Below are 144,179 nucleotides of genomic sequence, written 5' to 3'. Positions count from 1 at the left end.
ACGAACGAAAAGGGATCAAAAGAAGTATGTCGTTCTCTGCAACACGCCACTCATCCTTCGAAACACACAGCAGTCTAAGGTTCTTAATGCCATTAACAAAGTTTCGATTGTGATGAAAATCTGGTTCTAAATGCATAATGCTAAACATACGGACGATCTCTGCGCATTTGCAAAACATCGACTCTTAAATTTTCAATTCCGTTTATAAGTAGTTTCGCATCAAAATTTATTTTAAGAAGTATGAAAATTGATCGAATTCCTTGTAACTATAGAATATGTATGGAGAAAAATAATAATAAAAAAAATAAAGAAAATATAAAATTTTTCGTCCGCTTCCAGACTCGAACTTAAGACGAACGAAAAGGGACCAAAAGAAGTATGTCGTTCTCTGCTCCACGCCACTCATCCTTCGAAACACACAGCAGTCTAAGGTTCTTAATGCCATTAACAAAGTTTCGATTATGATGGAAATCTGGTTCTAAAAGCACAATGCTAAACATACGGACGATCTCTGCGCATGTGCAAAACATCGACTCTTAAATTTTCAATTCCGTTTATAAGTAGTTTCGCATCAAATTTTATTTTAAGAAGTATGAAAATTGATCGAATTCCTTGTAACTATAGAATATGTATGGAGAAAAATAATAATGACAAAAATAAAGAAAATGTAAAATTTTTCGTCCGCTTCCAGACTCGAACTTAAGACGAACGAAAAGGGACCAAAAGTAGTATGTCGTTCTCTACACCACGCTTTCATCCTTCAAAACACACAGCAGTCTAAGGTTCTTAATGCCATTAACAAAGTTTCGATTCTGATGGAAATCTGGTTCTAAATGCACAATGCTAAACATACGGACGATCTCTGCGCATGTGCAAAATATCGACTCTTAAATTTTCAATTCCGTTTATAAGTAGTTTCGCATCAAATTTTATTTTAAGAAGTATGAAAATTGATCGAATTCCTTGTAACTATAGAATATGTATGGAGAAAAATAATAATAAAAAAAATAAAGAAGATGTAAAATTTTTCGTCCGCTTCCAGACTCGAACTTAAGACGAACGAAAAGGGACCAAAAGAAGTATGTCGTTCTCTGCACCACGCCACTCATAATTCGAAACACACAGCAGTCTAAAGTTCTTAATGCTATTAACAAAGTTTCGATTATGATGGAAATCTGGTTCTAAATGCACAATGCTAAACATACGGACGATCTCTGCGCATGTGCAAAACATCGACTCTTAAATTTTCAATTCCATTTATAAGTAATTTCGCATCAAATTTTATTTTAAGAAGTATGAAAAATGATCGAATTCCTTGTAACTATAGAATATGTATGGAGAAAAATAATAATAAAAAAAATAAAGAAAATGTAAAATTTTTCGTCCGCTTCCAGACTCGAACTTAAGACGAACGAAAAGGGACCAAAAGAAGTATATCGTTCTCTGCACCACGCCACTCATAATTCGAAACACACAGCAGTCTAAGGTTCTTGAAGCCATTAACAAAGTTTCGATTATGATGGAAATTTGGTTCTAAATGCACAATTTTAAACATACGGACGATCTCTGCGCATGTGCAAAACATCGACTCTTAAATTTTCAATTCCGTTTATAAGTAGTTTCGCATCAAATTTTATTTTAAGAAGTATGAAAATTGATCGAATTCCTTGTAACTATAAAATATGTATGAAGAAAAAAAATAATAAAAAAAATAAAGAAAATGTAATATTTTTCGTCCGCTTCCAGACTTGAACTTAAGACGAACGAAAAGGGACCAAAAGAATTATGTCGTTCTCTGCACCACGCCACTCATCCTTCGAAACACACAGCAGTCTAAGGTTCTTAATGCCATTAACAAAGTTTCGATTGTTATGGAAATCTGTTTCTAAATGCACAATGCTAAACATACGGACGATATCTGCGCATGTGCAAAACATCGACTCTTAAATTTTCAATTCCGTTTATAAGTAGTTTCGCATCAAATTTTATTTTAAGAAGTATGAAAATTGATCGAATTCCTTGTAACTATAGAATATGTATGGAGAAAAAAAATAATAAAAAAAAATAAAGAAAATGTAAAATTTTTCGTCCGCTTCCAGACTCGAACTTAAGACGAACGAAAAGGGACCAAAAGAAGTATGTCGTTCTCTGCACCACGCCACTCATCCTTCGAAACACACAGCAGTCTAAGGTTCTTAATGCCATTAACAAAGTTTCGATTGTGATGAAAATCTGGTTCTAAATGCATAATGCTAAACATACGGACGATCTCTGCGAATTTGCAAAACATCGACTCTTAAATTTTCAATTCCGTTTATAAGTACTTTCGCATCAAATTTTATTTTAAGAAGTATGAAAATTGATCGAATTCCTTGTAACAATAGAATATGTATGGAGAAAAATAATAATAAAATAAATAAAGAAAATGTAAAATTTTTCGTCCGATTCCAGACTCGAACTTAAGACGAACGAAAAGGGATCAAAAGAAGTATGTCGTTCTCTGCAACACGCCACTCATCCTTCGAAACACACAGCAGTCTAAGGTTCTTAATGCCATTAACAAAGTTTCGATTGTGATGAAAATCTGGTTCTAAATGCATAATGCTAAACATACGGACGATCTCTGCGCATTTGCAAAACATCGACTCTTAAATTTTCAATTCCGTTTATAAGTAGTTTCGCATCAAATTTTATTTTAAGAAGTATGAAAATTGATCGAATTCCTTGTAACTATAGAATATGTATGGAGAAAAATAATAATAAAAAAAATAAAGAAAATGTAAAATTTTTCGTCCGCTTCCAGACTCGAACTTAAGACGAACGAAAAGGGACCAAAAGAAGTATGTCGTTCCCTGCACCACGCCACTCATCCTTCGAAACACACAGCAGTCTAAGGTTCTTAATGCCATTAACAAAGATTCGATTGTGATGAAAATCTGGTTCTAAATGCATAATGCTAAACATACGGACGATCTCTGCGCATTTGCAAAACATCGACTCTTAAAGTTTCAATTCCGTTTATAAGTAGTTTCGCATCAAATTTTATTTTAAGAAGTATGAAAATTGATCGAATTCCTTGTAACTATAGAATATGTAGGGAGAAAAATAATAATAAAAAAAATAAAGAAAATGTAAAATTTTTCGTCCGCTTCCAGACTCGAACTTAAGACGAACGAAAAGAAGTATGTCGTTCTCTGCACCACGCCACTTATTCTTCGAAACAGAATCCAGTCTAAGGTTCTTAATATCATTAACAAAGTTTCGATTGTGATGGAAATCTGGTTCTAAATGCACAATGCTAAACATACGGACGATCTCTGCGCATGTGCAAAACATCGACTCTTAAATTTTCAATTCCGTTTATAAGTAGTTTCGCATCAAATTTTATTTTAAGAAGTATGAAAATTGATCGAATTCCTTGTAACTATAGAATATGTATGGAGAAAAATAATAATAAAAAAATGAAAGAAAATGTAAAAGTTTACGTCCGCTTCCAGACTCGAACTTAAGACGAACGAAAAGGGACCAAAGGAAGTATGTCGTTCTCTGCACCACGCCACTCATAATTCGAAACACACAGCAGTCTAAGGTTCTTAATGCCATTAACAAAGTTTCAATTATGATGGAAATCTGGTTCTAAATGCACAATTTTAAACATACGGACGATCTCTGCGCATGTGCAAAACATCGACTCTTAAATTTTCAATTCCGTTTATAAGTAGTTTCGCATCAAATTTTATTTTAAGGAGTATGAAAATTGATCGAATTCCTTGTAACTATAGAATATGTATGGAGAAAAATAATTATAAAAAAAATAAACAAAATGTAAAATTTTTCGTCCGCTTCCAGACTCGAACTTAAGACGAACGAAAACGGATCAAAAAAAGTATGTCGTTCTCTGCAACTGGCCACTCTTTCTCCGAAGCACACAGCAATCTAAGGTTCTTAATGCCATTAACAAAGTTTCGATTGTGATGGAAATCTGGTTCTAAATGCACAATGCTAAACATATGGACGATCTCAGCGCATTTGCAAAACATCGACTCTTAAATTTTCAATTCCGTTTATAAGTAGTTTCGCATCAAATTTTATTTTAAGAAGTATGAAAATTGATCGAATTCCTTGTAACTATAGAATATGTATGGAGAAAAATAATAATAAAAAAATGAAAGAAAATGTAAAAGTTTACGTCCGCTTCCAGACTCGAACTTAAGACGAACGAAAAGGGACCAAAGGAAGTATGTCGTTCTCTGCACCACGCCACTCATAATTCGAAACACACAGCAGTCTAAAGTTCTTAATGCTATTAACAAAGTTTCGATTATGATGGAAATCTGGTTCTAAATGCACAATGCTAAACATATGGACGATCTCAGCGCATTTGCAAAACATCGACTCTTAAATTTTCAATTCCGTTTATAAGTAGTTTCGCATCAAATTTTATTTTAAGAAGTATGAAAATTGATCGAATTCCTTGTAACTATAGAATATGTATGGAGAAAAATAATAATAAAAAAATGAAAGCAAATGTAAAAGTTTACGTCCGCTTCCAGACTCGAACTTAAGACGAACGAAAAGGGACCAAAGGAAGTATGTCGTTCTCTGCACCACGCCACTCATAATTCGAAACACACAGCAGTCTAAGGTTCTTAATGCCATTAACAAAGTTTCAATTATGATGGAAATCTGGTTCTAAATGCACAATTTTAAACATACGGACGATCTCTGCGCATGTGCAAAACATCGACTCTTAAATTTTCAATTCCGTTTATAAGTAGTTTCGCATCAAATTTTATTTTAAGGAGTATGAAAATTGATCGAATTCCTTGTAACTATAGAATATGTATGGAGAAAAATAATTATAAAAAAAATAAACAAAATGTAAAATTTTTCGTCCGCTTCCAGACTCGAACTTAAGACGAACGAAAACGGATCAAAAAAAGTATGTCGTTCTCTGCAACTGGCCACTCTTTCTCCGAAGCACACAGCAATCTAAGGTTCTTAATGCCATTAACAAAGTTTCGATTGTGATGGAAATCTGGTTCTAAATGCACAATGCTAAACATATGGACGATCTCAGCGCATTTGCAAAACATCGACTCTTAAATTTTCAATTCCGTTTATAAGTAGTTTCGCATCAAATTTTATTTTAAGAAGTATGAAAATTGATCGAATTCCTTGTAACTATAGAATATGTATGGAGAAAAATAATAATAAAAAAAAATAAAGAAGATGTAAAATTTTTCGTCCGCTTCCAGACTCGAACTTAAGACGAACGAAAAGGGACCAAAAGAAGTATGTCGTTCTCTGCACCACGCCACTCATAATTCGAAACACACAGCAGTCTAAAGTTCTTAATGCTATTAACAAAGTTTCGATTATGATGGAAATCTGGTTCTAAATGCACAATGCTAAACATACGGACGATCTCTGCGCATGTGCAAAACATCGACTCTTAAATTTTCAATTCCATTTATAAGTAGTTTCGCATCAAATTTTATTTTAAGAAGTATGAAAAATGATCGAATTCCTTGTAACTATAGAATATGTATGGAGAAAAATAATAATAAAAAAAATAAAGAAAATGTAAAATTTTTCGTCCGCTTCCAGACTCGAACTTAAGACGAACGAAAAGGGACCAAAAGAAGTATATCGTTCTCTGCACCACGCCACTCATAATTCGAAACACACAGCAGTCTAAGGTTCTTGAAGCCATTAACAAAGTTTCGATTATGATGGAAATTTGGTTCTAAATGCACAATGCTAAACATACGGACGATATCTGCGCATGTGCAAAACATCGACTCTTAAATTTTCAATTCCGTTTATAAGTAGTTTCGCATCAAATTTTATTTTAAGAAGTATGAAAATTGATCGAATTCCTTGTAACTATAGAATATGTATGGAGAAAAATAATAATAAAAAAAATAAAGAAAATGTAAAATTTTTCGTCCGCTTCCAGACTCGAACTTAAGACGAACGAAAAGGGACCAAAAGAAGTATGTCGTTCTCTGCACCACGCCACTCATCCTTCGAAACACACAGCAGTCTAAGGTTCTTAATGCCATTAACAAAGTTTCGATTGTGATGTAAATCTGGTTCTAAATGCATTATGCTAAACATACGGACGATCTCTGCGCATTTGCAAAACATCGACTCTTAAATTTTCAATTCCGTTTATAAGTAGTTTCGCATCAAATTTTATTTTAAGAAGTATGAAAATTGATCGAATTCCTTGTAACTATAGAATATGTATGGAGAAAGAAAATAATAAAAAAAAATAAAGAAAATGTAAAATTTTTCGTCCGCTTCCAGACTCGAACTTAAGACGAACGAAAAGGGACCAAAAGAAGTATGTCGTTCTCTGCACCACGCCACTCATCCTTCGAAACACACAGCAGTCTAAGGTTCTTAATGCCATTAACAAAGTTTCGATTGTGATGAAAATCTGGTTCTAAATGCATAATGCTAAACATACGGACGATCTCTGCGAATTTGCAAAACATCGACTCTTAAATTTTCAATTCCGTTTATAAGTACTTTCGCATCAAATTTTATTTTAAGAAGTATGAAAATTGATCGAATTCCTTGTAACAATAGAATATGTATGGAGAAAAATAATAATAAAATAAATAAAGAAAATGTAAAATTTTTCGTCCGATTCCAGACTCGAACTTAAGACGAACGAAAAGGGATCAAAAGAAGTATGTCGTTCTCTGCAACACGCCACTCATCCTTCGAAACACACAGCAGTCTAAGGTTCTTAATGCCATTAACAAAGTTTCGATTGTGATGAAAATCTGGTTCTAAATGCATACTGCTAAACATACGGACGATCTCTGCGCATTTGCAAAACACCGACTCTTAAATTTTCAATTCCGTTTATAAGTAGTTTCGCATCAAATTTTATTTTAAGAAGTATGAAAATTGATCGAATTCCTTGTAACTATAGAATATGTATGGAGAAAAATAATAATAAAAAAAATAAAGAAAATGTAAAATTTTTCGTCCGCTTCCAGACTCGAACTTAAGACGAACGAAAAGGGACCAAAAGAAGTATGTCGTTCCCTGCACCACGCCACTCATCCTTCGAAACACACAGCAGTCTAAGGTTCTTAATGCCATTAACAAAGATTCGATTGTGATGAAAATCTGGTTCTAAATGCATAATGCTAAACATACGGACGATCTCTGCGCATTTGCAAAACATCGACTCTTAAAGTTTCAATTCCGTTTATAAGTAGTTTCGCATCAAATTTTATTTTAAGAAGTATGAAAATTGATCGAATTCCTTGTAACTATAGAATATGTAGGGAGAAAAATAATAATAAAAAAAATAAAGAAAATGTAAAATTTTTCGTCCGCTTCCAGACTCGAACTTAAGACGAACGAAAAGAAGTATGTCGTTCTCTGCACCACGCCACTTATTCTTCGAAACAGAATCCAGTCTAAGGTTCTTAATATCATTAACAAAGTTTCGATTGTGATGGAAATCTGGTTCTAAATGCACAATGCTAAACATACGGACGATCTCTGCGCATGTGCAAAACATCGACTCTTAAATTTTCAATTCCGTTTATAAGTAGTTTCGCATCAAATTTTATTTTAAGAAGTATGAAAATTGATCGAATTCCTTGTAACTATAGAATATGTATGGAGAAAAATAATAATAAAAAAATGAAAGAAAATGTAAAAGTTTACGTCCGCTTCCAGACTCGAACTTAAGACGAACGAAAAGGGACCAAAGGAAGTATGTCGTTCTCTGCACTACGCCACTCATAATTCGAAACACACAGCAGTCTAAGGTTCTTAATGCCATTAACAAAGTTTCAATTATGATGGAAATCTGGTTCTAAATGCACAATTTTAAACATACGGACGATCTCTGCGCATGTGCAAAACATCGACTCTTAAATTTTCAATTCCGTTTATAAGTAGTTTCGCATCAAATTTTATTTTAAGAAGTATGAAAATTGATCGAATTCCTTGTAACTATAGAATATGTATGGAGAAAAATAATAATAAAAAAAATAAAGAAAATGTAAAATTTTTCGTCCGCTTCCAGACTCGAACTTAAGACGAACGAAAACGGATCAAAAAAAGTATGTCGTTCTCTGCAACTGGCCACTCTTTCTCCGAAGCACACAGCAATCTAAGGTTCTTAATGCCATTAACAAAGTTTCGATTGTGATGGAAATCTGGTTCTAAATGCACAATGCTAAACATATGGACGATCTCAGCGCATTTGCAAAACATCGACTCTTAAATTTTCAATTCCGTTTATAAGTAGTTTCGCATCAAATTTTATTTTAAGAAGTATGAAAATTGATCGAATTCCTTGTAACTATAAAATATGTATGAAGAAAAATAATTATAAAAAAAATAAACAAAATGTAATATTTTTCGTCCGCTTCCAGACTTGAACTTAAGACGAACGAAAAGGGACCAAAAGAATTATCTCGTTCTCTGCACCACGCCACTCATCCTTCGAAACACACAGCAGTCTAAGGTTCTTAATGCCATTAACAAAGTTTCGATTGTTATGGAAATCTGTTTCTAAATGCACAATGCTAAACATACGGACGATATCTGCGCATGTGCAAAACATCGACTCTTAAATTTTCAATTCCGTTTATAAGTAGTTTCGCATCAAATTTTATTTTAAGAAGTATGAAAATTGATCGAATTCCTTGTAACTATAGAATATGTATGGAGAAAAATAATAATAAAAAAAATAAAGAAAATGTAAAATTTTTCGTCCGCTTCCAGACTCGAACTTAAGACGAACGAAAAGGGACCAAAAGAAGTATGTCGTTCTCTGCACCACGCCACTCATCCTTCGAAACACACAGCAGTCTAAGGTTCTTAATGCCATTAACAAAGTTTCGATTGTGATGAAAATCTGGTTCTAAATGCATTATGCTAAACATACGGACGATCTCTGCGCATTTGCAAAACATCGACTCTTAAATTTTCAATTCCGTTTATAAGTAGTTTCGCATCAAATTTTATTTTAAGAAGTATGAAAATTGATCGAATTCCTTGTAACTATAGAATATGTATGGAGAAAAAAAATAATAAAAAAAAATAAAGAAAATGTAAAATTTTTCGTCCGCTTCCAGACTCGAACTTAAGACGAACGAAAAGGGACCAAAAGAAGTATGTCGTTCTCTGCACCACGCCACTCATCCTTCGAAACACACAGCAGTCTAAGGTTCTTAATGCCATTAACAAAGTTTCGATTGTGATGAAAATCTGGTTCTAAATGCATAATGCTAAACATACGGACGATCTCTGCGAATTTGCAAAACATCGACTCTTAAATTTTCAATTCCGTTTATAAGTACTTTCGCATCAAATTTTATTTTAAGAAGTATGAAAATTGATCGAATTCCTTGTAACAATAGAATATGTATGGAGAAAAATAATAATAAAATAAATAAAGAAAATGTAAAATTTTTCGTCCGATTCCAGACTCGAACTTAAGACGAACGAAAAGGGATCAAAAGAAGTATGTCGTTCTCTGCAACACGCCACTCATCCTTCGAAACACACAGCAGTCTAAGGTTCTTAATGCCATTAACAAAGTTTCGATTGTGATGAAAATCTGGTTCTAAATGCATAATGCTAAACATACGGACGATCTCTGCGCATTTGCAGAACATCGACTCTTAAATTTTCAATTCCGTTTATAAGTAGTTTCGCATCAAATTTTATTTTAAGAAGTATGAAAATTGATCGAATTCCTTGTAACTATAGAATATGTATGGAGAAAAATAATAATAAAAAAAATAAAGAAAATGTAAAATTTTTCGTCCGCTTCCAGACTCGAACTTAAGACGAACGAAAAGGGACCAAAAGAAGTATGTCGTTCCCTGCACCACGCCACTCATCCTTCGAAACACACAGCAGTCTAAGGTTCTTAATGCCATTAACAAAGATTCGATTGTGATGAAAATCTGGTTCTAAATGCATAATGCTAAACATACGGACGATCTCTGCGCATTTGCAAAACATCGACTCTTAAAGTTTCAATTCCGTTTATAAGTAGTTTCGCATCAAATTTTATTTTAAGAAGTATGAAAATTGATCGAATTCCTTGTAACTATAGAATATGTAGGGAGAAAAATAATAATAAAAAAAATAAAGAAAATGTAAAATTTTTCGTCCGCTTCCAGACTCGAACTTAAGACGAACGAAAAGAAGTATGTCGTTCTCTGCACCACGCCACTTATTCTTCGAAACAGAATCCAGTCTAAGGTTCTTAATATCATTAACAAAGTTTCGATTGTGATGGAAATCTGGTTCTAAATGCACAATGCTAAACATACGGACGATCTCTGCGCATGTGCAAAACATCGACTCTTAAATTTTCAATTCCGTTTATAAGTAGTTTCGCATCAAATTTTATTTTAAGAAGTATGAAAATTGATCGAATTCCTTGTAACTATAGAATATGTATGGAGAAAAATAATAATAAAAAAATGAAAGAAAATGTAAAATTTTTCGTCCGCTTCCAGACTCGAACTTAAGACGAACGAAAAGGGACCAAAAGAAGTATGTCGCTCTGTGCACCACGCCACTCATAATTCGAAACACACAGCAGTCTAAGGTTCTTGAAGCCATTAACAAAGTTTCGATTATGATGGAAATTTGGTTCTAAATGCACAATTTTAAACATACGGACGATCTCTGCGCATGTGCAAAACATCGACTCTTAAATTTTCAATTCCGTTTATAAGTAGTTTCGCATCAAAATTTATTTTAAGAAGTATGAAAATTGATCGAATTCCTTGTAACTATAGAATATGTATGGAGAAAAATAATAATAAAAAAAATAAAGAAAATGTAAAAGTTTACGTCCGCTTCCAGACTCGAACTTAAGACGAACGAAAAGGGACCAAAAGAAGTATGTCGCTCTGTGCACCACGCCACTCATAATTCGAAACACACAGCAGTCTAAGGTTCTTGAAGCCATTAACAAAGTTTCGATTATGATGGAAATTTGGTTCTAAATGCACAATTTTAAACATACGGACGATCTCTGCGCATGTGCAAAACATCGACTCTTAAATTTTCAATTCCGTTTATAAGTAGTTTCGCATCAAATTTTATTTTAAGGAGTATGAAAATTGATCGAATTCCTTGTAACTATAGAATATGTATGGAGAAAAATAATTATAAAAAAAATAAACAAAATGTAAAATTTTTCGTCCGCTTCCAGACTCGAACTTAAGACGAACGAAAACGGATCAAAAAAAGTATGTCGTTCTCTGCAACTGGCCACTCTTTCTCCGAAGCACACAGCAATCTAAGGTTCTTAATGCCATTAACAAAGTTTCGATTGTGATGGAAATCTGGTTCTAAATGCACAATGCTAAACATATGGACGATCTCAGCGCATTTGCAAAACATCGACTCTTAAATTTTCAATTCCGTTTATAAGTAGTTTCGCATCAAATTTTATTTTAAGAAGTATGAAAATTGATCGAATTCCTTGTAACTATAAAATATGTATGAAGAAAAAAAATAATAAAAAAAATAAAGAAAATGTAATATTTTTCGTCCGCTTCCAGACTTGAACTTAAGACGAACGAAAAGGGACCAAAAGAATTATGTCGTTCTCTGCACCACGCCACTCATCCTTCGAAACACACAGCAGTCTAAGGTTCTTAATGCCATTAACAAAGTTTCGATTGTTATGGAAATCTGTTTCTAAATGCACAATGCTAAACATACGGACGATATCTGCGCATGTGCAAAACATCGACTCTTAAATTTTCAATTCCGTTTATAAGTAGTTTCGCATCAAATTTTATTTTAAGAAGTATGAAAATTGATCGAATTCCTTGTAACTATAGAATATGTATGGAGAAAAATAATAATAAAAAAAATAAAGAAAATGTAAAATTTTTCGTCCGCTTCCAGACTCGAACTTAAGACGAACGAAAAGGGACCAAAAGAAGTATGTCGTTCTCTGCACCACGCCACTCATCCTTCGAAACACACAGCAGTCTAAGGTTCTTAATGCCATTAACAAAGTTTCGATTGTGATGAAAATCTGGTTCTAAATGCATTATGCTAAACATACGGACGATCTCTGCGCATTTGCAAAACATCGACTCTTAAATTTTCAATTCCGTTTATAAGTAGTTTCGCATCAAATTTTATTTTAAGAAGTATGAAAATTGATCGAATTCCTTGTAACTATAGAATATGTATGGAGAAAAAAAATAATAAAAAAAAATAAAGAAAATGTAAAATTTTTCGTCCGCTTCCAGACTCGAACTTAAGACGAACGAAAAGGGACCAAAAGAAGTATGTCGTTCTCTGCACCACGCCACTCATCCTTCGAAACACACAGCAGTCTAAGGTTCTTAATGCCATTAACAAAGTTTCGATTGTGATGAAAATCTGGTTCTAAATGCATAATGCTAAACATACGGACGATCTCTGCGAATTTGCAAAACATCGACTCTTAAATTTTCAATTCCGTTTATAAGTACTTTCGCATCAAATTTTATTTTAAGAAGTATGAAAATTGATCGAATTCCTTGTAACAATAGAATATGTATGGAGAAAAATAATAATAAAATAAATAAAGAAAATGTAAAATTTTTCGTCCGATTCCAGACTCGAACTTAAGACGAACGAAAAGGGATCAAAAGAAGTTTGTCGTTCTCTGCAACACGCCACTCATCCTTCGAAACACACAGCAGTCTAAGGTTCTTAATGCCATTAACAAAGTTTCGATTGTGATGAAAATCTGGTTCTAAATGCATAATGCTAAACATACGGACGATCTCTGCGCATTTGCAAAACATCGACTCTTAAATTTTCAATTCCGTTTATAAGTAGTTTCGCATCAAATTTTATTTTAAGAAGTATGAAAATTGATCGAATTCCTTGTAACTATAGAATATGTATGGAGAAAAATAATAATAAAAAAAATAAAGAAAATGTAAAATTTTTCGTCCGCTTCCAGACTCGAACTTAAGACGAACGAAAAGGGACCAAAAGAAGTATGTCGTTCCCTGCACCACGCCACTCATCCTTCGAAACACACAGCAGTCTAAGGTTCTTAATGCCATTAACAAAGATTCGATTGTGATGAAAATCTGGTTCTAAATGCATAATGCTAAACATACGGACGATCTCTGCGCATTTGCAAAACATCGACTCTTAAAGTTTCAATTCCGTTTATAAGTAGTTTCGCATCAAATTTTATTTTAAGAAGTATGAAAATTGATCGAATTCCTTGTAACTATAGAATATGTAGGGAGAAAAATAATAATAAAAAAAATAAAGAAAATGTAAAATTTTTCGTCCGCTTCCAGACTCGAACTTAAGACGAACGAAAAGAAGTATGTCGTTCTCGGCACCACGCCACTTATTCTTCGAAACAGAATCCAGTCTAAGGTTCTTAATATCATTAACAAAGTTTCGATTGTGATGGAAATCTGGTTCTAAATGCACAATGCTAAACATACGGACGATCTCTGCGCATGTGCAAAACATCGACTCTTAAATTTTCAATTCCGTTTATAAGTAGTTTCGCATCAAATTTTATTTTAAGAAGTATGAAAATTGATCGAATTCCTTGTAACTATAGAATATGTATGGAGAAAAATAATAATAAAAAAATGAAAGAAAATTTAAAATTTTTCGTCCGCTTCCAGACTCGAACTTAAGACGAACGAAAAGGGACCAAAAGAAGTATGTCGTTCTGTGCACCACGCCACTCATCCTTCGAAACACACCGCAGTCTAAGGTTCTTAATGCCATTAACAAAGTTTCGATTGTGATGGAAATCTGGTTCTAAATGCACAATGCTTAACATACGGATGATGTCTGCGCATGTGCAAAAAATCGACTCTTAAATTTTCAATTGCGTTCATAAATAGTTTCGCATAAAATTTTATTTTAAGAAGTATGAATTTTAATCGAATTCATAGTAACTATAGAATAAGTATGTAGAAAAAAAAATAATAAAAAAATAAAGAAAATGTAAAATTTTTCGTCCGCTTCCAGACTCGAACTTAAGACGAACGAAAAGGGACCAAAAGAAGTATGTCGTTCTGTGCACCACGCCACTCATAATTCGAAACACACAGCAGTCTAAGGTTCTTGAAGCCATTAACAAAGTTTCGATTATGATGGAAATTTGGTTCTAAATGCACAATTTTAAACATACGGACGATCTCTGCGCATGTGCAAAACATCGACTCTTAAATTTTCAATTCCGTTTATAAGTAGTTTCGCATCAAGATTTATTTTAAGAAGTATGAAAATTGATCGAATTCCTTGTAACTATAGAATATGTATGGAGAAAAATAATAATAAAAAAAATAAAGAAAATGTAAAATTTTACGTCCGCTTCCAGACTCGAACTTAAGACGAACGAAAAGGGACCAAAGGAAGTATGTCGTTCTCTGCACTACGCCACTCATAATTCGAAACACACAGCAGTCTAAGGTTCTTAATGCCATTAACAAAGTTTCAATTATGATGGAAATCTGGTTCTAAATGCACAATTTTAAACATACGGACGATCTCTGCGCATGTGCAAAACATCGACTCTTAAATTTTCAATTCCGTTTATAAGTAGTTTCGCATCAAATTTTATTTTAAGGAGTATGAAAATTGATCGAATTCCTTGTAACTATAGAATATGTATGGAGAAATATAATTATAAAAAAAATAAACAAAATGTAAAATTTTTCGTCCGCTTCCAGACTCGAACTTTAGACGAACGAAAACGGATCAAAAGAAGTATGTCGTTCTCTGCAACTGGCCACTCTTTCTCCGAAACACACAGCAATCTAAGGTTCTTAATGCCATTAACAAAGTTTCGATTGTGATGGAAATCTGGTTCTAAATGCACAATGCTAAACATATGGACGATCTCAGCGCATTTGCAAAACATCGACTCTTAAATTTTCAATTCCGTTTATAAGTAGTTTCGCATCAAATTTTATTTTAAGAAGTATGAAAATTGATCGAATTCCTTGTAACTATAAAATATGTATGAAGAAAAATAATAATAAAAAAAATAAAGAAAATGTAATATTTTTCGTCCGCTTCCAGACTTGAACTTAAGACGAACGAAAAGGGACCAAAAGAATTATGTCGTTCTCTGCACCACGCCACTCATCCTTCGAAACACACAGCAGTCTAAGGTTCTTAATGCCATTAACAAAGTTTCGATTGTGATGGAAATCTGTTTCTAAATGCACAATGCTAAACATACGGACGATATCTGCGCATGTGCAAAACATCGACTCTTAAATTTTCAATTCCGTTTATAAGTAGTTTCGCATCAAATTTTATTTTAAGAAGTATGAAAATTGATCGAATTCCTTGTAACTATAGAATATGTATGGAGAAAAAAATAATAAAAAAAAATAAAGAAAATGTAAAATTTTTCGTCCGCTTCCAGACTCGAACTTAAGACAAACGAAAAGGGACCAAAAGAAGTATGTCGTTCTCTGCACCACGCCACTCATCCTTCGAAACACACAGCAGTCTAAGGTTCTTAATGCCATTAACAAAGTTTCGATTGTGATGAAAATCTGGTTCTAAATGCATAATGCTAAACATACGGACGATCTCTGCGAATTTGCAAAACATCGACTCTTAAATTTTCAATTCCGTTTATAAGTACTTTCGCATCAAATTTTATTTTAAGAAGTATGAAAATTGATCGAATTCCTTGTAACAATAGAATATGTATGGAGAAAAATAATAATAAAATAAATAAAGAAAATGTAAAATTTTTCGTCCGATTCCAGACTCGAACTTAAGACGAACGAAAGGGATCAAAAGAAGTATGTCGTTCTCTGCAACACGCCACTCATCCTTCGAAACACACAGCAGTCTAAGGTTCTTAATGCCATTAACAAAGTTTCGATTGTGATGAAAATCTGGTTCTAAATGCATAATGCTAAACATACGGACGATCTCTGCGCATTTGCAAAACATCGACTCTTAAATTTTCAATTGCGTTCATAAATAGTTTCGCATCAAATTTTATTTTAAGAAGTATGAATTTTAATCGAATTCATAGTAACTATAGAATAAGTATGTAGAAAAAAAAATAATAAAAAAATAAAGAAAATGTAAAATTTTTCGTCCGCTTCCAGACTCGAACTTAAGACGAACGAAAAGGGACCAAAAGAAGTATGTCGTTCTGTGCACCACGCCACTCATAATTCGAAACACACAGCAGTCTAAGGTTCTTGAAGCCATTAACAAAGTTTCGATTATGATGGAAATTTGGTTCTAAATGCACAATTTTAAACATACGGACGATCTCTGCGCATGTGCAAAACATCGACTCTTAAATTTTCAATTCCGTTTATAAGTAGTTTCGCATCAAGATTTATTTTAAGAAGTATGAAAATTGATCGAATTCCTTGTAACTATAGAATATGTATGGAGAAAAATAATAATAAAAAAAATAAAGAAAATGTAAAAGTTTACGTCCGCTTCCAGACTCGAACTTAAGACGAACGAAAAGGGACCAAAGTAGGTATGTCGTTCTCTGCACTACGCCACTCATAATTCGAAACACACAGCAGTCTAAGGTTCTTAATGCCATAAACAAAGTTTCAATTATGATGGAAATCTGGTTCTAAATGCACAATTTTAAACATACGGACGATCTCTGCGCATGTGCAAAACATCGACTCTTAAATTTTCAATTCCGTTTATAAGTAGTTTCGCATCAAATTTTATTTTAAGAAGTATGAAAATTGATCGAATTCCTTGTAACTATAGAATATGTATGGAGAAAAAAAATAATAAAAAAAATTAAGAAAATGTAAAATTTTTCGTCCGTTTCCAGACTCGAACTTAAGACGAACGAAAAGGGACCAAAAGAAGTATGTCGTTCTCTGCACCACGCCACTCATCCTTCGAAACACACAGCAGTCTAAGGTTCTTAATGCCATTAACAAAGTTTCGATTGTGATGAAAATCTGGTTCTAAATGCATAATGCTAAACATACGGACGATCTCTGCGCATTTGCAAAACATCGACTCTTAAAGTTTCAATTCCGTTTATAAGTAGTTTCGCATCAAATTTTATTTTAAGAAGTATGAAAATTGATCGAATTCCTTGTAACTATAGAATATGTAGGGAGAAAAATAATAATAAAAAAAATAAAGAAAATGTAAAATTTTTCGTCCGCTTCCAGACTCGAACTTAAGACGAACGAAAAGAAGTATGTCGTTCTCTGCACCACGCCACTTATTCTTCGAAACAGAATCCAGTCTAAGGTTCTTAATATCATTAACAAAGTTTCGATTGTGATGGAAATCTGGTTCTAAATGCACAATGCTAAACATATGGACGATCTCAGCGCATTTGCAAAACATCGACTCTTAAATTTTCAATTCCGTTTATAAGTAGTTTCGCATCAAATTTTATTTTAAGAAGTATGAAAATTGATCGAATTCCTTGTAACTATAGAATATGTATGGAGAAAAATAATAATAAAAAAAATAAAGAAAATGTAAAAGTTTACGTCCGCTTCCAGACTCGAACTTAAGACGAACGAAAAGGGACCAAAGGAGGTATGTCGTTCTCTGCACTACGCCACTCATAATTCGAAACACACAGCAGTCTAAGGTTCTTAATGCCATAAACAAAGTTTCAATTATGATGGAAATCTGGTTCTAAATGCACAATTTTAAACATACGGACGATCTCTGCGCATGTGCAAAACATCGACTCTTAAATTTTCAATTCCGTTTATAAGTAGTTTCGCATCAAATTTTATTTTAAGAAGTATGAAAATTGATCGAATTCCTTGTAACTATAAAATATGTATGAAGAAAAATAATAATAAAAAAAATAAAGAAAATGTAATATTTTTCGTCCGCTTCCAGACTTGAACTTAAGACGAACGAAAAGGGACCAAAAGAATTATGTCGTTCTCTGCACCACGCCACTCATCCTTCGAAACACACAGCAGTCTAAGGTTCTTAATGCCATTAACAAAGTTTCGATTGTGATGGAAATCTGGTTCTAAATGCATTATGCTAAACATACGGACGATCTCTGCGCATTTGCAAAACATCGACTCTTAAATTTTCAATTCCGTTTATAAGTAGTTTCGCATCAAATTTTATTTTAAGAAGTATGAAAATTGATCGAATTCCTTGTAACTATAGAATATGTATGGAGAAAAAAAATAATAAAAAAAATTAAGAAAATGTAAAATTTTTCGTCCGTTTCCAGACTCGAACTTAAGACGAACGAAAAGGGACCAAAAGAAGTATGTCGTTCTCTGCACCACGCCACTCATCCTTCGAAACACACAGCAGTCTAAGGTTCTTAATGCCATTAACAAAGTTTCGATTGTGATGAAAATCTGGTTCTAAATGCATAATGCTAAACATACGGACGATATCTGCGAATTTTCAAAACATCGACTCTTAAATTTTCAATTCCGTTTATAAGTACTTTCGCATCAAATTTTATTTTAAGAAGTATGAAAATTGATCGAATTCCTTGTAACAATAGAATATGTATGGAGAAAAATAATAATAAAATAAATAAAGAAAATGTAAAATTTTTCGTCCGATTCCAGACTCGAACTTAAGACGAACGAAAAGGGATCAAAAGAAGTATGTCGTTCTCTGCAACACGCCACTCATCCTTCGAAACACACAGCAGTCTAAGGTTCTTAATGCCATTAACAAAGTTTCGATTGTGATGAAAATCTGGTTCTAAATGCATAATGCTAAACATACGGACGATCTCTGCGCATTTGCAAAACATCGACTCTTAAAGTTTCAATTCCGTTTATAAGTAGTTTCGCATCAAATTTTATTTTAAGAAGTATGAAAATTGATCGAATTCCTTGTAACTATAGAATATGTAGGGAGAAAAATAATAATAAAAAAAATAAAGAAAATGTAAAATTTTTCGTCCGCTTCCAGACTCGAACTTAAGACGAACGAAAAGAAGTATGTCGTTCTCTGCACCACGCCACTTATTCTTCGAAACAGAATCCAGTCTAAGGTTCTTAATATCATTAACAAAGTTTCGATTGTGATGGAAATCTGGTTCTAAATGCACAATGCTAAACATATGGACGATCTCAGCGCATTTGCAAAACATCGACTCTTAAATTTTCAATTCCGTTTATAAGTAGTTTCGCATCAAATTTTATTTTAAGAAGTATGAAAATTGATCGAATTCCTTGTAACTATAGAATATGTATGGAGAAAAATAATAATAAAAAAATGAAAGAAAATTTAAAATTTTTCGTCCGCTTCCAGACTCGAACTTAAGACGAACGAAAAGGGACCAAAAGAAGTATGTCGTTCTGTGCACTACGCCACTCATCCTTCGAAACACACCGCAGTCTAAGGTTCTTAATGCCATTAACAAAGTTTCGATTGTGATGGAAATCTGGTTCTAAATGCACAATGCTTAACATACGGATGATCTCTGCGCATGTGCAAAAAATCGACTCTTAAATTTTCAATTGCGTTCATAAATAGTTTCGCATCAAATTTTATTTTAAGAAGTATGAATTTTAATCGAATTCATAGTAACTATAGAATAAGTATGTAGAAAAAAAAATAATAAAAAAATAAAGAAAATGTAAAATTTTTCGTCCGCTTCCAGACTCGAACTTAAGACGAACGAAAAGGGACCAAAAGAAGTATGTCGTTCTGTGCACCACGCCACTCATCCTTCGGAACACACAGCAGTCTAAGGTTCTTAATGCCATTAACAAAGTTTCGATTGTGATGGAAATCTGGTTCTAAATGCATAATGCTAAACATACGGACGATCTCTGCGCATGTGCAAAACATCGACTCTTAAATTTTCAATTCCGTTTATAAGTAGTTTCGCATCAAATTTTATTTTAAGAAGTATGAAAATTGATCGAATTCCTTGTAACTATAGAATATGTATGGAGAAAAATAATAATAAAAAAAATGAAAGAAAATTTAAAATTTTTCGTCCGCTTCCAGACTCGAACTTAAGACGAACGAAAAGGGACCAAAAGAAGTATGTCGTTCTCTGCACCACGCCACTCATAATTCGAAACACACAGCAGTCTAAGGTTCTTGAAGCCATTAACAAAGTTTCGATTGTGATGAAAATCTGGTTCTAAATGCATAATGCTAAACATACGGACGATCTCTGCGCATTTGCAAAACATCGACTCTTAAAGTTTCAATTCCGTTTATAAGTAGTTTCGCATCAAATTTTATTTTAAGAAGTATGAAAATTGATCGAATTCCTTGTAACTATAGAATATGTAGGGAGAAAAATAATAATAAAAAAAATAAAGAAAATGTAAAATTTTTCGTCCGCTTCCAGACTCGAACTTAAGACGAACGAAAAGAAGTATGTCGTTCTCTGCACCACGCCACTTATTCTTCGAAACAGAATCCAGTCTAAGGTTCTTAATATCATTAACAAAGTTTCGATTGTGATGGAAATCTGGTTCTAAATGCACAATGCTAAACATATGGACGATCTCAGCGCATTTGCAAAACATCGACTCTTAAATTTTCAATTCCGTTTATAAGTAGTTTCGCATCAAATTTTATTTTAAGAAGTATGAAAATTGATCGAATTCCTTGTAACTATAGAATATGTATGGAGAAAAATAATAATAAAAAAAATAAAGAAAATGTAAAAGTTTACGTCCGCTTCCAGACTCGAACTTAAGACGAACGAAAAGGGACCAAAGGAGGTATGTCGTTCTCTGCACTACGCCACTCATAATTCGAAACACACAGCAGTCTAAGGTTCTTAATGCCATAAACAAAGTTTCAATTATGATGGAAATCTGGTTCTAAATGCACAATTTTAAACATACGGACGATCTCTGCGCATGTGCAAAACATCGACTCTTAAATTTTCAATTCCGTTTATAAGTAGTTTCGCATCAAATTTTATTTTAAGAAGTATGAAAATTGATCGAATTCCTTGTAACTATAAAATATGTATGAAGAAAAATAATAATAAAAAAAATAAAGAAAATGTAATATTTTTCGTCCGCTTCCAGACTTGAACTTAAGACGAACGAAAAGGGACCAAAAGAATTATGTCGTTCTCTGCACCACGCCACTCATCCTTCGAAACACACAGCAGTCTAAGGTTCTTAATGCCATTAACAAAGTTTCGATTGTGATGGAAATCTGGTTCTAAATGCATTATGCTAAACATACGGACGATCTCTGCGCATTTGCAAAACATCGACTCTTAAATTTTCAATTCCGTTTATAAGTAGTTTCGCATCAAATTTTATTTTAAGAAGTATGAAAATTGATCGAATTCCTTGTAACTATAGAATATGTATGGAGAAAAAAAATAATAAAAAAAATTAAGAAAATGTAAAATTTTTCGTCCGTTTCCAGACTCGAACTTAAGACGAACGAAAAGGGACCAAAAGAAGTATGTCGTTCTCTGCACCACGCCACTCATCCTTCGAAACACACAGCAGTCTAAGGTTCTTAATGCCATTAACAAAGTTTCGATTGTGATGAAAATCTGGTTCTAAATGCATAATGCTAAACATACGGACGATATCTGCGAATTTTCAAAACATCGACTCTTAAATTTTCAATTCCGTTTATAAGTACTTTCGCATCAAATTTTATTTTAAGAAGTATGAAAATTGATCGAATTCCTTGTAACAATAGAATATGTATGGAGAAAAATAATAATAAAATAAATAAAGAAAATGTAAAATTTTTCGTCCGATTCCAGACTCGAACTTAAGACGAACGAAAAGGGATCAAAAGAAGTATGTCGTTCTCTGCAACACGCCACTCATCCTTCGAAACACACAGCAGTCTAAGGTTCTTAATGCCATTAACAAAGTTTCGATTGTGATGAAAATCTGGTTCTAAATGCATAATGCTAAACATACGGACGATCTCTGCGCATTTGCAAAACATCGACTCTTAAAGTTTCAATTCCGTTTATAAGTAGTTTCGCATCAAATTTTATTTTAAGAAGTATGAAAATTGATCGAATTCCTTGTAACTATAGAATATGTAGGGAGAAAAATAATAATAAAAAAAATAAAGAAAATGTAAAATTTTTCGTCCGCTTCCAGACTCGAACTTAAGACGAACGAAAAGAAGTATGTCGTTCTCTGCACCACGCCACTTATTCTTCGAAACAGAATCCAGTCTAAGGTTCTTAATATCATTAACAAAGTTTCGATTGTGATGGAAATCTGGTTCTAAATGCACAATGCTAAACATATGGACGATCTCAGCGCATTTGCAAAACATCGACTCTTAAATTTTCAATTCCGTTTATAAGTAGTTTCGCATCAAATTTTATTTTAAGAAGTATGAAAATTGATCGAATTCCTTGTAACTATAGAATATGTATGGAGAAAAATAATAATAAAAAAATGAAAGAAAATTTAAAATTTTTCGTCCGCTTCCAGACTCGAACTTAAGACGAACGAAAAGGGACCAAAAGAAGTATGTCGTTCTGTGCACTACGCCACTCATCCTTCGAAACACACCGCAGTCTAAGGTTCTTAATGCCATTAACAAAGTTTCGATTGTGATGGAAATCTGGTTCTAAATGCACAATGCTTAACATACGGATGATCTCTGCGCATGTGCAAAAAATCGACTCTTAAATTTTCAATTGCGTTCATAAATAGTTTCGCATCAAATTTTATTTTAAGAAGTATGAATTTTAATCGAATTCATAGTAACTATAGAATAAGTATGTAGAAAAAAAAATAATAAAAAAATAAAGAAAATGTAAAATTTTTCGTCCGCTTCCAGACTCGAACTTAAGACGAACGAAAAGGGACCAAAAGAAGTATGTCGTTCTGTGCACCACGCCACTCATCCTTCGGAACACACAGCAGTCTAAGGTTCTTAATGCCATTAACAAAGTTTCGATTGTGATGGAAATCTGGTTCTAAATGCATAATGCTAAACATACGGACGATCTCTGCGCATGTGCAAAACATCGACTCTTAAATTTTCAATTCCGTTTATAAGTAGTTTCGCATCAAATTTTATTTTAAGAAGTATGAAAATTGATCGAATTCCTTGTAACTATAGAATATGTATGGAGAAAAATAATAATAAAAAAAATGAAAGAAAATTTAAAATTTTTCGTCCGCTTCCAGACTCGAACTTAAGACGAACGAAAAGGGACCAAAAGAAGTATGTCGTTCTCTGCACCACGCCACTCATAATTCGAAACACACAGCAGTCTAAGGTTCTTGAAGCCATTAACAAAGTTTCGATTATGACGGAAATTTGGTTCTAAATGCACAATTTTAAACATACGGACGATCTCTGCGCATGTGCAAAACATCGACTCTTAAATTTTCAATTCCGTTTATAAGTAGTTTCGCATCAAAATTTGTTTTAAGAAGTATGAAAATTGATCGAATTCCTTGTAACTATAGAATATGTATGGAGAAAAATAATAATAAAAAAAATAAAGAAAATGTAAAAGTTTACGTCCGCTTCCAGACTCGAACTTAAGACGAACGAAAAGGGACCAAAGGAAGTATGTCGTTCTCTGCACTACGCCACTTATAATTCGAAACACACAGCAGTCTAAGGTACTTAATGCCATTAACAAAGTTTCAATTATGATGGAAATCTGGTTCTAAATGCACAATTTTAAACATACGGACGATCTCTGCGCATGTGCAAAACATCGACTCTTAAATTTTCAATTCCGTTTATAAGTACTTTCGCATCAAATTTTATTTTAAGGAGTATGAAAATTGATCGAATTCCTTGTAACTATAGAATATGTATGGAGAAAAATAATTATAAAAAAAAAAAACAAAATGTAAAATTTTTCGTCCGCTTCCAGACTCGAACTTAAGACGAACGTAAACGGATCAAAAGAAGTATGTCGTTCTCTGCAACTGGCCACTCTTTCTCCGAAACACACAGCAATCTAAGGTTCTTAATGCCATTAACAAAGTTTCGATTATGATGGAAATCTGGTTCTAAATGCACAATGCTAAACATATGGACGATCTCGGCGCATTTGCAAAACATCGACTCTTAAATTTTCAATTCCGTTTATAAGTAGTTTCGCATCAAATTTTATTTTAAGAAGTATGAAAATTGATCGAATTCCTTGTAACTATAAAATATGTATGAAGAAAAATAATAATAAAAAAAATAAAGAAAATGTAATATTTTTCGTCCGCTTCCAGACTTGAACTTAAGACGAACGAAAAGGGACCAAAAGAATTATGTCGTTCTCTGCACCACGCCACTCATCCTTCGAAACACACAGCAGTCTAAGGTTCTTAATGCCATTAACAAAGTTTCGATTGTGATGGAAATCTGGTTCTAAATGCACAATGCTAAACATACGGACGATCTCTGCGCATGTGCAAAACATCGACTCTTAAATTTTCAATTCCGTTTATAAGTAGTTTCGCATCAAATTTTATTTTAAGAAGTATGAAAATTGATCGAATTCCTTGTAACTATAGAATATGTATGGAGAAAAATAATAATAAAAAAAATAAAGAAAATGTAAAATTTTTCGTCCGCTTCCAGACTCGAACTTAAGACGAACGAAAAGGGACCAAAAGAAGTATGTCGTTCTCTGCACCACGCCACTCATCCTTCGAAACACACAGCAGTCTAAGGTTCTTAATGCCATTAACAAAGTTCCGATTGTGATGAAAATCTGGTTCTAAATGCATAATGCTAAACATACGGACGATCTCTGCGAATTTGCAAAACATCGACTCTTAAAATTTCAATTCCGTTTATAAGTACTTTCGCATCAAATTTTATTTTAAGAAGTATGAAAATTGATCGAATTCCTTGTAACTATAAAATATGTATGAAGAAAAATAATAATAAAAAAAATAAAGAAAATGTAATATTTTTCGTCCGCTTCCAGACTTGAACTTAAGACGAACGAAAAGGGACCAAAAGAATTATGTCGTTCTCTGCACCACGCCACTCATCCTTCGAAACACACAGCAGTCTAAGGTTCTTAATGCCATTAACAAAGTTTCGATTGTGATGGAAATCTGGTTCTAAATGCATTATGCTAAACATACGGACGATCTCTGCGCATTTGCAAAACATCGACTCTTAAATTTTCAATTCCGTTTATAAGTAGTTTCGCATCAAATTTTATTTTAAGAAGTATGAAAATTGATCGAATTCCTTGTAACTATAGAATATGTATGGAGAAAAAAAATAATAAAAAAAATTAAGAAAATGTAAAATTTTTCGTCCGTTTCCAGACTCGAACTTAAGACGAACGAAAAGGGACCAAAAGAAGTATGTCGTTCTCTGCACCACGCCACTCATCCTTCGAAACACACAGCAGTCTAAGGTTCTTAATGCCATTAACAAAGTTTCGATTGTGATGAAAATCTGGTTCTAAATGCATAATGCTAAACATACGGACGATATCTGCGAATTTTCAAAACATCGACTCTTAAATTTTCAATTCCGTTTATAAGTACTTTCGCATCAAATTTTATTTTAAGAAGTATGAAAATTGATCGAATTCCTTGTAACAATAGAATATGTATGGAGAAAAATAATAATAAAATAAATAAAGAAAATGTAAAATTTTTCGTCCGATTCCAGACTCGAACTTAAGACGAACGAAAAGGGATCAAAAGAAGTATGTCGTTCTCTGCAACACGCCACTCATCCTTCGAAACACACAGCAGTCTAAGGTTCTTAATGCCATTAACAAAGTTTCGATTGTGATGAAAATCTGGTTCTAAATGCATAATGCTAAACATACGGACGATCTCTGCGCATTTGCAAAACATCGACTCTTAAAGTTTCAATTCCGTTTATAAGTAGTTTCGCATCAAATTTTATTTTAAGAAGTATGAAAATTGATCGAATTCCTTGTAACTATAGAATATGTAGGGAGAAAAATAATAATAAAAAAAATAAAGAAAATGTAAAATTTTTCGTCCGCTTCCAGACTCGAACTTAAGACGAACGAAAAGAAGTATGTCGTTCTCTGCACCACGCCACTTATTCTTCGAAACAGAATCCAGTCTAAGGTTCTTAATATCATTAACAAAGTTTCGATTGTGATGGAAATCTGGTTCTAAATGCACAATGCTAAACATATGGACGATCTCAGCGCATTTGCAAAACATCGACTCTTAAATTTTCAATTCCGTTTATAAGTAGTTTCGCATCAAATTTTATTTTAAGAAGTATGAAAATTGATCGAATTCCTTGTAACTATAGAATATGTATGGAGAAAAATAATAATAAAAAAATGAAAGAAAATTTAAAATTTTTCGTCCGCTTCCAGACTCGAACTTAAGACGAACGAAAAGGGACCAAAAGAAGTATGTCGTTCTGTGCACTACGCCACTCATCCTTCGAAACACACCGCAGTCTAAGGTTCTTAATGCCATTAACAAAGTTTCGATTGTGATGGAAATCTGGTTCTAAATGCACAATGCTTAACATACGGATGATCTCTGCGCATGTGCAAAAAATCGACTCTTAAATTTTCAATTGCGTTCATAAATAGTTTCGCATCAAATTTTATTTTAAGAAGTATGAATTTTAATCGAATTCATAGTAACTATAGAATAAGTATGTAGAAAAAAAAATAATAAAAAAATAAAGAAAATGTAAAATTTTTCGTCCGCTTCCAGACTCGAACTTAAGACGAACGAAAAGGGACCAAAAGAAGTATGTCGTTCTGTGCACCACGCCACTCATCCTTCGGAACACACAGCAGTCTAAGGTTCTTAATGCCATTAACAAAGTTTCGATTGTGATGGAAATCTGGTTCTAAATGCACAATGCTAAACATACGGACGATCTCTGCGCATGTGCAAAACATCGACTCTTAAATTTTCAATTCCGTTTATAAGTAGTTTCGCATCAAATTTTATTTTAAGAAGTATGAAAATTGATCGAATTCCTTGTAACTATAGAATATGTATGGAGAAAAATAATAATAAAAAAAATGAAAGAAAATTTAAAATTTTTCGTCCGCTTCCAGACTCGAACTTAAGACGAACGAAAAGGGACCAAAAGAAGTATGTCGTTCTCTGCACCACGCCACTCATAATTCGAAACACACAGCAGTCTAAGGTTCTTGAAGCCATTAACAAAGTTTCGATTATGACGGAAATTTGGTTCTAAATGCACAATTTTAAACATACGGACGATCTCTGCGCATGTGCAAAACATCGACTCTTAAATTTTCAATTCCGTTTATAAGTAGTTTCGCATCAAAATTTATTTTAAGAAGTATGAAAATTGATCGAATTCCTTGTAACTATAGAATATGTATGGAGAAAAATAATAATAAAAAAAATAAAGAAAATGTAAAAGTTTACGTCCGCTTCCAGACTCGAACTTAAGACGAACGAAAAGGGACCAAAGGAAGTATGTCGTTCTCTGCACTACGCCACTCATAATTCGAAACACACAGCAGTCTAAGGTACTTAATGCCATTAACAAAGTTTCAATTATGATGGAAATCTGGTTCTAAATGCACAATTTTAAACATACGGACGATCTCTGCGCATGTGCAAAACATCGACTCTTAAATTTTCAATTCCGTTTATAAGTACTTTCGCATCAAATTTTATTTTAAGGAGTATGAAAATTGATCGAATTCCTTGTAACTATAGAATATGTATGGAGAAAAATAATTATAAAAAAAAAAAAAAAATGTAAAATTTTTCGTCCGCTTCCAGACTCGAACTTAAGACGAACGTAAACGGATCAAAAGAAGTATGTCGTTCTCTGCAACTGGCCACTCTTTCTCCGAAACACACAGCAATCTAAGGTTCTTAATGCCATTAACAAAGTTTCGATTGTGATGGAAATCTGGTTCTAAATGCACAATGCTAAACATACGGACGATCTCTGCGCATGTGCAACACATCGACTCTTAAATTTTCAATTCCGTTTATAAGTAGTTTCGCATCAAATTTTATTTTAAGAAGTATGAAAATTGATCGAATTCCTTGTAACTATAGAATATGTATGGAGAAAAATAATAATAAAAAAAATAAAGAAAATGTAAAATTTTTCGTCCGCTTCCAGACTCGAACTTAAGACGAACGAAAAGGGACCAAAAGAAGTATGTCGTTCTCTGCACCACGCCACTCATCCTTCGAAACACACAGCAGTCTAAGGTTCTTAATGCCATTAACAAAGTTCCGATTGTGATGAAAATCTGGTTCTAAATGCATAATGCTAAACATACGGACGATCTCTGCGAATTTGCAAAACATCGACTCTTAAATTTTCAATTCCGTTTATAAGTACTTTCGCATCAAATTTTATTTTAAGAAGTATGAAAATTGATCGAATTCCTTGTAACTATAGAATATGTATGGAGAAAAATAATAATAAAAAAAATAAAGAAAATGTAAAATTTTTCGTCCGCTTCCAGACTCGAACTTAAGACGAACGAAAAGGGACCAAAAGAAGTATGTCGTTCCCTGCACCACGCAACTCATTCTTCGAAACACACAGCAGTCTAAGGTTCTTAATGCCATTAACAAAGTTTCGATTTTGATGGAAATCTGGTTCTAAATGCACAATGCTTAACATACGGATGATCTCTGCGCATGTGCAAAAAATCGACTCTTAAATTTTCAATTGCGTTCATAAATAGTTTCGCATCAAATTTTATTTTAAGAAGTATGAATTTTAATCGAATTCATAGTAACTATAGAATAAGTGTGTAGAAAAAAAAATAATAAAAAAATAAAGAAAATGTAAAATTTTTCGTCCGCTTCCAGACTCGAACTTAAGACGAACGAAAAGGGACCAAAAGAAATTTGTCGTTCTGTGCACCACGCCACGCATCCTTCGAAACAGAATCCAGTCTAAGGTTCTTAATGCCATTAACAAAGTTTCGATTGTGATGAAAATCTGGTTCTAAAGGCACAATGCTAAACATACGGACGATCTCTGCGCATGTGCAAAACAACGACACTTAAATTTTCAATTGCGTTCATAAATAGTTTCGCATGGAATTTTATTTTAAGAAGTATGAGTTTTAATCGAATTCATAGTAACTATAGAATATGTATGTAGAAAAAAAAATAATGAAAAAATGAAAGAAAATTTAAAATTTTTCGTCCGCTTCCAGACTCGAACTTAAGACGAACGAAAAGGGACCAAAAGAAGTATGTCGTTCTGTGCACCACGCCACTCATAATTCGAAACACACCGCAGTCTAAGGTTCTTAATGCCATTAACAAAGTTTCGATTGTGATGGAAATCTGGTTCTAAATGCACAATGCTTAACATACGGACGATCTCTGCGCATGTGCAAAAAATCGACTCTTAAATTTTCAATTGCGTTCATAAATAGTTTCGCATCAAATTTTATTTTAAGAAGTATGAATTTTAATCGAATTCATAGTAACTATAGAATAAGTATGTAGAAAAAAAAATAATAAAAAAATAAAGAAAATGTAAAATTTTTCGTCCGCTTCCAGACTCGAACTTAAGACGAACGAAAAGGGACCAAAAGAAGTATGTCGTTCTGTGCACCACGCCACTCATCCTTCGAAACACGCAGCAGTCTAAGTTTCTTAATGCCATTAACAAAGTTTCGATTGTGATGGAAATCTGGTTCTAAATGCAATATGCTAAACATACGGACGATCTCTGCGCATGTGCAAAACATCGACTCTTAAATTTTCAATTCCGTTTATAAGTAGTTTCGCATCAAATTTTATTTTAAGAAGTATGAAAATTGATCGAATTCCTTGTAACTATAGAATATGTATGGAGAAAAATAATAATAAAAAAATGAAAGAAAATTTAAAATTTTTCGTCCGCTTCCAGACTCGAACTTAAGACGAACGAAAAGGGACCAAAAGAAGTATGTCGTTCTGTGCACCACGCCACTCATCCTTCGAAACACACCGCAGTCTAAGGTTCTTAATGCCATTAACAAAGTTTCGATTGTGATGGAAATCTGGTTCTAAATGCACAATGCTTAACATACGGATGATCTCTGCGCATGTGCAAAAAATCGACTCTTAAATTTTCAATTGCGTTCATAAATAGTTTCGCATCAAATTTTATTTTAAGAAGTATGAATTTTAATCGAATTCATAGTAACTATAGAATAAGTATGTAGAAAAAAAAATAATAAAAAAATAAAGAAAATGTAAAATTTTTCGTCCGCTTCCAGACTCGAACTTAAGACGAACGAAAAGGGACCAAAAGAAGTATGTCGTTCTGTGCACCACGCCACTCATCCTTCGAAACACACAGCAGTCTAAGGTTCTTAATGCCATTAACAAAGTTTCGATTGTGATGGAAATCTGGTTCTAAATGCACAATGCTTAACATACGGATGATCTCTGCGCATGTGCAAAAAATCGACTCTTAAATTTTCAATTGCGTTCATAAATAGTTTCGCATCAAATTTTATTTTAAGAAGTATGAAAATTGATCGAATTCCATGTAACTATAGAATATGTATGGAGAAAAATAATAATAAAAAAAATAAAGAAAATGTAAAATTTTTCGTCCGCTTCCAGACTCGAACTTAAGACGAACGAAAAGGGACCAAAAGAAGTATGTCGTTCTGTGCACCATGCCACTCATCCTTCGAAACACCCAGCAGTCTAAGGTTCTTAATGCCATTAACAAAATTTCGATTGTGATGGAAAACTGGTTCTAAATGCAATATGCCAAACATACGGATGATCTCTGCGCATGTGCAAAACAACGACTCATAAATTTTCAATTGCGTTCATAAATAGTTTCGCATGGAATTTTATTTTAAGAAGTATGAATTTTAATCGAATTCATAGTAACTATAGAATATGTATGGAGAAAAAAAAATAATAAAAATTAAAGAAAATGTAAAATTTTTCGTCCGCTTCCAGACTCGAACTTAAAACGAACGAAAAGGGACCAAAAGAAGTATGTCGTTCTGTGCACCATGCCACTCATCCTTCGAAACACCCAGCAGTCTAAGGTTCTTAATGCCATTAACAAAGTTTCGATTGTGATGGAAATCTGGTTCTAAATGCACAATGCTAAACATACGGACAATCTCTGCGCATGTGCAAAACATCGAATTATAAATTTTCAATCGCATTTATAAATAGTTTCGCATCAAATTTTATTTTACGAAGTATGAGGATTGGTTCGCTTTCGTTGTAACTATAGAATAAGTATTTAGAAAAATAATAATGAAAAAAATAAAGAAAATGTAAAATTTTTCGTCCGCTTCCAGACTTGAACTTAAGACGCACGAAAAGGGACCAAAAGAAGTATGTCGTTCCGTGCACCACGCCACTCATCCTTCGAAACACACAGCAGTCTAAGGTTCTTAATGCCATTAACAAAGTTTCGATTGTGATGGAAATCTCGTTCTAAATGCACAATGCTAAACATACGGACGATCTCTGCGCATGTGCAAAACATCGACTCTTAAATTTTCAATTCCGTTTATAAGTAGTTTCGCATCAAATTTTATTTTAAGAAGTATGAAAATTGATCGAATTCCATGTAACTATAGAATATGTATGGAGAAAAATAATAATAAAAAAAATAAAGAAAATGTAAAATTTTTCGTCCGCTTCCAGACTCGAACTTAAGACGAACGAAAAGGGACCAAAATAAGTATGTCGTTCCGTGCACCACGCCACTCATAATTCGAAACACACAGCAGTCTATGGTTCTTAATGCCATTAACAAAGTTTCGATTGTGATGGAAATCTGGTTCTAAATGCACAATGCTAAACATACGGACAATCTCTGCGCATGTGCAAAACATCGAATTATAAATTTTCAATCGCATTTATAAATAGTTTCGCATCAAATTTTATTTTACGAAGTATGAGGATTGGTTCGCTTTCGTTGTAACTATAGAATAAGTATTTAGAAAAATAATAATGAAAAAAATAAAGAAAATGTAAAATTTTTCGTCCGCTTCCAGACTTGAACTTAAGACGCACGAAAAGGGACCAAAAGAAGTATGTCGTTCCGTGCACCACGCCACTCATCCTTCGAAACACACAGCAGTCTAAGGTTCTTAATGCCATTAACAAAGTTTCGATTGTGATGGAAATCTGGTTCTAAATGCACAATGCTAAACATACGGACGATCTCTGCGCATGTGCAAAACAACGACTCTTAAATTTTCAATTGCGTTCATAAATAGTTTCGCATGGAATTTTATTTTAAGAAGTATGAATTTTAATCGAATTCATAGTAACTATAGAATATGTATGGAGAAAAAAAAATAATAAAAATTAAAGAAAATGTAAAATTTTTCGTCCGCTTCCAGACTCGAACTTAAAACGAACGAAAAGGGACCAAAAGAAGTATGTCGTTCTGTGCACCATGCCACTCATCCTTCGAAACACCCAGCAGTCTAAGGTTCTTAATGCCATTAACAAAGTTTCGATTGTGATGGAAATCTGGTTCTAAATGCACAATGCTTAACATACGGATGATCTCTGCGCATGTGCAAAAAATCGACTCTTAAATTTTCAATTGCGTTCATAAATAGTTTCGCATCAAATTTTATTTTAAGAAGTATGAAGTTTATTCGAATTCCTTGTAACTATAGAATATGTATAGAGAAAAATAATAATAAAATAAATAAAGAAAATGTAAAATTTTTCGTCCGCTTCCAGACTCGAACTTAAGACGAACGAAAAGGGACCAAAAGAAGTATGTCGTTCTGTGCACCATGCCACTCATCCTTCGAAACACCCAGCAGTCTAAGGTTCTTAATGCCATTAACAAAATTTCGATTGTGATGGAAAACTGGTTCTAAATGCAATATGCCAAACATACGGATGATCTCTGCGCATGTGCAAAACATCGACTTTTAAATTTTCAATTGCGCTTATAAATAGTTTCGCATCAAATTTTATTTTAAGAAGTATGAAGTTTAATCGAATTCCTTGTAACTATAGAATATGTATGGAGAAAAATAATAATAAAATAAATAAAGAAAATGTAAAATTTTTCATCCGATTCCAGACTCGAACTTAAGACCAACGAAAAGGGATCAAAAGAAGTATGTCGTTCTCTGCACCACGCCACTCTTCCGCCGAGCCACACAGCAATCTAAGGTTCTTAATGCCATTAACAAAGTTTCGATTGTGATGGAAATCTGGTTCTAAATGCGCAAGGCTAAACATACGGATGATCTCTGCGCATGTGCAAAAAATCAACTCTTAAATTTTCAATTGCGTTCATAAATAGTTTCGCATCAAATTTTATTTTAAGAAGTATGAATTTTAATCGAATTCATAGTAACTATAGAATAAGTATGTAGAAAAAAAAATAATAAAAAAATAAAGAAAATGTAAAATTTTTCGTCCGCTTCCAGACTCGAACTTAAGACGAACGAAAAGGGACCAAAAGAAATTTGTCGTTCTGTGCACCACGCCACGCATCCTTCGAAACAGAATCCAGTCTAAGGTTCTTAATGCCATTAACAAAGTTTCGATTGTGATGGAAATCTGGTTCTAAATGCACAATGCTAAACATACGGACGATCTCTGCGCATGTGCAAAACATCGAATTATAAATTTTCAATTGCATTTATAAATAGTTTCGCATCAAATTTTATTTTACGAAGTATGAGGATTGGTTCGCTTTCGTTGTAACTATAGAATAAGTATTTAGAAAAATAATAATGAAAAAAATAAAGAAAATGTAAAATTTTTCGTCCGCTTCCAGACTCGAAATTAAGCCGAACGAAAATCGACCAAAAGAAGTATGTCGTTCTGTGCTGCCACGCCACTCATCCTTCGAAACAGAATCCAGTCTAAGGTTCTTAATATCATTAACAAAGTTTCGATTGTGATGGAAATCTGGTTCTAAAGGCACAATGCTAAACATACGGACGATCTCTGCGCATGTGCAAAACAACGACTCATAAATTTTCAATTGCGTTCATAAATAGTTTCGCATGGAATTTTATTTTAAGAAGTATGAATTTTAATCGAATTCATAGTAACTATAGAATATGTATGGAGAAAAAAAAATAATAAAAATTAAAGAAAATGTAAAATTTTTCGTCCGCTTCCAGACTCGAACTTAAAACGAACGAAAAGGGACCAAAAGAAGTATGTCGTTCTGTGCACCATGCCACTCATCCTTCGAAACACCCAGCAGTCTAAGGTTCTTAATGCCATTAACAAAGTTTCGATTGTGATGGAAATCTGGTTCTAAATGCACAATGCTAAACATACGGACAATCTCTGCGCATGTGCAAAACATCGAATTATAAATTTTCAATCGCATTTATAAATAGTTTCGCATCAAATTTTATTTTACGAAGTATGAGGATTGGTTCGCTTTCGTTGTAACTATAGAATAAGTATTTAGAAAAATAATAATGAAAAAAATAAAGAAAATGTAAAATTTTTCGTCCGCTTCCAGACTTGAACTTAAGACGCACGAAAAGGGACCAAAAGAAGTATGTCGTTCCGTGCACCACGCCACTCATCCTTCGAAACACACAGCAGTCTAAGGTTCTTAATGCCATTAACAAAGTTTCGATTGTGATGGAAATCTGGTTCTAAATGCACAATGCTAAACATACGGACGATCTCTGCGCATGTGCAAAACATCGACTCTTAAATTTTCAATTCCGTTTATAAGTAGTTTCGCATCAAATTTTATTTTAAGAAGTATGAAAATTGATCGAATTCCATGTAACTATAGAATATGTATGGAGAAAAATAATAATAAAAAAAAATAAAGAAAATGTAAAATTTTTCGTCCGCTTCCAGACTCGAACTTAAGACGAACGAAAAGGGACCAAAATAAGTATGTCGTTCCGTGCACCACGCCACTCATAATTCGAAACACACAGCAGTCTATGGTTCTTAATGCCATTAACAAAGTTTCGATTGTGATGGAAATCTGGTTCTAAATGCACAATGCTAAACATACGGACAATCTCTGCGCATGTGCAAAACATCGAATTATAAATTTTCAATCGCATTTATAAATAGTTTCGCATCAAATTTTATTTTACGAAGTATGAGGATTGGTTCGCTTTCGTTGTAACTATAGAATAAGTATTTAGAAAAATAATAATGAAAAAAATAAAGAAAATGTAAAATTTTTCGTCCGCTTCCAGACTTGAACTTAAGACGCACGAAAAGGGACCAAAAGAAGTATGTCGTTCCGTGCACCACGCCACTCATCCTTCGAAACACACAGCAGTCTAAGGTTCTTAATGCCATTAACAAAGTTTCGATTGTGATGGAAATCTGGTTCTAAATGCACAATGCTAAACATACGGACGATCTCTGCGCATGTGCAAAACAACGACTCTTAAATTTTCAATTGCGTTCATAAATAGTTTCGCATGGAATTTTATTTTAAGAAGTATGAATTTTAATCGAATTCATAGTAACTATAGAATATGTATGGAGAAAAAAAAATAATAAAAATTAAAGAAAATGTAAAATTTTTCGTCCGCTTCCAGACTCGAACTTAAAACGAACGAAAAGGGACCAAAAGAAGTATGTCGTTCTGTGCACCATGCCACTCATCCTTCGAAACACCCAGCAGTCTAAGGTTCTTAATGCCATTAACAAAGTTTCGATTGTGATGGAAATCTGGTTCTAAATGCACAATGCTAAACATACGGACAATCTCTGCGCATGTGCAAAACATCGAATTATAAATTTTCAATCGCATTTATAAATAGTTTCGCATCAAATTTTATTTTACGAAGTATGAGGATTGGTTCGCTTTCGTTGTAACTATAGAATAAGTATTTAGAAAAATAATAATGAAAAAAATAAAGAAAATGTAAAATTTTTCGTCCGCTTCCAGACTTGAACTTAAGACGCACGAAAAGGGACCAAAATAAGTATGTCGTTCCGTGCACCACGCCACTCATAATTCGAAACACACAGCAGTCTATGGTTCTTAATGCCATTAACAAAGTTTCGATTGTGATGGAAATCTGGTTCTAAATGCACAATGCTAAACATACGGACGATCTCTGCGCATGTGCAAAACATCGACTCTTAAATTTTCAATTCCGTTTATAAGTAGTTTCGCATCAAATTTTATTTTAAGAAGTATGAAAATTGATCGAATTCCATGTAACTATAGAATATGTATGGAGAAAAATAATAATAAAAAAAATAAAGAAAATGTAAAATTTTTCGTCCGCTTCCAGACTCGAACTTAAGACGAACGAAAAGGGACCAATAGAAGTATGTCGTTCTCTGCACCACGCCACTCATAATTCGAAACACACAGCAGTCTAAGGTTCTTAATGCCATTAACAAAGTTTCGATTATGATGGAAATCTGGTTCTAAATGCACAATGCTAAACATACGGACAATCTCTGCGCATGTGCAAAACCTCGAATTATAAATTTTCAATCGCATTTATAAATAGTTTCGCATCAAATTTTATTTTACGAAGTATGAGGATTGGTTCGCTTTCGTTGTAACTATAGAATAAGTATTTAGAAAAATAATAATGAAAAAAATAAAGAAAATGTAAAATTTTTCGTCCGTTTCCAGACTCGAACTTAAGACGAACGAAAAGGTACCAAAACAAGTATATCGTTCTGTGCACCACACCACTCATTCTTCGAAACACACAGCAGTCTAAGGTTCTTAATGCCATTAACAAAACTTCGATTGTGATGGAAATCTGGTTCTAAATTCACTATGCTAAACATACGGACGATCTCTGCGCATGTGCAAAACATCGACTTTTAAATTTTCAATTGCGCTTATAAATAGTTTCGCATCAAATTTTATTTTAAGAAGTATGAAGTTTAATCGAATTCCTTGTAACTATAGAATATGTATGGAGAAAAAAAAATTATAAAAAAATTAAAGAAAATGTAAAATTATTCGTCCGATTCCAGACTCGAACTTGAGAGGTACGAAAATGGACCAAAAGAAGAGTGTCGTTCTGTGCACCACGCCACTCATTCTTCGAAACAGAATCCAGTCTAAGGTTCTTAATATCATTAACAAAGTTTCGATTGTGATGGAAATCTGGTTCTAAATGCACAATGCAAAACATACGGACGATCTCTGCGCATGTGCAAAACATCGACTCTTGAATTTTCAATTGCTTTCATAAATAGTTTCGCATGGAATTTTATTTTAAGAAGTATGAATTTTAATCGAATTCATAGTAACTATAGAATATGTATGGAGAAAAAAAAATAATAAAAATTAAAGAAAATGTAAAATTTTTCGTCCGCTTCCAGACTCGAACTTAAAACGAACGAAAAGGGACCAAAAGAAGTATGTCGTTCTGTGCACCATGCCACTCATCCTTCGAAACACCCAGCAGTCTAAGGTTCTTAATGCCATTAACAAAGTTTCGATTGTGATGGAAATCTGGTTCTAAATGCACAATGCTAAACATACGGACAATCTCTGCGCATGTGCAAAACATCGAATTATAAATTTTCAATCGCATTTATAAATAGTTTCGCATCAAATTTTATTTTACGAAGTATGAGGATTGGTTCGCTTTCGTTGTAACTATAGAATAAGTATTTAGAAAAATAATAATGAAAAAAATAAAGAAAATGTAAAATTTTTCGTCCGCTTCCAGACTTGAACTTAAGACGCACGAAAAGGGACCAAAAGAAGTATGTCCTTCCGTGCACCACGCCACTCATCCTTCGAAACACACAGCAGTCTAAGGTTCTTAATGCCATTAACAAAGTTTCGATTGTGATGGAAATCTGGTTCTAAATGCACAATGCTAAACATACGGACGATCTCTGCGCATGTGCAAAACATCGACTCTTAAATTTTCAATTCCGTTTATAAGTAGTTTCGCATCAAATTTTATTTTAAGAAGTATGAAAATTGATCGAAATCCATGTAACTATAGAATATGTATGGAGAAAAATAATAATAAAAAAAATAAAGAAAATGTAAAATTTTTCGTCCGCTTCCAGACTCGAACTTAAGACGAACGAAAAGGGATCAAAAGAAGTATGTCGTTCTCTGCACCACGCCACGCATCCTTCGAAACAGAATCCAGTCTAAGGTTCTTAATGCCATTAACAAAGTTTCGATTGTGATGGAAATCTGGTTCTAAATGCACAATGCTAAACATACGGACAATCTCTGCGCATGTGCAAAACATCGAATTATAAATTTTCAATCGCATTTATAAATAGTTTCGCATCAAATTTTATTTTACGAAGTATGAGGATTGGTTCGCTTTCGTTGTAACTATAGAATAAGTATTTAGAAAAATAATAATGAAAAAAATAAAGAAAATGTAAAATTTTTCGTCCGCTTCCAGACTTGAACTTAAGACGCACGAAAAGGGACCAAAAGAAATATGTCGTTCCGTGCACCACGAAACTCATCCTTCGAAACACACAGCAGTCTAAGGTTCTTAATGCCATTAACAAAGTTTCGATTGTGATGGAAATCTGGTTCTAAATGCACAATGCTAAACATACGGACAATCTCTGCGCATGTGCAAAACATCGAATTATAAATTTTCAATCGCATTTATAAATAGTTTCGCATGGAATTTTATTTTAAGAAGTATGAATTTTAATCGAATTCATAGTAACTATAGAATATGTATGGAGAAAAAAAAATAATAAAAATTAAAGAAAATGTAAAAATTTTCGTCCGCTTCCAGACTCGAACTTAAGACAAACGAAAAGGTACCAAAACAAGTATATCGTTCTGTGCACCACACCACTCATTCTTCGAAACACACAGCAGTCTAAGGTTCTTAATGCCATTAACAAAACTTCGATTGTGATGGAAATCTGGTTCTAAATTCACTATGCTAAACATACGGACGATCTCTGCGCATGTGCAAAACATCGACTTTTAAATTTTCAATTGCGCTTATAAATAGTTTCGCATCAAATTTTATTTTAAGAAGTATGAAGTTTAATCGAATTCCTTGTAACTATAGAATATGTATGGAGAAAAAAAATTATAAAAAAATTAAAGAAAATGTAAAATTATTCGTCCGTTTCCAGACTCGAACTTGAGAGGTACGAAAATGGACCAAAAGAAGAGTATCGTTCTGTGCACCACGCCACTCATTCTTCGAAACAGAATCCAGTCTAAGGTTCTTAATATCATTAACAAAGTTTCGATTGTGATGGAAATCTGGTTCTAAATGCACAATGCAAAACATACGGACGATCTCTGCGCATGTGCAAAACATCGACTCTTGAATTTTCAATTGCGTTTATAAATAGTTTCGCATCAAATTTTATTTTAAGAAATATGCAGTTTAATCGAATTCCTTCTAACTATAGAATATGTATGGACAAAAAAAATAATAAAAAAAAAATAATGAAAATATGAAATTTTTCGTCCGCTTCCAGACTCGAACTTAAGACGAACAAAAAGGTACCAAAACAAGTATATCGTTCTGTGCACCACACCACTCATTCTTCGAAACACACAGCAGTCTAAGGCTCTTAATGCCATTAACAAAACTTCGATTGTGATGGAAATCTGGTTCAAAATTCACTATGCTAAACATACGGACGATCTCTGCGCATGTGCAAAACATCGACTTTTAAATTTTCAATTGCGCTTATAAATAGTTTCGCATCAAATTTTATTTTAAGAAGTATGAAGTTTAATCGAATTCCTTCTAACTATAGAATATGTATGGAGAAAAAAAATAATAATAAAAAAAAAATAATGAAAATATGAAATTTTTCGTCCGCTTCCAGACTCGAACTTAAGACGAACAAAAACGTACCAAAAGAAGTATGCCGTTCTCCGAAGCACGCCACTCATCCTTCGAAACACGCAGCAGTCTAAGGTTCTTAATGCAATTAACAAAACTTCGATTGTGATGGAAATCTGGTTCTAAATGCACAATGCTAAACATACGGATGATCTCTGCGCATGTGCAAAACATCGACTCTTAAATTTTCAATTCCGTTTATAAGTAGTTTCGAATCAAATTTTATTTTAAGAAGTATGAAAATTGATCGAATTCCTTGTAACTATAGAATATGTATGGAGAAAAATAATAATAAAAAAAATAAAGAAAATGTAAAATTTTTCGTCCGCTTCCAGACTCGAACTTAAGACGAAGGAAAAGGGATCACAAGAAGTATATCGTTCTCTGCACCACGCCACTCATCCTTCGAAACAGAATCCAGTCTAAGGTTCTTAATATCATTAACAAAGTTTCGATTGTGATGGAAATCTGGTTCTAAATGCACAATGCTAAACATACGGACGATCTCTGCGCATGTGCAAAACATCGACTCTTGAATTTTCAATTGCGCTTATAAATAGTTTCGCATCAAATTTTATTTTAAGAAGTATGCAGTTTAATCGAATTCCTTCTAACTATAGAATATGTATGGACAAAAAAAATAATAATAAAAAAAATAATGAAAATATGAAATTTTTCGTCCGCTTCCAGACTCGAACTTAAGACGAACAAAAAGGTACCAAAACAAGTATATCGTTCTGTGCACCACACCACTCATTCTTCGAAACACACAGCAGTCTAAGGTTCTTAATGCCATTAACAAAACTTCGATTGTGATGGAAATCTGGTTCTAAATTCACTATGCTAAACATACGGACGATCTCTGCGCATGTGCAAAACATCGACTATAGAATATGTATGGAGAAAAATAATAATAAAAAAAATAAAGAAAATGTAAAATTTTTCGTCCGCTTCCAGACTCGAACTTAAGACGAAGGAAAAGGGATCACAAGAAGTATATCGTTCTCTGCACCGCGCCACTCATTCTTCGAAACAGAATCCAGTCTAAGGTTCTTAATATCATTAACAAAGTTTCGATTGTGATGGAAATTTGGTTCTAAATGCACAATGCTAAACATACGGACGATCTCTGCGCATGTGCAAAACACCGACTCTTGAATTTTCAACTGCGCTTATAAATAGTTTCGCATCAAATTTTATTTTAAGAAGTATGCAGTTTAATCGAATTCCTTCTAACTATAGAATATGTATGGACAAAAAAAATAATAAAAAAAAAATAATGAAAATATGAAATTTTTCGTCCGCTTCCAGACTCGAACTTAAGACGAACAAAAAGGTACCAAAACAAGTATATCGTTCTGTGCACCACACCACTCATTCTTCGAAACACACAGCAGTCTAAGGTTCTTAATGCCATTAACAAAACTTCGATTGTGATGGAAATCTGGTTCTAAATTCACTATGCTAAACATACAGACAATCTCTGCGCATGTGCAAAACATCGACTTTTAAATTTTCAACTGCGCTTATAAATAGTTTCGCATTGAATTTTATTTCAAGAAGTATGAAGTTTAATCGAATTCCTTGTAACTATAGAATATGTATGGAGAAAAAAAATAATAAAAAAAAAAATAAAGAAAATGTAAAAATTTTCGTCCGCTTCCAGACTCGAAATTAAGCCGAACGAAAATCAACCAAAAGAAGTATGTCGTTCTCTGCACCACGCGACTCATCCTTCGAAACACACAGCAGTCTAAGGTTCTTAATGCCATTAACAAAGTTTCGATTGTGATGGAAATTTGGTTCTAAATGCACAATGCTAAACATACGGACGATCTCTGCGCATGTGCAAAACATCGACTCTTAAATTTTCAATTGCGTTTATAAATAGTTTCGCATCAGATTTTATTTTAAGAAGTGTGAAGTTTAATCGAATTCCTTGTAACTATAGAATATGTATGGAGAAAAAAAATAATAAAAAAAATAAAGAAAATGTAAAATTTTTCGTCCGCTTCCAGACTCGAACTTAAGACGAAAAAAAAAGGGACCAAAAGAAGAATGTCGTTCTCTGCACCACGCCACTCCATCCTTCGAATCTCACAGCAGTCTAACAGTTATAATACCATTTACAAAGTTTCAGTTGTGATGGAAAATGCACAGTGCTAATCATACGGATGATCTCTGCGCATGTGCAATACATCGACTCTTAAATTTTCAATTGCGTTTATAAATAGTTTCACATCAAATTTTATTTTAAGAAGTATGAAAATTGATCGAATTCCTTGTAACTATAGAATATGTATGGAGAAAAATAATATTAAAAAAATAAAGAAAATGTAAAATTTTTCGTCCGCTTCCAGACTCGAACTAAAGACGAACGAAAATCGACCAAAAGAAGTATGTCGTTCTCCTCACCACGCCACTCATCCTTCGAAACACACAGCAGTCTAAGGTTCTTAATGCCATTAACAAAGTATCGATTCTGATGGAAATCTGGTTCTAAATGCACAATGCTAAACATACGGACGATCTCTGCGCATGTGCCAAACATCGACTCTTAAATTTTCAATTGCGCTTATGAATAGTTTCGCATCAAATTTTATTTTAAGAAGTATGAAATTTAATCGAATTCGTTGTGACTATAGAATATGTATGGAGAAAAAATATAATAAAAAAAAAGAAAATGTAAAATTTTTCGTCCTCTTCCAGACTCGAACTTAAGACGAACGAAAAGGGACCAAAAGAAGTATGTCGTTCTGTGCACCACGCCACTCATCCTTCGAAACACATCAGTGTAATGTTTTTAATGCCATTAACAAAGTTTCGATTGTGATGGAAACCTGGTTCTAAATGCACAATGCAAAACATACGGTTGATCTCTGCGAATATGCGAAATATCGACTCTTAAATTTTCAATTGCGTTTATAAATAGTTTCTCATCAAATTTTATTTTAAGAAGTATGAAGTTTAATAGAATTCCTTGTAACTATAGAATATGTATGGAGAAAAATAATAATAAAAAAAATAAAGAAAATGTAAAATTTTTCGTCCTCTTCCAGACTCGAACTTAAGATGAACGAAAAGGGACCAAAAGAAGTATGTCGTTCCGTGCACCACGCCACTCATCCTTTGAAACACACAGCAGTCTAAGGTTCTTAATGCCATTAACAAAGTTTCGATTGTGATGGAAATCTGGTTCTAAATGCACAATGCTAAACATACAGATGATATCTGCGCATGTGCAAAACATCGACTCTAAAAATTTCAATGACATTTATAAATAGTTTTGCGTTAAATTTTATTTTACGAAGTATGAGAATTGGTTCGCTTTCGTTGTAACTATAGAATATGTATGGAGAAAAATAATAATGAAAAAAATAAAGTAAATATAAAATTTTTCGTCCGCTTAAAGACTCGAACTTTAGACGCACGAAAAGGGACCAAAAGAAGTACGTCGTTCTGTGCACCACGCCACTCATCCTTCGAAAGACACAGCAGTCTAAGGTTCTTAATGCCATTAACAAAGTTTCGATTGTGATGGAAATCTGGTTCTAAATACACAATGCTAAACATACGGATGATCTCTGCGCATGTGCAAAACATCGACTCTTAAATTTTCAATTGCGTTTATAAATAGTTTCGCATCAGATTTTATTTTAAGAAGTATGAAGATTGGTCGAATTGCTTGTAACTATAGAATATGTACGGAGAAAAATAATAATAAAAAAAATAAAGAAAATGTAAAATTTTTCATCCGCTTCCAGACTCGAACTTAAGACGAACAAAAAGGGACCAACAGAAATATGTCGTCCTGTGCACCACGCCATTCCATCCTTAGAATCTCACAGCAGTCTAACAGTTATAATACCATTTACAAAGTTTCAGTTGTGATGGAAAATGCACAATGCTAATCATACGGATGATCTCTGCGCATGTGCAATACATCGACTCTTAAATTTTCAATTGCGTTTATAGATAGTTTCGCATCAAATTTTATTTTAAGAAGTATGAAGATTGGTTGAATTGCTTGTAACTATAGAATATGTATGGATAAAAAATATAATATAAAAAATAAAGAAAATTTAAATTTTTTCGTCCGCCTCCAGACTCGAACTTAAGACAAACAAAAACGGATCAAAAGAAGTATGTCGTTCTCTGCACCACGCCACTCATCCTTCGAAACACACAGCAGTCTAAGGTTCTTAATACCATTCATAAAGTTTCAATTGTTATGGAAATCTGGTTCTAAATGCACAATGCTAAACATACGGACAATCTCTGCGCATGTGCAAAACATCGAATTATAAATTTTCAATCGCATTTATAAATAGTTTCGCATGGAATTTTATTTTAAGAAGTATGAATTTTAATCGAATTCATAGTAACTATAGAATATGTATGGAGAAAAAAAAATAATAAAAATTAAAGAAAATGTAAAAATTTTCGTCCGCTTCCAGACTCGAACTTAAGACAAACGAAAAGGTACCAAAACAAGTATATCGTTCTGTGCACCACACCACTCATTCTTCGAAACACACAGCAGTCTAAGGTTCTTAATGCCATTAACAAAACTTCGATTGTGATGGAAATCTGGTTCTAAATTCACTATGCTAAACATACGGACGATCTCTGCGCATGTGCAAAACATCGACTTTTAAATTTTCAATTGCGCTTATAAATAGTTTCGCATCAAATTTTATTTTAAGAAGTATGAAGTTTAATCGAATTCCTTGTAACTATAGAATATGTATGGAGAAAAAAAATTATAAAAAAATTAAAGAAAATGTAAAATTATTCGTCCGTTTCCAGACTCGAACTTGAGAGGTACGAAAATGGACCAAAAGAAGAGTATCGTTCTGTGCACCACGCCACTCATTCTTCGAAACAGAATCCAGTCTAAGGTTCTTAATATCATTAACAAAGTTTCGATTGTGATGGAAATCTGGTTCTAAATGCACAATGCAAAACATACGGACGATCTCTGCGCATGTGCAAAACATCGACTCTTGAATTTTCAATTGCGTTTATAAATAGTTTCGCATCAAATTTTATTTTAAGAAATATGCAGTTTAATCGAATTCCTTCTAACTATAGAATATGTATGGACAAAAAAAATAATAAAAAAAAAATAATGAAAATATGAAATTTTTCGTCCGCTTCCAGACTCGAACTTAAGACGAACAAAAAGGTACCAAAACAAGTATATCGTTCTGTGCACCACACCACTCATTCTTCGAAACACACAGCAGTCTAAGGTTCTTAATGCCATTAACAAAACTTCGATTGTGATGGAAATCTGGTTCAAAATTCACTATGCTAAACATACGGACGATCTCTGCGCATGTGCAAAACATCGACTTTTAAATTTTCAATTGCGCTTATAAATAGTTTCGCATCAAATTTTATTTTAAGAAGTATGAAGTTTAATCGAATTCCTTCTAACTATAGAATATGTATGGAGAAAAAAAATAATAATAAAAAAAAATAATGAAAATATGAAATTTTTCGTCCGCTTCCAGACTCGAACTTAAGACGAACAAAAAGGTACCAAAACAAGTATATCGTTCTGTGCACCACACCACTCATTCTTCGAAACACACAGCAGTCTAAGGTTCTTAATGCCATTAACAAAACTTCGATTGTGATGGAAATCTGGTTCTAAATTCACTATGCTAAACATACGGACGATCTCTGCGCATGTGCAAAACATCGACTATAGAATATGTATGGAGAAAAATAATAATAAAAAAAATAAAGAAAATGTAAAATTTTTCGTCCGCTTCCAGAATCGAACTTAAGACGAAGGAAAAGGGATCACAAGAAGTATATCGTTCTCTGCACCGCGCCACTCATTCTTCGAAACAGAATCCAGTCTAAGGTTCTTAATATCATTAACAAAGTTTCGATTGTGATGGAAATTTGGTTCTAAATGCACAATGCTAAACATACGGACGATCTCTGCGCATGTGCAAAACACCGACTCTTGAATTTTCAATTGCGCTTATAAATAGTTTCGCATCAAATTTTATTTTAAGAAGTATGCAGTTTAATCGAATTCCTTCTAACTATAGAATATGTATGGACAAAAAAAATAATAAAAAAAAAAATAATGAAAATATGAAATTTTTCGTCCGCTTCCAGACTCGAACTTAAGACGAACAAAAAGGTACCAAAACAAGTATATCGTTCTGTGCACCACACCACTCATTCTTCGAAACACACAGCAGTCTAAGGTTCTTAATGCCATTAACAAAACTTCGATTGTGATGGAAATCTGGTTCTAAATTCACTATGCTAAACATACGGACGATCTCTGCGCATGTGCAAAACATCGACTATAGAATATGTATGGAGAAAAAAAAATTATAAAAAAATTAAAGAAAATGTAAAATTATTCGTCCGTTTCCAGACTCGAACTTGAGACGCACGAAAATGGACCAAAAGAAGAGTGTCGTTCTGTGCACCACGCCACTCATTCTTCGAAACAGAATCCAGTCTAAGGTTCTTAATATCATTTACAAAGTTTCGATTGTGATGGAAATTTGGTTCTAAATGCACAATGCTAAACATACGGACGATCTCTGCGCATGTGCAAAACACCGACTCTTGAATTTTCAATTGCGCTTATAAATAGTTTCGCATCAAATTTTATTTTAAGAAGTATGAAGTTTAATCGAATTCCTTCTAACTATAGAATATGTATGGAGAAAAAAAATAATAATAAAAAAAAAGAAAGAAAATGTAAAATTTTTCGTCCGCTTCCAGACTCGAACTTAAGACGAAAAAAAGGGATCAAAAGAAGTATGTCGTTCTCTGCACCACGCCACTCCATCCTTCGAATCTCACAGCAGTCTAACAGTTATAATACCATTTACAAAGTTTCAGTTGTGATGGAAAATGCACAGTGCTAATCATACGGATGATCTCTGCGCATGTGCAATACATCGACTCTTAAATTTTCAATTGCGTTTATAAGTAGTTTCGCATCAAATTTTATTTTAAGAAGTATGAAATTTAATCGAATTCGTTGTGACTATAGAATATGTATGGAGAAAAAATATAATAAAAAAAAAGAAAATGTAAAATTTTTCGTCCTCTTCCAGACTCGAACTTAAGACGAACGAAAAGGGACCAAAAGAAGTATGTCGTTCTGTGCACCACGCCACTCATCCTTCGAAACACATCAGTGTAATGTTTTTAATGCCATTAACAAAGTTTCGATTGTGATGGAAACCTGGTTCTAAATGCACAATGCAAAACATACGGTTGATCTCTGCGAATATGCGAAATATCGACTCTTAAATTTTCAATTGCGTTTATAAATAGTTTCTCATCAAATTTTATTTTAAGAAGTATGAAGTTTAATAGAATTCCTTGTAACTATAGAATATGTATGGAGAAAAATAATAATAAAAAAAATAAAGAAAATGTAAAATTTTTCGTCCTCTTCCAGACTCGAACTTAAGATGAACGAAAAGGGACCAAAAGAAGTATGTCGTTCCGTGCACCACGCCACTCATCCTTTGAAACACACAGCAGTCTAAGGTTCTTAATGCCATTAACAAAGTTTCGATTGTGATGGAAATCTGGTTCTAAATGCACAATGCTAAACATACAGATGATATCTGCGCATGTGCAAAACATCGACTCTAAAAATTTCAATGACATTTATAAATAGTTTTGCGTTAAATTTTATTTTACGAAGTATGAGAATTGGTTGGCTTTCGTTGTAACTATAGAATATGTATGGAGAAAAATAATAATGAAAAAAATAAAGTAAATATAAAATTTTTCGTCCGCTTAAAGACTCGAACTTTAGACGCACGAAAAGGGACCAAAAGAAGTACGTCGTTCTGTGCACCACGCCACTCATCCTTCGAAAGACACAGCAGTCTAAGGTTCTTAATGCCATTAACAAAGTTTCGATTGTGATGGAAATCTGGTTCTAAATACACAATGCTAAACATACGGATGATCTCTGCGCATGTGCAAAACATCGACTCTTAAATTTTCAATTGCGTTTATAAATAGTTTCGCATCAGATTTTATTTTAAGAAGTATGAAGATTGGTCGAATTGCTTGTAACTATAGAATATGTACGGAGAAAAATAATAATAAAAAAAATAAAGAAAATGTAAAATTTTTCATCCGCTTCCAGACTCGAACTTAAGACGAACAAAAAGGGACCAACAGAAATATGTCGTCCTGTGCACCACGCCATTCCATCCTTAGAATCTCACAGCAGTCTAACAGTTATAATACCATTTACAAAGTTTCAGTTGTGATGGAAAATGCACAATGCTAATCATACGGATGATCTCTGCGCATGTGCAATACATCGACTCTTAAATTTTCAATTGCGTTTATAGATAGTTTCGCATCAAATTTTATTTTAAGAAGTATGAAGATTGGTTGAATTGCTTGTAACTATAGAATATGTATGGATAAAAAATATAATATAAAAAATAAAGAAAATTTAAATTTTTTCGTCCGCCTCCAGACTCGAACTTAAGACAAACAAAAACGGATCAAAAGAAGTATGTCGTTCTCTGCACCACGCCACTCATCCTTCGAAACACACAGCAGTCTAAGGTTCTTAATACCATTCATAAAGTTTCAATTGTTATGGAAATCTGGTTCTAAATGCACAATGCTAAGAATACATATGTCAAATTCGTTGTAACTATAGAATATGTATTTACAAAAATAATAATAATAAATAACTTTAAAAAAATAATATTTTTCGACCGTTTTCACACTTCAGCTAATGACGACCTAATTGGGAGCGAAAATTACGTATTATTCTATGCACCCCGCCACCTATCCCTCGATTCACACTGCGGTCTAAGGTTCTTAATACCATTAATAGAGTTTCAATTGTGATTGAAATCTGCTTCTAAAAGCACAATGCTAAGAATTCATATGATCTCTGCGCATGTGCAAGACATCGACACTAAAAATTTCATTTAATTTTATAGATAGTTTTAAATTAAATTTTATTTTAATAAGTATGAAAATTAGTCGAATTCCTTGTAAATTTAGAATATGTATGGTGAAAAATAATATTAAAAAAAATTATGAAAAATAAATTTATCGTCCGCTACCAGACTCGAATTTAAGATTATTAAAAAAAGGGCCGAAAGTAATTTGTCGTTCTACGCTCCTCGCCACTCAACTTCCAAATCGCGCAGCAGTTGAATGTTCTTAATACCATTAACAAAGTTTCAATTTTAATGGAAATCGGGTTCTAAATGCACAATGCTAATTATACGGATGATCTCTGCGCATGTGCAAAACATCGACACTAAAAATTTCAATTAAATTTATAGATAATTTTAAATTAAATTTTATTTTAAGAAGTATGAAAATTGGTCGAATTCGTAGTAACTATAGAATATGTATGTAGAAAATAAATAATAAAAAAATTAATGAGAAAAAATAAAAATTTTCGTCCGCTTCCAGACTTAAACTTAAAACGACGAAAAGGTAACGTGTCAGTCTATGCACCCCGCCACTCATCCTTCGAGTCGCACTGCAGTCTAAGGTTCTTAATATTTAGCCTATGCATGCAACTGAGGGGATAAACTCACCTTTTGGTAGGAATATTAGCTTGTAATAACTTCGAATTAAGAAAGTACTTAATAGTACATAGAATAGTCAGAAAGTATAGAAATAAAAATGAAGATAAGTGAATTCAAGATCTATTTTTTTTTTTTTTTCAAATAAAATGTATTGGTTTTTTTAAGCCTAAATATATATAGAAAAATAAATGCAAGGGGGATTTAACGTTTAAGCACTCCATTTTTCATATCTTACATAAAATAATAAATATGCACATATATTTTCAAAATATTTTGTCCGGCCTACTTCAAAAACAACATATTGTATCATTTCTGCATTCTATATTGTTCGTGTCCGAACTATAGTAAATTTTTGTTGAGTACGCGTACTTATTCTCCTCGGATTCGAAACACATCTTAATTCTTGCTCGTTGTTGCAATTTTTACTAAACAAATATTTTAAGTAGGGGACTAAACAGAAAAATCGGTTTTTGAAGAAAACATCGAATATTGTTTATTTATTATTCTGAATTTCTAAAACATATAAAATTTAATGTTATAAAACTTTATAAAATTTTTTGTTTCAACATTCATTTTATATAGCTTCTGATATAAAATAGTAAGAGTATGCATTTGTCCATTTAGCATGACACGTCATTCTGGTACAATCTGTGTTTCTATACATATACTACAATCTAGAATAGAATATGACTATATTTTTTCTAAAATTAGATAACAGAGAAATTAAATCTCAAGAGTTTCATAAAAAAATACTCAAATATTGACAATTTTTTAATGTTTAGTAAAAGAAACTGAGAACCTGTTTTTTTTACAAATACCTTTATAAAGTTTTAACAATGTAAAAAAGGATCGGCATCTGAATAAAAAAGAATTAAATAATACTTGATTTTCTTTAATTAAATATAAAATTAATTATTAAGAGTTATTTTGAAGCCAAATTAGAGATATGGTGTTTGCCCCCCTGTCGAATTTGTCTTGATCTCCCTCGTCTTCAAATCTCTACCGCCACATCTGCAATGAAATATATATATATATATTATATATATATATATATATATATATATATATATATATATATATATATATATATATATATATATATATATATATATATATATATATATATATATATTGTTACGAAATTTCCGGGGTTCGTTTGGATAGTGGGAGTTATATGGTGTTGAGAACGCTCAATCAGCAGGCTGTAGTAGAAAATAAAACAACGACGTTTATTTACACGAAGACACACAGGACAGGACAAGGACGACAACTATATACAGCACAGAAGACGATTATCTTCAGCCGAGACGTGCAGCATACAACAGCATACAAGACTCTCTACTGCAGACAGTAGCGCACAGCTTAGTTCAGCACTAGCTTCTTTACATCGCTGCTCCGCTTATCTCCGGAAGGCGAGTTCTTTATCGTCGGTTCGGACTACGACGACTCCACTGGTCCACGCCTCAATTCACCACTGCCCGGCAGCTGAGGGTGCTTCCTTTTATAGATCTCATGAGGCGGGGCTAGAAGCCTCTCAACCAATCAAGAACGTTCGAGGCGTAACTCGGTTCCTACTGGACGGCTCTGGAAAATTCTCGATGTTTCGGGTATAATCTATTTTGGCGCCAAAGTCGCCAAGCTCTGGGCCTCCTATGGAACCAACTATGCTGGGAAGCAGCATCACAGGTTCGTAACAATATATATATACACAAAAAAAAATGTAAGGCAAAGCAGAACGTTTCAAAATCGGACAGAATTGAACTTTTTTTTTTTTTTTTTTCCTATTCTGAACAAAAGATCTGTTATATTAATTTTTGGTCAATCCTGTTCTCACTATGTATGCTACTCTTTCACAGATTTCTATCTTTTAAATAAGTTGTGCAACGTATTTAACAATTTTAATCTATTAAAATTGAGATCATTCTATCCAAAAAATTTTCAATATATATATATATATATATATATATATATATTCGAGTTATTGCAACTAACTAATTATTTTTAAATTTATTTGGAACGAATGAATTAGAATTCTTACTATCTTGAAATGAATTTATAATAAATAGCATTCATCTGATATAATAATTGTTAAATAAGTAAAATCACATGAAATAAAATGCTAATTAATACTTTATTAAAATTTTCCTTTATCATGCAGCATTATAGAATATTTTTTCAGTTGTAACTTTTCAATATATATATATAATTTTGAAGTTTGCATAATGCTACATTAAGAATGCTATTTTGTTTTGTATGAGAGCAGTAATATTTTATAATTAATTAATAATTAAATTACTTTGCCCAGAATGCATTAGAATCTCAGAGTGAATTAAATAATTGATACCATTAAAGTTCAAATGTTAAAGCCAATAACCATTTATTTTGAAATTGAAAATAATTTTATTTATTCTAAAATATATAATTAATATTTTCAGTGATATATTAAACTATCCATTTTCAGAAAATTAGAAGAAAAAGAAAAATTCTTAATTCTTGATATTAAAAAAAGGTGTAAAAACTTAAAAGCTAAATAAAATAAATAATGAAATAACTCAAATTAAATATTAATTTATTCATTAAATTTAAATAATTATTATTTCAATTACAATTTTCATGAGCTAAAATTCAAAGAAGAATCATCAGAAACACTAGTGAAATACCTATTTTTAATTCTAACATTCATTGAAAAAAAAAATGGTTAAATTAAAATAAAATAATTTAGTGTTAATTTCTGTAAATCTAAAAAGAAAAAAAAAAAGAAGAAAAAAAAACATCAGCAATTTCATTCAAAATTTATTCAATTCCCATGAATTTCTCAGAAAATCACAGATGCAACAATATCTTCATATTTCTAAACTCTCATGATGTAATTTTAGCTTAAAAAAATAAGCATGAAATATAGCCTTCTCCTCTCCCTATCTGTATGCAAAGATAAATTTATATTTCTTATTTTTCATGAATGTTATTTTTCTAAATAATACTAACATTCCACAAAAATTTTCTTTGAATGTATCCACATTCAATTCAATAATTTTATCTGTATCACAGATTTTATAAACAATCATACTTGCATAATATTCAGTAATAAAAATATGTTTTTAATTTTTATTTTTTAAATACTTTCAAAGGAATTTATATAGAAAATAGATACAAATATTCAATTTATGATCAAAAAACATATTATAAATTGTACACATTTAATATAAACAATTTTGAAAATTTCAAATTTCCTTCAAATAAGTGACACTACATTTGGTTACATAAGCAAATAGAAAATACTTATGTTGCCTTTTTTTATAATTCTTTTTAGAAAATATAAGACCAGTTTTATGTTTTATTAATGTTAATTTAAAATCAAGCATAATTTTAAAGAGAGTTAAGAATATTACATTTATAATGTTTATGTCCATATATTTATTACATACAAAATATTACAGTATTCACTTCAAAAAATACAAAGATTAACTTCATAATAATTACAACTGCATCAAAGAAAATATTATATCTAAAAAAAGAGAAAAATAATATATTTTTTTAAAGTCTTGAGATGGCAATCGCCTATATGTGTTGGCATAGTTTAAAACCGAATTCTTCCAAAATAGTACAAAAAAATCTAATGGTTTGATCACTTTATTTTTAATAATTACTATAAAAAATAATATTAGAAAAAAAAAGAAACATGGCCAATTTTAATTATTCTAAGAACATAATAATTTTATCAAAGATAATGGCAATAAAAGATCAAAAATAAATTTTGGATTAAAAAATAGATTTTGAAAAATTGATTCCATACATTTAGTGCCTTACACAGAAATCATATAAGTAGTAGCATAATTAATTCATCTAATTATGTAATTAGATGTTAATTATGTACTTAACTGCACTCATAATTATATTTTTAGTAATTTTATATTAGTTTTATCTTTTACTAGATAATTTTTTTTCAAATCATGATCAAAATAAAAATTTCAAGTTTAAATTAACATATAAATTTGCTCACCAACAGTATATTTATATATCCTTAAATTATAGAGTAACACTTATAAATTATATGTATATCAACAAAAATGACATTTGTGTTTTAACCACATATTAGTTATATTTTGTCAAAGGGGTCATAATTCTGCAAGTACCAATTAGATGTCAAACATACTACGTTAGTCATAGTTAAATTTGATTTTATTTGTCAACTACAAGCAATTAAGCCTTAAGTTTACTGAAGGAATGCAGTTAAATCAAGAATTTACAATGGCATGCAATTATTATGCAAATATCATAAAAATTATACTAATCCCTTAACTGATGTTTTATAAATTATAAAAAAAATACTACTACTTCTAATTTTTACACGATTATATACATAATCATTAAAAAATTCACTATATTAAAACAGAGTGATTAATCGCGTAATGTATATTATTTAAATAAGGAATGTTTATAATTAAATTAGATCTCTACAAAAGACAAATTTAAAGATAAACCATGTTTCCTATATTAACCCTATAAATTTATAACTTAAATATCAAAAGAACTGCTTGTCATGATGTTTATTAACCAAAAGGGAAAATTATATATTCTTATAAACATACACACCTATTATTATATTTCTGTATGAAATCAATATTGTTACTAGGCAGGAAGAATATATCAGTATTAACATCAAAAGTTCAAACACTACTAAAATGAATAAACTCAAGAAGAAATAAAAAGACTGAAATTAAATTACAAAGAAACTTTATTTACAAAAAACAAATTTCCAGTACTTAATATAAGCACTAAAATAATATCAGCTGCCTTATGTTAAAACATATACACATAGAATCATAATTAGTATCAAAAATTTGATATTAACAAGAACAGATTAGATGAGTTTATAGTTCATAGCACAAATACATATCTATTTTCCAAATCCAAACCATTTCTTAAGTCTGCTACCAAAACCAGGTTTCTCTACAGTTATTGGCACAACTCTTTCATTACTTGGAAGTTCTTCTACAGTCTTTTTGGGTGCTTCAATTGTGAGAATTCCATTTGGACTAAGCGATGATTTCACATTATCAGCTTCCGTACCTTCCGGCAGCATGTACCGCCGCGTGAATTCTCTTGAAACAAATCCATGCTGATCAGTCTTTTCTTCATGTTTAGCGTGGATGACAACACTGTCGTCTTTAATTTTCACCTCGATTTCCTCTGGCTTGAAGTGACTGACATTGACCATCACTTTGAACAAATCAGGATCGTTCTTCACTTCAGACAAGTACGAAGAATCGATGTCAAGTCCCGGCTGCACTAATCCGTGGTATAACGTAGGTGGTAGAAACTCACTGTCATAAGATCTCAGTCCAAAAAATGGGTCAAAAACTCGGGATGGATACTCCCATGGATCCCACCAACTTCGGGATATCCAAGGTAGCAAAGCCATTTCGAATCAGATGTAAACAAACGTTTGCTCCAAATGTAAACAAAGCAACACGGCTCACAAATTGCAAGATAACACTCAGCTCAAGTGCAGAATTAAATAAATTCGGATCGCTGTCACAAGGAAAGCACGAAAACGCAGGCCAGAATTCGAATTTAAACTGCAGGACAAGCACTAGATGTCGAATTTATAGGTAATTCCGAAAAATCTAGATATTTCTTGACAATTCGACGCCATTGCTATGGAAACAGCATTACGGAGTGTTTATAAAAGCGCGACATATTTGGCGCTTTATCGCCAATAACATTTCAAACTGAGAAATGTACATATCCTTTCAAATTGGTTGCCAAGTTCGCCAGTTTCTGCTAAGCGCCTGACTATCTTATAAGGTAACCTTATGTACAGGTGTAACGCATGTGCAGTTAAGCAATTTCGATGACGTTCTTTCAAAACAAACGAATTCTTTTTTTATTTAGCTCTTCCTTATCCCCACGTGTTCGATTTCTTTCCTTGATTCAATTGTTTAATAATTTTCCAGCAACTTCTGAAATCAAATGTTTTCCTTCCGAGATTTTGTACTAGCCTGCTGCAACTAAAGTTATTAAAATAAATTAAGCGAAGAAATAAAATTAATGAATAAGTGAAATTTGATTACTGAGGAACGAAAGTTCTTCCGACACATGTAATTATTTCGAAAAGAATTAGTAACATCTTTTTTTTTTTATTTTAAATTTCGATGGGCAGAGCAAATATTTCGACGTTTCAAGCTTTCTTTTTTCCCCCATTTGCTAATTTCTATAGTTTTTTTTTTTTTTTTTCAGTTCAAAAGCGATATTAAATAATAACTAATACTCTTTTTTAATAAAATAGAGCGGCTCCCAAAAATGTTCCTAAACATTTGAAATGTCAAGAAAATTTGCTGTTTCATGGAATTAAATTTGAATATGGTCCATTATTTTTTCATGTAATCTCCTTGTAATTTTGGAAAAAAGAAAAAAGAAATTATTTTACATAAAAAAAAAGTATCGCATATTGAAACATTTTCAACTTAATTGAAATTAATTTCAACGTATATTGAAACATTTTCAAATTAATAACTAAAGTTATCGTCTGTTATTTTTTTAAATCTTTTTTCATTTTGATGACATTTTAAAAATCGTTTTGCTTTAATTCTTTGTTTACTTCTTTATATTCTATTTATTCTTTTTAAATGACTTCTAGTCGTAAGGAAATAACGTACATCTTTCGAAAAGTTATTATTTTTAATCGTTATGGAAGTAAATTGATATATTGCTAAATTAATTCCATTCTACAATTCAGTGTGTAAAACTCTTTAAAAAAGAAAACTAAATCGGAAACAAACGCCGTCTAACAAATTTAGCTCAACGTAATAAAAGAATTGCGAATAAAAAATTTGGGGGAAAAATCCACATTTAATTGTTGTAATGATTTCTACTGAGTTTACCAAAATGTTTTATACTTTATTCTCACCTGAAACTGTTCGATAAATACTGAAGAGGTAGATTATATGAATGTTCAGCCCGGAGAAAAAAATTTGTTGGTGCAAAAAACAGAAAATTTAGTCTTTCCTTCACGAAATCTATGATTAACAAGTCTGAAATGCATTGAATCATGTCTTATTTACAGATTAAACAAATTTAACATTTTTGGTTCTAATGAGCTTATATTTGTATGAAGAGCTTAATCCAATAATTTAGTTGGAACAATAAAGCATGTCAGGCGAGGTGTTTATGAGTGGGAGTGCATTTCAGTATAAGAATTAAGTAATTTTATATTTATAAATAGAATAAAGAATCAGACTTTTTATGAAATTATTTTAAAAGAAAATTTAAAATTCCATTAAACAATTTAAATTTGAATATTAATTTCAATTCCCAAAATTTGGATATTGCAGACAATTTTGTTTATTATTATTACTATTATTATTATTATCAGGATAGAAGTCTTAAAAGCACATTGCTCTCAAATTTGACCTGTAGTATCTCCATAATTAATTAATCAGTCAATGATTTTAAACCAAATAGAACATATTTGGAGGAAATTGGAAATACGAAGACACAAAAATAATAAAAAGGAAATTACAAATAGTATTGATGGTAGAATAAAAAAAACATTGATCCAGAAATAACAGCAGTGACGTAACTATGGTGGAGCAGGTAAGGCCTGGACGCTATTACTAGGGGACGAAAAATTGAAGAATAGGTTTGTTGGATTTCTGAGAAAAATACTTTTCTCTTTTGCTGTTACTTTTTGCAGTCCAAAAATCTAAAATGATTAAAAGAATATAACGACTACTTTTTCTTTTACAATCCACGAACAAACTCAAGCTAAATTTCAGAATGAAATAACAAATAAGGATTCCTAGCAAATATTTATTAATTAAAATTCCATCTCTGCGAAGCTAAGATACTTTTCAAAGATTTGGACCTCAGTGAGAGAGTGCGTGTGTAGAGAGTTAAAAAAATGTAAACTTCTTTTTAGGAAAGAGAGCGTAATACTTTACCATCGTAAGAATTCTACAGGGCTGCGGTGATCTGGTGGTAGAGACTCGTCTTCGAGATCCGATTCCATCGAAGAACCGTCGTGTAAACGGATCTAGTGCCCCTTAGCACACCTGTGGTGTGGAAGTTTGGAGAAGGGGTGCCAGTTCAGGTGTCGCCCTCATCATCTAACCGAGTTTTAAAATCAGGAGGTCCCTCCCAAACTAGCCCTAGAGTTACTTTAAAACGGCACGTTAATATAATTGAACTAAACCTCAGAATTCTAGAGGCGGGGGGGGGGGGTTCCCGTAGTATTATGGTATATAAGGGTGATGAAATGCTATAGCCTCTATATTCATACTTATTGTACAAATTGGTGTCAAATTAAGAATAATGTGTTATCCCTACTTCCAAAACTTACTTGTTTCGTAAAGTATAAAGAATATTAGCCGCCTTTGGCGACCAGCCGGTTCGCCAATCTCGACCAGCCGGTTCGCCAATCGTTAAAATTTTAATAATTAAATATTTTATGCAATTCCTACTTTAATAGCTTTTTCATCAAAATATTTTAAAACTTCAAATTTTGATAGACATATAATTCACTCATAATATGAAAAACGCCTTCAGTCATAACGTAATATGTATCTCTCTAATTTTTTGTTAGTTCCCGTAGAATTTATACTATAAATAAAAGTGGAAAGGATTAATCTGCAATTAATATAATGATAATTTTTACTGAAACAAAGTATTTTTTTGTAATATGATTAATGAAAACAGTCACTGAGCGTTTAAACTTTATGGGCACTAAAGAATATCTTTCCTAATTTATGTAATATTTCAAGAATTTGTCAACAAAATATTCTCAGATTCATCATGACCAGAACGATTAATTAACAATGTTTAATTTTAAATACATCAAACACTAAGAAAATAAAACGAATCGTTTAAAATAATCGGTTGAAAACAGGTTTAAAAAACTACTTAAAAAACGATGTACTTAAAACTATAAGCGTATACAAAAAATCTATAACTAACATAAATACAATTACAAAAACATACAACTAACCTAAAAATAATTTAAATCATCCGTTGATAATGGTTGTCATGTCAACAATCAGAACACAATGCGCATGCGTGAATTTGCACCGCCAGTTACGGTAACGCGAATGCGTGAGTTTTTCTACGCCAGTTGGGGTAACGCTATGCAGATTAGAAATTTTTAATTTCCTTTATTCTGTTTTATTTTAATTCAAAAGTACTTAAGAATGAATCTGAAAGATCGATTAATTAACAATGTTTAATTTTAAATGCATCAAACATTAAGAAAATAAATAGAATCGTTTCAAATAATCAGCCGAAAAATCTTAAGCCTAGCCTCATGACTGTTGGGGAAAAAAACTGAAGCCGTACTCATTTGGCGGTGGGAAAATGAAAAGATTTTTTTGGCAGGAAAGTTAGTTTTTAATTAATAATTAAAATTCTAATTAAAAATTTAAAAAAAAGAGCTATCCTATCTTTTAAGTTAGATCAAACTGCACACGGTGTGCAAATTTGATTAAAATCGGTTAAGTAGTTTAGGAGTCCATCGCGGACAAACTACGTGACACGTAATTTATATATGTGTGTGTGTGTGTGTGTGTGTGTGTGTGTGTGTGTGTGTGTGTGTGTGTGTGTGTGTGTGTGTGTGTGTGTGTGTGTGTGTGTGTGTGTGTGTGTACCAAGTAAATATTAGTAAAAAGAATAAAATTAGAATCAAAAAGGAAGAAATTAAGAATCCAGCCTAAATGAAAAGATTTTTTTGGCAGGAAAGTTAGTTTTTAATTAATAATTAAAATTCTAATTAAAAATTTAAAAAAAAGAGCTATCCTATCTTTTAAGTTAGATCAAACTGCACACGGTGTGCAAATTTGATTAAAATCGGTTAAGTAGTTTAGGAGTCCATCGCGGACAAACTACGTGACACGTAATTTATATATGTGTGTGTGTGTAGGGTCCAACTCCAACAAGGGATTTTTTCTGTGAGAGGTCTGACTTTTGTCCAACAATATTGACCCCTTGTGGCCCGAAAATCTATACTACTGAATATTTATTTTTAATTTTTTAAATGTTTCAGTTAATCTATCATATACCTTATTCAGAGAAAATTTATCTGATTCAACTACAATTCAGCTTATTATAATAAGAATGTAATTTTCAGGTGATAAAAACAATCATATATTGTTATATTTCTAATTATATTACAGAATAGAGCAGATATTTTAAAAATGAATGCACCATTCAAAAATGTTCTTCACTGATTAGTTATATAGTTCAATTACAAAAAAATTTCTAAAAGTATATTAAAAGCCAGCTTTAACAACATTTTTAGTCTTAGATTTGGTGCAAATATGTACAGATTGCTTGAACCATAATTGAACGCTGTTTACCATTGAGTTTCTAGGTGCATGCTGTATTTTTGAAGGGATTAATTATTTTTTTAAATTTTTTTTTTTTAGGAATTAATAATGTCAAGTGGAATCAAAAATGTTTTGGTTTCCGGTAACAATTTGTTCATTAAAAACCTGATGTAATAACACAAGTAGAAGTTTTACTATAACCTGCTAATAAATGTAGCATGTCAATGAAGATATGTATATAAGTAAACATATATTTTGAGAATGTTTTTGATTGTGTTTGTGAAAATAGGTTTTTAATAACAGGTTTTTAAGTGCGCGTTCATATTCGTTCTACTTTAAGAGCATTATTGTTCAAATTTTCTGTAGTATTTAAAAAAAACTTTCAAAGCTCAGTACTTAGATTTTCAATAACGCAAATAAATAAATAAAAATGCCTAAAGTCTATATTTACCACGGAATTAAAAGAAAGCCAAAAATCTGTAGTGAGGAAAGCTAATAAGATTTGTCAATCGGTACATATTTAAAGTATAGTTTTAAAGCGTGTGGTATATATAATGCTGTTAAACTTACGAAATAAAATACAATTTTATTCTTCAACAAACTAAAAAAAACAAAAAGATATAATATACATTAGATACATTAAAAATTTAAAGGTGCTAGAATACATGAAAAAATTTAAGCGAAAATGTCAAAAAAAAAAGGTGCATCAATTTGGCTCCAACTAGTATATAAAAATACCTCGTCTGCGTTTATTTGTTTGTGAAAAAGAAAAAAAATATAAAGATTCTTTTTATTTAAGTTTTTAAATTTTTATATTCATTTTCTTAAGAGTATTTAAAAAATTTAACCCTAATTAGCAATAATTAATTACCTCTTTAAAGCTTTAGGAAACTAAACGAGCATTTTAGTTTCTTCATTTGGCATATTAGGAGATAAAAACTAACAAACTTGATAAATAAATTAAAATCACATCCAGTGAACTCAAACAGAAGAATATAGTCTAAATGCCAGTTGTACGAATCAATTTTTTTTGAATGCTAAGATATGAGATAAAATTAGATCAAAAAGTTAAAAAAAAGCCAACAATTTGAAAAAAAAAAAAAAAAACCCAAAGTATAATTATTTCACTTTGATTAAATTAACTTAAAAAATTATCACTTTTAACTCACTTATTCATTTATTTTCAGGCGGATTAAATAACTCAACATTAAACGTATAAGTAAAAATGTCAGTAGTAACCAGTTTAAAATTAACAGAAGCGCGCGATGTATATGAGATTAAACAGTGAAATAAGATTAATATTTCGATAAAAAAATAGAATCTATAAAAACTGTGCTTATATTGACTTTGAAAATATTATTAAAAACCAGAGAAAAATATAAAAACAATGAAACTTATATCTCTACAATGCTTACATTTTTGTTTGAATTCGTCAAGAAGTGTGAAATTCTATAAGGTTTAAAGAATTAAACAAATATTCAGTTTTCATATTACATTATAAAAATATAGGATTTAATATAATGAATGCTAATCTTTCCAAAAAAAAAAACACTTTAATCCATTGGTTCTATGCAATTTAAATATCTACCCGTTTTTAAATACACTTATTAATGAAAACTAAAAAAAAAAAAAAAAAAAAAAAAATTCTTAAAAGTGAAAAAGTTTTGTTTATTATGTAAATTCTGTACATAAGTTTAATATATAATTCTGTATATCTTATATAATCTGAAATTAGAATTCTGTATATAATCTTATATTTTCAAAAATAAGTTGCATAAGCTCAATTCGAAAACTCTTAAATGGAAGCAAGCTATAAAAGAGAAACTTTTCAAATTTTAATTTTATATTTTTATTTACTTTTTATATTAATTATTTTTTATGCTAGAAAGTTTTAAAATCTTATGGATCAAATTATTACTAATAATAAGTATATGTATTCATTCCAGGTATATATTTTTATACGTTCAATTTTATTCCCTTTATTTAAATACGTACGTTTTATTACGTATACGTAATAAACGTACGTATTTATAATCAAAATCTCATAAGTAACGGCTCAGAACGTAAGCGAACTTTTAAAATGTTTAAAAGGACGCGAGCAGGAAGCCGTCAATCATATCGTCCACTGATAACGATTCGCTTTTCCTCATCTCACATTCCCTTCTCATTATCCCACAGCTTGAGATTGGCAGAAGGGGAAAAAAAAGAACCCGTAAAAATACGGGCAGCGACAGTTTTAAGTGAGTTTTTGTTTCCGTCTTTTGACGGGTCCGCCATTTTGAAGGGAGAAAAGATACCGTGTTTTTCCGGGCTTGCCACTTGGAGGGTTAAATTATACTATCTTTTTAGATGGACACAAAAGTATATTAAAACAATTTTTCATTCAGAATGGAAAACTCAGTGGAACTTTAAAGTGTCAAACAAATCTCATTCCATAAACATTTCATTAACTGTTTACTCAATCAACAGAAAACTAGATACAATTATCACTCGATTATGAATCGATAACATTTGACTCTAATATTCCGTAAATCTACCAATACCTAATTTCGGTTCGCATTAAATTCGAATGCACAAATTTCAGTATTTGCACACACTAATTTCACCATTCCAGATCTTCATCTTTTCAGTTTTAAAAACTAATTAGTTTTTACTATGTGATCTGAATTTTCAAACACATTTCAAAGTCTATTTTTTACAGCAGAAACATGCATCCAATTTATTTATAGTATGTATTGCTTAATAAATCATAGACAAGATTGAAAGTCTGGAAAACATATGGTATTGTTGAAAGAGACAACACCACATGTTTCAAGTAGCATAGTCAAAATTGAGTTTTGTTCCATTAATTTCCATTAAATCAAATCATCAATCATATTATTCTTCATCCAATATGAGTAATGTAAATAATTTGCAACTTTTATAAACTATTAATTTTGTGTGTGTATGAGTACTATTAAATTCAACTATGCATAGGAAATTAATTCAATGTTTTCTTTTAAAAATACAGTTAAACACAGATAAATAATTTTCCTATTATCCATTTCTTTTTAAGAATGATATTTTTCTATCTTATTTCTTCTAATAATAATGGAGAATGTGTGTGTGTCTACATGAGCAGGCACTGTGAGTCGAACTGTTTGACTTCCAGCTACTAAATGTGGTACTACTTTATAGTAAGTTAAAAGTTAGTATTGCTACAAAACTATACCATGCATGTATTTAAATCAATTATTATTCAATATTAAAATGAAATAACTAAAAAAACTGCACAGAAGAAAATATGCAGCAAATACATTTATTGAAGGTTAAATACAACATTTATTAAATACAAATACCATTTTTAATACACATGACAAGTACGAAAAATCAAAACTTTTTCTATAAGATATAATAGAGAAGGATTTTTTTTTTTAAATCAAAAAGTACTCTAAAACTCAGAATAATTTTTAATGGTAGTTTTCAAATGATCTATTGTGCATTATTGTAATTTTTTATATATATGTCACATAATTACATCTGGAGATGGGCTAGACATCTTCTGAATTCTGGACATAATAAACCATAAAGAAAGTAATAAGCCAATTTAAGTATAAATTATAAGAAAAAACAAAAACAATTTTTTTAGTGGTTTAAAAATCAAACATGTATATCACAATACTGTGAAGTAGCTAGTTTAACTATTCTATTAAAAATCATAGCATTGCTTAAGCACAAATTGAAACAATGCTCACACACATATACAAATACATATATTACATACTCAATGCAAAAAAATACATAAAGAAAAAGTATGCTTAGATAATATAGGTTGTTTGAAGTTACTGTTCATATTGAAACACACTGCAAAAAGTTTGGTACAAGAAAGGTATTTTATAATTTGCAATATATTATACAGTATAAGAATCAGATATAATAAAGATTCTTTCTTTTCTTTTTTTCAAAGTATTTTGTTATTATTTAGCTATAATGTTTTCATATTTCACCTGCTTACTTTATCTGCTTCATAAAACAAGCAATCAAATAAATCAATGATAATACATGAATTATATGTTTGCTATCAATACTGAACAATATTATATCAAATCAAGCACTAACTGTGACGCATGCAAATATTTACAAAAAAAGAAGGTATTTTTTAACAATTGTTTTGCATGATGAATCTGTCTTTGTGATTCCTCAGATGACTCTTGCTATTAGAAGTCTTCAGGAATTGTAAGAAGCAAATAAGATTGGAGATTCTTGGGAATCCGAAGTTGTATTACACCATGAGGAAGAGTACCTGCAAGTGTTAATGATCTTCGAATAAAACATCTGCATAAATGAGAAAGAGTACGGGGAGTTTTATCTGTTCCAAAAAGCATATGATCATACGTATTCACAATCACCTCCATTTCAAATTTCAATGCAGCTGTTGGTAGATTCTCTGGGGCTCTTTGGAACAAAAGTCTTTTTTCCTCTTCAAGTTGTTGTTTTGTGACTGTTGGATCAGGAATTGAAGACCAAAGAAGATAGAAGCATTTATCTAGCTCTGCACGCATTTTATCATCTCTCTGAAGATACCTAACAATAAGAAATATCAACACTTCACGCACAATAGGCATTCGACCTATTGGAGATCGTTCTAAAGGACGAGCAAGGTGACTATCAAGACGTGACCTGAAATATAATAATATAATTAAAACATAGGAAAACAAAAACAAGCAAAATCATGAAAACGTTTGTACAAAAACACCTTTAAAAATTCATTTTTTTTCCTTATATTCATGAAAGGAAGGCATCCTCATCAAAATGAAATATTAGGAAGAAAAAAAAAAACACCTAATAATAACATGAGTATGAACAGGCTGCATAGACTAATTTTATCTTCAAAAATTGGTACTTCATACACACTTTTAAGGAAAAAATAATAACCAACCATTAAGTACATTTTTTAGTATAGAAGTATGTATTTAATTAAATAAATTAAGTTGGATATTAACTAAGAAAGTGTCCAATTTTATACAAATATAAACATAAAATACATAATATATAAACATTGAATAATCGAATATTTTTCACCAACATTGAAACAAAATTATTTAAAATGGTCCCTCCCCCTTTTTTTTTAATCTTGATTACAAAATTGTATTAAAAGATTTTTATTGCATATCTTAAATTATTTCATTATACTACAGTTAGAAGTATAAGAATAAAATAGTAATAAAAAAAGATACTGCTACTTTATTAACATTCCAATTCCTCGAAAAAAATATTAAGAACTTAAGTAAACAAATCTTGACTGTAAAAATCATACTAACTTTATTAGATATGTAAATAAAACTTGATTTCCTTTTCGAGATTTTTAAAACTCTTTCAATTTGTTCAATAATCTAACAAATAACTTTTCCCAACTCAATAGATTATTTTGCTAGGAGTGAAAAGTTTTCTGGTTTACTGAGGACATGTATTAGATTCATATTCAATTTCAGCCATTTCCTTTTCTAAGAAATATTTCTTTTTCTATTAGGAGATAAAAAAAATCAGATTCTAACTTTATGCCATTGACAATAATTTCTTTTGTCATCTGTTTCTACAAGAATAGGGAATATTTTAAATAGGCCAGAAATTTCTAAAATTTCTAACTTATTTTAAATAATGTTTAATGAGTGGTTTCTACCAGATTGTTGTTTGCAGTCAGATTACATGTTGTGAAACATGATATTTTCCCATCAAATTTCCCATTTCAATATTTTTATTAATATTGAATCCTCTTTAAAAGTTGCTTGTTCACAAGAAAGAATCAAAATTTTCAAAACTTTTTAAGGGTTTTTTTTTTTTTTTAATGTATCTTCTTTAAATAAAAAATAAAAATAGCAAATCTAGTCTCACTTTCCTGATATTAAAATTATTAATAATTTCTTAGAGTTTATAGATTTTTTGGTCTGATTTTACCAAGTAATCTGTAAACTCCATGAGAATATTATCTTTTTATCCTTTTTGAAGAAAGTACAATGCAGAACATGTTTCTTCGTACATACTTAATTTTTTTCTCTAAAATATAATTTCTCATCGATGCAAAATTTACTGACAATGTCTTCACTATGTATTCAGTTTTTTTTTTTTTTTTTAAATAATAAACTACTGATAATTATGCTTGAAAGTCATATAATTTTATCAGAAAATTCTCGCAAAAATTTGTTCCCTATTATACCTGTATTCCCTTATCTTTTGTGCTTTATTAGAAAAATTGGATTGGCATTAGCAATTTACTGAATAAATAATTCTAACTGAGAAATTTTCTTTCAAACCTTTAAAAAAAGAATACAATCATAGTTTTACTAATTTATGAATACCAGATGCATAAAATGCCAAAAGTGAATTACCATTTTGATATATTTGAAATAAATGGCTTACTATGCTTTGCAACACATGTGAAACCAACTGAAAATGTCTCTCCAATATTTCATTGCACATTCCCTAAAAAAAATATCGAACTCAAAGATTTTTATTTTTAGAGGCTTAGTATGGTTAAAAAAGAAAAAGCGCAAGTATGCAAGAAAATATTTGGTTGACTAATTAAATCCAAAATTAGTAAAACAGTTACAATTTTAGAAACAAGATTTTTCATCTAACATTTTTATAAGATTATATAAGATTTTTTTTATTTATTTTTTTTATTTTAGCAAGATTATTTATTTAAGTTAATGCATTTTTCTATTACAGTATTTACATGCATGCAAACATAAAGACCAACAAATGGTCAATTCATTTGTAGATTTGATTCAAAATTTTGGTATGGATTTATATTTTAGATGCTAAAACTGTGGGTCAAATCTTAATGATATTATTAATTCTTATGAAGTTTGAAGTGATCATGTTCTCTTGTACTCGGATAAAAAAAAAATCATGGAAATTAATTTTGTTCAAAATTTGTTAGAAATCTGAAAATTTAATATGAAGAAATCCCAGTTCAAAGCTATTTGTGTTGTTTTGTTCACAAACAGACATAATTCCAAATATTCAGAGGTTTGAATCAAGAAGTTTGGGCAAAATCTCGAGTCAAGAGAATTTTTTGGTGGTTACATTTCTTTTTCTTTGAATAGTTTGTATATAAAAAAGTAAAAAAAAAAAAAAAAAAAAAAAAAAAAAAAAAAAAACGAATTTAATTGGCATTAATTTATTTTTGGTATCTTTTGGCAAGAGTAACAAATAAACTGCAAGTAGTTTTGGAGTATCATGCACATTTTACTATACTTTTATTTTTGGAAGTCTTGAATAATTCAGTATATTAACTTTTGGAAATCCCCAATGAATGAAATACACATTTTCTGGCATACAGGAAAAAATTTCTAAACTTTTGAACAAAAATTAATTGAAATAAAAATATTTAAATAATTTATTAATGGAGAGTCACTAAATCATGTTGAAATATCACTAACAAATGTTCAACAAACAAATAATCAAATGCAGAAAAACAGTGATTAACTGTTAAAACCCAAACAAATGGTTTTATTTGAATACACAAAATTGTAAATAGAAGATTGTGTTTTTCTCTCTGTCTAAACAAGCATAAGGAGGTGGAAGATGAGTCAAGTAAATAAAATTTTCCCCATTCTATCAGTAGTTCCCTAAATAATCCCTCTGGATTCATAAATTTGTTAAACATTGAAAGACCAAACACCGCAAAGTAAGTACAGTCTATAATTGGGTAGATCTATTGTGGTAAAAAAAATCCCCCCCCCCCCCGTCAAAAGAAAAATATAACTATCTGAATAATAAAAAATAATAATAATAAGTAGGATAAAAGCAGTTTTTAAGGACTTTTAATGATGCTACACACCTTGAAGAAATAAAAATCTTAATGAAAACTTTATACATATTGTTATAGAAAATCCATCAGGTGAATGTGAAGTTCCAACAAGTTTGATAATGAATAATGATATTTTAGTCCAAAAGAAAACATGAAAATACAAATATAACTTTAAAAAAAAAACAGTAATTGCAGAAATCAATAACACACAACCAGCAAATCATTACTAAGCAACCACAACAGCACAAAGTGCTCAGAGAAAATCTTTGATACTACTGTTGGGAAGGATTTGAAACAAATTTTTTCATCCTTTTAAAAACAAATATGACTTCTCAAATGAATTTAGAATATAAGTTTTTAATTTATTATAATTCTTGAATGAAATATTTGTTATTCAAAAAAGCTGGAGAAAAATAATGAGTCTGCATTTCCAAATACAAAAATTCTGCATTTAATAAAATAAAATTAAGTATTTTTGCTAAATTCAAACCAAAAACTACCTTTTGAAATAATAAAATAGCAAATGTAAATTTATTTATACTACAAATTTTATATGAAATTTTATATATATCATGCAGTTGACAACAACACAAACAATGACTAGAGCACTCTCAAACTATTACTGGAACATCACTCAAAATTCCAGCTTATCTGAAATTTCTTAAAGTAACAAACAAAACTAAATTTATTGAAATAATAAAGTTGTATGCAGGATGAATAATACTCCAGATTGGTAGTGATATTTAAAATGTGTAATATTTCTTTCAACAATTTCATTGATTTAGGCATATACATAGTTATAGATGAAACAGTAACATATTTTTATTCAATAAACAGGAAAATAGAAGATACTTGATAGATATAAATATTAGCTCAATGATTGAAAGAAACAGGCTTTTTCACTGTGATTATTGTTTGTTAAATTTATTGTTTTGTTAAATTCTTAAAAAATCTGTTGTGAAAAACTTGGCCTTTATGGTTTTCTTAAGGTAGCTTCAACTTAAAATTATGAATATATTTAATTTTAGAAGTTATAAACTACTCATTTTACTCATGCACTTCTTTAATTACTAGTCTGTGATCGCATCCAATGCTCGCACTTAAAAGTAAAAGGAGAAATGAATAAAAATTTATTCTAAAAATGAATCGGCTGAATAGAAATATGTTCAAGAAATGAACAGAAACATTCATCATGAATGAACTTAAACAACAAAAATGTGGAGTCATGGAAAAAAAAAAGTAGTCACTTAAATTTATTTTGCAACCAATCATCGTATGTTAAAGTAAAAGTACAAAAGTAGTAATGAATCCTAAAGATACTAGCTCCCAAAACTAGTATGTATGTTATTTTATTTAGTATGTAGACAATAATTTTGTACAAATTTAGTATGTAGACAATCCCCTAATGGGGGTTGTCTACATACTAAAATTGTACAAAATTTGAACTTTCTTAAGACAACACCTATTTTAACATCATGAATAGTTTTCCCAAGAAAAAAATACAAGGAGTATAACTTTTGGTTAATATACCATAATTATATTGGACGATATTTGGCATTTACTGTTAAAGGGTTATATCCATATTTAAATGAATACTTGGATTCTGTACACTTGTAATAGTATTTATTTATTTTTGTTATGCCTTCTTTCAAAGTATTTTTTAAACTTTGATCCACAAAGTAAAATTGCCTGCCATTTCATTCATAAAATATTTATAGCAAAATTTTAGCAGAATCTTGATTCTTTTCAGGATAGAAATACTCAAGAGCATTGAAAGTTTTGTTTAAAATGTACTTAAGCCTGATTCTCCATTATGCTGAAAGTACCAAAATGGAAAGTTTTATTGTATGAGTAAAAGATATAAAATTAAATATATTTTTTATTATTTTAAAGAAATGATGATTTTTAATGTTGAAATTAATATCTTACTGATTCAGGCAGAAAAATATTAACTGATTTTTATTCATCACTGCTTACTACTCATAAATAGACATGAAATGATACACCACTTTATTTTACAAGCATACAAAAAGAGTAGTGCATTTCACTCACTGATAAATAAATCAGTTTAATCAATAAGTAAATCAGGTTTTTTTTTTCAATGCTTTATGGGAAATTTAATGTTTTATGAAAATACATTTTGTTTTCCAAAGATTTCATTGTAGAAAGTCATGCATACAGGATATATGTGCATTACAGAAGTGAAAAGCAAATTTCAGAACATCAATCTAAATGTTCATTCATATCTTTAATTCCCATTATTTTTACACTTTTTAAAGCTATAATTCATCACATATCTTTCTGCTTCCTATATAAATGAAAATTTAAAAGGAGGTATAATTATAAAAATTATTATATATAATTTTAAGAATATTTATAATATATAGATAATTACAAGAATAATTATTCCTTTGGATATCTTTAAGAAATAACTAGCTTAATAATGAAAATTAATATTAAAGCATATTTGCTTAAACAGAACAAAGTTAATTTAATCAAACTGTTATTGAAAAATTTAGTATTTATCCATTAACTGTATTAAAGGGATTAATAAATTCATGTAGATTAATACAAAATATCATTATTAAATGATTAATAAATAATGTTTTGATGACCAATTTTTATACTTAAATAAATATCTGTAAATTTAAATAAACACTAATGGTCCTTTTCTTGTTAAAAAATACAAAGTTAATTATCTATAAATTATTAAGAGAGACAATTTGTCAAGATATTTGTGAAATTAAATAGTTAAATATACAAAATAATAATTAGAAACTAAAATTTCCATCTTTCTGGAATTTGCTTTATTCTGTAAGTGATGCTATATGAGCTCAAGTAAAAGTTCTAGCTTATTAAAAGGACAAAGATTATCCCTCACATTTGAAAGTAGTGAATGTTATATGGCAATAGAAATAATTTTTTAACTCTTATGAATATTTTAAATGTATTTTTATATTATAAAAATTCAGAAAATTTGAAATAAAAAATTGCTGATATTTTGAAATTTTTGAATGCTTCCCTAAACATATCGTTTTAGAAGCAATACAGAACATTTAATATAACCATAAAACTATTTGTAGGAATGACCCAAAATTTTGCAGATCTCCATAAAAAGATATTTTCTTTCAATTTGCGCCAAAATTTAATTATGTTGCAATCTAACAATTTTTAAATTCTAATTTTGTAATTTTTTTCACATTTTAAAAATTACTTTTTATGTATGTTAAATATGTATACAAAATGTGTAGAATACTTTATATTTTGGTAACAAAAAGAGTGTGGGTCAATAACTTTATAAGTTTTTAAGATATGAATAAAAGTTCAAAATTTAACATTAGGAAGCCAAAATTTTGTTAGCCCATAATTTTGAAGTGAACAGGCCTAAACTAATGAAACTTGGTTTCCAGGCATAATGTTTGATATAGTTTTAAAATTTGATGAGAAAAATGGATATTGCTGTTGGAAATTTTGAAGTTAGCACTAATTTTAACATATAGACATCCCCTTATAAAAAACTACTATTAAAACAGTATATTACATTTCTTCTTTGGGAAAAAAAGTAATTTAAATAAAACACTTCGCTTCTAAGGCTGCATAAGAATTCTAGAAAATATTAAAACTAATCTTTGCAACACAAAAATTATTTTAACAGTAAACGGTATTGTGATCTTTGCTCGAAATTTTAAAACAGTTCAATAGCTAATTAGTTTTTTTTTTTTTTTTTCATAAATACATATAATAGCAAAAATATAAAAATAGTATGCTATAACATGTACAATATATATATATATTAGGAAAGACTTAAAGAAAGGAAACTGCCAAACATCACTTACAATCTTTTTTCTTTAACAAATTTTCTTACGAAATTACTTTCTGTAAACAAAAATCTTATATTTTTATAAATAAATAAAAGTATCTTAATTTCATTTTTATTAAAAACACTACTGGATGTAAAATTATTAATTTAAAGATAATAAATCGACTAACAAATGCTTATATATAAAGATTAAAATGTAAAATTAAATGTTTATAAATAATAAATAATTTCAAAATTCAAATACTAATTATTATTAGAATATTAATAAAAAAATTTGATTTAAAATAACCAGTCCTGCTTGAAGTGGATTAAAAGGTTTCAAAACCTTATTTTTGCAAAATTTTGAGGCTTGCAATTTCTTCCTCAACTTTTAAAATCTCTTTCTGAACTGCCTCAAGAATTTTTTTTTATTTATTATTTTATTTTATTTGTTTATTTTGCTTTTAATTTTTTTTGAAGAAATACTCTGCTGTGCTTCCCTCTTTTACAAATTTATGCACAATTTCTGCCCTACCTTTCTTTTCTTTATACTCTTCATACCTGGCTCATAAATTTCTCAAACTTAAAATCAATTATTTTTATATTTTAAAATTCTAATCTTTTAATCTTTAAAAAATAAGTGCAATAATAAATTTAAAAATTGCAAAATAAGTCTATAATATATAATTTAAGATTCTATAATTTCCATCTTTAATAATATGAGAGTATTGATATATGCATGTGCATAATATTTTGAGAGAAAGAAAAAAAAAAGACTTAGGTGACTTTTATAGTATGTTTTTGTAAAAGTTCTTTTTTTTTTTTTTTTTAATCTGTTTGAGATGATGGTAAAAAGTATCTGAACACATAATGTAAAATTAAATATATTAATAGGTGAATATCATTTTTAATTAATGCAAAAAAAAGTAAACACGATTTAAATCAACAAACTCAGTTACTAATTTTATTAAAAGAAACTATTATTTTCGAAACCAATGTGCTTGGTTTTCAAAGAATAATAAACTCAAAATAGGGGGGGGGGATTTTTTTTTTTAAGAAAATGTTATGACTACCAGACCAAAATGTCTGGAAGCAAAAGGTTGTGCGACAATTTTTGAATATTACAAAACATGTGATTTTTGGCACTAAAAGAGGTATTTATACTGTAAGCTTCAACACAAATCACATGATTGATGTTGGTATGATTATTTCAAGAAACAAGTGACTAGCTCCCTCCATTTATATCTGAGCTCTATGGTTGCAGTGATCTTTTCGCAACATGATTTAGCGTCGGATGTAGATAAATGATAACATGAAAATGCTGATCGCATGCATGCTTGGTGTAAAATGCTGTCACAAGCAATTTTTCCTGATTTTTAGATATTTTTACGAATTTCCCTAATTTTTCGAAATTGATATAGTCCCTTAACCTTTCTTAGTTCTGTCTCTAGCCTGTTCTAACCTAACTAAAAAAAATTAATTAATCTTAAACCTCAAATAACAAAGACAGTTTTATAAAAATTCAAAAGGGCTTTATTGACAAAGTACGTAATATCTATCAATAATAAAGGTGATTGTATATAGGTCAGTTGGCACTCTATTGGGCAGACTGTCTAACCTAGAGTTATTAATTTCACACTGATATACTATATATTTCAAAGTAAGCCAAAAATTTTTAGAATATTTTCTACAGTTAAACTACAGAAGTCAGTTTACATACAGATCTTCTAATCTTAAAAAAAAAAAAAAAAAAAGTAGTTAGCTTTTTGTTTGCCAGATAAAAATAATAACATATAACACTTTTTAGTATTATGATTTATAATTCTGAAGTTTAAAAAAAATTCATTTTATATTATCTAATTTTTTTGTGAAAATGAGTTACCTTACTTTTGAAAATGCTTATTATTAGTGATTTGTTACATTGGACAAAGGATTTACAGAGAAATGCTAAGTAGCCATGCTGTTTAATACAATAGATTATATTCAAGGCAGAAAATAAGTGAAAAAAATTACGCTAGCTTCAGATAGAGTTCCTAGAGTTAAAATTATCATTGTTGACATCTGGTATTTTATTTTATAATGATTTGATTGGAAAAAATTTCATCCGTTTTTCTAGCTTGACAATATTTTTGCTCTCCAGTGAAAAGTTTAAAATTCATGGTTTTTATTTATTTGACTTATATGCATATTTTGAATTTAGTGTAAATTGTTGGAGGAAAAAAAATGCACTTTTGGTTTAGGCTTGGAAATTTAATGTATATATTCCAGCAAAAAAAAAAAAAAAAAAAAAAAAAACATGAAAGATTACCTTAATATTTCAAAAACATTTCAGAATAAATAGTATATATTTTGACCTTTAGTTTAAGTTTAGACACAGAATATGAAATAATGTAAACAGGAAGCTTACCATCTTATCTTAATATATGTGAACAGATAGTAGATTATTAGTAAAACAATATACTCACAGACACCTTAAAAGAACATGGTAGCTTGAAAGGAACTTAGAATTCTTCAGAAAGCCATTATCTAAAAGAGTTTTCATTTCTTTAAAATTTCCTGATATCATAGTGGATGATATTGGACAGTTAGAAAAGTTACGCAACTTATGTCCTCGTACCCATGCACCATAAAAATCAAACTGTAGAAAATTGGCCATGATAAGCACCCACTTTAATTTTTCAGTGCTTCTATCAGGAAGATGATCAGTTATCCTCTCAAAAACACATACCATGAATCGGTCAGACATCAATGCAGATTTCCATATTTTCACTAATAAATTAGGTTGGTCATACCTTTTTTCTAGGATGGTATCAATGATAAGAAAATAAAAATTTAGTGAAACTGCAGAAATTTCTTCCATGTCCAGCAACTTCAATGCAGTGATAAATTTTGGCAATATTGTAGGTAGCGATTTTTCATGTAAATGTTTAATATCTTTCACAATAAGAGGAAGATATAATCCATAAATATCTTTGTTGTAAAACCTTGTATCTACGCTCGGAAAAAAATCATAAACTTTATCAGCATAGTCTATGAGATTTAGATGATTTACAGACGGATGATCAGTAAATTTTTTCCCAACAATTTTTCTTGCGAACTGTACACAATTAGGAGGTACAATTCGATACTGGCAGATCCGTACAGTAAAAGTTTTGTCACATCTACAACAAACATTATTTCCTTTCACAACTTTAACAGGAGCAAATGCAGCATGAACAAATGGATTGAGTAAACTTGCAACACTGGCATCAATATTTCGTTTGTATAAATCACAGATGGTGTTTCTAAGATCGCATTTGGGATCCTCAAGAAAATAACTACTTTCGGGTTTGTAATGAAATAAATTAAGAGCATCTACACTTGAAGTATCAGAATATTTAGAACAATTTAGTATTTTAAGAGCTAAATCTACAGACGTATCTAAGTTCATAAATTTTGCACTGCACAACATATTGAATCGGAGGTAATAAAGTTAATTTCTTAATTGTTATGTAAAAAAAAAAAATAGCAAGGTGAACAAAAAATATTCGATGATATGAAAATTTGAAAGAAGTAAGAAGTAGAGATTTATAATAAAGATGATTTTATCATACCATACACCACTAATTAAACACAAACCGAAAGCAAAGTTGTTGCCATATTTCATGGAAATCGAGGGAAATTTCCAGATTCTATGATTACTGAACAAGAAAGAACAAATTATGAAGAAGCTACAAATCATCAATGATAATTTATCATAATTAATAAATAATTAATAGTTTTAATAGAATTATGAAATTATTGCTTATTTTTTCGCCAGCTGAGAGAATATTAAAATAGTTACATTTTAATTTGGAAAAGATATGAAATACCTGAGAACATTAACTGATATACTCTAATACAGATTTAAAATTATTATTATGTTAATCAATGTACAATATTTATGTCTATTCCTGAAAGGAATATAGTTTCTTCTTAAAATTTTGTGATTTAGAGATATAATTTATAGCAAAAATTTAATTGCGAGTAATTTATAATAAAAATTTAATTAGAAGGAAGACCGACTTTTATTCTAGTTCTGAAAAGAAAAGTACCTCGACTTGTGCTTCTATCTACATTCATTCTAATGATTTGCTTGTAAGTTGTGTTGGAGGGCATACACGTGAATATTTATTTGCTTCCGACCAAAGAATTTTAGATAAATATACTACTTTATTGGTAAGTATTTTTGATGGCATATTTTATAAGACCAAATAAATATTAAAATGTTATTTTTACAAATATAAAAGTCCATCAACTCTCGTATATTAATGATTTAAAAGAAACAAATTATGGATGTCGGAAAGTTTTAAATTTTTTCCCCTTAATCTTAATATAAATAGGTATAGGTATTATCGATATTATTTATGTCGCCATTTTCTCGTGTTTTGATCTATTTCTTAATCATTAACTAAGATAAAGTTGAAAGATTGAATTGATGCTTATTTTCAGTTCATGTGAACTTATGTAGGTGAAAAATACGATATATATATATATATCAGGAAAACACAGGGAATTTAAAAAGTCTATGATTTGAGGAAACTGCAGAGAATTTTGAAATTTTCCTTAAAAACTGGAAAAATATGGTGAATTTTATTAATTTTTTTCATCTAATAACTGACAATATCTATTAACATTGCAAGAATAAATGTTGCCATAGTTCTAAAAATTAAACAGCAAAATTCGTAACTGTTAAACCATGAAGGTTCATCCATTTTCCATTCACTCCTGTTTTCTTCTATCAATTGGTCCAACTTCCAAGATTGAGAAAAATTACCAATGTTAGGTATTCACTACAGCTACTTGAATATTAATATAACTACTAAAACTTAAAAAAGGCACATTTAACAGAATATTTTAGATTTGTGAAAAAGGCCACAAAAAAAAATGCATGTCCAAAAATTTTGTTATTTTAAAAGCTATGTCTTATTTAAATGTTTATTGAAAAACAATGCAGTATTTTGTGAAAAGCAAGTGGTTGATTTATTTCAACTTCTTTAGTGCAAAGCACAAATTTCAACTGTATGTTAAGGATGTACAAAGATCCATTCTGAAATTTTCTTGAAAAAAAGCTAAAAAGTGAATGCAAAGAACAGTCTAGTTCATTTAATGAAGAAATTCAATTAGATGATTTCTGTTTCTAATATTTTGGGGGCAAAAAATTTTCTAATTTTGGGGAAATTGTAAAAATAATTCTACTATTGTTGCATGGTAATTTGGCTATAGAAAAAGGGAATCTAGTGTCAGTAAGGATATGGATGTGAAAACTCTGAAAGGAGATTCTTTAATCGATCCATTTATGATGTCATAAACTTTCATGGAGGTGTCTTATATGTTTTAACTTCAAGACATTTGTTGCAATAGGCCAAATTAGTGCATATGAAGTATTATGGCACTATAGAAAAGCGGAAGGAGTCCAATAAACCCAAAACAACTTTGCAAATTAAATTGTTGAAAAAGAAAAATTTTTAAAAAAATGAAACTATTGGCTGAATAATCTGCAGAAATTGATGTTCAAAATGTATGAATTAGAAAATAATAATAATAAACTTTATAATGTCTTTTGTATACAAGCACAGCATATTGGTTGATTGGAACTTTTCTATTCAAATTACCAGGAAGTATCCATGATGCAGCTTAGTTTGGATTTTCATACAATTGACAAGAAAAATCTATGCAATGAATAATTTTTGAGATTTTGACAGTTGAATGTACTACACCTAAGATGTTTCATCATGTGTGATGATCTCTTCTTTGTTTAATTTCTATCTAAAACTCTTGTATTGGCTGCTCAGCGATTATTTATTACAAAATTAATCTTTGGAGTTCTCATTTTATTTTTTCTTAATGAATGTCCATATGAAATTACAGAATAAACAAATACAGAATATATTTTTAATGCTTATTAATTTTGCTGTACTTTTAATTCTTATTACATACAGTTAAGATTTCTTATTCCATCATTATTTTCCTTGCATATGCAAAATAATGTATTATTACTTGGCTGAAAGCTTCATTTTGGTAGTTTATGCTTGAACTTGATGAATTTTATTAAAGTATATAATTAATTGATTTAGAATTAACAATAATAAATTAACTAGCACGAGTATTATATGTTGCAAAATTAATGTTCATCACGTTTGATGTAAATGCTTTCATTTCTTTTGCTTGAAGTTATGTTTCATAACTATAAATAATTTTTTAAGTTATTCAAATAAAAAACTGTTACATTAACCATGGTAGCAGAAATGCCAGTATAGTATAATGTGTTTCTCTTGTGGATTCTACAAAAATGCACTGAGAAATGAGGCTCTGTTATGGTTATATTTTTAATTATTTCAAACCATTCTATGTTTTATAGAAAGTTGCCAAATATTTCTATATAGAACATATATTAAATCCCTCTAAAGACAGTCTATCGTAATGTTCTGAATTTGATAATTTTATTGATATAATTAAAATATCTTGTTCCCTTTATAGGCAAAATTTTATGCATTTCTAATATTTTGTGTCCATGCTTTTGATAATCTCATTTATATACAATATAAAATGAGATCTTTTTGTACTTATTATTTATTTTTTATTGATATACTTTTCTAGGAATCTGATAATGTTGACACCTGCATTTGATTTAACTCAAGATGATAAATTTTTAATAATATCCATTCAAGTTCCCTATGCTAAGGTAATATTTTTTTTATTATAAGAATATTGCACATAAATTTCATTATTTGTGTATGAAGTTCATCTCGTACAAAATGCATAACATAGAAAAAATTTTATACAAAAAAAAAACATCAGATAGTGTTGTCAGCTGTAAAAAAAAAAAAAAAAAAAAAAAAAAAAAACATGATTAGTTTTAATAAACATAAATTAATTTATATCACTAAAACTATTGTTAAATTTCTACTTCAATTCACCTTTTTACAAAGCATTTAAATTTTCAATTTACTGGAAAGATATTTCTTGTACTAATTGTAATGAGCTTTTTTACCCCTTTATTTACATTTATTATGTATTAAAAGTACAGAAATTTTAGTTTCATTTTAGAAAACATTTAATCTGTAATCAGAAATATTCTTGATAATTTTTTTAAAAAAATTTGTTTTATTTTCCACTGTGGTAATGTCAAAAATATTGTTCATAGATTAAAGAACATAAGTTAGAAAATTGTATCCAGTAACTGTAATTTTTAAGTCTTATTTATCTGTATAAACTTGAGAAAATGGATTGTATGATATAATTATTTCTAAGAGCAGATAAAAGTGACCTAATCAAAAGAAAGATGACTTGATGCATTCATTTTGTTTTGAAATAGCACATCTGTTATAGAAAAATCATGTACATTGATGTACATGATCATTCAACTCATACTGTGCATACATTGATATATTTTTTTCTGTTACAGAGATATCACTTTGAAATAACATTACCTAACATTACATTACCTAATTTTTCTTTTGGTTTTATCTCTTAGCAGCATACTGACAATATATTTCCCACATTTTTAATGATTCTTTATTATTAAAGCTTGTAATTTTGGTGCGTTGTTAAATTAGTATCAAAATTTCTAATGAACTCTAATATAATTTAATCATTATTCTTTTGCATAAATTAGCCCGGCTCTGTATTTGCATAATAAATTGTTTTAAATTTTTATTTGTCCTTTCTAGTTTTCTGAATATGAAGTGCATTTTGAAGATGATGAATTTATGTTTTTCTGCAAACCATATTACTTAAAGTAAGTGTGTAATTTAATAATTGTATAAAAAAATAAATCTTTGTTCCATTTTTGCATGATAGCACATTCCTTTTATTTATAGATTGAATCTTCCTGGTAAAGTTGTATATATTGATCAGCCAAAATGTGAATATGATTTTGAAAAAAGTATGTGCAACTTTGTATGCGATTTAAATTTTTATATTTGTATTGTTGCAATATTTTCATATTGTAACAGAATTTTCTTTTATAGGAATTTTTAAAGTTTATGCTCCTAAAGCTCAAAGAGGAGAAGTATTTGAAGGTTTAGATTTGGTAAATATATTGCTAAAACCAAAGAAATGCAAAGTTGTTGGAACACCTAAAATTGAAGTACTTGGTAAGTTAAATATATATTGATATGTATTTTAACAGGAGATTTATTCATTTTTTGTCAAGAAGGTTATGATTTCTTAATTCATAATAAAGTTAAATATTAACTGAAAAAAACTTTTATTTATTTATTTTTGTCAAAATAAGTGCAAAATTTCTAACAAATATGGATTTTGAATTTTTGTGTATTATTTCCTTTTTACTTTCTTTTTTTTTTTTTTTTTTTTACAGAATGTGTAAAATTGTGAATTGATTGGCTTAATTTTGAAAAAATGTCCTTAAAGAGGACCTAATTTTCTAATATAGACTAATTTTCTCATTTCCACACATTGAATACAATAATTTGAAAACATGATCATAAAATTATATTTACCGCATGTATCAAGAAGGAAAACTTTACAAAGGGAGGAATTCAGAGAAGGGATCCAGAGTGAAATAGATCCAAGGATTCCAGCTCACATTGAGATAGTGCTTAATAAACTTTTTCTCCCTTTTCTCCACTCCCACTTTCTTCAACAATATGCATTGCCCTTTCTCAAAATACAGGAATAGTTATGTTGAAAGGGCAACTGGAAAAACATTAATTTTTATGTTTTTAGTGTTTTAGATATTGAAGAATTTATTTAAATTATGCCTGGTAAATGTAAGAAGAATAGCTAATTAGTCTGATAGACAAAAAACAATAATACAGCAGGATGAATTTGGTGTGCCAAAGAGATATAGCAAACATGGAAGAAGCTGCTCTGAAAATACATGTTGTGTAGCGTCATTTCAAGTCCTTAAAAACTGCTTACTTTTTATGTACCTTAAAGTGCTTTTTTTTTTTTAATCCAGTTGCTTATATTTTTCTTCTGAAAAATGAAATGTAATAAAACATGGAAATAAAAACTATTTCACCATGTTAGAACTTCCTAATTGTAGACTGTGTTTTCTTTGTGGTGCAGGATTTTTAAATGTTTAACAGATTTCAGTGAATCTGGGGATCAGTGAAAAAGGTTATCTAATTTTAGGGAAACACTGGTGGAAAATATATTTTTTTCTATTTAATTCCTCTTCTTTCACCTCCTTTTGTTTGCTTAGACAAAGAAATTTTTACTTTTTCGAGATAATTTTATATATTTGTATAAAATTGCTAATATTGGTTTTTAATAGTCACATGATGTCTACATGTGATTATTTGTTTTTAAAGTATTTATTAGTTATATTTCATTTAGTGACTTGCCATTAGTGAATTATTTAAACATTTTTAATTCAATTAATTTTTTGTGTAAAAATTTAGAACTTTTTAACTATATGCCGGAAAATGTGTATTTCATTCATTGTGGACTTCCAAAAGTGAATGCACTGAATTATTCAAGGCAAGAGTTCCAAAAACAGAAGTGAAGCAAAATGTTTATGATGATCCAAAGTTACTAATAAGGCATTTGTTACTCATGCCAAAAGATACCATTAATACTGAAAAGAAATGTTATCACGAAAAAATACAAAATAAAGTCGTATGCTTTTGAAGCGTGATTATCAGTAGTTTATCTGAAAAGAAAATTGAATACATCATCAGTAAATTTTGCTCTGGTAAGAAAAGAAATTGGTGGCCAAAGAAATAGTGTCATAGTGAATCTGATTTCTTGATCTCTTAACGGAAAAAGAAATTTATCTTGGAAGAGGAAATACTGAAATTGAATGTAAAGATAATGCATTTGGTCAATAAGCCAGAAACTTTTCACTACTAACAAACTAATCTAATGAGTTGGGAAAAGTTATTTGTTAGAGAATTGAACAAAGTGAATGAATTTAGAAAAAAAATTAATGAAACAATCTTTTCTAGAAGTGTCTCTTTGTCTAACATATAATTGGAAATTCTTGTTTTGCATATTGTTCGTGTTTTGTGCACATTTTTTTGATACTGCCCACTGAATATTTTTTAGGGGGACTCTTAATGGGGTATATATGTTGAACTTTTTTTAAAAATCTTATGTTGTATAGTTTTTGCATGCAGAATGCAGTAATGATAATAATAATAAAAAAAGTTAAATAAAAAATTATGGCTATATAAAATTAAATACTTAAAAAAAAGATAGCAAAAAAAGTAAACCAGAACATAAGGGTGAAACGTAAGTAACAGTCTAGAAAAAAGCAAAACTTAAATGTGATATGTTTTCTGGCTTCAGTCATGGATTTCTTTTTCCTGTCAGTCCGAAGATAAATAAACAAAACTGCCCCTCCTACCCGAACACAGAATCAATGTCACATTCTTCTCTACAAAATATCAAATTACACCTTTCACATGAAGAGAGACAAATGAAAAAACAGATGTTCTACACAGGCGGTGTCCTCAAATGAGGACACCTGTGAATCAGCCAATTTGGTTCATTCTTAAATTAATTTGAAGATTAAAAATAATTATTATTTAAAACCTCATAGGTATTGTAGGAAAATGGGTAAGTGATTTTGATTCAATTTCATATCTTAAAAAGGCAAAAAAATTCGGAGTATTTTTTAAATAAAATTAATGCCGAGGGGGAAAAAATTGCTTTTGCTGACATCTGTTTTTTTTTTTTTTTTTTTTTTTTTTTTTAAGGAAACTAAATGCTGTTTTTCCAGCAATTTTTTGGTTTTTATAGCTAATAGTTTTTTTTAGAGAAAAATTTAAATGTGGTGTCCTTTTTTGTGATCACTGCCCTTAAAAGGGTAAAGGGATTTTATGGTATTATATTGTATTGTAATTAAGTAATCTGTGATTATGTTAGTCCATTGCATGAAATCTAGTTGAACAAGATTTAATTTGAAACTAAAATTTTTCAATAATTGTGATTTCATTCACTTTTTTTTTTTTTTTTTTTTCAATGTTTCCTTCTGTTTGAACATTATTATTTGATTGACCAATCTTCATAAATTTTAGTTCTTACTAAGAATGGATGGTGATAAACTTCTAGATCTGCTACTTAAAACTTTGAAAGAAATAAAAGAAAAGTTAAAAAAATTTTTAATCTTCAAGCCTTAGATTCTTTCATTTTATAAGGAGATTTTTTTTTCTTTTTATAGCTCTTATAGAATTTCATCTCTCTTCACATATTAAGTTTTGTCCTGAAGGACAGAGCAATGGGCAGCATAAACCATTGAAGTTAGAAGCATGAAATTTGGGGAGTTACTTCTTGGGTATTAGAGACCCATTAAGAATGGATTTTTCAAAATTTTAATTAGAAGTTTAATTCAAAATAAAAACAGTATGTTTATTTGTTTCTGCTATAATATTAAATCATATTATCTTGCAAAAATTATTTATGCACGTTTCAAATGTGAGAAAATAGCTTTGCAATCCTACCAATTTTGTTTGTTTGAATGAATTTTTTTTTTTTTTTTTTAGTTTTAGTTTTAGTACTTTTTGAAAAATCAGTTTTGGAAACAGTTTCTATCAATGGTTTTTATTATAATAAAATTCAAAACAATAACATTGTTTCATTGAATTACCTCTGCTAATGTCATGATAAAAGAAAAAAAAATGCTTTCTTATTTTTTTAATTAAAAAAATTTGTTAAGCAGTTTATATAATAAAAGTGTTCATTGATCAGGGTTGCCATGCCACTTGGAGAACCTGGAAAACTGTAAAAACACTGGGAATTTAAAAGTCGACTTTAAAAACCGGGAAATTGCTGGAATTTTAAGTTTTGTTATTATTTTTTCCCATTTAAAATTGACGATCTATAAAGATTACAAGAATAAAAGATCATAATCATCGCTTCAAAAACAAAACAATACCATTCACAATTGTGTAATGCGGAAACTCGTACATTTTTTTCTGTATAGATCAATCCAGTTTCGATTTGTGAGGCAGTTCTTTTCCCATAAAATTTGTATAGGATAAACACAGAGAATTCTTTTTTCTCCCAGATTTGAAGGACAACCCTATTTGATGAGTTTTATTAAATTTTGCAGCAACGTTATATCTTGTCTCACGCTGACTTAAAAAATATTTTTTAAGAAAATGCTTCGGCTGTTATTTTTATTTTCATTTTCATTTTGCTTCTAATTACAAAAGTGGCTTTTTCTTCTTCTTCTTTTTTTTTTTTTTTTTCTTACTTTATGAATTTGTTTCCATTACAGATGAAAATGAAGGCTTGTTAAAGCATTTTCATTTCTTCGTAAAATATGTAATCGTGTTTTTCTGTAATTTTTTAAGCTAAATTAATTTTTTTCTTGTTTTTTGGCATATGGATTAAAAAGCAGGTTTTTATCAAATTTCACAATGTTAAACATTCAATAAAAACCAATTGTCTTTACTGAACTTCAGAAGTAAGAAGAGATGGCAATTTTTTTATTATATGACCATTTCTGAATGCTGCTATTCTTTTCTGTTAGTAAAAAGGAATGCATTTAGAACATGACATTGTATTTATGTCAAGTTCATGGTATTTTTGCCAGCCTTATGATGATAACCATTCTGAAATACTTTAGTTTTACATTTTATACTCTTATAAGACTACAAATAAAATTTCTGAGGGTAGTGAGTTAGTGCAGGAAAAAATTTACATTTTCCATTCTAGCCAGGTCGAATTTTATTTATTGTTGCATGCATAAAAGCCAAATACAAAATTTTTGTTCATACTCTGCTTCTACATTACTTTTAACATTTTTAGAAATGTTGTATCTATTTAAATAAATTGATCACTTGTAAATTTCAAGCAATGTTAAGAAAGATCACAGATCCTTATTGTTGATCTTATAAAAGTTGGCTTTAATTTTTTAGTATTAATAGTTTTTCATTTTTATTGGGTTTTTTTTTAAAAGGCATGATTTGTTTTATACTGTTGTTGTTTGCACTACATACTATTACATGTTACTGCCACAAGTATTACAGATTTGTTTTTGAGAGATATTGTACAAATATAGTAATAAAATTAAAATTTAGAGAATACATATTCAATTTTTTTGAGTAAAAATTATGCATTATTATAAAACGGGAAAACATCGTACGCTTAAAAAATATGCAGATTTATGTATACACACATGTATAAAGGTGCTTATTTTTGCAGCACTTTTTTAACTTAAAATCAAGGTAAAAGAATATCTTAAAGCTTTCTGCATATGATTTTTAAATTTTTGGGTTTGCATTTTTTATAAAAATCTGTAATATTAAAAGATTTACATGAATTATTTTTTGCTTTAATTGAATATTTCTTGAAAACCTTATAAATAAAGCACTGCATGTAAATATCAGTCAAAGTCAAAGATGTGAAGTTATTTCACTGTCATTTCACCTCAAGATATCACTATGTAGCTACTTGATTAATGCTATCTTTTGAAATAACTATTTACATAAAAATATCAGTTATTATTAAACAGTGGTATTTCTCAAAATAAAACAATCTAACAGCTTTAAGTTTTTTTGTTTTTTTTCCTTCTGTTTGCTAGAATTGGGAAATAAATTTGATATCTTATAATCATTCTTAAGAATTTTGTTTCCTTTTTGAAAATTGAAACCGAATTTTAAAGTATATTTACCTGCTGAATTGTATTTTATTTTCCTAGAAAGTACAAATGATGTAGACGAAAACGATGAGGAATTTGATTGGAGCATAGAGCAAGTTCCAAGTGAAGATGAATTTGGAAGTTTGAATATCACTGGACAACAATGTGGCTTTGCTAACAATTATTCATTTTCTGTTTTTAATTTAAAGGTAGTATAGTTAGTTCATTTGATTTGCATATTGATAAATATATTTATCTTTAAAAAAGTTTTCACTTTAAAAAAAATTTCAACTTGTATATTGAGTAAATAATCCAAACTTGTTCCCAGGGTGTGTAGCATCATGCGAAAAATTTTAACTTGTTTAAATCATATTGAGTAAATAATCCAAACTTGTTCCCAGAGTGTGTAGCATCATGCGAAGTGCTTAATGATTCATTTTCTTTCTATCTTTCTTTTCCTTTTTTGTTCCCTCTTTCTTCAACAATGTACATGGCCATTTATTAAAATTCTTGAATAGTTATTTGGAAGGGGTAGTACAAAATGCATGATAATATGTATTTTGTACTGCCCCTTCGTTTGTTCACAAGGTCGTTCTATTCACAATAAATTTGCCTTATGCAAATTTATTGTGAATAGAAAAACATTCACATTTTATTGTTTTAGATGTTGAAAAATGTATTTTTTAAGTACATATTTAAACTTTTATGTGTTGTTAAAAAAGAATATGCAAATTTGTCGATCAGTGGAAAATAAGAAAACAGCAGAATAAATTTGATGCACCATAAATAATATATCGAATATGGGAAAAGCTGTTTTAAAAACAGTAACATATTCAATCATCATTATCATTAATAGGCCATTTTGGAGCAATTGCTTGAACGACCTATTACAGATTTTCAACTGTACTATATTGAATTGTAATTAATTGCTGTATGTAATTATGAAAGTCAATTGCATAAAATCTAGTATGATGAAATTTTAAATTGAAGCCTTTAATTTTCAATGATTGTAATATCTTTCACTGTATTTTTTTTAATGTCCCCATCCATTTAAAGATGTTTATTTGTTGGACCAATTTCTCCAAATTTGTTTTGACAATGAGGGAAAAAATAACACTGAAACCGTGCTCCAAGGATGATGAAGAGAGGTTTAAAAATTGAAATCTGTTATCACAAATTTCAAATTGTCAAAAATTTGTTTGACAATATGAATTTTGAGAACAAAAACTGAATGTTTAAATTATTGCTTCTTCCATGAAATGAATTAATAAAGTAAAACATAAAAATCATTAAAAAAATTGAACTTCACACTATGATCATTCTGGAGAGATATTTTTAATAAAACTGTTAGATGATTCTGATTCAGAAACCAATTTCAAAAGTTCTAGATTTGGAACATTTTCTCATATTTAGGGTCTTGATCAGAAAAAATTCCTAACCCCAAACCAAAACAACATCATGTTCTTGCCTGCTAGATCGGGTACTTAAATTTTTTTTAAAAAGTAAAAAAACTAACAAAATTTTTATTTTTCAAGTTTTCTATTATTTTATAATGGTTTTTTTTTTCTTTTTATAAATTTTATAGAAATTTCTTTCCCAATGAAATTTCTTTTAATATATAAAACTTTGTCCTGAGAAATACTCAGCATAAAGCCATTGAAATCAGGAGCATGAAATTTGGGAAGTTATTTTTTGGATATTAGAAAGCCACTAAGAACAGGATTTTTCAAATTTTAATTCAAAGTTTAATTTAAAAAATAAAAATAGAATTGTAATGTGTTTTCATCATAACATTAAATCATATTATTGCACAAAAATTATTTTAACCCCGTTTTAAAGATTAAAAAATAATTTTTCAATGATAAAAATTGTGTTTGAATAAATGTTTTTTTTTTGTTTACTTTTTTTAATTTTTAACTTATAATAATGCTTTTTATTATGATGAAATTCAAAATAATATCATTGATTCTTTGATGAAGTGTTGAGTCACATTATTTTGCAGCTGTTAAAGTTGTAAGGAAAATAAAAAACTTTCTTTGCTTTTATTTCACCTTAAAAAATGTTAATAGCAAATCATCAACTAAAATTTATTTGATGAGTTCTATTAAATTTTGAAATTTATACCTCAGTAACTTTCAACCGTATACCAGGGATTAATCGCCAAAACGCTTACCAAAGATCACACTATAGAATCAGTAAGAAGGTTTAATTCATGCTTAAGGTTAATATTCTGTAACTATTATACGCCAATGACATGCTAGTTATTTTCTGGTAGTGTGCAAGAAAGTTTTGGGGAGAAGCTTTCACAGATTTATTTTACTTTTGCTTCTACCTACAAAGCTGTTTTTTGTTTTTTTAATTATGAATTTATTTCTATTATTTATGAAAACTAGGGCTTCATTTTTTCATAAAGTAGTATATATAATATTTCTTCTGTAATTCTTTGTAAGAAAGGATTTTTACTTATATGTTACAAAGCAGGTTTTCATTAAATTTTAAGAACAATAAACATTCAAAAAAGATCTTTACTAAACTTTGAAAGTAAGAGGCAATAAGACAATTTCTTTCTAGTCTTATCATTTTTGAATGCTGTTCATATTTTCTATTAAAAAAGGATCTAAAATAGTTATTTAGAACATGGTATTGTTCTGTCATCAATTTCATGGCAGTTTTGCCAGTCATATGATGATGGCCTTAGGAATTCTTTATTTCTTAACTTTATAAGATTGCATATAAATTACTAGATAGAATGAGTTGATGCAGAAAAATATTTACTTTTTTCATCCCAGCCATGTTGAATCTTATTTATTGTTGCTGATATAAAATCAAATACAAATTTTTTTTGTCATATTCTGCTTCTACATGACTATCAACAATTTCAGAATACATGACTATCAGCAATTTCAGAAATGTTGTAACTATCTAAATGAATTAGTAACTTATAAATTTTAAGAAATGTTAAAAAAGATCACAAATCTTTATTGTTAATCTTATAAATGCTGACTTAATTTTTTGGAATTAATAGGTGTTTTCATTTTTATGAACATTTCTATGTTTTTGTTAAATCCAAAATTTTGCAATTGAAGATGTGCAAATACAGAAATAACTATTGAATTTTAATGAATAAGTTTTAAGTTTTTATTCAAAATAATTTTTTCAATAAAAACTATACACTGTTATAAAATAGAAAAAAAAAATCCAATGCTTAAAAAATATACAATTTACATATACATATTTATGCAAAGGTTCTTTATTTCTTGAGGTGCTTAAAAAGTGTTTAATTTTTGCAATAGTTTTTCACTACACACTCTGGTTTATTATGCTGAAAAAATATTTGCTATGGTTAATCTTTGTATAGTTGTTTAGTGTAAAAAGTGTACATGTGATTTCTACACCCTATCATTATGAATATATTTTCTTTTCTGTGAATTAATCTTCTGGCTTGCCATTTTTTATGTTTAATTATCGTACTTTTAATAAAAAATTTCTTCAGGAAATATATGTTGATTATTTTATGTTATTTATGAAATATGAATTTTAAATGAAATATGTATTCTGTCATTATTCTATGTTTCCGTCAACTTCAAATTAGGAAATTCCAATTAAATTTAGTCCATCCATTTTTATATCCTCCAATTTTTAAAAAAAAATTAATTAATTCTTTAAAAATTATTCATTTTTTATTTGCACGTAACATTTCCTTACCTTTCATTTATTGGCTGTTTTTTATTTTGTTCATTTTGAACAATCTTTTTCTTTCATTTGCTATTTTATCGTGTTTTACGTGTACCACTGGTTTCAACACCTTAAAAATGTCACTAACATCACTTGTTTTATAAATTGAAATGTGATTAACACATTTAGTCAAGTTTGGCTTGTGTGCTAAAAAACATCAACTGTCTGTATATTAACTTTTTCTTTATTTAAATTTACCCAGTTTTAAATTTTAATCTCCTTTTAAAACTTTTAAGTAAATATAAATATAGATCTTCTTTTTATTTTAAAAAAAATGAAATAGCTGATTGAATTTTTATTTCAGGAAGAAGCTCAAGAAATTTTTGATGTTTCTGAACCTCAGTCTAAAACACCCAAAACTCGTTCAATTGAAAGAATACAAATTGAAAACAAAAAATTTGATGAAGAACATTATTTGTAAGTTACATTTTTCATTCTCCTGTGTGCAGTTTAGAAAATTTAATAAATAAAATCACAAAATAACATCATTCATTCTACTGTTTATTACCAATTGTATCTGAATAATAGTAACCAAGTTTTGTGCTTGGCATTCCTATTCTTCAACTACAAATTTTTTTCATTAATATTTTATTTTGTAAATATCTGCTTCTTTATGCATTTGTAGTCTAATATTCTTACAATACTCACATTGGTATTAATTGGTTACTTTTGGGGCTGTGATCACCATGTTCTAGTAAATATAATTAAGAGCCTGAACCTTTTATTTTCCTGCTAATTTTGTTCTTGAACAGTTGCTATCATCCCATCCAGAAAAATACTTGCTTGCTGTAAAAATAAACTAAAAATGTATTTGCATTCATGAAATAATTTTATAACAGTGATTAATGTTTGAGGTTTTTATTGTATTTCAGGATAAATAATGTATTCATCATCTGATTATAACTGAAATTTTAAAGTATTTTCTTTCTTAGTTATTAGCACTGGCTAATCAAAGCCAGGTTAACTTAAATTCTGTTCTGCATTGAAGCATATACGTTTGATTCAAATTTTAATTTTAATTAAATCTCTCATCTAAAACATATGTAACTGGTTTATTAATAATATTTTCATATATTGAATATAAAGGAAATTTCTTAATATTTAAAAATGAAATAAGAAAATTTTCGTGCTCTCTGCCTTTAAAATCAATGCTTCTTCATTGATGTGATGCAAAAAGCATTAACCGGCTAAAGTCGCTGAAGTTCTGTGTTATAGTGATGTACCATATGATAAAAAATATATATTTATACTGAAGTAGCTCTTATTTTTTTCTCTCAATAATTCATCCTCAGTATTGGAATAATGCATTGGCTCATTTATTTAAAAAGAACTGTAAGCCTGAGAAATTAAAAAAACAACAACAACAACAAAAAAAAACATTGTTTTAGTTGCCAAGTAAATAAATTTGTAAAAAATTCTGCGAATTGTAAAGTATGGGACTAGAATATTTTTTTAATGTTGAATTGTTAAAGCAAACTTAGTTAGTTCTGATTATTAATCAGAATATTAATTATTCATTTAACTGGTTTTACTACATTCTTGTCTTGTAAAATAAAAATTTGTATTGTTTTGCTTGTGCAGAGTTTTACTTCTTTGCAATTTATTATAATTAAATACTTTTCTTTGTAAACATTTAAATTGTAAATTGATAATTAAGATTAATTTTTCAGGAATTTTATTATTTCGACCTTTTTTCCCCATGTTATATATGCTGAAAATAAACTAAAAATTCACAAAGTTGCTAAAATAAAAAGTTTAACTAAAATATATCATTAACATGTTGATTAAGTTAATAATATGAGTACTCAAATCTAAATATTGAGTTATTAAAAGAGGGGCCACATAATGTTCTTGCCTAGAACTGTCTAAATCACCCATTGTTTGGAATTCTCTGCAATCTAAATATTTATCTGAAGATATAGTGCTAATTATATTGTATATGCCATGAATTATATTCATTTATCATCCGTAAATATTTAAATTATTTTAAGTCTAGAATCTGAATATTTGCTGTCAGTTAAAAATGTTAAATACCTATTGCTCATTTTATTTATTTATCATCCATAAATATTTAAATTATTTTAAGTTTAAGTCTAGAATCTGAATTTTTGCTTCTAGTTACAAATGTTAAATACATATTGCTCATTTTTTCATTTAAATACCCAAGAATAAAGCTTTTGTGTAGCAACCACTTTGCAATTTATTATTGTGAATTATAAAATTCACAATAATAAATTGTTTTTTGCTCACTTAACAATTCAGTGTACATGTATTGTTTTGATATTCATGTCTAAGTTCAAAGTTCCATCACTGGTATGTTTGGAGAGAAAGAATATTTGTAATTTGGCTTTTTTTTTTTTTTTTTTTTTTTTAATACAACCATAGTTCAAAATTCTAAATCTGTCCCAGAACAACTCTGTTGTAATTCAGGCATTAATTTGGTTAAATTAAGCTATATTTTTGTGCATTTAGATTTATGAGGTGTTACAAATATTGTTACTACCTCATATGTATTTTTTCCCCATTGATTTAGAGCTGTATTTACAATGTTTCATAAAAGCCTATACATAATGTAGATTTTTTTACTAAAAAAAGAAAAATTGTTTGCATTCATACATAAAGGAATCCTTGTTTTAAGGTTTTTTTAAACAGACAGTAACTATGTGATTATTCAAATTGGAATAAATCTTAAATAACCTTTAGAATCATTGATTTGTATTACAAAACTGTGCGTGCATGAATTAAATTTTTTTTCATAGTTAGATGTGAAAACTTTAATAAATTTTATCAATTAGAGCAAATTTTGTACTCGCTAACTTTTGCTTCTCATGAGAGTTGGGAATTTATTTACTTTATGTTTGGTTACTGTTACTGAAAACAATAACAGCAAATGTCTAAATTATTATTATTTTAGAGCTGATCTTTATAATGATGAAGAAATCCAGCAATTAATTTTGTACAATCCTGAGTGGGTGACTTTGTATGATGAAATTGAAAACAAACCTCCAGATGATATAAGTAAGTTGCAAATATTTATTAAAATTCCTCACTCATAAAAATATTTTGATGTGAGAAATTAATGTTTTACTTGCATGAAGTTAAATTTTAAGGTTTTTTTTTTTTTTTTTTTTTTTTTTTTTTGTTAATTTATGGTAATTTTTTAAATACTGATGTATCATATATATGTATATATAATATATATTATTTGTATCTGCTGTGTTTAAATCCAAGTGTCCTGTACAATTATGGTCTTTAATCACAATTTATTTTATATTTTCTTTTGCATAAGTACTTGAAACATTTGGAAAATTTTGAAAATATTTTATTCTTAGACTATTTAAAGAGCTGTTTAATTTTGTTATTTTTTATCATCAAAAATATATTTTGGTTTTCTGGCTGACTTTTCTTCTAATGATACCAGTGTGCATTTTGAAATGTAAGACATGGTCTAAATGATATGTATTTAAAAGTGTAAAAATGTTAACTAATGAAACTACTAATGTAAAACATAAAGTAGTATATGCATGGAAGATAAACTTTCTGAAACCAGTATTTTAATTTCTATATCATTCTATACATTGTTGAAAACTAAAGAAGGATTCTAATATTTTTGTAGTTTACTGGATGAATTTAAAAAGTGAAATCTTAATACTACTAAATTTAGGAGATGTATGAACTGGATATAATAGTATTGCAATGACATGGAACTGATCTCCTTTAGAAAATTTCTTATATACAGTGAACAAAACATTTGCAAGACTTAAAATAACATGGCATAATGTCTGACAATTTGACAGAATCACTGGCAGGAAATTTTATTTAAACTATTTAATTGAAATTAAATATAGCCAATATTCCCAGCAAACGATCTGAAAGCAACTATTTAGAATTAAAATAAAAGATTTAATTCCACAATAGACATATCATCCTTGTTTAGCTACAGTCAAAACTGATTATTCTCATAAAAACTATAAATTACAAAATGAAAAAAAAAAAAATTGTAATGATTCATGGCATAATTTTTATTTGTAAATGAATTTATTTTTGAATGAAAAAAAAATGAAGGAATTATGGACTATTTAGAAAAAAGGATTAGTTAATTGCAGTTCAAAAATGATTCATCACGCACATGCAGAGAGTTTATAATATATGCATAAATGTGCATTCAAATCAAAATCTTTATTTGATTTTTAAAAAGACTTTTCAATATATATACATATATATATATATAATATAATATTATACGCAGTGCATGATTAAAAAGTTTGGTTGTTCTGTACTTACAGAATATAAAGAGTAATTGAATAGTTCTGGTCTGAAACAAAATAGAATAATGAATAATTAATCATGCAACATCCGATTTCCACCACATACCTAGAATTAATTTACAAAAAAAAAAAAATCTGAATGCAACTGTTTTAGTTTTTGATAACATTTTTGTTATATTTTTGTGTATGATTATTTAATGAAATATATCTGTTGTATCTCATCTCATGATGGTATTATTATTAGAAATACAAACTCATGTTTGTTACTAGTAAATGGTTTTTATTAATAATTGTTTTACTTTTTTTATAGTTAAATTTACTTCAGAAGAAAAAGAGAGACTTAGAAAACTTCCTTGCAAAGAATATATCCTTTAACAATTATAAGCCAATGTTGTCAATTCTACTCTTTTTATTAAATTTGAAATTATAACTCTGAATTACATAGACTTTCTTTCACTGAGTTAATTAGATTTTAAAATCCAATTTTATACTATAAAACAGTGTTGTGAAATTCTATTTTCAGAACCATTTTTATCAATTTTGGTTTTCTAGGAAGTTGTATCTTCCTGATAGGTGCACCACAAAATATCAAATAATTTATATAATTTTATTTCAATTATCAGTTTAGTTTCATTTATATATTCTTTTTATTTTTTACAGTTAAATTTACTACACTTTATACTTGCATATTAAAAGGCATTGATATTGATAACTGTCTTCTATTCTGGGAGCATCTTGTAGGATCTCTTGAACTCCAGTATTGTTGCTAGCAATGCTTTATAGTCGCTCTAATTTCTTCTAAGATAAACAAATAAGCATGTGGAAAAATGCTTTCATTATCCCATTATATAAAAAATAGAAAGGCATTATTTTAATTTAAATTATATTTTCATTGGACTCAATTTGTTCTAGTAATTTTTTATGGGAACTAAAATGCATTTTATTTAATTTTGCCTGTGCCATAAAAAAAATTGAGAATTTTGAAGGAGAAAAAAAAACTTTGAATGCCTTAGAATAGTCTGGATTCAGCAAGATGTTTAAAAAACACTGCTGCAAAACAGTATGAATCATTTTTTTAAAAGTATATTATAAAATGTCAGTCAAGGAAATACTAAATAGAATTAATAACTAATTTTATCAGTTATTGTTTTTGTGTTTATTTTTTTATATTTTTTACATTTAATTCAAAAATTCAATTAATATACCTTAGCTTTGAATACATTTACTTGATAAAAATCAAAAGAAAACAGCTTATTTAAGTTTGATTGACATATTGTTTGCATATGCTTATAACAAAAGAACTACAGAAGGGGAAAACACTGTAAGTAAAAAAAAAAAATTTAATAGCATTTTTTTTTTTTTTTTTTTTTTTTTTTTAGATTCTTAATATCTCATTTTAAATAAAGTTTCTTTCTTATTAATATATGATGTTATATTCTTAGGTTGAATCTGCTTGGACAATTAATAAAATTTCTGCAACTTTGTCTTGGTTAGAGGTGAGTTTTAATTTTAATAACTACAGAGAGGTGTGATTTCTGTATAAAATTCTTTACAATGTCCAGTGGAATAGGTGTTAAAGAGTATTATAACTGTATAAAAGGTGATTCTAAAATATCAGGTGTGAAATTAAAGCTGGCATATGGGATCAAAATAAATAGATTTTTTGATAAAATGTATTTACAAAATTGATGAATAAAAATGATGAAGAGTACCATTGTGAATTATCATTCCCAGTACATAATTCTGTCAATATACATTGGTCCCAATGGAGTGCTTTTTATTCAAAGTATATTGTTACAAATCTTTAATACAGTTTTCCTGGTAATTTAATACCATGGTTGGAAAGGTAGATTTAATGGGTACTAAATGGTTGTTGGGTCAATGATCTCCAAACTTGGTGATAGAAATTAAGGTTCTAGAAAATTCAATACCCTGTTGAGAGCTTATTAGCAGCAATTCTCACAAAAGTTTTTTTGGTCCCTGGTACTATTATGATGTTGCTTAAATAGTGATTTGCTGTTCATTCTTTGTGTATGGCTCAGTTTTATTTTGGTTTGAGTTAAATTTTGTATATGAGTTTCCTTTTGGTGGTGGGGCAAGGGTCTACACTTTGTGTTTTTCTAGGAATAAAGAGTTATTTGTCATTGTCTATCTTGTATTAGCCCTCTCACTACTAAACCAGTCCAACCTGAGCTGCCAACTTTTATACTAATGGAATTTTTAAACTGTTCCCACCCCTTCTTCAAAATGAGGATTTTGGGATGTAAAGCAAGGGCATCCTTAATGATAACTTGCTTTACATCCTACGATTCTTGTTTGAAGCAGAAAATGATCCATTAGTATACAACATTTATGACTAATTTAGTAGTGAAAGAGTTAAATTTATCATATATCCACTGGACATTTCCTTAACTATATTTTATAGAACTGTACCATATGGCAGTTGTATTACTGATCAAGTAGAATATATCATCCCACTTATTAGTTGTATATCACTCCTACAAAAAAAAATTAATCATGATTATTTCTTGGTAAGCATGTCATTTAATATTATGTTGCTTGTCATGTATCTAAAAATGAGAAGTGGAAATAGGCATATGGGCAGCCTCATCTATGACCTTATCTAATACTTCACTTCCAATTACACATCCCATTACAAAATATGTTTCTCTCCTTGCTAGTAACTAGTGTCGACGACACATTCTCGCTGTTGAATGTATTTCCCATCAAGACACTATCCACTTACTTATCATCAGTCTACCATTAAATTTATACCAAATATTTTAACATCACTCTGTATGATATGGGTGCTTTAATAAATCAGCAAATCTTAATAGATTTTTATTTATTTATTTACTTCGAAAAAAATTTCAATAGAATAATTTCTTTGTGAACAAATTGTTGATTGTTGTGAAAAATATTAAATCTACATAATCAGTTGTCCATTTTGTATGACTAAGTGTCCAGCCCATAAATAATTAATAAATATCATTGTTAAAAGATATATGAAAATGAATAGCCATAATAATTCACTTACAGTTTAAATTTTGGCAATTAAAAAAACTTTGTATTTATTTCTTCATGTTGCTATATGATGTATAATATAACCTTCAACACCAATTTATGTGAATGATCCCCCTTTTCTAGACTTATTCGTCTATTCAGCAAGTAGCAATCACGAGTATTAGGAGATCTCTTATATATCCATTGTACAGGCATTTTGAATTATCTGTGACAATACTGGAAGATGTGAGAAAAATCATGATGCTGGGTATAATTTTATTTAACCTCCTATTTAGCATTTTTCAATTAATTTATTTTTAAGTTATGTTTCTGTTTAAGATAAATTTAATAAAATTTATATCTATATTATATGTTTATGAATTTTAATAATTGACCATCATCTAATAATTAAGATGACTATATGTATGATTATGTTAGTGCTTTATGGAGTTCATTTGACTTAGAGCTACTCAATTTAGCATTTTGGAGTGTGTATAACCTTAGGGCATTTTTTTATTTAGAGCTTTTATAAATTTAAAACTAGATGAAATTTCGGCATCCATTCAAAGTATTTTCCGAAAATATTTCGGCACAAAGCTTCATCTTCGATCATCATAAAATTTTTTAAAAATTACCTTTTCATTGATATCAAAGCTTTTCCTTATAAATTTCCAGAAAAATTTTTAAGCATATTGTAAAATAATATATTTCATTCTGGAAGTGAAATTCAAAATGCTTTCAGTATTGTTATTAATATTTCATCCTGGCTTATTTTTCTGTATTGAATAGGTTGTAGTATAAAACCAGCTTTAATAAAATATTTCTTAATATTAAATGTTTAACTTAAGAATCAAGCAGTAGTGAATTTTTTTTAAAATATCAGGCTATATTTTTATGCAGCCAATTATATCACAAAATGCATAGTGCACTAAAATAATATATGTTTATATCAAAATTTGAAGTTTAAAATTATTTTGCTTAGGAAGACAATAAGACAATAATTTTTTTAACACCAATAATGCAAATCAATAAGGTGTCAACTGCAGCTAATATTTTATAAGTGAAATGAATTTCAACATTTTTTTTTCTTATTTATTGAATTAATTTGTTTAAATTAAAATCAATAAGCTAAATATTAATTAAATTCAAACTTATGTATGTGTAAGGCTCACTTTAGTCCTTTATAATCTTCAAATTATTGCTAATAGAGTGCTAGACTTTTTTTAGAGTCTTTATAATCTTTGAAACATATGGAGAAAATCAGCACCTTTAAAGGTGATAATTTCACATTGAAAGTGTAAAACGTTGCAAAATAAGATAAAAATTCTATATTCATAACACATGAAACATTGTACAAAACCCTCACTAAAATATATTATATATCGTTTTGATTTATTTTTCACTTTTGTTTGGCAGTTTCTTTCTGCTAATATTAAATATAAATTGATCACCATCGTTATTGATTTTTATTGAAATATTCATCTGATATTTATTTAGTAGAATTAAAAATTAATTTGTTTATTACTTGTACTTTTTTTAAATATGATACAAGATATTCATGTACATTATATATATATATATATATATATATATATATATATATATATATATATATATATATATATATATATATAACTTTTAAAAGAGTGAACATTTTATGATTTTTAACATTTCCATGCATACTTTCAGGTATAAAATATATTATGAAATGCCTCTTAGAAATTCATGAAATGTTTAATCTCAGTGAACCAAGATATATATTGAATGATCTCTTTATTGTGGATTATATTGTATGGATACAAAGGTAAAATTATTCCAATTTGTTGTATTTAATATTATCATTACTTAAACTATAATAAATTTTGACTCTTTCTTATTGCCTAATTTCTGTACATGTTTTTTTTAGATGCCCAGCCACAAAATTAGTTTCATTAGCTGCAGCTTTAGAAAAAGTAAGAGCATTTATTATATTTCAAAATAGAAATTTTATTGCATCTTTTTATGAAAGTATATAATGGAAATGCATATGGTTCTCAAGCACAAGCTTAAAATAAAATAAAGGATAGAATTAAAATACAAAAAATCTCCAATGAATAGAAATGTAATACTTACCTTTTTTTTTTTTTTTTTTTTTTTTAACTAATGCTTTTAAATAAAAATAGTAAGTATAAAGTATTGGTATAAAGTAACTATTTTTTAACTTCCATCATGTTAAACAAAATTTTGCTTTATAAAATTATTTTCATCAATACAGAGATTACAGTATCTTCAGGTAGAAGCTCATAATTTGCAATAACCTGTTTTTTTTTTTTTTAAATTAAATGTAAATGCAGATATAATGTCACTATGAGGTTTGTCCCGTTATCTTTTGTAGCTCTGCATTTGAACAGTTTAATTATCACATTTTTAAAAATAAATTAAACACTTAATACTATTGAAGAATCAATATTATTGAATATTTCTTTATATAGCCAAGATATCAACAAAATTTCACCTTGCCTCATGGATTGTTAAATTATTATTCCTTCCTCTCTTCTGATATATGGTGTAGAGACTTTTGGCTGTGGATGAATCCACTATTACTTTTAAGGATAAATAATTTTTTGTAACCAAGAGTATTACTCTATAAATTTGATATAGATGAATTATCTGCTTTAGGATAGTGTGTAATATCATGTAAAATAAACAAGGCAAACAATTAAAAATACAAAATTATTAAAACAAAGTTTTTTTTTTTTTTTTTAATTTTGGGTGAAAGAAAAAGTGCCTTAATTTAATAATAAAGCCTGTAATAATATGATTGGAGGCTAAAAGTTTTTTTAGAAAAACTGGTTAGACATGAAAAAGAAATTTAATATGACTGTTTAATATTTATAAGAAAAAAAGTAGATATTTGTGTTATAAGAGCATCAAACTGATTAATAAACATGTAATTAATAGCTTAAAAAATAATGCCAGTCTCTTTTACCATTTAAAAAAATGTATCCTTATTCATTACCAGTTGTTATGAGCAGCTGGTAATGAAGTTGTAAAGAAAGAACTTAAAATTGGATTTTTGTTTAGGAATTCTAGTATTACATAGGCATTTATATTATAATATTTCAGATGTAACTGACAATGCAGATGCTTAATTTATATTTTTGATGCTTTTAAGATAGAAAAATAAGAAAATTATTTATAAAATAAAAGGTATAATGTAATTTTGTATATTTTCAGGTTCTTCTAACAAAAGGAGATATAGGGCTCAACTTAGTTGATATTGAAACATTAGCCAAAGTTGCTTGGATGTCAAGAGAATCATTTTTATTAGACTCAAGTGCAACTAAGGAATCCAAAACAAATATGGAAGATAAACAACCCGATCATTCTCAGACTTCTACAGATAAAACTCTTAGTTCCCAGATTGAAAAACTATCGCTCGATGCGCATTCAAGAGCAAGTGAAGAATCTAATTCAGAATATGAAGAATGCAGTTCGTGCACATCAGGTTCGAGTGGTACCAGTTCAAGTACTTATGAAACAGATAGTAGTGTAGATAGTGATGATGACAGTGACAGTGCATCTGATGAGAGCGATGATGATTCGGAAACTTCTGATAGTGATAATAATTCATATTGCCGTTTGTTGAGAGGAGCATCAATTCAAGAATGGTACATGTGATGATGTCTTTAAAGCTAAAATTCTATATTAATCATTTTATGCTGGATTGTGATATCATAAAAGGAGAATGTATATTATTATTTTAAAGGGGTCAATCACTAAATAGTTTTTCTCTGTGGGAAGATATCTATGTTTTTTATGTCTTGATTATTCAAGAAAAGGAATTACTGAATTTTTTTAATTTATAAGAATAGAAAATTAGATTTTTTTTTTAAGTTTAAATCATTGTATTTTAGTGCTTTTATTTTTGCAGATAGTATTTTTATTAATAGATGTATTAAATGTATATTTTTAAACTGTGGATTTGAAAGCATTAAAATAATATTTGTTGCATTTAATGCAATATTTTTTCCCCCTGAGCTGAAGTTATCTGCATTTAAAAAAAGTTGCATTTTTTAAAAAACCACAATTAGAATTGTTTCATGAATGTATTTAGCACTGTGATATTTGTTTGAATATATTATATTCCTGATAATGTAATTCCTAGTAAAAGTTTTATATTTTAAGGGTGCAGATCCTTAGATACTAAAAAAAAGGCCAAATATTTTTCTAAATTACATCAGTTTCTCTAAAAATATGTGCCTTACTTTTATTGCCTGTTATGTTAATGTGTGTATTTTTGGAAATATATATGTATATATAGTTAATGAAGATAAATAAAGACTTCCTATACTAGTCTGTGTATCAAATATTTTTATTCTACAATTATTTTTTTTTCTCAAAAATATTTTTTTAATTCAGTTGCTTCTTCTAACATATCTTCTTGAGACCTCCATTCTATATCTTTCCCTTTATCATGACTTTCCAACTGAAAAAATATTTAAGCTTCATTAGATTGGATTTTATTTTTTTATTGCTTAGCAGTATTAATAAAAAAAATAAGAATGGAAAAGTTATTTTGCCGCATGACTATCACTTGTATCAAAGCATAAACTTCTTAGTCAATAAAATAATAATTTAGATTTTATTAAAGCTACCCCCCCCCCTTTCCTCCCCTGCTGCAGCAACCAGGAGTGACTGTTAGATCACTGTTGTGACAGCATCAGTAGAAATTAAAATTGGAGCAGAAGTTATTAAATCCATAGCATTGTTATACTTTTCAAGGATCAGCTTGCTCATACAGCAACACTTCTCATCCACATACTCTAAGTGCTTTCAGATGGAACTTGCAAAAAAAAATGTTTTTATGACAACACAGAGGTGGGAGTTCTCGAAACCATTACCAGCAATAGTACAATTGCTCCCGTTAAGATCTGTGTCCCATCATTGGAGTAAAAACTCAACCTTACAACATTATACCCACCTGAGTCTGCTTGCTGATACATCTCTTACTAATAAATAAAATGTCATTCAAGAGTTTTAATACTGTGTCTGCAATTTATTCATTAACATAGATTTTTTGAAATATTTTTAATGCAATGTACAAAATAAGGTAATATATTTTATGGTATCTGAAACTACTTAAATAAGAGATGGAACATTTTTCGTAATTTATGCAAGTAAGACCATTGTCAACAATAATTCTACATCATATTTAAAAATATTACATGTAATCATTTTTTTAAAAAAATGGAGCATTCTTTAAGCTTCACATTTGGACCTCAGAATGTGGCTCTGGCTATAACTCAAATGTTCCCTCTCAAAAAATTTTATAGAATGAAAAACACTATACATTAAAATAAGTGGAATATATTAAACTTTTAAAGATGAATCATGATAATTACTAAAATTATTTCATCAGATCAATAGAACTTTTATAGTTATAGAAATGGAGCACAGAGAATGACTAAACATCCATTCATTTTTAATGGCATTTAAAAATTATGTTTAATATTGAAATACTATGATGAAAATTGGAAATTTAAGCAAATGCTCCAAAGAATAACGGCATTACTTACCTTTTCATATATTTCATCATTTCTTTTAAAGTCTCCCGATTTTCTAGGTAGAATATGCACATGTAGATGAGGAACAGTTTGTCCGGCTTCTGGGCCATCCTATAAAAAAATTATGTCTGAATATGTATTAAATGATAAATAAATAAAAAAAGATATAAACTTATATTACTAACACATTTCACCTACTTGAATAGCTACACTAGATGATGAAGCATTGTATGCTTCTTCAATCTTCCTTTGTACAGTTTGTACACATAAAAACAAATCAGCTACTTCATTTGGACTCAAATCAGCCAGACGTTTAACACATCGGATTGGTGTAACTAAAACATCTGAATTTGCTTTCAGGAATTATATAACTATATTCAAATGGAAACAAAAAAACAAGACTATAAAAGTGTATGAATAATTTCTCTGCTAATAACTAAACAAACAAAAAACGAATTTCAGTAAGTAAATTAAAATTCTGGAGAAAGGATACGTCCTGGTACAACACATTTTCTATTTACAAAAGCCATAGAGTATTGTGTTTTATAGAAAATACAGCAGGGATTCAATTGATTAGTGGCAAACATATAAGTTGTCTCAGTATCTAGGAGAGAAATATGCAAGAGTGCCTATGTTTATTAATCATTCTAAAAAGAAAGAAACAAACTTAAGAGGGAGGTAAGCAAAAATACTTGCAATCTTAAAAATCAATATCTAATTATGAAGTAGAGAAATGAAAGAGCATAGAACTTTAATTAATAATAGTAATAACTTAATACATGAATAACAAGTGATGGAAATATATAATTTAATCCTTTCCATATCAATTTTATATGGTTATTGTCATATTACAGCTAATATATTCTGAAAGAAACTAACATACTGGATTTCAGCCAAATGCATTAGGTTGGCAAGACATTGTGTAATCATATGTTTCATATTTAGCACTGATCACAAATGAAAATGAGAAATGTATATATATTTATTAAACATTCATTAAATATGAGAAATTATAGAAAAAAATTCAGACTAATTTACATTCTCATGATATGTAATAATAAGTAATATCAAATTAAAAAACATAATTTGTTCCTTTAAAATCTGAAATACCTTATTTAAAAAAGGGGGGGGGGATATTTTTTGCAAATAATTCCAAACATGGTACTTCAAATAAATAAAATAATTTTGTAATTAATATTATAATTTCTTAATAAAACGAATGTCATTTTTTTCATCTTCTTCACATTTGAACCATTCTATTCAAAAATTATGAATGTTTTAAAAATAACAGAATTCATTACACAATTATTGAGAATATATATCTTTATGCATACATTCTCATCTATTTATTTCTTCTATCATCTGAAAACAATTATTTTTTTTTGTACATTGCATTGATTTTTAAGTTGAAAAAAATGATAAAATTTATTAATAAAGCTATTTTTGGGAAGTAAATAATATAAATTTTCTTGAATAATAGAAGAAAAAAATTGTATCAATGCTTTCAGATGATTGTTAATCACAATAAATGTTATTTTTATTAGCATTTTGAATAATAACTAGAAAACTATATTAAATAATTACTTCCTTTAGAATTTAGTCATCACTGAAACTTACTTGTAATTACTTTGATCAAATAATTTTGAAATATTTCAAAAGTATAGTTCTTTCTTTCACTCTTGCATATACAGGAATATGAATATAATTTTTATTATTAAAAAAGCATCCTAATTTAATATTTAACTTTTTTAGTAATAACTAAATAAACTTTCAAATTAGCCTTTAAGAGTCACTTTATTATTTTTTCCCACTAATAATTATTACTACATTGGTTACCTAGAATTTTTAGATAACATGTTATACAGGAATGTAAAAAGTTGGAAAATGTTCATAAATCAAAAAAGTAAATTTGGAAACAGAACATAAAATGTTAACTTTCAAAAGTCAGATGATAATATTCCAAAGATAATTATTCTAGAACCCGTAATAAATTTTCTTATAAAAATATTTAACTCCATTTCATGGATTTTATTATTCGATTAATATAGAAAAAAAAAAATAACACATTATTCACAAGCATATTTTATGAAATGAGAAAATAAAACCTCTTAGTCAAGAAACACTAATTTCATTCCGAAAATAAATCGCATAAAATATGCAAATAGGCAAATAGATATTTTTTTTAAAAAACAGAAAAGCAAACTTATCACATACTATAAGTTTTATTTCTCAAGTATTTCTTCTTTCCTCTCCCCTTCTTGCTTTCTTCTGTTTTAATATTAGATTTCATAACACAGAACTGTATCTTTTCAGGCCATTTGATACATTATTAGTAAAGAAAAATTAAGCAATTTGTAATGTTTTAGTTTAATTATAAATTGAAGTTATCTAATGCTTTATAAAGTACTCACACAGATTTATATCTTAAAATTTTACTATGCAAAAGAATTTCAAATTATTTAAGCTACATACTAAATTTGTAGAACCAGGCTAATTACCTGGGCTGCTCTTTGGTGCAACGATAGTTCCATACAGTTCACTGCGTCTGTGTTCCCAAACTGGCATCTCTGATCTAATTTTTTTAATGTAATCCAAATTAATATCTGCAAAAATAATTCCTGCTCCTTCACTACAACAAGCAATAACACAACCCCATGGATCAACTACCTATAAAAATAAGATCACATGACATTTGATTATTACAAATAGGTGCAACAGCAAAAAAAAAAAAAAAAAAACATAAATTGTCAATTCTTGAATAAAAAGGCACATTTTCTTTTTTAATTTACTGGCAATGATATATGATATTGCTTTTTAAGATTTCAAATGATAAAAGTAGTTACGAATATTTTAGTAGTCTTCATATTCTTTTATCATTTGAAATCAAAGTTATTTTTGAATATTAAAACCATTTTTATATACCTTTTAAATAACATTCATTATAAAGGACAAATTGATAGTTGAAGATCTATTATAATATGCAAGAGATGATGGTTCAATATTTAAGTTCAGGACAGAAAGACATATTAATTTGTGAAAAAAATCATCTAATGACAGACAAAAAAAATTAAAAATTACATTGATTGCCAAGAAACATAACTTCTTTTTGCAAGTAATGCCTGATTTACATAAATAAAAATGGATTTTTCAAAAAGTTATGATAAAATTAAAGAAACAATATTTTCATTGCAATCAGCAGGACCATCTAGAGAAATATTTAAGGAACTTTTATAAATCACTTTTGCAATGGCAAGAATCCTCATAACTCTTTAAATGATTATAATGAGAAGCTTTTACCATGATTTTGGGAAAATAATAATTCAAGATATGAAAAAGTGAAGATTTTCACTTTATATTGAATTATATATTTTTGTCTTCTTAATGCACACTAATAAAAAAATTTTAAAAAAGATGAAAATTTCCAACTGATAGTATAATTTTATGTTAGCTTTAATAGAGGCATTGATACTCTTTACAATAATTATTAGTATTCAAGCAAAATAGATTTATTATTTCTATAAAAAAATTTCCCCTTCTAACAAAAAATATGAAAAATTTGCTTATATACTATCTTGATAATCTGTAAGAGTATTAGTAATAATTCCATACTGCACATACATGCATATTTCCATCATTCATAACTTTCCCTTTTTAAAATTAGGTTAAAAAGGTTAGGTTTAAAATAGGCTTTTTAAAATTAAATTATTTCTTGCATTTTTTTATTTAAAAAGCAAGAATTTTTTTAACTTAGATATTTTAATCTAACAGCAACAATCAAATTAAATAATCCCAATTTAAAATTTGAATTCAAATTTTCCATTTCTTACTTAAAGAAATTTGCACAATAGTGGCTGATAAATAAAAATTGCTTTATGAATAAAAAAGGTGTGTCCAGTCTGCTATCAATATCAGAAATGAAAAAAAAAAACACTCCTGACATATAAAATGTAACTACTAATATTTTCTTAACTGCCTACTAAGCAATATTATTTTGATAAACTGCAAATGCATAATGTTGCTATTGGCGATAAGCGAGGATCGAACTCGCAACCTTTGGGTTAGTAGCCGAGTAACAAGACCACTAGACAAAAGAAATTTCTCATGTCTCGTAGCTGTTATCTGGCTTATAAAGCGTCACCACATTACTCCCCCTTCAGTTCGTCGGAGGTGAGACGAACGATTTTTTGTCCTGTTTTTGCTGTTATTAGTGGTGATATATTGGCTGTAGCGTCTTATCCATTTTTTTTTTTTTTTGGCTGATTATTTATCAGCTTCATATTTTATTTATTGGCCTATTGTTTATCAGCTTCATTTTTTATTGGCTGATTATTTATCAGCTTTGATTTTATTTATTTCTGGTAGAGGGCGCTACAACGGTTGTATGAAGGTTTTTTGCGTATCACGTCATCGGGTCACCAATTGTTGCTATTGGCGATAGGCGAAGATCGAACTCGCAACCTTTGGGTTAGTAGCCGAGTAACAAGACCACTACACAAAAGAAATTTCTCATGTCTCGTAGCTGTTATCTGGCTTATAAAGCATCACCACAGTAATATTATTTTCATAAAATGATATCATTGTTTTGCAATGTTTACAAGATAAATTCCTGCAATGGCCAGTATAATTTCTTATCATTTAGTCATTTTTTACACATAGACAAATATATCAAAAGATTATGGAAAGACCAATTCTACTGCATCATTCAGAAAAAAAACCAATGCCAATCCGTTATAAATTAATTTTCATGTTTTATTTACCTCCTAGAAACATTCAGAAATCAGCAGTTTGAATATCACATTAACAATATTTAAATTTTTTATGCTAATATTTTATAAAGAAAAAACAAATTACCAATATTTTAAAAATACTTTTTATTAAATTGCACAGAAAATCTGAATCATCAAAAGTTTCAAACTTCAAATAGAGAATAAACAATGGATTACAAAAACTTCCAATGTAATGAAATTAAAATGTGGTTTTTAACAACAAAAGGAAACAATAATAAAAATCACATTTCAGAATAAATTTTTCAATATTTTTAACATTAGCAAAATATTTTAGTAACACAATTCACGCCACTAAAAACTTAAATCTGTATATTTCCAAGTAAAAGCCAAGAAATTTAGGAACTTTTCATAAAATTAAACTATGAGAGTCAATTTATGCATGAAACCAATTAGTCTTGCAAAAACTGTGGATACATTTCCGTTAGCCAAGCACAAAAGATAAATTGTTAAATAGTATTCAAATTCAGCATTTTTTATTTCTACAGTTTATATTTAAATTCATATAAATTCAACTGTGGAAGATTAATTTCAAATTAAATAATTTAAAATAGAATAAGAAAGGGGAAGAGCAAAAATTTATTTTAATTTTCAAAATTGTTTTTAAAGTTGGCTTATACTGGCAGAGATTTTAGTGAAAATGCTGGGAAATCAAGCTATTTTTAGATTTTTCTGCAGAAGTGACCAGAAATTTGATGTATAAGAATTTCTTTCCCTATTTGTCTTTCAAATAAAATGACAAAGGAAATATGACATCTAATATACAAAACCACAAATGAATGGAGAAAAAAATGAGTCAGCTTTAGATTAAATGAAAACTAATGTCACTGGCATCTAACATTTTACTTTATAGCAACTTGATTTTAAACTATTTCTTCCATTTTTATCTGATTAGCAATATTTTCACTATCATAGTGACAAACTTGAAAGTTATGTTATTTTTTGCTTAATTTTTTTCAGCTAATATAGAAGTCTAAAATTTGGGGTGAATTTTACTCTTGGCTTATAGATGGATAGGTTTATATTTGAAAATATATGATAATTTTTAATTCAATATGCAAAAAAAATTCAGAATAATTTTCATATTATTTAAGAAAGGTAACAAGTCTAATGGAAGAAATGAAGTTAATTTGTTTCCATTACAATAAAAACTATTTTTACAAATCAAATAAAAACTATTTTAAAAGTAGGAGAAAATTATACGACAATTAAATTTGAATCAATGTAATTACAATATTTTAAAAATTGAAAAATTATTCTAGTTAACAATATTTTGGGAAATTATCCCACGAAAATCCAAAAACTTCACTTAAATTTAATTAATCCAAGTTTTAAGTAAAAATTTTTAAAAAATGCAGTAGCTAAAAGATATTTGGAAATTCTAAGTCCAATTATTTGTCTTGTATTAAGGCAGCAAAGAAGCACAGATATTCATTTCTGTTATCAGTAACAATAACAAAAACAGATATTCACCTTTGATAATAACATAGCAAGATAACCTTACATATCTATTTTAACTATTGATTATATACATTTTTTTTTTAGAAAATAAACAAAAATATTTCTTTCCTATTATAATTTTAGCAAACATATATAAAGAAACACTAGAACACATACCATTGCATGACCGTAAGATGATCTTTTAGGATTATGTTTTCCGGTTTGGGCAGCTGCAATTACATAACACTGGCACTCTATTGCCCGACATCTAAGAAGAGACTAAAAATCATGTCATCAAAAATTAAATTCAATTTTTCCAAATCTAAAATATTAGTTCAAAATATGTGTGATGAATCTTGAAAAAAATCAAATCATCGCTTTTCTTAAAAAGAATACCAGTTTAAATTGTTTCATTAAAACAAAATATCTAAAAAATAAAATTCATCATTTAACTATGGGACTAAATAATATTTTAAGAGAAGAAAAACTTTGGATTAAAAAAGAAATCAGCAAAAATATTGGCATGTTATTTAACATATAGCTGAATATGACCACTATGTCCATCCAATTTTCCACAGAAAAGTATGAACAAGAACTAAAAATGCACAGAAATATGTTAAGGAAATTGAATTACCATATAATTTTAAATGTTTAGGAAATTTCAAAATAAGTTTTTTAATATTACAGAAAAACAACTGCAGTTATCAGAAGGTGGTAGATTGTCATTAGTTCAATCACTAAATATTAATCTTCAGAAATGAAAGCAGCAAAGATTCTTTCAGATTAAAATCCAATCTTTTGTACTTATTCACACCTTGCATCTTACACAGTTCAAATGTATTCTGATAAAACAGGAAATCCATTAAACTTCTACTTTTTGAGTGGCGGCTGAATTGCTTGTGCATGCTCAAAGGTAAGCAGCCGCATCGAGGGATCGGTTTCACCAAAATATAAAAGATTTTGTGATAAAAACTCATATAAAGGAGTTAAATATTTTTTATTTGAAATACCTCAAAATAAATTGACCTTGAGGTTCGCAGCCGAGTAACAAGACCACAATACAAAAGTAATTACCCATGTATCGTAGCTGCTATCTGGCTTATAAGCTTTTCACCACAGTATCATAAGCATTAGTAATTTTAAATAATTTAAGTACAGTTTATTATAAGCAGCTCACCTCCCAGTGAGCCATGCCTGTAGGTTGAGTGAAGGCAGATGGATAAGTAAGTATTTCAGCTCCAGCTTTAGTAAGGGACAAAGAAAATTCTGGGAATCGCAGATCATAACACTAAGTATAATTTTAAGGAAAACAATTCCAGATATAACAATTAATTCCAGATTGCTTACAAACAGTAATGAATCAAACACTAAATTTCTAACCTCCAGTGTCTTTGAAATCATTATTAAATCATAGATAACATGAATGAAATCATTGGTCACTTAGTGACAAGTAATAAACATAAAATTTTGAGTAAATAAGCATTGTTTTATAGAATTTTTTCATATAATTCTACTCAATAATTACAGCTTCATTCCTGTAAAAATCAAATGCTAGAAAGAACACTAGGTTCATTTCATTAAATAAGCAATATCAAGGAAAAATAATTTAAAACAGCTTTAAAAAATTCTGCTTAAAAAAGTTTCTATTGATTTGAAATACTAAAAAGTTTTGGTGTATATTTTATGTTCCAATTACTTTTGAGTAATGCATTTTATGTATTTGGATTTGAATCTATGAGTCAATATCCAAGGTATTAAAAAAAATTTAAAGCATCTTTAAGGGATAATAGAAAACACCTAGATATGCACAAGAAACCACGTATCATTAACCATATTTTAAAAATTCAAAGCTGATGGACGAAAGAACACTTTTTAGTCAGTGCAGTCTCTTGGATTAACTGGCATGGCATGGTGTGTGTGTGTGTTTGATGAAACACTGATACTAAGATTTCTATTATTGTAGTTGCGATGGACAAAAGAATACTCTTCATTCAGTGCAGTCTCATGCAGATTAACTGGCATGGCATGGTGTGTTTGATGAGACAATGATGCTAGGATTTCTATGATTATAGTTGCTGATGGACAAAAGAATACTCTTCAGTCAGTGCAGTCTCATGGATTAACTGGCATGGCATGGCATGATATGTGTGTGTGTGATGAGAGATACTAACATTGATTGTAATTCCCATTCAAGAAATCAAGAAGCACATGTTTTCTTCACTTTATGCTGATCACTAGGTTAACAGGGTTAAGTTTTTGCCATTGGTAGAAATTTCACTAATGACCACTTCAGAAATCAGCTTTATATAATTTACTCTTATAAATTCTTTGTTTTTATTTAATTTCTTCTCTGCCATTCTTTTTCAAATAAGGCAACTACCAATTTAAACTTCCAATTAGATTATACTCTATATGGTGACTCATATGTTTAAGTTCTACAGCCTTTAAAGTTTGCTCCAAAAATTTTCAAAATATCTTATATATAAATAATGCATTCAAATAGAAATCATTATAAAGGATACAATACCAAGCCCAATTTTTCCTACAGAGGTATTGACTGGTGGACAGATTTCCGGACCAGGAATGGCGAATTCTGTTTCTTTTAAACGAACAGTACCAGGAATATCTATATCAAACATATGAAGCTTGCGATAAACAGATTCTATTTCACCACTAGGATTGATGATAACATGAGAATTGTAAACTCTGTGTTTATCTTTCTCTAGATCCTAGGAGGAAAATAAAAGAAATACATACAGGTTTTTAAATAAGCCTTTCTTTATATATATTTTAAACATGCAATATTGATGTCTTTGTTAAGATTTATATTCTTTGAATTTTTAAATCCTTTTTTTTTTTTAATTGCATTCATTGAAAAAAATATATCCAAAAAGGAGTGAAGTGTTAAAAATTATATTTACAAAAAAATCATGCAACAGATATGTAGTATAACTATTATATATGAATAAAGGTAACAAGTAATTTTTTAAAAAAAAATTGTAATTTAATCTGTATTTGATATATGTACCACTATGAACAATCCTTCAATTCATACATTATTGCAATTTTATGTATTTATAGATTTTTTTTTTTTTTTTTTTTTTTTTTGCATTTTAGATCATTTCTTTTTATAGATATTAAACAAAATTTTAATTAAATAGTAAACATTTTGAATTATATATTTTTTAATACTTTTCCTCATGATTAGACATTATCTGCAACCAGTATACAAAATACTTTAGAAAATAAAAGTACAAGGCTTTAATGGAATTAATAAAATCTCCACAAAAATATATGGCAAATTAAAGATAACATCCAACTTAAGTAGGATAATTATTTTTGAAAAGATTATATTGACTATCCAATTGCACATTATATTTATAGAAATATTTATTAAAGTAAAATGTTAGTTCCAAAATGATCTTTGGCTAAAAGGGTTAAGAAGATTATAAATAATCCATGCATCCATTTTTACTGTAACTATAACATTTTTCCCATTGTTCTCATCATATTAATTTTAAAAGCATGAAATAAATACAAAAGTATTTTGTCTGTAGTGAATGCTTCTCCCCAAAAGTTCTACTACTTTTCTCCTCTCTCCTAATGATTACAACTCCATGAGGTAGTGTTTTTTAATGTTCATCGGGACTGCATGGTCAATAACAACAACACGAAACAGAATTTTTAATACCAAAATGTTATCACTTGGAAATAATTATAGTTATAACAATTGAACTGAAAAAGAAATAACAAAAAAATAAATGATAGCGTTATTGAAAATACAAACAATTATCCAAGACCTTCAAAGTCCATCATACTTTTTCATGGAACCCTCCTAATGAAAGCCAAAGTGAATGTTCAACAGCCAGTTTTTTATATTCAGATATTAATGGACCATTTAAAGGTTCTCCTAATTCAAATGCTTGAGTTCTATTTTCACCAATGTGATCAAAATTTTCAGGAAGAAACACCATCTAAAATACAAATATTTATTCATTGTCAAAATATTATACAAGCAACATAGGAATTGTAGAATAAAATAATAATTCATAAACAAAAGTTAGAATTTTGAGTTAGAGTATGTTTAGTACAATAATAAATGAACAAATTGTGCCTTTAACTAGCTCTACAGCTTGATTTTTTCCCCTTAAAATATAGTAAAATATAGCAAACATTTTAATTCTGGTAAATATATTATTTAATGATAATTAAAAGTTGAAGAAACTATTTAAAGAAGTCATCATAAAAAATCTTTATCCAATTTTACAATACTGAAACTGCTAAATTCTGTCTTTATTATCAATTTATTTTCTTAAATTCTAATGTAGACAAAGTAAACTGTAAAAGTAATTATTATAATCTGATTGGATCTATTATTAAACCTCAAAATATTAGGAAAAGAAATCTAATATAGAGGACACAGCTGGGATAAGAGTAGCAGTAAATGAGAGATTTATTCAGAAGAGATAAGGGAAAGAATATAAAATTTGGAATCCTTTCTGATTAAAAATGGTAGGGTAAAAAAGTGAGAAATAATGAATAAATTTGTATTTATTCTCATGAATTATTCAAAGTAATATCTGAAATTTCAAGGAATGATGGCATGAAATATCTATCACAAACAAATAAAAATATCCACATATTTTATAAAAATACAAGAAAATCAATAGTAAATATAACTAATTTTTTTAATTTTATAATAAAATATTATATTCTATTAAAAATTGCAATTATTCATTACTAAATTTACTTTCTTAGTGACATTGATGAAAATTCCAACAGAAAAAGTTGCATACTGAAGATGAATATAATATAAAGTTCACAAATATATTAAAAGGCTTACTTTGGCATTATGGGAAGCAGCTCTGTTAATAAAATCTCTGCAAGTCTCAAAATTCTTTTTTCGGTCAGCAGTAGAAGTCATTTGACAAACAGCAACTGTCACAGAACTTTTTGATGACATAATAGTGGATCTTTAAAATAGTAATATTAAAAATTAAATTAAAGTTAAAAAATATGAAAGAATAATAAAATCAAATATATTGTATTAAAGTAGGTAATATAAAATATCAATCGAAATTTTATGTCATAGAATTTTATGATCCAATATGATATCCAGAATATCTATACTAGGCTCCTTTAAATCAAAATCAAGTTTCTCAAGTTAAATTTATAAAACATGCCAAGAAAATTTACACAATTGATATCACTTTAAAATGTTAAATCCACAAAAAAAAATTACAACAGGATATGCTTCTTTCTTTTGCAAAAATAGTCTTTACATGTTAGAAACATAATTAAATTGAATTAATTAACTGACAGAATACTGTTTTCTAAGAATTATCAATTGAACCTACAATGCTTATGACCTCATTCTGAGATCTATCTAATTTGTAAAGATAATATTTCCTAAACATGTATCTAGTATTTAAAAGTACTCCTAAAAAATTTAAATCAGCATAAATTGCAATTTTATAGGCATATTCCACTGATTGAATAGCCATTTTAATACCAAGAACAAGATTGTGGACACTTTAGATTTAATGACTTAAAGAAGAGCTTGAACTGCTTCTTTGCCACATTTTATTTCCATTCACAGTCAACTTTCTGTATCTATTTTTTTTAAGTCACAATTTTTAGATCAGTTTGACAACTTGAATTTTAAATGACTCATAGATTTCATTATCATATCTTGAGTAACCCAAAATCATGTCCTCTAGAAACTGAACAAAATCTCTTGCACTGAATATCATCTCAAGGAGCAAAATAAGTAATTTAACTAGAAATACAATATTATACTTTGATATATGTACAAAAATATAGTTTTATAAGGTGTTTTTCACAACTATATGTGAAAAAGAATAAATACAAAGAAACACTTTGAGGACATAAGAAATATTTCATTGTATTGTATATTTAAAATTGTTTTGAAATATAATATAAAAGGCATCAATAAAGCATTAATCAATTAATTACATATAATAATAAATGTATTTAATAAATATATATTTTTTAATATATAATTTATTAATAATCAATGTACTTATAATAATCAACAATCAATAAACTAATAATAGTAAGAAAATTATCAATTAATTAACAGGTAATCTTGTTTTGATAGTTTGACCATGCAATCTTTCTAAAAAGTTTGCAAAAAAAATTATAATTAAACTGTTTTACATGAATTTGAAATAAACAATTCCAAACACAAAGATTAGTAACCATAATATTGACAGTAAGAAATTTTTACATCAATGTCATGTTAAAAACATGTAGTTAGAATCGATTGAATATATGGCCATGCTTTTTATACAATATATTGCCTTTACAAAGTTCAAATTCAATGCACCATAGCTCAATTAAGATGGAATTCTAAATTATTTGCATATCCAATATGTTTTCTTTAAATATAAACATTCATAATATTAAATAATTCTTTTCAAGATAAGTAAATAGTGTAGATTACAAATAACTATTAATAGTTTTCATTGAACTATTCAGAAATTTCAGAATCTTTATACTAGATCAGTAATATTCATTACAATTTAAAATCCAGCATTTTTGAATATCAATTTTCAAGTATCGGTACATACAGTAATCAAATATCAGTACATAAATAAATAAATTAATTAAAGTGTAAAAAAAATAAAAAGTATTTAAATTTTTATATTCAAAAATATTAATGAAAAGAGATTTATGTTTAAAACAAAGTAACAAATTAAATCTTTTATCTAAATTACCTGGAAAAGAAACGATTACTGAACACTAATGAAGGAACAAAATATTTGGCAGCTGATGAACTTCTTGTTAAAGGTTGGATAAAATTCTAGAAAGAGGGAAATGAAAAACAAGATTAAAAAAATCATAATTTCAAAGCACAGTTAATAGACAATACATCAGTCTTTTATGGTTTTTTTTTTTTTTTTTTTTTTTTTTGCTTATTTATGTCAGATTTTTCAAAATTTGCCAATTTTTATTCCTTTTGAGTTTGAAAGAACATATTTCTTACTAGCACATTATATAATTGTTTTAAATTTATCTTAAAAGAATAAGTCTTGTATAATTTTATCAATTCCACATAATTGCCCAAAATGCACCTAGAAAATATAATAATTTGCAAATAAGCTTTCAATAAAATGTTTACATTAACCTATCATTTTTGTGTTCATAGCTAAAATATAAATACATGTTCAACCATTAGCAGCTAGTTATCACATTATAAATCCTTTAGTAATACAAATATTTCTATCTTCCATTATTTCTTTCCAACTTTTTAAAAGTAAAATGCAATTAATTAATCAAAATAAACCTCACTAATTTTCTAAGAATTATTTTTCACTTCTAAAATGACTTATCTACCACTCACAGAAAAAAAAATGGAAATAGACTAATTTAATTTCAAATGAACTCTTTTCCATTTGGAAAGATCTAAGAATATTTTAAGATGTTTACAATAAATCCGACACTCCTTAGTAAGGCTCAATTATTTACTGGGACACATTAGATAAGATCTTTTTCTCAAAATTAAAAAAAACTATGCTACTCAAATTTTTGGATATTTTTCTTCATGAAAAATAGAAAGAATTTTTTTTTTTTAATTATTATAAAATTCACAATTTCAGGTTCAAAAGAAGAACTGCGCCTAAAGTTCTCTTATTCATTTCAAAAAAGAAAGATTCTTTTTTAATTAAATGCTTTCTATTTAAAAGATTAGAAGCCATGAAAAGAATGTATGCCTATCATAATTAAAAATAGATGTAAGAATAAGTTATATACAAATGCTTAGAAGCACAGAAATTTTTTGTACCCCCACCAAGTAAAAAACTGAGTCTGATAACTTAAAATAATAAACTTGATGCCTCAGAAATCAACTGAATTTCGAGATCTTTCTCTCTTGATCTCTTTAGAGCATTTCTACCCATTGATACATTTTTGCAAATATCACACAGTAGTTATTCAATATATCTTAACTTTCAAAATTGTATTACTTAATTAATTCAATAACTACTGCTTATTATACAAAAACATGGATTGCTGTAAAAAGTTATTAGAATTTTCTAAGAATTTTTTTAATTATCAGATATTAGAAGACTGCTACATACAATTTATATATTCAATACCTTATACAGTAGATTCTTGATAATCTGATCTTTCCAATAGTTGGAAATTTCCAAGACAAGTTAGAAATGTTAAAGAGAAAACAAAGTATTACATGCTGATGTTAGTGACCTTAATATGATATAAACAATATTCCTACTCAGATATTGAATTTCGTTTGTTATATTTATTAAAAATTATTTCATTTCATATATTTTATATAATAAATTATAATTTCTTTTTGTTACTTATCTGATATTTACAGATGTGGTTTTAAGAATTTTGCAACCTTAAGCAGTGCACAATTTGAGTCTCTTTTATTTAGTAAACCGATCAACTCAGTTTCACGGTTTGACAACATTTTAATGATTTACTTTAAGTTTGTTTTTTTTTACTTTATGAAAACATACATGACATAAAAACTCATAACTTCCTAAAATACATGTTTTTTTATTTATTAAGAGTTATAACTTTCTTTATGCTTGTATACAATATACAATATTAAGTGCACAGGCATTCAATGTTATTAAATACTAAAATGGTTAAATGAATATTATAAAACAGAGAGGAACCTGGGGAATTATACTTGGCAAATTATTAATTGTATCCAAATATTTTATTATAAATAAAATTTATAATTTTTACAAATTTGGTTATTTAATAGCAACATACAATATGCCTGCAGACTCTCTTTAGTCCATCAACCGTACCTAGACAAGTTAGAAATCTGTCATCAGATATTCATACGGAAAATACGATAGATTGATAAATTATATGATAGTCAAGCAGGGAAAAGTAGCATGGTATGTTCAATTTAATAATAGCATTTCACTTCATTATATAAAAATGCAATGCAGCATAACATCTATTAAGAAACTCTTCTCAAAAATATAATCAATGATTAATTATCTATATGTCAGCTAAATGATAGATTTGTTTTGCACTCCTTTCATGGATATTTGCATAACCCAGAAAGAGTTCTATGTTCTTTCTTTTCCTCCATATTTTTATCCTGACCATTTCTTCACTAAATTTAAATAAATTTTGTTCAAAAATTTAATATTTCTGTTCTTCAGCAAAAATAAGTTAAATTCAGCAAAAATGAGTTCTAAAGAACCCACCTTCAGTTTCGCATTGTTCTTATAGTTGAGAACTATCGAAAACAAAGTTAACTTCTGTAACCGAATTACAATTAGAATTTAAAGTTAAGCATTCATATTATGACAGATGTTACAATGATTAAAATGGGAGTAAAAAGGATATTGGATAATAAAATTCTTAATTTTAAATAATATTGATATATTATGAAGTTAAAAAGTACCATAAATCCTTTTGATAACTTTTCTACAAATCTAAAAATATTTATTAAAATAAACATACAATATTAGCAGTAATGGTTTAAAATTATCTACGCTTTCATAACATAAGTTCAGCTTTTCAAATTCATATTTATTATATCTCATTTAATATTTTAAAAAACTTTTGAACCATGGGATTATATGTTTGATAGAAATCTTATTTTATTTTAAATTAAAGCAATTACAGTATTTAAATCACAAGATAATACTATATTAAAGTGTGAGTTTGCAAAAGCAAAGCTTAGTAATGATTTCTTGTTCAATTATGGTGCAACCAATCAAGCCTTACAGTTAATTAAATTGAAATGTATCCTAATATTTTTGGAAATACTCAAAATCTTTATTTTTAATAAATACCACATTTACATATCTAAAATATGGCAAGCTCCTATTTCACTCCATATATCCTATCTTTTAAATAATTATACTTATTATAAAGCAAAAATAATATTGAATAACAATTTTAAGTGACTGTATTTCTTTCAAAATATTTCAAGAGTTTAAAAAAAATTATGCTAGATAAATTATTGTGAAAGTGATTTCTCTATATATTTTTGTCTCAAATTATGTCAAATTGGTTGATCTGTTATTATAATAAATTTTGTTTATTTTCAAAATGAACAATTCCATTTATTAGAGAAAAAAAAAAGAATAAATGAAAAAAAAAAGAAATTTAAACAATTATTTATTTCTTCCATTCTGAAGTATTTATTGAAATTTATTTCAATTCTCGAAAAAAATAAATTGTTTCAAATAAATGTTTATAAGCAACTAGGATTGCACCTTGGAACTTTCATAAAATTTTAATATTACAGGAGTAAAAACAATATATTTAAAGAACATTTTTGAGGTCAGAAATTCAACATTCATTATATATTTTAAAAACCATACTTTTAAACAAATAATAAATGTAATTATATTCTAATTATACAGCAAAATTTACTTATACCGATTTCTCGAATACGTTTATTTCCAACAAGCTTTCTTCTTTTTACCCTTCCCTTGACTAATAATCAAATCAAGTTCCTTACATGTATATCAGCTGGGTAAACAAATACCAGAGAGTATTTTTGTTTTTTTGGCCTTATAAATATACCAGTTGATTTTATATGAAAAATATTAATTTAGCTTTCCAAGCTGTTATTTTTTTTTTTTTTTTCAAATGTAGTTAATAACTACCTTTCTATTCTCTATAAACCTACCATGGTTGAGCCTAAACATTAAGAGAATGAAAGACTTGATAGATTTAATTCCATGTGTTTACGAAAATATCCCCCAAAATAACATTTCTTTCTCACCCTCCTCACTCGAAAACGGATAATACAAAACAAATCATAAAACAGCAGAAGATTCTCTGTGATCATAACATAGAGCGTACACAATGCCGTTGTGTAAAATTGAGATGGAGCTGCGCATTATTTTAGCAATATTTAATAAATAATAAAAGGACATTAAAAAAAGACTTTAAAATGTCTGATTTTATATTATAACAATGCTCGATCGAGACCATCGGAATGCTAAAAGAAAATTGTCTTTTAATAATTCATTGATTCTGAGCAACAATTATTTTAGCGGGAAATTTGTATTTTCTTCTCAGAAAAACAATTAGGACGAGGATTAAAGGGTTAATGTCAGAGATGAAGAACTATTATAAATAAGCACTTATTTGTGTATTAAAGCATGGAATCGGTGAACTTCCGGCGAAACTGCCTGTCGGCGAACATAGCCAAATTTTCGATATGATTAATATGAATATTTGGCTGTTAAGCGCTGGTTGCAATAGACATAACATATTTGAAGCTAAATCGCCCGGAATGTGGTTAATACACAAGTTTTCGATTTATGTTTTGGTTTGACTTTTAAAATAAAAATTAATGAAGTTATTAAATGTAAGAAATGTATCATTAATAGAGAAATATATATTTTTATTTGCATTTTTTTAAATGTATGCCATTTTGTGAGAAAATGTGAAACTTCTTTCATATTAATGGAACTGAAAAAAATGTGTGCTTGTTACTGGAGAGGGAAATGCTATAACTTTTGTTCTAAATATATAGTATATCAGAACAATACATATGTATTCAAGATCATCCATTTCCATAAACGGCCCAAGTACAAAAAAAAAAAAAAAAAATCTTGGGGGCCTAAAACTTTTTTTCAAAAATAAAAGAAATCAAAATAAACACTAAACAAATTTTATAAAAAATGTTTTTATTTCAATATGAGTACTTTATGATGGATGTCTTCTGTAGGACAGAACATATCACTTTTGGCGAATTTATGGAACACAGCATCATAATTAGAAAATTTTAATAAATTATAATTACAAAGATATTGAACATTCAACTCCAATGGGAGAACCTGCCTTCAGACAGGTCCCCAAAAAGATTAACCATACCTAAGTTGGAATAATAATTGAGTATTTTTATTTCCAACTGTGTGAAGGCAGTGTTATAGAAAGGTGTTAATTATCATTGAAACAAATCACTAGGGTCAGCAAAATCCACCATATATAAAGGTCATTGGGACCTTTAGGACTAAGTTTTTATCGCATCCTCTTGCAATAACTTTATTTTATGTTCCTTTACATATTAGAATTTGTTTCATAGGTTCACCAGAAAAATTTCACAAATGTCACTAAATATACCCATGTTATATAATATTTCTTTTTAAAAATGGAAACAGAAAACAAAAGTGAATATTTAGGTTTTAATTGTCATCGGGAATTCATGGCTCAATTGCATGGCACCTCTCATATTCCCTCAAATAAGCAGTCCTTTTCATTTTAATATACTGTGTTTTTCAATAAACAAAAGACTAAGAACAATGTAGCCTCTCAATTTTCCAAGATTCCTATAAAATGTTAATTTATATTAAAATAAAATTATTTTTTAAACTGAAATAACTTAAAAACAAGTATTTACAAAATAATCATAAGAAATTATGTTAAGTAATGGAAGTTAAAATAATCATAAGAAAGTACGCTTTCATTTCCTAGCTCTTCATGTTCTTTACCAAAGCAAAATAAGACTAATTTTTAGCATAATATTTTTCACACAAATTTTTAAATTTTTTGCTTGCATTTTGATTTTATAATAGTGTTGATAACTATACATTGTAACTCTGAAAGTTCTTTTAAATATAATAAAGCAAAAATAACTACCTCCAACAATCAACTTGGTTGCCAATCATATTAGTAATATTTAGTTACATGAACTAATTTTATTAAATTGATCACACATTATTCAGCTAAATATTAAATGCACATTTAAGGGAATTAGCATTTATATGAAAAGTGTAATGTAGAGAAATTTGTCTAGCTTTAGATGAAAGTATAGATTTATGATCAAAAATGAATCAATTCCCTTCTCCAAAAAACATCAAGTATTTCGTAATTTAATTTCAAATTATAGGTGAGAAAGCATGTTCAAATGAAAAACAGTAGAAAAGAATATATTTTATTAGGGTAAAAAAGAATAATGTCATAAAAAACTAATTTTTTTTAATTTGTTAAAATGAGACAATATATTATAATAAGATTGGTAATATAATAAAAAATGCATATATATTTTTTAATAAATGGAGAAATATGGAAGACTTTTTGCCAAAATTTTTTAATAGAAAAACTTACAATTTAAAGGTTTTGATAAAAAAAAAAAAAAATGATATAGGTTTGATTTCTATTGCAGCATTTAAAAAATGTATTATAATTTGAAAAAAATTGCACAATGACCCAATTGATAAGAAATTCGAAAATTCTGCTTAATTTTTAAGTAATAAATTTTAAAAAAAGACCCAGAAGTGTATTTCCTATCTTCTAAATATGTCTGTATCATATTTGGCAACTCCAGTTCAACCATCTATGTAGAATTAACAGACATGACACATTTACTCTTATTGTCATTACAGATGTCTTTCCAACTCGGATATTTTTTAAATATGGCACTAAAAATTATCTATAAAATGTAATGCTTTTAGCAAAAAGCATGGATTGTCCCCCCCCCTTTTTTTCTTTCATCAAATAATACTCATTTATTAAAATGAAAGGAAATTTGAGAAATGAAAGGGAAAATAACATTGTTTAATCCTAAATTGAAATAGAGAATTGGAGTAAAAAAAATGATGCACTACACCAAAACTTTATAAACTGCAGGGGAGGAGGGAGCACAGATACATTTTTTAATAGAAATTCGTTTTTTAGTTAATATTTATTTTTTGGTATTTTTAATCAAATCCTTTTAAATAATCAAACTATTATTTTTATTATAAGAATTAATGAGTATGTAGATTATTCTCAACTGATAAAGAATGTTAGATTACAACTCAAAGTTTATACCACAAGTAAAAAGCACATACATTTGAAATCTCCAAAGTTGCAAATGAAGTTTAAATTTGTTAACTTTAATTCCTTTCAGAACAATAGTTAATTCAAAATGTCAATAAATATATTATCTTTAAAGAAGCCCTTTTAAACAGCTTTTATTGTAAAGCATTCTTTTTATAAAAATAAAAAATAATATTTTTATTCTTTCACATTTATGACAGGATTATTTTTTTTTTTTTTAATAAGAGCTCTGAAAGCAATTTTTTTAAAAATTTCTTGAAAACTTAAACAATTCCAAAATAAAGAAATATTCCCTTAACATGACTAGAATGAACGTTTTTATATATATTTACATGAAAGAAAAAAAGAAACTGGCATTATGACAATTTTTTTTCATAATGCCAGTTTTATGTATAACTTTTGATAATATTAAAATTTTTCATGAAATAAAAACTAGAGTTATTGATTTTTTCATGCTTCAATTTTTAAGAAACCGTCAGACTTGACTAGATATTTACATATTTATTTATTTACTGAAATGCCATACATAGTATTTTACTACAAATTGCTTTGTCAATCAAACTTGCATCAAAAATAAAGTTCTAACAAGACAGATCATGTATATTAATATAATAAAGATCTGTCTTTAAAGAACAGATTATTTTCATATTTGGAAAATATATTTAATAAAATATAATTTCTAAATTTAAAAATAATGTAGTGTAGCAGAATATATCTAAATCTTCCAGTGATGAATGGTTTGATGATATATAAAATTGAGAAGCAGGAATGCTGATTTACAAAGTGAAGAAAATTCATCAAATTTTTTAATGTGAATCAAATAAAAGAATTAAAAATGAACAAAAATATCAAAAAATATCTTTATTGTTATGGAACTTCACTTTGGCCACATACAAATGACTTTTTTTTACAATGAACACGAATAAAGATGCACATAAAATTAAATACAGTCAGTAAGCATACACCACATTAAAAAATGACATTTTTATAAATGAATTGATGTAACTTAAGGGGGAAAAAAGTATGAGGCAAAGTTTTGTATAAAAAATAATGACTGCAGCAAAGTATAAAAAGAAATGTTCCATTTTTCCAAAATATCTGCACTAAGTGTTTTAGCACTTTTTAAAGTATCTGTAATGGAGTTTGGTATATTTCAATATGATACAAAATGGAACTTAATGTACTTGTATAAATTGATACTGAATTCACAACATATATGCATGACAGTCTTTTGTAAAAAATTTAATACAATGAAAATATACTCAATTATTTTTAAAAAAATGCCTGTAGAAATTTCATCTTTGAATATAACACACACGGTTTATCTATTGGAAAATTATTTGATATAATATAGAATTTTGGCATTTAAGCTTAATAAGACTTTTTAAATTAAGGAATTTTGAGAAAAGGATGATATATGTGAAAAAGCTAATAAAAATTTTCATGTGTTTCATGTGTCAATTCATTTTAGCTTTTAACAATTTTAATCATGGAAACAAAATTTAGGAAGACATTAAATTTTTGCAGAATTTACTTTAAAAGAATGTTTAAGAAAAATTGTTTGAAGCAATTATTAAATTTTCAAGCAGTTAGTTTATAATTCTATTATACCTTTTTGATATTTTTCATTTGTTTCAATCAGTTTAAATAAATATTCTTAAAATAAAAAGAAAGATTGTCTAAAACACATCTGAATAAATGAATATACTGAATATATCTCTAACAATTCAGCAAAATGCTTTGATATATATAAAAAAATGTTTTCGTCAAGATTTTAATTCACTAAGTTTGAATTTTCATTACTTGAAAGGTTTTCCTCTCTTAACACACACATTCTATATTTGTTCTTAATATACTGAAAAAAAGTTATAGCTAAATGTAATGCAACAAACAAAGTAATAAAAATTATATTAATGCAGTAATAATAATAATAATAATAATGTAGTAATAAAAAATTCATTAGGAAATTTATAATCCATTGCCACTTCTACATAATTAAGAAATATCAACTTCATTTGAGAAGTAGTTAACTTCCCTACTATCTACAGCAAATTCACAAAAAGACTTTTAAGGTAAAAGTAAGATAATACTTTTCTAAATAATGGAAAAATTTCAATATAGTTAATTATTTTGATCAGTTCATTTCTTAAATAATAAAATATCTACTGAAAATTTTATTATCATAAACAGAGAAAATAAACAAAAATGTTCTTATACTCTCTCTTTTAACATATGCTTTCATAACACAGAAATAACATTCTTAATCCATAATGGAAATATATTTTACAATAAATAAATTATTTAAAGTTATGCATCATTATTAGGCACAATTGTATTTGCTTCATTACCTGGGAGAACAAAGACAAACTGAGAAATATCTTGACAGTTATTTGGCAACACAACTGATAAGACATTTTGTGAATTGCTAATTGCAAATTCAGAGACATCTTTTCCTCTGCCAATGTCAATACATTCATTTAATCTTTTCAAAACTGCAGTCAATGATTCTTTTGGTAAATTACATTTATTTTCTCTAATTATCTTATATACATCATGGGACTTGTTTAAAATCTCTTCAAGAAGATCAGAAACCTTGTCAGGAATGACTGAAACATCTCTGTTCTCCTGTTCTTCAAAATCATCTGCCATAGGAGAAGGTGGAGGAGAAAAATGTGGTGTTAAAAATTTCCATACAACTGCATGAATGTGTGGGCACATATTAGCATTAATCACACTATGTATGCAACTGCAAGTATACATGTGCACGCAAATATCACATTCATTACATCTTAAACTGCAGTGTTCAGGGCATGACTCAAACTCTCTCATTACGTATATATTTTGTTCCTCTTCTTCACCTTCAATGAGCCATATTTTATCAGACAACGAAGTAATGCGTTCACTGGCAATTTCCAGGCCCTCATTGTGACACATATTTATAGCCTCAATTGCCAATTCGGTCTTTTCATCATCCAGAATATTACATAAGCGATCTAGCACTTTGTATTTCACTAGCTTCATTACAACAAAAAGGAACTTGTCCAGTCGCTTTTTCCTACCCTCTCGGCAGCAAAATTGGAAAGTTCTATGAAGAACTTCAAGCTGAATGTTTGTACTCAATGGAATATCTTTACGATAACAATAGGCCCACAAATGTACATTCTTACCATATCTTTGACTGATAGATATTCCCAAGTTTCTAGAGTTAGGATCAGCTTTTAGGGTTTCAACAAAGTTTCTAAACATGGATTCAAATACATTCACATTCTGACATTCTAAAAGACTTCTCACAGTTTTATATGCTTCAGCTTTCTTTATAACATTACCCCTAAAGACTTTCAATTGAATTCGAATCCTGTTATCCACATACCACATGCACCAAAGCCATTTGGAATCATCATCCATTATATCTTTCCAAGATTCAAACATAAATACGTCACTATCAGACATAAAATATTCAAAGGACAAAGCTCCAGTAGACTCCTTAATAGACATGAAAAACTGAAGCATGACGCCCCTGTCTACTTTGTTGCTGAGACAGAAAGCAACTGGAAAGGCATTATCGCTATCATCCATAACGATAAGAACATTAAGATAGAAGCCCCCACTCTTGCGATAAAGTGTGTCAACACAAACAACCTGCTTGGCAGCAGACAATAAAATCTGTTTTTGAAATTCGGTCATTATGATAAGCAAAAAATTTTTATTTTCAGTAGAATCATCCGATATGTAAAAAAGTATTGGAGAATTTTCCATTTTGCAACATTGACGAACCCACTGATCAACACTTTCCAATTCTGCCACACCTGGGTTATATTCATCGGCTGCATAAGCGTTACTGATAAAGCGAGCTTCTTTCTTCTTTTTGAGATACAGTTGGAAGTGATCAGCTGAAGAATGGTTGTCTTTAATATCATCCAATAGATTTTCAAATGGAATACCCTTAGCTACATTCTCTAAAAAAAAAGGCAAAAGGTATTAGTTTTACAATAAAAATAATTTGATTTGATAAATAACTTTGATTAACTAATACATAAATTTGCATGTAATAGCTTTGCAGCTAACTAAAAATATACATAATATGCTCATAACAAATCAGTCAACTCCTCAAAAGGTTTTGTATTTATTTTTAACTTTGTTTATATTTAGATATTTATTTTTAATCCCCAAAATAGGTATTTATATTTCAGTTATTCAAAGTATCTGATCTAGACTATAACACTATGTTGCTATGTGCCCATGTAAGTTTAAATTATTAGAACATTTTTTTCTAATTTCTTAGATTTAAATTTAAGAACTCCTCTTAACTTCTGAGAAGTTTGGATGTGTCTTTATCCATGCTTCTCAGGATCTAATTTCTGTAAATGCAGTTTTATCATTTAACTGTTGAATCACATGAAAATGACACACTTAAAAGAAATATGGACTCAATTATTTTTTCTGAAAAAGTTTCTTCTTGAATGTACATAAACTTTGAATACATGCTGGTAATTTTTAAAAGCTTTTCATTATAACCATGATCAGAATTAGTGTAACAACTTCTATAAAACAAAGCAGAAAAGGAGAGCCAGGAAACACATTCATAATTTATATAGCCTAAAAAGAGAATTTTCCCAAAACTTAATATGTATTTTAGCTTAAACATATGATATTGCATCTCCACATGAAACAATTAAACCTACGGAAATTAAGAATCTAAGAAGACAAATATCATTTCATCAGAAAATAATATCGAGGTGCTGCTTCATTCTTGAATACAATTGGTTAAAAAATAATTTTAAGAATACAGATATACTGCATTTATTACATATATAGAAGTATAAAAAAGCAAAATATAATAGTGTAAGGAGCCACCATTTAAACCTTTGATCATTTTTTCTAATTTGTAAAATTAATTTTAAAAGATAATCAGAAAACAAACAATATTAAATCATGCAGTTAAATAAAATACTTGATTTAAACATCAAGCCTTTAAATTAAATGATGTATACGCTGATTGTTTATTAAAGAGTAATTTCACCTAAATTAAGAAAAAAATGTTGAGCTATGTTTTAAAGTGATAAAATGTTGATAGTGGAAACTAAAATGATAGATATAATTGTTATTACTTTTCAGTTTTTAAGCTATAATTTAAACAATAACCTGAGTAAGATTCAGGTATTTTAGTTTCAGATTTGAAATTTAAATTCCCAGATAAATTGCATAAATTATCTATTTACACACATCTTATTCTCCTTCCTCTACAGTGGTATTTTCTTCATTCATTAAATCTAGTTTTTATTATTTTTATTTAGTCTCCTTATAAGAATGTAAAAAAACTTATAATGATATATACATAAAATTAGCTGCTTTTTCAGATGCTAGAGGGGTGTTGTTTTTTTTAATGTAAAACTAACTACATCATAGTTTTCATTTTATTTTTTTCATTAGCAGCAGATGTAACAAGCACTTAAAGTGCAAAAACCTCTTCACTATAATGCTAATGTGCTATACACTTTCCTTACCATAGAAATGGATTCAAAATCTAAAATATACTTCCCACAGTATTTTTCTTTTCCATAGTACATCCTTTTTCCTATAATGACCAAAATCTGAATATCAGAATATACTGTCATTTCAATTTTCTTTATATTTATAAAAATTAAATTATTACTTCAAATTTATAAATGAAACCAAATCCATTAAGTAGATCAAATAGCCTCAAATCCTGCCTTTGCATCACTGGATTTAAAATCTCTGCTGCAAGATAAATTTGGCAATGCCAGATTCTTTCCTTCTCTTCACTCTTCAGCTTATTGAAAATTAGCTTTCTTTCAATCTTTTATAAAAGCAACATAAGAAATTGTTCTAATAAAATATTCTCTAAGATGTTAGATTATCTTTTAACAAAATGAATTTGTGGATCTTTGGACTCAAGGCAGCATCCAATTAATTTTAATGAAGTTTACAAAATGCAAATGATTTTAAAGAAACATAAAAATTATTATTATTCTGAACACAGTAAGTTTCCTGATAATAAAGTTTTCCAGACATAGACATTTGCTCAGCCATTTCCAGACATTTGGATGCTAAATGGATGCCAAATCTATGATCCTTGGCACTAGTAAACATTTGGCAACAAGAATGAAAGAATGGCTGTTTGTTCTAGAACATTTGATACCCTTGACAGAGCGTCAAAAGATTTAGAAGCTAAAAAAAAAAAAAAAAAAAAGAGAGAGAGAGAGAGAGAGAGAGAAATTACAGAGGCACACAGACAAGTTGGACAGTTGAGTAAAAAGACGAATAATTAGCAGAGTAACTTATCACCTGCAGTGCTTTGTACTGTTATGGTTGCTTATTACTGATCTGCAGCTTGGTGCTGCTGTTAACTGTAAATGCTGTTTTTGTGCATGTTTTGACTTTATTTTGATATGCTGTTTCCTTTTATATAGAATAAAGTGTCTTTATCTAATATTGAGTTTGTTGGATTTTTTCACTGCACTCTTTATGGATGGATTTTGGGATATTTTTTGTAACAATATAATATGTTTAAGATAAATATAAAAATTAAACACACATTTTCTTTCACAACTGTTTTTTTTTTAACTACCCTATTTTTGAATGCCTCAGTTAGATATTTGATAAAAATTACTTTCCTATTGAGTATTTATTTATTCACCCTACATCAATAATCAAAATTACCTTTTGGGGGTAAAAAAGAGTGAAAATTATTTATTAAATCAATTATGTTCATAAATTTAATTAGAACAAACAGTCAAATTTCCTTAAACAGTATATACATTTAGTATCTACACGAATTTTCATCCCTTCGGAGGGTCGATAAACTGAGGACCAAGCATGCTTGGGAACTAAACATGGGGGTTCCGCATTAGACTGACTACCTACCTGGGTACCTTGCATCCCAAGATTCTCAGTCAAGAAAGTAGATATGGGCACTGTAGGCCTTGGCCCACATGGGCTGCCATGCCACAGAGTTTAGTTTCATCTATACAAATATTTTGCTGATATCTGTTACAAAAATAGATTTAAAAACTTTTACCTGCATAACTTGGTAAGTAGGATAATCATAATATAACTTGTGTTTTAGTCATTATTAATCCCCCTCAATGAATATGCATATTTTATAGTAAAAAAAGAAAGAAAGAAAGCTTCATTACTTAGAAAAAAGAAATTCAACCACAACATGTCTTTAGGGGACATTAAACGAGCAGGCAGGAAAGACAGTCAATCACTGTCTTCAAATGATTTATTTCATCATTGTATTAGTAAGACGATCACTGTAATTTATTCATTTTTTTTACTAGTATAACACAAAAAATTAGAAAGTAATTATATATTCTTTTACTAATTTAATAACCAAAAACCAATAAAATGAGTTTTTCAGAAAGAAAAAAAATCACAGTGGAATTCATAAAGGTCAGTAATCAAGCGATAGCATCATAACTAATATTTATTTTCCAGAAGTGGTTATAAAATATTGAAAATTTAAAATAACTTAAATAGTAATTGAATAACTAAAATAATAACTAAAAATAAGATGTGGTGAAAAGATTAAATGCTAATAAATTTTAATATTTTTTTTAATTTTAAAAAACAATAATTGAAACAGATTAGCAATGAATTTAAACTCCACAAAGTATAAAAAAGCTTGTTGAATAATAACTATGCAATTAGAATTATCAAAAAAATACCCACTATCAATGAATTTCTAAAAACGATAGATATATAAATAAAAATGTTCAGTATTAAAAAATTAAGTAAATTTTTTTACAGAAGATATAAAAATCCCCCTTTCCCATCACCCCCTAAAATAAGAGCAAATTTGAATAAAAGTTAGAAAATAAATATTTTTAATTTCAACATTCTAATATTGCATAACAGAGTTAATTACCCATAATTTTAATCTGAGTTTTGAAGAAACTTAACTTATGATTGAAATAGAGAGTGTTATATCATTAAATTTTATAACGTAATAACAGATTAAATACTGAAAACATATAAAACAAAACACAGAAATCACTCAAGCCTTTTGAGTAAATGAATGTAAAAATATTAAATAAATGGAATGTTAACAATATTTCAAAATAAAATGCAATAACTTGTCATTATATTTATTAATGACTTTTTTTTTTTTTTTTTTTTACTTTTTCAAAACTAACCCTATAAAAATGAATTTGCACACACCAAATTTTAAATAAGTGAATATCTTCTTTTGATAAAACTGAAAAATAAATTATTGCACATATTATTCAATGAATTGATTCAATAAAACAATTACTTAATATTGAACAAATAATTCATTTATATTATAAACCTAAAAATAGGAAAGGGCCATAAGAGTACATGTAATCAAGAACCTCAACTTCTTAAATATAAAAAATAGATCTGTTTGTTTCATGACAGAAAATATTGATTTGTAATCATAAAAAAAGAGTGACAGATTTCTGTAGAATTTACAACATAAGGTCATTCAATCTCATTTATATAAAAACATGTCCATATACTAAGGTACCCATATATGTTTAAAGACCATATCAATAAATTTTTAAAATTAGATCATTCTCTTTGATTTACTAGTAATTATAATTTAATTACTAGTAATTGAATAATTACTATAAAATCAACTATTAAAAACTATATTCGATTATTATTTTCTTCATGTAATTTTAGTAGAAGTACAATAAAACATAATAAAAATTATAGAAACAAATATATTTAAATAACTTTGAAAGCAAAATATCAGAATGAAGAATAGCTCATATATAATCAATGTCCAAAACTTCATATGTGACTATGTATTATTAATCAATACATTATAATAATTATGTATTGATACATTATAAAGTATTGATTAATATATTATGTAATTATATATATCACATAATATATAATCTCAATGAAATTATATATAAAAATTAACTAAATTATTTAGTAACTATACAAATTATTCTTTAGACACATATAAAGAAAAATAATAATACCTTCTATAGCATCTTGCTCTTCAGGTGATAAGTGTACAATACTGAGATCCTTTCCATGGCCATAATGATGTGGATAATATTGAACTTTCACACCATCTGGACGTTCTTCGCAAACCATAACTGATGTGCAAATTATTCCAAGTTTAACAGTGCCAGTTGTTTTAAGCATCCGTTTTCTTTCACCATCAATTTTGCTTGAATTTTTCCCTGAACGATGACAGCAATAGTCATTCTTTCTTATACCTTTCTTTGTTTTCTTAAACCCATGACGCAGTGTATATGATGTCAATTCTTGCCGTTCTATCTCATGTTTCCATTTTTTAAAAGCTGTGGGGAGAAAGAAAAAAAAAAAAAAATGCAAATATAATTTTTCAGAAAGAAAAAAAAAATCAAAACAAATAAAATACCTTAGATTAATGTAGTGCTGTAGCTATTGGGAACAAAAGTTGACAGTACAGAGAAAGTTATGAGATGTATAATCAAAATTAGCTATTAATGTTCAATAAATATATAATAAGCCAAAGATTAACAGTGAATGAAAATGGTTTGTGGAAAAAGCCAACATATATAACGATACTAACAAACTCAGGAGAAAATAATAAATAATCTAAAATAAAGGATTCAGGTTATTCACATAAAGTATTACACATCTAGCATATTTAGAATAACAAGGTGTATTTTCAACTAGGAAGAAATATTATGAAAAAAAAAATGATTTCATTGCAAAGGAAAGTTAAGTTGAAATAAGCTAAGAAAACTTTTCATCAACATCACGCTTCTTCAATAAAATGCCCCATATTAATTTAAGTGTGATATTCACAATCACCCTATTAATATCCAGGTGAAATTGTTCAAATTTAAATTTTCATAAAGGGAAAGACTTGAGAAAACAAAGATTTCAACTGAAAGTTGACATGTAGAAGGTGATTTAGAAATGTTTTTAATAAAACCTGAGAAATTTAAAAAGAATTCAGAATTCCTATTAGAATAAGTTAAGTAATAGATAAGTTTAACTGAAATTATCTTTAACCATTTTAAGTCTTTTGACACTTATTTTGGGAAAAACATTAATTCAAAGTGTTAAATATTAACTTAATAAATATCAGCTTGTAATTACAAATAATGAATATATCAAATAATGAATATATCACTAATTTTGAATTTAATTTATATAGATATTTCTCTTGAGCAGCTCGCAAGATACACAATGTTTAGTTACAGGATTTCGCAACATCAACAACAACTGGTGGATCATACGATTTCATTTACCAAATGTAAACAAACTAATGTGATTTGGTTTCAGCTTTCTTTTAGATAAATTTAAATATGCATATCCACAATTAAAATACTTATCATTGAAAGAATGAAAGAAAATAAATTCAATGAACAAGTAAATTAACCAGAAAAATGTTTTGAAAGGTGTTCAGAAAAGAGAAATAAGTTAAGAGAAGATATTTAATTAAGAGGAATTTATTTCTTACTTCATAATTGCATTTACAGAAAGATACTATGAACATTAAATCGAGATAGTTTAGAATGCAATTTATATTTTAATTTGTGAATGTATTAATTTTTTAAATATATAATAATTAATTGGGTTAAATTTTCTTACAAAAGCTCTTTCATATTGCCACAGAAACTAAACTGCCACTACTAAAATGTTAGATTACTGCTAAGGAAAACCATTCACTACAACTAAGGGAACTAAAAAAATTATTTGCAGCATTATTTCCCTTGATTGCTTGTTTAAACATTATTGAAAAACTCAAGGGCTACATTAAAGTAGATTTTAAACAGTAACTGTTTTATAGAATTTTTAGTGCCATCATTTACATAACTGCATGCATACTGTGTAAAGGTGGCTAGTATTTCTGCTATTTCATTTCAGGAGACTTCACATACTTCTACATATACCATAATTGAGTCCTTGTCTTACCACTCTACAGTTTTCAGGAGAAATAAAAAAGAGCCATGACTTCAATGAATATTTTCTATCAGAATAAGTCAGAACAGAATTATACAGCTACAATTACTAAATCAATATCCCCCCTCCCTTTTATATGGATTTTTTTGTCTCCTAGATATGTCATTAACAGTTGCCTAGTTTATTTTTCTCTATTCCAAGAGATATTGCAAAGTAAAAATTTGACACAGCCCACAACTTCAAGAACTGCACCAATTTTATCAAGTTTCATTTCCAATTATTTTTGCCATCTTGAAGTATAGTCTATGACATAAAGTCAATCTGAATATCTATCATTATTTTGCAAATATATAATTTAAAATAATATTTACATTTATTGCAATAAAATTTAGTAGACTGACATGATGGTCTTATTAATGTCAGCATCTACAGGAACCACAATAATACAATCATACTGACTAATTTCAATTTTAAAAAATCTTATGAAAACAAAAGAGAATTATTTTAAATTGTGACTGCAAAGTAATGATAGTGCATTTAGATTTCTTAACAATGCTTACAAAACAACAAAATTAATTAATACTCAAAATTGCAATATTTCTTGAAAAATAGAGTCAGGCAATTTTTGATGACGTATCTAAAGATCATAGGCTTTCTTTACAATAAATAAATAAATAAAAATTAAAAAATGGAGAAATCAGTATATATAATATTTTATTCAATAGTTGCAACTGTAGAACTCAGTTATTTTTTCTCACATAGAATATTATTGATAATAGATGGTTGCTAAGAGCAAGGGGCATTGATGACATATTAAAATGTTTTAAACTTTCAAATGAAATTAAAATTGGCAAACTTAGTATAGTGGTTTTAGATGGACGGCCACTTCTAGTAAAAAGCATAGCTGGTAAGGTGAATAACTGATCATCAAAGGCACCTAATTATCTCTTATACAGCAAGATATATACAATTCTATTTACAATATCCACCAATTAATTTCCTCTACAGCATATACATACACACATATATGTTGAGAAACATATAAAACCTTTGATTATACAACATCATTCCACATACCAACACCCCAAACATAACCCTAACAATAGATTATCGACCTTAATGATAGATCTTTCAGGAATGAATGCTGGAGCTAACAGAAATCAACAAAATTTCAGTTTTGCTATGATTTGAGCTCCATTAATGGAAAAATCCCAAATACTCTTTAAAAAATTCTATCTTCTACAAATTAAAAATTTAATTTTTTTTTTTTCTTTCTAATAAGTAATATTAGTTTCTTTCAAAGAAAATTAATTTCTTTCTAATATTTTTGTAAATCTAATATCTTACAAATAATCTTAGAAATCCATTAATTTGCTGACTTTTCAAAATAATATCCATTATATCATAATTTCATGCAAAATTTGTGTAATATTATAAAAATAATAACAATTACTGTAGAAGTTAGATATTATATAAAGATTAATTTACCAAAAATGCTAGTTAATTATTAATAATTAAGAATTTTTGGATTTTCTTAAAACAAAATATAATAAAAAAATTCATTACTTACCAGCCATATTAGGAAAATGTAACTCTTGCTTATCCATATTTAAATTATGTTCAGATGATAGATGATCACGTAATGACTGAACATTTTTATAATTAGTGTTGCACTCAATGCATTTGATATAGGTCCCATAGGTTTCTTTTTGTATTTTTTTCTTCTCTTTAAAAAAAAATCTGAATTAATTGAAATAAAAATATTACTTTAAAAATACAATTCAAAGATATATATTCGATAAAATATCAGAAAACAACTAATCCACTTTTATGCTTAACCACAATATAAAATTCATTTGTACAATTAACCATAGATTTATAATTACTCTGAGTTAATTGCCCTCAAATCTTTTTTCCATCAATAAAAAAACTCCATTTTGTTTGCAATATGCAGCGTTTTAATAATGTTAATTATTCCAGAGAAACAACATAATTAAAAAAATGCATCTATGAAATAATAATAAAAACAAATCTAAAACATTCCACTATTTCTTTGACAAGATCAAGAAGGAAAAAAAAAATCGCAATCTTTTAGTGCATAATAAAGTTAAAAGGAAAGTGATTTACAGTTAAAGGGGATACTATTTTCTTTACACAACTCTTAATTAAAAAACTTTTTTTTTTCTTTTTTAAAAATGAATGTGGAACTAAAAAATTTTTTAAAAAATCTCACATAATTCCAAATAATCAAAAAAAAAAAAAAAAATTAAGCACAAAACCAAAATTAAACCCAAGTTTCAATTAACCAAAATAGAAACCATAATTATATGGTATTTATTTAATAAATTTTAATGAAAAGTTTTCCTTATTTTTTCCACCCACTTTTTATGACTGCCAAAGAACTTTTTTTCCTTCTTTATTTTGTGCATTTCAGAAAAAATTTCCTTTATCATTAATTACTGTTACATGAAAACACATTGTATCTTTACATTAAATTAGATTACATTAACATATTATATTAAATTAGATTGTCTAGTGTGATTGCCAAGTCAATCTATTTATTTAAACCATAAAAGATTTTTAATATTGATATGGTCACTATAAGATGTTGTTAGGTTAGCTAATTACGTAATAACTTAAGACAGAAGGACCCTTAAGTAGGGACTGAATAAATTGACCGACTTGGTATTACATGGATCTCACAACTTTTTACGATAGAAGAACTGCGTTGCGAGACTTGGTTTTTTTTACAAGTTATGTTTTTGATGGCATTTCTTTTACCGAATGTACGAACTTGCAATAATTTGTTTCAGCTTATAACTGTATACATTTCATCAAATACAGAATATTTGCAAGCATTGTTAGAAAAATTAAAATTGCATTAGCGATTTACTGAAGAAATAGAGAAATTTTCTTTCAAAACTTTTTTTTAAAAAAAAGTACAAATGAAGTTTTTTAACTTATTATTTATATATCATATATCACACATATCAGATGCATAAAGAGACAAAAGTGGATCATTACACTGATACATTAGAAGAAATGGCTTGATATTTCTGCAACTCATAAGATAAAACAGAGGAAGTAGTCTTTTCATTTTTTTTTTTTTTTATATATATATACTCCTCAATAAAAATGTTACCATTCCTGCCTAAAAATTAAGGACCTCGGGCAAAGCTGTAAAAACCTCGAATGCACAGATTTTTTTTTTTTTTCTCTTCAGAATTTCACATACCAGCATTTTGTACTTGTAGAATACGAAAAGAACAAATATGCATTTTGGAAGTCTTTTAGCTAGCCAAGAGAATCCAAAATTTATGACAGGGCTAGCATTTTAGAAACAAGACATCTTGCTAAATTTTATTCATCTAAGCTGTTGCAGTATTTTTTTGTTAATTATTTACATACACACAAATATATAAACTCACAGTCGGTCAACTCATTGATGGACTTGGCATAAAATTTGATATTCTTCTGTACCTTAGATGCTCAAACTGTGTGCTAAATTTTATCAATGCTTATCATTACTTATTATTATCACAATGTTATTCCTAAAAAAAGAATATTTTTCATTAATGCAAACAAACAAAGAAAGGTAGGAAAAAGAAAGGTCAAATAAATGAAAGGAAAATATTTTCCAAATATTATCAGTGTTTCCCAAAACTGAAATAAACCCTATCTATTGACTTCACTGGAATTCATTGAATATTGAAAAATTGCACACTGCAAAGAAAATGGAGTCATATAATCAGACAGTTCTAGTGAGATTCTATAGCATGATAATATATTTTTTGTCAGAAAAAAAATAAGCACCTGGAAAAAATATAAGAACTATTAAGGCCTTTATATAAGGATAAAAATCAGCAGTTTTAAGAAATTTTAATGAAGCTACACACCCTGAAAACAAAATGTGTAAAAATTTAACAATTATATCAATTTTAACTACCAAATTAATATACTTTTTACAGATTTTTATGATGGTTTTATAATGCATCATTTCCCTATCCATTCATGAAACATTTTATATCAAAACATACACAATAAATACTTTTCATCTGAGCATTTCAAATTATAATTACTATCACTTTTGAATTTCCTTGATTATCTGAGCCTAATCAATTTTGTGAGTCTCTTCAAAATATCGGATAATCCATTCCTGATCTATTACATTCAAAATTACAGGTATTTTTCATATCAAAATTTAAAAAAAAAATAATCCAACCACTAATTAGGCATACTCAAAATTGTATGAAAAGAGAGCATTAAAGTTATAAGTAAATCGTATATGAGAAATACCCCTCCTTCTTGGTTTATTTTAATCCATTAATTTATATTTGCCATATATTATTTCTTGTCCTTAGTTTTTTTTTCAGGCCATTTTTATTGCCATCTAGGGCGAGACTTAGTTAGAAGCGAAAAACATTTCTAAGATAAAAATTTGTCAAATTGTCCGTACTGAGTCATGATACATAAATAACAAGTGCATGTATCAGTATGCCGTAAATAAAATTAAAAAAAAAAAAAAAAAAAAAAAACGTTACTGTGCATACAACTTTATGCAGGGTTTACCAGAGAGAACTGTGCAGAGATTAGCAGTAACTGGTTTGGCGATACAAAAGATAAAATTGGCGACATCCGGACCATCCATAGTAAAATAAGTACCCTCAAAATTACATTTATGCATAAACAATAAATAGAATGCATGTTTTTTATTAGCACGACATTAATTAAGTGGTCGATTTTGGAATTAATGGTATAGTAGCCATGTCTGGCCATACTGTATCAAAAAGATGGTAGAAAGACTTTACTTATTGATAAGCTAAAACATTAATAAGAAGTACTTAAACTCAAATGGTTATAATGACATACTATAAAAAATACATCTTGAAAGATAAAGCTGTTATACTCAACATATATCGTATACATTTGGGTTTCTACCTAACTGGCAAAAAAATATAATATACAGGAATGAGCATCTGCTAGCCTTACTTGATTCTGTTCCATCCATATTTTTTCCATGAGCCTGCTTTAAATGTTGCTCTAAACGGGAAGCATATTTAAACTTAGATTTACACTCTGAGCATTCAACAGGAGGTGGCATTTGTGACTTAACTTTATGTACTCTTCTGAGATGCCTTGTTTTGTTAGATTTGTATTTGAATTTCTGAAAACAATACTGACAAGTGAGTTTATCAACACCATCATCTGCAATTAAGTGAATTACATTATTCACAACTGTACCTGATGCAGTACTATCACAACTAACAGAACTTTCATCATTTCCCATGTTCAAACATTTCTCTTGTTCCAGTGCTGAACTTTCATTATATACACTGTCTGACTTACCATCATCCATTTCCTGTACTTGATCCTTGTCACCTTGCTGAGAGACAGAAGACTTTTGTTTGTCTATTTCAACTCCTGTACTATCACTAAAAGCACAGTTTGAATTGTCATCATTTCTCAAGGCAGAGGAATTTTGATCATCTTTTTTTACTGTACATGGACTGCTTGAGTCCGAAGATGCATTTTTTAGAACAGAATCTCCATTGGGTTCAACTGCTGGATTATCTCCACAACTGCTTTTAACTAAAAAAAAAAAAAAATTAAACCAATGAAAATAATAAAGTTAATTCTGAAAAAAAATTACTTAATAATAGTTTTGTTATGAGTATAAAGACAAACCATTTAGTATAAATATTTGTAGTGTATCAAATTGATTGTTTATTGATTGTTGTTCAAATTGATTACAAAATTAATTTTTTTGTGATATAAAATTAAGCAAAATATAAATAAATATGCTTCTCATATATTAAAGTACTTCATACAACTTGCCTTTTTTCTATTTTTGATAAAACAATACTATAAAGAGTTAATATATTTTAAAAAGTAATAAATTCCTTAAAATGCACTTAAAAAATACAGAATAACTATAAAAATAATTTTCAAAATTCTACTAATTAATATCATTTACTGGAAGTCATGAATAAACCATGCTACTTACAAATATTAAATTTGATATATCTAGAAAAATTACAATTATAATCAAAAGAAATTGCATATAGATCAAATGACATTATACAAAAATCATTTATCAAAGTCACTGATGACAGATATGACAATATAAGCGTTAATAAAATTGATAAAACAAGTGATGAAAAAAAAGAAGATTAAACTTTGGTATACAGTCATTTAGCACCTTGCAAGGTTGGTAATTTTTCGGTGGTGCTTTTGCTACCATTCGCGCTACATTCGGCCATTTCACTACAATTTGGCGATACACTATTTTTTTAGCAAAAATGACTGTATATCAAAGCTGCCCTAAAAGAAATCCAAATTTCATTCACCTGAATTATTGCTGGAATTCTGGACAGCTGAATGATCACTTTTTGATTTTTTTTTACGAGGGAAATGGACATTTAGGATATGCCGCTTTACATCATAAAATCGCTTAAATTTTTTTTCACAGAAATTGCATGGATGGGAACCATTACTATGAACAGTCTTCATATGTCTATTAAAATTTTGCTGAGATTTAATTTGTTTATTACAAATTTCACAAATAAATCCTCCAGGCAAAAGTGCAGTCGACATTTTAATAATCAATTTACACTTCCAATGTAAAATAATAATAATTATAATAATCTACAAAATAATGGAAAATTTTCTAATTTGATTCCCAAAAAAAAAATCAACTATCTACAGATGAATTTGTAAATGCAAAGATGAAAGTTTATAATGTAAAACAGCTTCAATTAAAATAGTCTCTAGATCATCCAATGTTTCTCAAACTTTCATATATTTATTTGATGATTACTAAATATTGCATTTATCCACAAAGCTACTTTTACAATACACATCATTCAAATAATTTTAATTGAAGATGTTGGGAAATGGCCCAATGATTTTTAAAAAGAACAATTGATCAAAATGCTGTTTGTTTGTTTGTTTTTTTTTGCATATAAATTTTTTTTAATCCTAAACATTTACGAAACTACAAATATTCCGCAATCAAGAGAAAAAAAGTTTTTTTTTAAAGCTAGTAAAGAGAGTAAGAGATCATTAATTTCTCGATTTTGATTATATTTTGCAATTACTCATATCACTTCACAATTCTGCATTTACTCATAATATTCAGCATTTACTCATAATATTAAGAAAAAGAATAACGACTTATAAAAAAAAAGTAATAACGGAAAAAAAGTCTTGCACTACTATGCTACAGTGTATATGCAGTTAAACAGGTCAGTACACACGTTTATCACATCATATCAATAGCCCAAAGTGCGCAGAAATTTGTCACATAAACAGTCATAACAATATTTTAAAAAGTGAGGATTCATCAGTCCAGTTATTATGACCACACGTATCGCAATTTTTTTAACATTCCTTCTCCCACTTTAAGAATATCTGAAAATGACTAAATACGCTTATAACACATAAAACATTTCATATAGGCTTTGTTTATATATAGAATATTTATATTATCGCATTAACCCTCGTGTTAAAGCAGAGTCACATTCAGTTAGCACCAGTCAATCAAGTAAAAGTACGCATGCGCAAAATATGCATAATAGTAGCAGCAAATAATCATTCTGTTGAAGCTACGGCCGTATTCGATTGAAGTTAACTTGCAATGCAAGTCAAGCAGACAATCGCGAGTCTTTCTTATCCTCAAAACAAACAAAAGAGTGCAAGTAGTTCTTTAAAAATAAGAATTGTACTAAACAAGAAATATTTATATAATAAAAATTCATGCGAATCTCTTAAACATTTTAACTTTTTAAAAAGGATTTTCCATAGTTTGATATGCTTTAAAAGATTAAAGTAAAAACGATGTAGTTTGGAAACATAATTTACAGTGTTAAAATTATATTACAAAATACAAAGTAATCTCAAAACACTGAAGTTAAAGCAATTTAAAATCACCCTCAACTTTACAGCTTTATTCCCATTATTATCATAAGCTATGAAAAGGCTTTTAATTATAATAATATTCCCAGTGCACCCTTCTTTCAAGTTACAATGATAGCATGTGCATTCATTGTTCTAATAAACATTTCATGTCGATTTAACACTGGATTTTTTTTCATACTTAAAAACAAGAAATTTGCACGTGATACAATTGGCTAAAAAAATTTTAGGAAGATCATTATTTAATCAAAAAAACTCGTTTAAAATCGTACATAATCCACTCATGCATGAACTTTCAGTTTAAGATAGTTAAATTTGAGCAATATTCAAAATATGTAATATATTGATTGTTAAGAATCTGTAATGTTACTTCCCAGCACAGTTAGTTCCATCGTAAGAAAAATAGTTTAATGGTCATCTCTATTTGATGCTGTGGTGAATCGCATATAAGCCAGTAACAGCGCTTCTGCCCGAACAGCTGTTTTAGCAAAATCGGTTAGTTACTGGACTGCTAACCTAAAGGTCCCAGGTTCTATCCTCACGCGTCTCATACCGCTCAATGCTGATCGGATGCCGGATCAATGAACCCGAGCGTGTTGAAAAATTTTGTGAAAAATGGTTGATACTAGAATCTTTAAGAATTTTGGCTATAAGATCAATGGGAACCCCAGTTATGCTTGCTTCTTCGTGTACCATCTCTGCTCTGCTCCGCTCCGGCTATCCAAGACAAAATCAGTCATGTGGGAATCGTAAATTTATTCAACAACGAATTAGTTTGGTCAGTTCAGCGAAGCGCAGGTGTTGAGGGGAGTTCAAGTGTTTGTCGGATGGAGCTGTGAACCAAATCTTGGAGTTTATTATAGAAGCACCATCAAATCGTGTGTGTAGTAGCCAATCGTATTGTAGTGAATCGGCATTTGGATACGGCTAAAATGAGGAGTAGAGATGCATAATCCACGATTTTTTGAATAACAAATAATTTTGATATTGTTATTTTTAAATATTTGTTCGAAATATCTGTTATTTCAATCATATTATCAATTAAAAATTATTACTTAGTATTAAATATAAAATTTATTAATTGTAATTAATACTTAATTTGCTAATTTAAGTAACGCATGATTGAATTAATTTATCTATTTCAGCTTACTTCTTAAATTTGATTTTTTTCAAAACTATTTATTTAATTTCTTTATTGAAGTAAACCATTTTCTGAAAAATTTGAATTAAATATATATGTCATTTCTTTAAAATGTTTACTTTAGTTCTATATTCTACCAGTAGATGGCGCTAGCAGTAAACAGAATATATGCAATCAGTCATGTCACAAGCAATTAAAAATGAGGTCACTCTCATGAAGTGGAGCGGCGACTTCACACTTTCCAGTGAAGTCACCGCTCCGATCAATTTCAGTGATATGAAATTCAATGATACGATAATTCCAAGAATAACCGGTCCGTCCACTTTTCAACCCATTCACAAATTTCTCCTTTTCTGTTTTGTTCGAGAACTTCCATTGGACAGATCGTATCGATTGTTACTTTCTATCGTGATCCAAAACCTGCAATCGAAATATCGCCAATAAGATCGTATCAAGGATTTGATCCTTTTTGAAAAGTATTGATCACTGGTATTTGTGACTTTTATGATATTGGTTACGTAATAACTGCTCGTAAAATATTCGTCATCCCTAGCTTAGCGACCCAGGAGATGGACTCTCTTTGGATGGGTCTGTTAGTGACGACCCGTGCTCGATGCCTATGGATGCAGTAGTTAATGCTACCCTGTTTGGAATGGATTCGTCTCAGAGATTAAAGGGACAATTTCTCTGCAAGTCTCTTGGTATCTCCTTGCATAGTGATACGAATGAAAACTACGTGGTTGGAATCGCTGAATCTTGTGGTCTCGGCTTTGACTTTCCTCAAGAATTCTGCCTTGTTGTGGATTTGCATAGGAGTGTGATACAAAAAGGAGCCGACGAATTTTCTGTGTACCCGGATAAGTTACGTCGTCGCAGAGGAACACTTCCGGCGAAGGTAGATGAGCTCTGTAGAAGATCCTGTGTTAAGAGATAAGGAAAATTCTCCAGTGTTGAGAATGAGCCGAGAATAGGCGGTAATATTCACGTGAAAGCTTTGACGACGAAGGCGAATCCCTGGTTTCCACGTGGACTCCGGAAGGTACCGTTCGATCATCCTGCTATTCCGTTGGTTCGATGGAGGAAGTTCAAAGTGACCAAACGACCATCGGAGAGTCCTGTTACGGTACAAAAAGTGGCTCCATGGGGCACCTTGCATTTTAAAGAAAGGGATCAAGTTTAGATGTACAATCCGAAACGACGAAGAGGTCTTAAGTCAAAAGCAATGAGAAGCTTCGGGCGGATTTTTAACTGCCGCCAAATAAGTGAATGATGTCTTCATTGAAAGTATGGAAGTCGCACAATGCCAGATAAAAGGGAGTTTACATCGATCGTGGTCTATGCCAGCTGCTGGACTGTAGTGGGATTGCTGGGGCGTGAGTCCTTGAAGAGGGGAGCAAATATATATATATATATATATTGTTACAAATCTGTAATTTTGCTACCCGGCCCGAATAGTGTCATCGTAAGAAAGACAATTGTACGATCTGTCCTGTGCATGTTGAGTGGGTGCCGCGTCAATAACCTCGGAGCTTGGCGACAAATTTGGCGAACAATTGGCGGCTTGGTGATGAATTTGGCGAGGTTGGCGACTAAATGGATACTACTGGAAAGTTCGAGAACTTTCACGATCCATCCACTAAAACCCGAGATACAGCCAGGTACGCCCTGATTGGTCTGAAGATTCTAGCCCCGCCTCCCGGAACTATAAAAGATGGGCAATCTGAAGCTGAAGAAGTCGTGTGGATCGTAAAAAGAGGCGGTGTGTGGTGAGATTCGGAGTCGCCGACACGTAGAGGTCTTGGAGGATTAGACAGCAAGAAAGCTGCTGAACTAATGAACTATTAGAGATTAAATGCGCTGCGTCATTAAGATTAATTGACGGTATTTGTTGTAGAAGAAAAATTTTGTAACAATATATATATATATATATATAAAAAAATTTTTAAATAATGTATTTCGTTTCAAAAAATTTTTTAAAACGAAAAGTGACTATTAGTCTAACGTACCCGTTTTGCACAATATTAAATTGTTATTAAAAATACTTTCTTTTGGAATTTGCTCTACCCAGATTTCGGAAACTTAGAACTTGCTACCCAGCAACGGAAATTATTGATTTCTCGCCAGTCCAATTTATCCACTAATTGCTTTTCTAATTGGATCTTTTATGCACATTTTCACAAATAGTGGGAAAAAAACCCTTCATGTTTTGTTTTTTTTCCTTCGGAAAATTGATTAATGTTTTATATTTTAGATTTCGTATTGGCTTTTTATATAAATATTGATTAAAGTGTTTTTAAAAATTTTCAACTAGAAAATTCGAATTTATGGAACTACTATTCTGATATTCATTCAAAATCTGTTTGAACTCGCCTGTTTTAATCTTTTAAATGTGGGAGATTATTTTAAGAGCTTTTTTTTAAAGAATTTTTAAAAATTTAAATTCTCTCAACAACAGTTTTTTCAATTTCATAATAGTCTCTTCAATTTTCAAAACTTTTTTTTTAACAATGTGGTGGATATGGATATTCTATCAATATTACCACAAGTGCTCAGATTTTTAGTCTTTCACAAAAAAGTTTTTTTACTTCATAGCATAGTAAAGAAAACCAGTACTAGTGTATTAATTGTATGCATTGGTGAAGAATAGTTGTGAATTATTGACCACTAATGAGAATCTAGAGCGCAAGCTTTGCCATTTTATTTTTTGCAATTAATAACAATTACCAGAAAAATAAATATGCATTTTAAATGTCTCTTTTAAGACCGCCTGAAATAAAAATTCGACAAAGGACTACAATTGCTGTCACAAGATCATGTACCAATTTCCATATTTGTAAGTCATAGCGTTTTTGAATTACGACCTTTACATG

General features: G+C 28.8%; 5 protein-coding genes across 10 annotated transcripts; 1 reads left to right on the top strand and 4 right to left on the bottom strand.

The window, feature by feature from the left end:
- Positions 1–54,053: 54,053 nt before the first annotated feature.
- On the bottom strand, positions 54,054–54,986 carry LOC129988710 (alpha-crystallin A chain-like). The gene has a single exon (XM_056096979.1). The coding sequence runs from the start codon at positions 54,710–54,712 to the stop codon at positions 54,188–54,190; it is 525 nt and encodes a 174-aa protein (XP_055952954.1). The 5' UTR covers positions 54,713–54,986; the 3' UTR covers positions 54,054–54,187.
- A 7,939-nt stretch (positions 54,987–62,925) lies between these two features.
- On the bottom strand, positions 62,926–74,826 carry LOC129989367 (uncharacterized). The gene is made up of 2 exons (XM_056097860.1): positions 73,663–74,826; positions 62,926–64,265 (listed from the first exon to the last, which is right to left on the bottom strand). Exons 1-2 carry the CDS (start codon positions 74,646–74,648, stop codon positions 63,803–63,805), a joined length of 1,449 nt encoding a protein of 482 aa, XP_055953835.1. The 5' UTR covers positions 74,649–74,826; the 3' UTR covers positions 62,926–63,802.
- A 470-nt stretch (positions 74,827–75,296) lies between these two features.
- On the top strand, positions 75,297–100,049 carry LOC129988051 (protein SHQ1 homolog). The gene is made up of 15 exons (XM_056096149.1): positions 75,297–75,394; positions 77,816–77,900; positions 78,889–78,956; positions 79,039–79,103; positions 79,189–79,314; positions 84,834–84,982; positions 88,813–88,925; positions 91,423–91,526; positions 93,087–93,142; positions 93,999–94,097; positions 94,219–94,272; positions 95,924–96,047; positions 97,469–97,583; positions 97,686–97,731; positions 98,996–100,049. The coding sequence occupies exons 2-15, from the start codon at positions 77,826–77,828 to the stop codon at positions 99,437–99,439; spliced, it is 1,638 nt and encodes a 545-aa protein (XP_055952124.1). The 5' UTR covers positions 75,297–75,394; positions 77,816–77,825; the 3' UTR covers positions 99,440–100,049.
- Positions 100,050–100,117: 68 nt separating this feature from the next.
- On the bottom strand, positions 100,118–118,426 carry LOC129988052 (nitrilase and fragile histidine triad fusion protein NitFhit-like). Of its 4 annotated transcripts, none has more exons than XM_056096150.1 (12): positions 118,303–118,426; positions 114,290–114,375; positions 112,393–112,522; positions 111,368–111,523; positions 110,072–110,278; positions 108,727–108,837; positions 107,727–107,828; positions 103,824–103,992; positions 101,819–101,929; positions 101,524–101,669; positions 101,338–101,436; positions 100,118–100,247 (listed from the first exon to the last, which is right to left on the bottom strand). In XM_056096150.1, exons 1-12 carry the CDS (start codon positions 118,366–118,368, stop codon positions 100,158–100,160), a joined length of 1,473 nt encoding a protein of 490 aa, XP_055952125.1. In that variant the 5' UTR covers positions 118,369–118,426; the 3' UTR covers positions 100,118–100,157. The 4 variants fall into 4 exon arrangements, with proteins under 4 accessions (XP_055952125.1, XP_055952126.1, XP_055952127.1 ...); XM_056096151.1 differs by having other exon boundaries at positions 118,184–118,379; XM_056096152.1 differs by having other exon boundaries at positions 118,207–118,374.
- Positions 118,427–122,201: 3,775 nt separating this feature from the next.
- LOC129988047 (uncharacterized) lies at positions 122,202–139,815 on the bottom strand. 3 transcript variants are annotated; one of them, XM_056096143.1, is made up of 5 exons: positions 138,602–139,815; positions 137,244–137,843; positions 133,825–133,980; positions 130,331–130,657; positions 122,202–125,305 (listed from the first exon to the last, which is right to left on the bottom strand). In XM_056096143.1, the coding sequence occupies exons 1-5, from the start codon at positions 138,846–138,848 to the stop codon at positions 123,657–123,659; spliced, it is 2,979 nt and encodes a 992-aa protein (XP_055952118.1). In that variant the 5' UTR covers positions 138,849–139,815; the 3' UTR covers positions 122,202–123,656. The 3 variants fall into 3 exon arrangements, with proteins under 3 accessions (XP_055952118.1, XP_055952119.1, XP_055952120.1); XM_056096144.1 differs by having other exon boundaries at positions 122,203–125,305; positions 137,601–137,843; positions 138,602–139,814; XM_056096145.1 differs by lacking the exon at positions 138,602–139,815 and having other exon boundaries at positions 122,203–125,305; positions 137,244–137,418; positions 137,496–137,664.
- Between the last annotated feature and the right edge of the window lie 4,364 nt (positions 139,816–144,179).

This window comes from Argiope bruennichi, chromosome 10, assembly GCF_947563725.1.
Source record: "Argiope bruennichi chromosome 10, qqArgBrue1.1, whole genome shotgun sequence".
Taxonomy (NCBI): Eukaryota; Metazoa; Arthropoda; class Arachnida; order Araneae; family Araneidae; genus Argiope; species Argiope bruennichi.
Note: the sequence above shows the minus strand (reverse complement) of the source record. Positions and strands in the feature narration are given on the sequence as shown.

Excerpts from the sequence above, each read along its gene's own strand:
- LOC129988052 (XM_056096150.1), bottom strand. The coding sequence starts at position 118,368 with ATGATCACAGAGAATCTTCTGCTGTTTTATGATTTGTTTTGTATTATC. Across the intron at positions 111,524-112,392 it reads CTGCTTCCCATAATGCCAAA|ATGGTGTTTCTTCCTGAAAA; the intron begins GTAAGCCTTTTA and ends TTTGTATTTTAG. Across the intron at positions 101,670-101,818 it reads AAAATGTGTTGTACCAGGAC|ATGTTTTAGTTACACCAATC; the intron begins GTATCCTTTCTC and ends AAGCAAATTCAG.
- LOC129988047 (XM_056096143.1), bottom strand. The coding sequence starts at position 138,848 with ATGTCGACTGCACTTTTGCCTGGAGGATTTATTTGTGAAATTTGTAAT. Across the intron at positions 133,981-137,243 it reads TATGGATGGAACAGAATCAA|AGAAGAAAAAAATACAAAAA; the intron begins GTAAGGCTAGCA and ends TTTTTTTTAAAG. Across the intron at positions 125,306-130,330 it reads AGAGCAAGATGCTATAGAAG|AGAATGTAGCTAAGGGTATT; the intron begins GTATTATTATTT and ends CTTTTTTTTTAG.
- LOC129988051 (XM_056096149.1), top strand. The coding sequence starts at position 77,826 with ATGTTGACACCTGCATTTGATTTAACTCAAGATGATAAATTTTTAATA. Across the intron at positions 79,315-84,833 it reads ACCTAAAATTGAAGTACTTG|AAAGTACAAATGATGTAGAC; the intron begins GTAAGTTAAATA and ends TTATTTTCCTAG. Across the intron at positions 97,732-98,995 it reads TAGCTGCAGCTTTAGAAAAA|GTTCTTCTAACAAAAGGAGA; the intron begins GTAAGAGCATTT and ends GTATATTTTCAG.
- LOC129989367 (XM_056097860.1), bottom strand. The coding sequence starts at position 74,648 with ATGTTGTGCAGTGCAAAATTTATGAACTTAGATACGTCTGTAGATTTA. Across the intron at positions 64,266-73,662 it reads CATGTTCTTTTAAGGTGTCT|GTCACGTCTTGATAGTCACC; the intron begins GTGAGTATATTG and ends ATTATATTTCAG.
- LOC129988710 (XM_056096979.1), bottom strand. The coding sequence starts at position 54,712 with ATGGCTTTGCTACCTTGGATATCCCGAAGTTGGTGGGATCCATGGGAG.